Source organism: Amblyomma mixtum, chromosome 2, assembly GCF_055824585.1.
Source record: "Amblyomma mixtum isolate Tamu chromosome 2, ASM5582458v1, whole genome shotgun sequence".
Taxonomy (NCBI): Eukaryota; Metazoa; Arthropoda; class Arachnida; order Ixodida; family Ixodidae; genus Amblyomma; species Amblyomma mixtum.
In genome coordinates, this window is record NC_143013.1 from 185,451,915 (window position 1) to 185,596,093 (window position 144,179).

Genomic DNA, 144,179 nt, shown 5'->3' on the forward strand with positions numbered 1-144,179 from the left:
GCAGTCTCCTGGAGAAGTAGTATGTGGGGCGTAGGTGTGATGGTGGGAAGGAGAAATTACAGAGGTGCGCGCTTGGCCCGGAAGCCTTGGGAGTTCCAAGTTAAAATGGGGAGATTGGTGCTCCCCCCGCCATATTGGATAATGCGGGGACTGAGGAGGGTAGTAAGACGGGCGTCAATTGGTATGTGTTGCTCAGGAAAGGTGGTTTGTGCTTGCGGAGGTATGATGGAGGGAGTGGAGGGGGTTTGAAGTGGGGCGAAGCGATGGGTAAGGCTATGTTCCCAGAGCTCCATCATCTTGGTAAGCATAGCGTCCATGCGCTGCTCAAGTTTTTCGGTGAGGGTGGCGGCAAGGTGATTGAATCCGGCCTCGAGGCGGGCGTCTAGCTCATTTAGGTTTTGGTCAAATTTGGCTTCGAGTGCTGCTAATTTAGCGTCTGTTTCTGGGGGCACGGGAGGGGGTGTGGCGTCTGAGGTGCGCTGCTTCTTTAGAGGAGGGGTGCTCGAAGTGTCGGGGGGTGATGAGGTTGGATTAATGACAGGGGGTGCGGGTTGAGGGGGCATGGACGGGGCGGGGGTGCTTAGGAGGGAGGAGAGGCGGTTTACCTCCTCACGCAAGGCCTTGAGTTCCTGATCTCTGGGATCTGCCTGGGAGGACTGGGGTGGTGGTTGATGACGGGTGGTGTTGCCGGAAACGCGGTCTGCCCAGGTGGGACGCGAGGCGTTCTTGCTGCCGTTGGGCCGGGTTGTGGAAGGAGCGGGAAGCCGTGAAGCTGCTTCCGGTGCTGCGCTGGGTTGATATTCAGTGAAATCGCTGATCTCTCTTTTGATCCAAAAATAAGGCCTCGCCCTCACAGGCGAAACCTTCCAAAAATTATTGTCCATGCTATCCATGCAATAAAAATACATGCAAGGTGTCTGAACAAGCAAACGCGACCTTCTTCTGCGTGGTCCTACCATAATGTACTGGACACTCGCATCTAATATGAAAAAAGGCTATTATTGTAAAAAAAAAATAACTGAAATTTTGATTGCATTCCTAAAGCGTTTGATGTTTTGAACAAGTTTATTAAGTGGATGCTGTTACTAGTGGGTGAATCGTTGCTGCTTTACCTCAGCACTTTCTGTAATGCTATCGAAAGAGCGGGGACATGCATATCATTAAAAAAGGGGGTGGAGTAACCATCTCTTGCTGGGAGGAAAATTGGTTAGCAAAGGAGATAAGACTCTTGGTGGACGCGTCAACCGTTATGCAAAAAGATGGGATGAATGACGGAGTGAATGAAAGAAGAGCCGTAGTGCAAGGCTCTGAAATGAATGAATGAATGAATGAATGAATGAATGAATGAATGAATGAATGAATGAATGAATGAATGAATGAAAAACTATTGCACTACAAGGGTTCTTTCTCGAAGCGTAGGTGGAGCCCTCAGTCTAGGGCCCCAGCGGCCTTTGCAGTCTTGCGAGCCCTGTCGATCCGTAGTACCCGGGTTCGAACCCGGCTCCGTAGGCCGCGTTTCATGGAGGCGAAACGCAAAAGGCGCCCGTGTGCTGTACAATGTCAAAGCAGGTTAAAGGGATACTGACCCAAGCTGTTGGAGCTGCTCTTTTACATGTAAACAAGAGGTTCGCTGCTAAAATTGATAAATGGGACAAGCATTTTAGAGAAAAAGGCGGATAGCATGTTTTTTTTTGCGATTCATTGCCGTGTCGTTTCACCTGGCGGCCGCCTGTGGAAGCTGCGACTACACGTCATAACACCCGCGTGCCCATTGTTGCTGTAAAAGCACAATTGCCATCGCTCGACGTAAATTGGTAAATTGTTTTTTGAGGAAAGAAAATGGAGTAGTATCTGTCTCACATATCTCGGCGGACACCTGAACCGCGCCGTAAGAGAAGAGAGGAAGGTAGGAGTGAAAGAAGAAAGACAGAAAGAGGTGCCGTAGTGGAGGTCTCCGGAGTAATTTCGACCACCTGGGGATCTTTAACGTGCACTGGCCGAAATTATTCTGAAGACCTCCACTACGGCACTCGCGGCTTTTCTAGTTTTTAGTTTTGTGTCGGCCACTCGCCGTCTGTCTGCGTGTGCTCACGGCGTACACATATAATATCAAGATGTTAATCGATGCTCTCTACTTACCATAACGGTATGCACGCTTGCGTACGCTAAATGCAGCTATTTTTTCCGGACCTTACGCCATTTCTAACATTCTTACTTTTAAAACAGAGGTGCGCCGATGTTTAGACTAGTGGCGCCATCTGGTGGTTAGAAGGGGAATCATGGTTGTCAACAAAGTGATGCCCGTCTTAAGCCTAAAGGGGGCAGAATCGTCACTCTCAATAAAAAAAAATATAGCAAATTTGTTACTCGTACGTTTTCTTAAGGGTGACAGGAGAGGAAGCGAAAGACCGGTAGGCCATTTATGGATATCCAACAAGCTGAAGGCAGTAACAGAGAGAGAGAGAGAAACAACTTTATTGCCATAGATTGGCGGGATTTACGGCAGGTGGGCTTGGTGTGGCCCCCAGGTGGGGGCGCCATCCTGGGCCCACGAAATGAGTGTCAGTTGGATGCTCTTGTCTGGCCTTCTGAGGAGTTGGTTCCATCCGTCTTCGGAGGGAGCTGGCAGTAAGGTTCGAGGGGGCGGATTTCCCGCGCAACCCCAGAGGATGTGAGCCTGGGTGGCGATTTCTCCCTGGTAACAATTTTGGCAGACGGGGTCGTATTCCCCGTCCGTGATGAGTGAAAGTCTAGAATGGCTAAGGACGGAGTGTGTCTGCAACCTGCGGAGCAAGGTGGCTTGCGCTCGATTCAAGTCGGGGTGTGGAGGCGGGAACTGGCGTCTCATCTCTCTGTAGAAATTGGTAATTTCGGCAAAGGTCTGGGGAGCCTCGGCAAGAGCGTCTGGGTCCGTGGTGGTGGTGGTGAAAACATTTATTTCGAATGAACTGGAGGTATGTTTGGATCAGCCCGTAAGGGACCGATCCTTACAAACACTAGGTGGAGGTCCCTAGTATGGGACCCCAGTGGCGGTTGCCGCCGCCCGGGCGCGCCCGACTAAGGCTTGTTGGGCCTGTAAGTCGTGGCAGCCGAGCAGGGTCGCCTCCCAGTCCTCCCGGGTTGGGTTGGGGATGGGGGGAATAGCGGGGTTGGAGGGGCAGGCCCACACCATGTGATAAGTGTCAGAAGACACTGCACTACAGTGTGGGCAGCGGCCGCTAAAGGAGGGGTAATTTCGGCAAAGGTGTGGGGAGCCTCGGCAAGAGCGTCTGGGTCCGTGGGGCCGGCCGCCCGGTTGGTTAGTCCTCAGGCTAGTCGGTCGACCCCTTCGTTTCCAGAGTTTCCCGCGTGGGCGGGTACCCAGACCAGATTGATCTTATGGTCGGGAGTGCAGCCGCGAAGGATGCGTGCAGCGGAGTGGCAGATAAAACCTGCCGAGTAATTTTGTATCGCTCTTTTGGAGTCGCTGAGGACTGTGCGCGTACGTGGGTCAGCGATGGCCAGCGCGATGGCGGTTTCTTCTGCCGCTGTCGGAGAGTGAGCTACTACTGTGGCGGCGGTGACGATAGTAGATTGTGGCGTGGTTGCACAAGCCACGTATGTGTTTGCACTTTGCCGTGCAGCATCTACGTATATTGCGTGTTCGTCGGCAAGGTATGTGGCGTCTAGTGCTTGGGCTTTCAGCTGACGGCGCGTATCATGGCGGCCAGGTAGCATGTTTTTAGGGATTGGTTTTATAACTAGGCGGCTATAGACCCCTATCGGAATGGGCGTCGTGGGGTGGACGTCGCCTATGGGGTTGATGTTGAGACGGTCAAGTATGAGCCGCCCGTGTTTAGTGCGTGAGAGGCGGTGGATTTGGGCGGTCTTGTGTGCCTCTATGAGTTCTGTGAGCGTGTTGTAGATGCCAGCATATCGGTGCTGGAGTGACGCGGCCCGAGCTTCTCTGCAATCTTGATGATGAGTTGGATGCATGTTGCGGGGGAGAGGGAGAGTCTTGATGTTGGCCCTGATGGCAGGTGGGAGATTGACCACCGAGGATGGCGGACTGAAGGGAGCGATGCGAAGTCGTTCGAGGATAGAGCGGCCTGCGGAAGTTAGGGAGAGGCGTTGGCGCTGGGCCAGGAGGGCCGCCTCAATGAGCACGTCAACCGTGTTGGAGACACCAAGGGCGAGGAGCTTGTCGTTGGGAGTACAGAGAGGATGACCAAGGGCTGTTTTGACGCCGCTGCGGATAAGGCAATCCAGGCGGTGCTTCACCGTGAGCGTGAGACGTAAATATGTGGCAGTGTAAGCAATACGACTTACAACAAATGCTTGAAAGAGACGAAGGAGATTCGCCTCCTTCATGCCTGCCCGCTTGTTGGAAACGCGCCGTATGAGACGGGCTGTCTGCTGTGTGTATCGATGCAAGCGTTGTATTCTGTTGGTGTTGGCTCCGTTGGCTTGGAGCTGGAGGCCAAGAATTCGGATGGTGTCGACCGTAGGCACGGGAAGGTTGTTAACAGTGAGGCGGATATTCGGAGATGCGGTACTCCGGCTTGGTAGACGGACGCCCTACCACTGAGTAACCGCGGTGGGCCAAAAAATAGTTTTGAGGAAAGGAAATGACGCAGTAACTGCCACAGCGCAAGGCTGAAGCAAAACGCGCGAGAGTGCAGCGGAGGCGAGACAAGCGAATGAGCAAGGTTCCTTATGCTATCGCTAAATGTACTACGCCGAGGGGTTGCCTGGGCGTTGCTGTGTTTTTTAAGCATGAAATGCTTTTAGCTCCCGTTGTCGGCAGTGTGGTGACGTCACGCCGAGACCGAGAGCCATCATCCGGGCACTGAAATCCACTCATCCGGGCAGTGAATTCCAGTCATCCGGGCACTGAAATCCACTCATCCGGGCACTGAAATCCACTCATCCGGGCACTGAATTCCAGTCATCCGGGCTCTGAATAACGGGAAGTTTATTCAACCGTGCAAACAAACAAAACATTGGAAGCACACTCATGACTGAGGGCAAAACAAATGTATACAAAGTGGGTGGCCACCCAGAAACACCATGACCTTATTTTAACACACCGTACATATCACAAATTACAGCCTACACATAGTGCATAGAACGAACACTGGACAAAGAAGAATCAGCCTCCCGTAGCAACGACGCAAGGGGGGGGGGGGGGCAAGGAACTTTCTCAGGGTGATTGGCCCTTTCAAAATTATACACCACCATCCTCGAACAAACCAGCATAGTCGGTAAAGAGAGGGGGGGGGGGTCGGCCCGGCTAATACCGCAGCGCCGGCATAACCAGCCGACCTTCGTGCACGACAAAGAAGCGTGTGTGCCACCGTCGCAGAAACCGCGCCTCCCCATCCGCTGCAAGCCTTTCAGACAGGTATTGCCAGATGAGGAGACGCAGGCTCTGCAACGCAGGGTACATAGCCGTCGCCGGTTGACGCCGGGCTTCGGCCAGACAGCGGCGACGCCACAAAACAAACATAGCGGATATAAACACTAGTTTGCCAAAATAATCCCGTGGTTGCCGGATGCCTGGCCCGGCACGAACTGAAAACATCCGATACACCTGCCACCACATTATCCGGGCAACACGGCACTCAAAGAAAGTGTGTCGCGCTGTCTCTCGCGCTCCACATTGCGCGCACTGGGCGTTGGGCACAAGGCCCCATGATAAGAGGCGTTCGCGCGTGGGGAGGACTCTCCATCTCCTCCTCCACTCAAAGTCGCGAACCTGCGGAGGGAGACGACTTGTGCACCACGTGCGCCACTTGCGTACCGCGGTGCGCCGCTGGTCGTCGGCGCCAAGGCGCACGCACGCGATCATCTCGCTCAGCCGAGACGCGGGCGTCTCAGTCAGGTCGACTCCTGGCAAGTCAGTACAAACAGACTGCTTAAAACCAGCAGCCGTTGTATAGAAGCGCCTCTCGGCCTGTGGACCTATATGGCGCTCAGTGGTGAAGAAGCGCCGCACTGTGCTGATCCAATAAAACATGAGCGAACGCCCAAGGTATGCGTCGCTCTCCACCAGCGTGGTTACGAGCTTGGCGCTGAGCGCACGCGCCATGGTGGCTTCACAGGGCAGCCCGAGTCCTCCTCTAGAAGGCGGCAGCTGGCAAAGGCATCGAGCGACCTGCGCCGTGCCACCGTCCCAGACAAAGGCGCCCACAAGGGACGCGAGCCGACCCGCCGTACGACGCGGCATCACTGCTACGCGGGCCACATAGTAGGCAAAGGCGCACGCGCGGCCCTTGGTGACGCTCACCCTGGCCTCCATGGAGAGGCCGAACTGCGCTGCCATCCTTAGCGCGCTCGTCGTGCGAGCAACAACTTCATCCCATGTCCGGGACGACACACACGAGAACATCCGGGCACCGTACGAGACTTAACGAGATTTTTTGTTGTTGTTGTGACTGAGAGAAGGATGAAGAGGAAATTGCACGGGTCTGCTACTGGCTCGAGCCAAGCCACCACCGCTGCCACGTGCAGATAGAGGAGAGTTAAAAGATCAGAGCAAGGAGAGAGAGGAAAGGAAAGACGCGCGTCACAGCAACAACTGCGTCCGCCGGAGCGGACGCTGCTCAAAAAACAGATAAGCGGCTGAAGCCGCGCTCGCCGAAGCGAGAACAGATACCCACTTTTAACGAGATTTAACGAGACTCTCTAAGCCCTCTTCCGCGACCGGCATGCAAGCGCCGGTTGGTCTCCAAATGAGACAAAAAATAACTGCTGCCAGTGCCTTCTCAATGTTTATCAAGATATCAGTGGAGCTGTGGGTTTGATAATGCACGGAATTATAATTTCCGATTTCTAATAACGCGTGCAAAAAGCACATAAATGCCACGTTATACTTCGTTGCCATACGTGATCCGGGGGAGAAGCGCTGCGTTCAAAGGGCAAGGCATCGCGGCGAACGGGTGGTGGCGTTCCTCCCTTCCTTTACGGTGCGGTTCGGGTGTCCACCGAGATGGCAGAGAATTACTGCGCCATTTCCTTTCCTCAAAAAACCTTGCGTTCAAATGGCAAGGCATTGCGCTGAACGGGTGGTGGCGTTCCTCCCTTCCTGTACGGTGCGGTTCGGGTGTCCACCGAGATGACATTAGGCCCGTAAACATTTCATGCTTACTCTACTCTCGTTTACGGGAGAAGCAGAGATTTTTTTTTCAGAGCATTAGCCGTACTGGCCGCGTTTCGAACTTCCGAATTATGCTGATCCCATGGATAGAATCCAAGATGGCGGCCCGCATAGCAACGACATTTTATTAGATCATTTTGCTCTACCTCTCACCTTTCGGGGCTCAGCGTTATGCGTTATAGCTAACGCAAAACGCTGAGCCCCGAAAGGTGACAGGTAGTTCACTATAGTTATAGCACATATCGTAATCCATTGGTTGCCACGGTTACAGAGGTGGTTGCATAATTGAATAAAAAAATCTCTGCCTCTCCCGTAACCGAGACCAGTGTAAGCATGAAATGTTTACGGGCATAACACGGAGTGTACGACACGACGAGACGCAGGCCTGACAAGATTGTATATGCAGCGCGTTCGAAACTGTCAACGTGCATAGAGGCGAACGCGTTTTCCGCCCCACTTTGCCTATGTGACACTGGTGATGTCACCACTGGATTATTTCACACATAATTGATGACGAAGTATTGATAAATTGTTTTGGTTTAGTTTGGTTGATGGGGTTTTAACGTCCCAAAGTGGCTAAGGCTATGAGAGACGCCGTCGTGGAGGGCTCCGGAAATTTCGACCACCTGTAGTTCTTTCACGTGCACTGACATCACGCAGAACACGGGCCTCTAGAATTTCTCCTCCAAAGAAATTCAACCGCCGCGGCCGGGATCGAACCCGCGTCTTTCGGGTCAGCAGCCGAGCACCATAACCACTGAGCCACCGCGGCGGCTAATGATAAGTTACTAATTAGTGACTAATTACTGATTAATACTAATTTACTGCTAATTATAGACGCTCAAGCTTCGCCTTTAGGAGTGGAACGCGAGAGCGCGTTGTAGCGCTTCCATGCAGTCCACGGAACGCCACCAGCCTTTCGGCGCGATGCCTTGCCCTTTGAACGCGACGCTTTTTTAGGAAAGAAATTACGCAGTAATTCTCTGTCATCTCGGTGGACACCCGAACCGCACCGTACAGGAAGGGAGGAACGCCACCACCCGTTCGGCGCGAAGCTACCGGCGTTTGTATGCAGGTCCTGTAGGAAGGCTTAGAGTGTCTCGTTATATCTCGTACGGCGCCCGGATGAGTAGAATTCAGTGCCCGGATGGTGGCTCTCGGTCTCGGCGTGACGTCACCACACTGCCGACTACGGGAGCTAAAAAAATTACCGACGATTACGTTACTTCCTAATGCGAAATTTGAGCGCAGCAAATAAGCTGTTTCACCTTTTCGATAGATTGAGGCAAAGAAATCGAGCAACACATGTATGCGCTATCACAGATTTTTTTTTTATTTTTCACACGTATTCCTTTAACAAAGATTCCACTAACAGTTCTTGACAGTCATGAAGGAAGCTTTGTGGTCGGAGAAATAGACAGATATATGTTCGACTTGGTACACCAACGCTTGATTCTCAAAGACGAGATCTATACAAGTGCCTCGCTAGGTTGTCACAGCCGTGGGACGCGTTACGAGCGAGAGGAACGGGATGTTCTCCCGCATAAGTGTTAGGAAATTGCTGTTTGTCTTTATGTCATCATTAAAGTCCCCCACTACTAACATCGGTGTGGATCGATGGACGGTTAATGCGAGTTGCAGGAAGTGCACGACGTCTTTCGTGAGTGCGGTAGGGGCGAAGTAGGCAGCTACTACCAGCAAGCCGTTGGGCAACTTTGCGGCGCACAGTTCGCCAACTTCATGTGACGTGCCAAACATTTCGACTGGTATTGCAGAGAGACCTGTGCGCAAGTAGATAGCGACTCCCGCCGCTCTGTTGTGGTCTCTGCGAGCACCACAGCAGTATAGGAAATCTATGATTTCGAGAGGCTCTTCGGGATCTATCCAGGTTTCAGCAAAGCAAAGTACAGAGGAATGGCGCAGAATGTGATCGTGGTGTACGTGCTTGGCATGTGCGGCAAGGGAGCGTACGTTAAGAATGTGGTTGTGAATGATGAATCAAGTGCTGCCAGCGAATGACGCGTCCATTGGCTGTCTGCGTGTGTTACTGATGTGTGGTTAACATGTTAAGCTTCGCCTGTAAGAGTGGAACGCGACAGCGTCTTGCAACGCTGCCAGGGAGTCAGCAGAACGCCATCGCCAATTCGGCTGTACGCCTTGCTGGACGGTAAATTTGTTTTTTGAGGAAAGGAAATGTATCTCTCTCGCATATCTGGGTGGACACCTGCACCTCGCCGTAAGGGAAAGGGGGAAGATGAGAGTGAACGAAGACGCCGTATTAGCTAGACGCGCCTTTGTGCATTCCAAAGCATGCAGCTGGCATTACGGAGTGGCTAGCGTGCTCGTATCGCACTCCGGAGACCCTGGTTCGATTCCCCAACTCGACCAATTTCGTTCTCGGTTTTATTGATTTATGCGGTCTAACTAGAAAGGTTAATTAGGCTATTTCATATTTATATTATTCTTTTTATATCTATCGTGTTCTGTCATTAACCTGTCAACTGTTGGAACTGTCTAGGATGTTCGACACAACGTATATGAAACGAGCAACGTCTTACTGAGTGGGGAAGTGCGTGGTGGAGGAGGGAACTAGGCTTCGTACTTATCTGTTTTTTTCAGCAGCGTTTCCTTACGCGGACGCTGTTGTCGCTGCGGCGCGCGTCTTTCTTTTCTTTTCTTCTAACCTCTTCATTCTCCTCTATATTAATTAGGCTAATTGATTAATTAAGCAATTAACTAAACTCAGTCCAACTGAGTTGCAGCATCACTATACGATCCCTTTGATTGGTTGCATGGTTACTAGCCAAAGTACAATTGGCCCCATTTGAAATTCGCGCACTGTTACGTCACGAGCATTTCGACCAATTGAAAAGCGTGACATTGGGGGCGGAGCTGGTTACGAGGCCGACGACGACGCGAAACCCACGAACGGACGCCAAAGAGCTGCGCTCTAAAATTCAGGGGGCACTTTGACTGTCTAAAGTGCGTAGAGGCGAAAGAGTTTTAAGGCGGAAGCCTTTAATGCCTCATCGTTGTAAGCAGCAGTTGTCGACAAAAAATGTCACGCTTTTCAATTGGTGGAAACGATCGTGACGTCACAGTGCGCGAATTTCAAACGGGGCCAATTGCACTTTGGCTAGTAACCATACAACCAATTGAAGGGATCGTATAGTGATGCTCCAAGTAAGTGGGTCTGAGCTTAGTTAATTGCTTAATTATCCAATTAGCCTAATTAGCTTTAACTGTCAGGCCATATAAATAAATAAAAGCGATCAAGAAATTGGTCGAGCTCAGGAATCGAACCCCGGTCTTCGGCGTGATAGACGAGCAAGCTATCCACTCCGCCATGCCAGCTCGATGGTTTGGAATGAACAAAGGCGCGTCTAGTGAATACGGTGTCTTCACATACTGCCATCCTCCTCCCTTCCCTTCCGGCGAGGTTTAGGTGTCCACCGAGATATGAGAGACAGATACATTTCCTTTCCTCAAAAAACAATTTACCGACGAGTGAGGCGTACAACCGAATGGGCGATGGCGTTCTATGGACTCCTTGGCAGCGTTGCAAGACGCTGTCGCGTTCCAGTCTTAGGGGCGAAGCTTAACATCTGAACCACACATCAGTGACCACACTTTAGGTAAAAAAATGCCCCCCCCCCCTGAATTTTGACGGGTGTCCACGAGATATGTGAGACAGTTACTGCGTAATTTCCTTTCCTCAAATACAATTTTCATTTTCTTCATTACGGCTCCTCTTTATCTATCTTCTTTCACTGCCACCTCCCTTTCTCTACGGTGCGGTTCAGGTGTCCGCCTAGATGAAAGAGAATTACTGCGCCATTTCCTTTCCTCAAAAAGCGTTACGTTCAAAGGGCAAGGCATCGCGCCGAACGGGTGGTGGCGTTCCGTGGACTCCCTGGCAGCGCTACAACGCGCTGTCGCGTCCCACTCCTAAAGGCGCAGCTTAAGTGTCATTAACTAGCAGTTAATTAGTATTCAGGCATTAATCAGTAATTAACAATTAATTAGTGATTTGCCATCACTTAGTAATTAGTACTCAAATATATGTGACGCCACCAGTGCCACAGAAACAGCGAAGCTGGTGCGGAAAACGCTTCCGCCTCTATCCACTTTAGACAGTCAAAGTGCCCCCTGAATTTTTCCGCACCACTTTGACTGCCGCTGTGGCACTGGTGGCGTCACAAGTAATTCAGTACTAATTACTTAGTGATGACTGATAACTAATTAATGGTTAATTATTGATTAATGCCTGAATGCTTATTAACTACTAATTAATGACGCTTAAGCTTCGCCTTTAGGAGTGGAACGCGACAGCGTGTTGTAGCGCTGCCAGGGAGTCCACGGAACGCCACCACCCGTTCGGCGCGATGCCTTGCCCTTTGAACGCAACGCTTTTTGAGGAAATGAAATGGCGCAGTAATTCTTTATCATCTCGGTGGACACCTGAACCGCACCGTAGAAGAAGAGAGGAAGTGGGAGTGAAAGAAGAAAGACAAAGATTGCACATAATGAAGAAACTGAACATTGTACTTGAGGAAAAGAAATTATACAGTAACGTTCTCACATGTCTCGGTGGACAGCCGTCAAAATTCCGGGGCGGGGGGGGAGAGCACTTTTTGACCTAAAGTGCGGTAACTGATGTGTGGTTAAGATGTTAAGCTTCGCCTCTTACGAGTGGAACGCAACAACGTCTCGCAACGCTGCCAGGGAGTCCATAGAACGGCATCGCCCATTCGGTTCTACGCCTCGCTCGTCGGTAAATTCGTTTTTGAGGAAAGGAAATGTATCTGTCTCTCATATCTCGGTGGACACCTAACCCTCGCCGGAAGGGAAGGGAGGAGGATGGGAGTGAGCGAAGACACCGTATTCACTAGACGCGCCTTTGTTCATTCCATACCATCGAGCTGGCATGGCGGAGTGGATAGCATGCTCGTCTCGCACTCCGAAGACCGGGGTTCGATTCCCGAGCTCGACTAATTTCCTACTCGGTTGTATTTATTTATATGGCCTGACTAGAAAAGTTAATTAGGCTAATTGGGTAATTAAGCAATTAACTAAGCTCAGTTCCACTTACTTGGAGCATCACTGTCTGATCCCTTCAATTGGTTGCATGGTTACTAGCGAAAGTACAATTGGCCCCGTTTGAAATTCGCGCACTGTGACGTCACGACCGTTTCGACCAATTGAAAAGCGTGACATTTCTGTCGACAACTGCTGCTTACAACGATGAGACATTAAAGGCTTTCGCCTTGAAAGCATTTCATGCTTAATAACAACAGGCGGCAGCGTGATGACAAAGCATGAGCACTAGAAACTTATCTCTATCGATCATGTATATATAACTCCCCCATCAAGGTAGTTCAAACCAAGACCTACTGAACTACAGACCTGCACATTTGGCACTGCTCCAGCGCGCATGTTCTAGTTCATGCCTTTTGCCGCTAGGAAAAGGCACCTACGGGAAGCGTGGCGCTACATAATACCTGTTGAACAAGATGGCCTCCTCCATCATTTTATTTCAAACAAGGCAGTTTCCTCGTTTGTCCACGTAATCATTAACATCCATTTATCTATGCTAGGCACGGTGGTACTGACGAAAAGAAAGCGGATAAAAAGAAAGACGTTTTTTGTACTCATACAGAGCAAAAAAAGTTGTTATTGTCGATATTTTTATCGTTGATGTTAAGATAGCAGAAGAAGACGAAACAAATGTATTAAATATCTTGCTCAAATTGGCAAAGTTGGCGCACGCTGCTCCATAGGACCCCGCCATATGTGCCATATGTGTGTGTCTGTAGTTCAGTAGGTCTTGGTTCAAACCCTCAAGATACTAGGTCTGTACGTAAATAACAACAGCAACAACCTCTTCACCCTCCAGAAACTACGTCTCGTGAGTGAGCAAGTCGCCAGGATGATCGCCAGGATAACGCGGAAATCAGGGATGCGAGAAGAAGATACTGTGCGACTAGTGCAGGCTTTCTTCGTAATCCGCGTCGTCTATGCAGCACCCTACCTCCGCCTCAAGAAGCGTGATATCAGGAACCTAGACGTCATAATCAGAACAGCCTACAAGAAGGCACTGGGCCTCCCTCTTGCAACATCGACGGACCGGACCTTACGACTGGGAGTGCACAACACGATAGACGAGCTAATACAGGCACACCTCACGGCGCAGGTAGTACGGCTGTCCACTAGTCGGACTGGCCGACAAGTCCTCACTGATTAAAACATCAATTGCCCCCGACAGCTAGATGCTAAAAACGACATTCCAGCCTCATGGACAGGTCAATTCAAGGCAGCTCCACTATCCAGGAATATGCACCCCGATTTTCACTACTCACGACGACAAGGGCGAGCCGAAGCTATGAAAAGGCACTACGCCGAGCATGAGGGCGTGTTCTATGTTGATTCTGCGGGTCCCGAGCAGGGAATGACTGCCGTCGCGGTAGTGCACCAAAATAAAACAATGGACGGACTAATACTGGCTAGCCAGGACATACTGGCTGCGGAAGAAGTGGCGATTGCTTTGGCTGCAACACACGATAGATCAGAATACATTCTTACAGATTCACAGACAGCGTATCGCAATTACCTCAGGTGAAGGATCACACCACTAGCAGCTAAAATTCTGCAAGATAGCTACAGCCGTGGCTACCAACCCACACACAAACACTTAATATGGGTACCAGGTCACCAGGGCATCCCAGGGAACGAGAGCGCACATGCCTCAGCCGGAGCATTTCTCTCCCGGGCACCCATTGCGGATGCCGTGGAACCTCCTACCCCACTACTAACTTATAACGACATACTTCAGCACTTAAGATTATCCCATCGGGTCTACCCTCCGCCGGCTAAGACGCTAGACAAAGGGGAGGAACTACACCGCCGATAGTTACAGACCAACACTTAAAACAACCCACTTAGACTACACGCAATAGACCCGGAGTCATTTGACTCACACTGCAAATTCTGCGGGGAGAAGGCAGACCTTTACCATATGGCATGGGCCTGCCAACGAAATCAGACGGTCACTGTCAATAACCAGCCAACGCAGGAGGGGTGGGAGGCAGCTCTGAGCAGCTCGGACTAAAGGAGTCAAAAAGAACTCATCGAAAGAGCGCGGACAGCAGACTACGCCAATGCTGTTCCGGACTGAGAGCTCCACCCGCCGCTACAACCTCCTAAAAAATTTCATTAAAATATTTTGATCATCACGATGTATATATATCCCTGTCAGGGAGGCGTCAAAGTCGGGCCACTTAGTCCCGACATTCGTGTAAAATTTTTGGGCCAACCATTTGCCACAGATTGTTCCTGATGCTTCCGACGAGACCGCGGAACTCGCGCCAGCACCCAGGGAATACTCGGCCATACTACAAAACTATAGAGGCAGAAGAATGCGATATCCCCCACCGCACAAATCTCTCAGCAGAGAGGAAGCTGTCACTTGGAGACAATTACAAACAGGGTCTTTCCCAAACCTACATATACTAAACAAAATGCACCCTACGATATACACGAACAAATGTCCCTGGTGCGACGAAAAACCTACACTATACCACATCACATGGGCCTGCCAAAACATAGACGTGGTCCCCAAAATACAAAACCCGAGTGCGGAGCAGTGGGAGACTCTGCTGTCCAGCGACCGCTGCGAAGACCAACAAGGTCTGGTACAGCGAGCTCAACGGGCGGCAGTGGCCAGCGGAGCCCTGGACTGAGGGCAACCGACCACTGGTTAGAGGCGGACGATTTCGACAGAGAAGGCTCCTGGGGGTAGAACCAAGACGTCTCTGAAGAAGCCCCCAAACCGCAGGAATAACCATTACTGTAAATAAAGTTTTCCCTTCCTTCCTTCCTGATGGTGTTGTACGATTCAGCATTTCGTGCAGCATAAATGCTAGTTAAGTTAGAGCCTGGCTCGCGGCAGGGATTCGAACTGCTGATCTATGTACCCCGAATTCCACGTCTCTACGAATGTTCATATGAGCAATGCGGCTCCACCGTTCGTTGCAGAGTTTTCGGGGTGGCGGCATATGATTTCGCGTATTAAACTTACAGGCTAAGTTAGACTGAAGCTCACGGCCAGGATTCGAACCAGCGACCTACGTTAGGTGTGTTAACGCTTGATATTCGGTCGCTGTACCTGTGCGTCGGCTCATTTTTCTTTCATTTGCTTTCGTTGTTACAGCGGGTTTTAACCCTTGCTCTCGTTGTTTGTGGGTTTCCGTTCTATCAACTACGCCTTTTCGTTTCTGCTTTGAGAAATGACCTTCCCAATGGTTCGATTTCTTGAGTGTTTATGGTCTGACACATTACCAAATGATTACGCCTTGAGCCATCTTTAGGGAGAAAAAAAGAAACTAGGGTGTGGAAAGCAAAGAAAAAAAGCACAATGAAACAACGAGAGTAACCTCCTCTCCGCGCACCCTCCCTGGGAAATGTCCTGGGTAGCAAAAAGCAAGAATTTTGCTTTCCAATGCAGGGCCATGACATAGATATGTGACACACTTCACCAGACTCCACGCCTCCCTCTAACATCAGAGGAGGGGGGCGAATTTCGCTTGTGGCTGCTAATAAATAAGGTGGGAGAGGGAAAAACCTCGGAGAGGGAACAGAAGGAAAGGAGCATGGTGAAGTAGCTTGACTGCGATGGCTGTAACTCTGCTATTAATTAGTCTTTTCAAAAGATATTTGGTCCGCCTGTTCCGGGAATGATGCCTCACAACCACGGGGCCGTAACCACCAGAAGGTAGTCAGCGGCCCTTTAAAGGGCCGCTGACTACCTTCCTGACTAAAGGAAAAAAAATTCAGGGGGCACTTTGACCGTCTAAAGTGCGTAGAGGCGAAAGCGTTTTTCGCACCACTGTGACTGCTTCTGTGGCACTGGTGGCGTCACATGTAATTGAGTACTAATTACTAAGTGACGACAAATCCGTACTTAATGGTTAATTACTGATTTGTGCCTGAATACTAATTAACTGCTAATTAATGACGCTTAAGCTTCGCCTTTAGGAGTGGAACGCGACAGCGTGTTGTAGCGCTGCCAGGGAGTCCACGGAACGCCACCACCCGTTCGGCGCGATGCCTTGCCCTTTGAACGCTTTTTGAGGAAAGGAAATGGCGCACATCTCGGTGGACACCTGAACCGCACCATAGAGGAAGGGAGGAAGTGGGAGTGGAAGAAGAAAGACAAAGATGGCCCGTAATGAAGAAAATGAAAATTATATTTTAGGAAAGGAAATTAGGTAGTAACTGTCTCAAACATCTCGGTGGACACCCGTAAAAACTCAGAGGGGCACTTTTTTTACCTAAAGTGCGGTCACTGGTGTGTGGTTAAGATGTTAAGCTTCGCCTCTAAGAGTGGAACGCGACAGCTTCTTGCAACGCTTCCACGAGTCCATAGAACGCCATCGCCCATTCGGTTCTATGCCTCGCTCGTCGTTAAATTGGTTTTTGAGGAAAGGAAATGTATCCGTCTCTCATATCTCGGTGGACACCTAAACCTCGTGGAAGGGAAGGGAGGAGGATCGAGTGACAGAAGACACCGTATTCACTAGACGCACCTTTGTTCTTCCCAAACCATTGAGCTGGCATGGCGGAGTGGATAGCATGCTCGTATCGCACTCCGAAGACCGGGGTTCGATTCCCGAGCTCGACTAATTTCCTACTCGGTTGTATTTATTTATATGGCCTGACTAGAAAAGTTAATTAGGCTAATTGGGTAATTAAGCAATTAACTAAGCTCAGTTCCACTTACTTGGAGCATCACTGTCTGATCCCTTCAATTGGTTGCATGGTTACTAGCGAAAGTACAATTGGCCCCGTTTGAAATTCGCGCACTGTGACGTCACGACCGTTTCGACCAATTGAAAAGCGTGACATTTCTGTCGACAACTGCTGCTTACAACGATGAGACATTAAAGGCTTTCGCCTTGAAAGCATTTCATGCTTAATAACAACAGGCGGCAGCGTGATGACAAAGCATGAGCACTAGAAACTTATCTCTATCGATCATGTATATATAACTCCCCCATCAAGGTAGTTCAAACCAAGACCTACTGAACTACAGACCTGCACATTTGGCACTGCTCCAGCGCGCATGTTCTAGTTCATGCCTTTTGCCGCTAGGAAAAGGCACCTACGGGAAGCGTGGCGCTACATAATACCTGTTGAACAAGATGGCCTCCTCCATCATTTTATTTCAAACAAGGCAGTTTCCTCGTTTGTCCACGTAATCATTAACATCCATTTATCTATGCTAGGCACGGTGGTACTGACGAAAAGAAAGCGGATAAAAAGAAAGACGTTTTTTGTACTCATACAGAGCAAAAAAAGTTGTTATTGTCGATATTTTTATCGTTGATGTTAAGATAGCAGAAGAAGACGAAACAAATGTATTAAATATCTTGCTCAAATTGGCAAAGTTGGCGCACGCTGCTCCATAGGACCCCGCCATATGTGCCATATGTGTGTGTCTGTAGTTCAGTAGGTCTTGGTTCAAACCCTCAAGATACTAGGTCTGTACGTAAATAACAACAGCAACAACCTCTTCACCCTCCAGAAACTACGTCTCGTGAGTGAGCAAGTCGCCAGGATGATCGCCAGGATAACGCGGAAATCAGGGATGCGAGAAGAAGATACTGTGCGACTAGTGCAGGCTTTCTTCGTAATCCGCGTCGTCTATGCAGCACCCTACCTCCGCCTCAAGAAGCGTGATATCAGGAACCTAGACGTCATAATCAGAACAGCCTACAAGAAGGCACTGGGCCTCCCTCTTGCAACATCGACGGACCGGACCTTACGACTGGGAGTGCACAACACGATAGACGAGCTAATACAGGCACACCTCACGGCGCAGGTAGTACGGCTGTCCACTAGTCGGACTGGCCGACAAGTCCTCACTGATTAAAACATCAATTGCCCCCGACAGCTAGATGCTAAAAACGACATTCCAGCCTCATGGACAGGTCAATTCAAGGCAGCTCCACTATCCAGGAATATGCACCCCGATTTTCACTACTCACGACGACAAGGGCGAGCCGAAGCTATGAAAAGGCACTACGCCGAGCATGAGGGCGTGTTCTATGTTGATTCTGCGGGTCCCGAGCAGGGAATGACTGCCGTCGCGGTAGTGCACCAAAATAAAACAATGGACGGACTAATACTGGCTAGCCAGGACATACTGGCTGCGGAAGAAGTGGCGATTGCTTTGGCTGCAACACACGATAGATCAGAATACATTCTTACAGATTCACAGACAGCGTATCGCAATTACCTCAGGTGAAGGATCACACCACTAGCAGCTAAAATTCTGCAAGATAGCTACAGCCGTGGCTACCAACCCACACACAAACACTTAATATGGGTACCAGGTCACCAGGGCATCCCAGGGAACGAGAGCGCACATGCCTCAGCCGGAGCATTTCTCTCCCGGGCACCCATTGCGGATGCCGTGGAACCTCCTACCCCACTACTAACTTATAACGACATACTTCAGCACTTAAGATTATCCCATCGGGTCTACCCTCCGCCGGCTAAGACGCTAGACAAAGGGGAGGAACTACACCTCCGATAGTTACAGACCAACACTTAAAACAACCCACTTAGACTACACGCAATAGACCCGGAGTCATTTGACTCACACTGCAAATTCTGCGGGGAGAAGGCAGACCTTTACCATATGGCATGGGCCTGCCAACGAAATCAGACGGTCACTGTCAATAACCAGCCAACGCAGGAGGGGTGGGAGGCAGCTCTGAGCAGCTCGGACTAAAGGAGTCAAAAAGAACTCATCGAAAGAGCGCGGACAGCAGACTACGCCAATGCTGTTCCGGACTGAGAGCTCCACCCGCCGCTACAACCTCCTAAAAAATTTCATTAAAATATTTTGATCATCACGATGTATATATATCCCTGTCAGGGAGGCGTCAAAGTCGGGCCACTTAGTCCCGACATTCGTGTAAAATTTTTGGGCCAACCATTTGCCACAGATTGTTCCTGATGCTTCCGACGAGACCGCGGAACTCGCGCCAGCACCCAGGGAATACTCGGCCATACTACAAAACTATAGAGGCAGAAGAATGCGATATCCCCCACCGCACAAATCTCTCAGCAGAGAGGAAGCTGTCACTTGGAGACAATTACAAACAGGGTCTTTCCCAAACCTACATATACTAAACAAAATGCACCCTACGATATACACGAACAAATGTCCCTGGTGCGACGAAAAACCTACACTATACCACATCACATGGGCCTGCCAAAACATAGACGTGGTCCCCAAAATACAAAACCCGAGTGCGGAGCAGTGGGAGACTCTGCTGTCCAGCGACCGCTGCGAAGACCAACAAGGTCTGGTACAGCGAGCTCAACGGGCGGCAGTGGCCAGCGGAGCCCTGGACTGAGGGCAACCGACCACTGGTTAGAGGCGGACGATTTCGACAGAGAAGGCTCCTGGGGGTAGAACCAAGACGTCTCTGAAGAAGCCCCCAAACCGCAGGAATAACCATTACTGTAAATAAAGTTTTCCCTTCCTTCCTTCCTGATGGTGTTGTACGATTCAGCATTTCGTGCAGCATAAATGCTAGTTAAGTTAGAGCCTGGCTCGCGGCAGGGATTCGAACTGCTGATCTATGTACCCCGAATTCCACGTCTCTACGAATGTTCATATGAGCAATGCGGCTCCACCGTTCGTTGCAGAGTTTTCGGGGTGGCGGCATATGATTTCGCGTATTAAACTTACAGGCTAAGTTAGACTGAAGCTCACGGCCAGGATTCGAACCAGCGACCTACGTTAGGTGTGTTAACGCTTGATATTCGGTCGCTGTACCTGTGCGTCGGCTCATTTTTCTTTCATTTGCTTTCGTTGTTACAGCGGGTTTTAACCCTTGCTCTCGTTGTTTGTGGGTTTCCGTTCTATCAACTACGCCTTTTCGTTTCTGCTTTGAGAAATGACCTTCCCAATGGTTCGATTTCTTGAGTGTTTATGGTCTGACACATTACCAAATGATTACGCCTTGAGCCATCTTTAGGGAGAAAAAAAAGAAACTAGGGTGTGGAAAGCAAAGAAAAAAAGCACAATGAAACAACGAGAGTAACCTCCTCTCCGCGCACCCTCCCTGGGAAATGTCCTGGGTAGCAAAAAGCAAGAATTTTGCTTTCCAATGCAGGGCCATGACATAGATATGTGACACACTTCACCAGACTCCACGCCTCCCTCTAACATCAGAGGAGGGGGGCGAATTTCGCTTGTGGCTGCTAATAAATAAGGTGGGAGAGGGAAAAACCTCGGAGAGGGAACAGAAGGAAAGGAGCATGGTGAAGTAGCTTGACTGCGATGGCTGTAACTCTGCTATTAATTAGTCTTTTCAAAAGATATTTGGTCCGCCTGTTCCGGGAATGATGCCTCACAACCACGGGGCCGTAACCACCAGAAGGTAGTCAGCGGCCCTTTAAAGGGCCGCTGACTACCTTCCTGACTAAAGGAAAAAAAATTCAGGGGGCACTTTGACCGTCTAAAGTGCGTAGAGGCGAAAGCGTTTTTCGCACCACTGTGACTGCTTCTGTGGCACTGGTGGCGTCACATGTAATTGAGTACTAATTACTAAGTGACGACAAATCCGTACTTAATGGTTAATTACTGATTTGTGCCTGAATACTAATTAACTGCTAATTAATGACGCTTAAGCTTCGCCTTTAGGAGTGGAACGCGACAGCGTGTTGTAGCGCTGCCAGGGAGTCCACGGAACGCCACCACCCGTTCGGCGCGATGCCTTGCCCTTTGAACGCTTTTTGAGGAAAGGAAATGGCGCACATCTCGGTGGACACCTGAACCGCACCATAGAGGAAGGGAGGAAGTGGGAGTGGAAGAAGAAAGACAAAGATGGCCCGTAATGAAGAAAATGAAAATTATATTTTAGGAAAGGAAATTAGGTAGTAACTGTCTCAAACATCTCGGTGGACACCCGTAAAAACTCAGAGGGGCACTTTTTTTACCTAAAGTGCGGTCACTGGTGTGTGGTTAAGATGTTAAGCTTCGCCTCTAAGAGTGGAACGCGACAGCTTCTTGCAACGCTTCCACGAGTCCATAGAACGCCATCGCCCATTCGGTTCTATGCCTCGCTCGTCGTTAAATTGGTTTTTGAGGAAAGGAAATGTATCCGTCTCTCATATCTCGGTGGACACCTAAACCTCGTGGAAGGGAAGGGAGGAGGATCGAGTGACAGAAGACACCGTATTCACTAGACGCACCTTTGTTCTTCCCAAACCATTGAGCTGGCATGGCGGAGTGGATAGCATGCTCGTATCGCACTCCGAAGACCGGGGTTCGATTCCCGAGCTCGACCAATTTCTTACTCGGTTTTATTTATTTATATGGCCTGACTAGAAAAGTTAATTAGGCTAATTGAGTAATTAAACAATTAACTAAGCTCAGTCTCACTTACTTGGAGCATCACTATACGATCCCTTCAATTGGTTGCCTGGGTACTAGCCAAAGTGCGATTGGCCCCGTTTGAAATTCGCGCACTGTGACGTCACGACCGTTTCGACCAACTGAAAAGCGTGACATTTCTGTCGACAACTGTTGCTTACAACGATGAGACATTAAAGGCTTTCGCCTTAATAACAAACTTGGAAATACGGGTAGAGTATTTCTTGGAAGCACTGCCAATGCCTTTTATGTCCCTTTAGTGGCCTGGGGTGCTCTTTGCATATCAATTTTGCAGACATGGACGCTGTCAGACAGAGACAGATTAGGTCATCCTTTAAACAAGTAGAACGAACGTGCCTCCATGGCCTAGGGGTAACATGTCTGTCTTGTGACCAGATTCAATTCTCATCTAATTACCCCAATTTTCTTTTCAGTGCAGTTAATTTGCTTTACATTCTTACACGTCCTAATGACGTCTGAGTCATGTTGGGACTTTATAATCGAAAAGTATCTAATGTTTCAATCACTTTTCAATTCCACCGCTCCACGTGTGATGTTGCGACCCTCTCGACCAATCCGGATTTTATCGACACGCCATCTATGACTCCGGGGTCTTCTCTGAACAGGGCCCCTTAACGCTATCACGTTGCAAGCTGCTGATTGAGCAAGTTGATAAGCTTGGCATACAGGCCTATTACCGCATCACAGGTAAGCAGAAACGCACTCTTCAGCAGTGTTTTCCCCGTCGTCAAGTGTGAATCGCCAACAATGTGGTTTGCGATCGACAAATCAGTGTGCCGTTCGTCTTTGGATGTGCTCTCGTTGCTGTTTTCAGTGAGGTACATCACAAAGTCAGCAAGAGTGATTTGCTGTTGGTCTTGTTTTTGCATCAAGTCCAAGCAGTTAAGTGTTCGTGGACGCCAGTGGTTGCTTAAGTCAAGAACATGAATAGAAGATGTGCCGTGGTACGGAACCTGCATCTCTAGTGTGGATGCAAGAACTTCCAGGTTAAAGTAAGTAATTATTATGAATTAAAAGGTGTCAGGAAAGAAAGTGCAGCCAGTCGGCTTCCCTCCGTTTGCATCATCCCTCATCTCACCCATTCTTCATTCAATAATGCGCAGATCCCAATTAAACAAATTGCAAAGTTGTGAATGCCGGCTGTTACGTATCCAGACAACACACCAACACCCTGATGACTTCATGGGAATATATTTCCAAATACGTTGCGTTGTCTTGAGTTTGTCCTCTACTGATCCTCAACAAGTCGTCACTTGTTCCTGTTGTCTTCCCCTGGTACATACTACTCAGAAAATCTTCAAAATTGCCTCGGAGGAGCTTTCTCGTTTCTTTTCCGGACATAAAGTGACGATTTGGCTCAGAGAATGCGTGCTATTTTCTTGCTTATTATGGGCTGCATTCATACGAATTGTGAAACAGCTTTCTTCCCTTTGTGCTTGATTTTGACAAAAACTATTTTTGCAAAAGTTTGGCCACGTTTAGTGAGTCTGACTGGTTTAATCTCCACCTTTTTCAGTGCCAGCGGATTGTTTATTGTGCAGGCTTTTCATATAGTGACAGCTATAGCTCTCTCTGGACTTTACTTTTCCTCCTCAGTGAAATTCACTTATAAAGAAGATTAACTATGGACCAAAAACCCAAGTCCAACCCCACCGGAAACATACAGTGGATAAATTTTGGGTAAACGTTGAATGTGTTTTAAGAGACACCCTGAAAACATCACTCATTGGGTCAGAATTATTATCTTTATTACACCGCTCCCTTCCTCCGCATCCTCCAATCCAGCCGCCCAGACCTGGTGTCCCCGGCTGCCGAGGAGCTCTGCAGGGCGCTGCCGGCAGGGCACCCAGTGGAACCGGGCGCCTCGCTCCCTAAGGCGGCTGGTGATGAGCCCATGCAGCTAGCGGTAAGCGGCCCCCCGGCGAGCTCCCCTACCCCCTTCGACGAAACCATGGACGCCGACCCGGACCCGGAGGTCGTCGATGCTGGCGGATCCCAGGACGGACGTTTGAGGGGGGGGGGAGATGTAGGGTCCGCTCGCGGGCCAACTCAAATCCCGCGCCGCTCACCGCGGGTAGCCTCGAACCCTTCCTCCCGAGTGGTGGGGCGGGGGCAACAAGGCTACGCGAGGGAGCCGACCGCCAAGGCTCTCTTTTCTGGACACTGGCTCTCCCGACACCTGCCCTGCCCGAGGACCACCTGACCTCCGCTGCCCCAACGACGCCCGACCCCCCTATAATTTGAGATTAAACCTTTTTGTTACGAAGACCTGCCTCGAGTCACTGCCTGTGCGTCGCCGCGCATAGGAATCGCCCAGAATTATAAAAAATTTTGTCGCCAGAATAACTAGCTTTGCGCCTGAAAGCAGGCGCTTCAATTGTGTCTGTAGGTTGTGAGATACAATCCTTATTTAACATCTCAATGATGTTTGCAACTCAGAGAAAAAGCGAGGAAACTAAAACCAGGCCTGCACCCTTATAAATCACAAACAGAAACAGCGCGAAAAGGAAAAAGAATGAAAAAAAAGACAGTCATCTTATCATAAGTATTTTTAAAACGCATTGTCTAGTTAGGCGCTTCGGTATTACCAAAAAGGACTTTTTTAAAGAAACATTAGATAAGGAAAAAGCTTATTCAAGTCTGACATGGGTATACATCAATAACTAAACAAGCAGTTATGAAATTACCATTCAACATGTAGACGTGTACACAACTTTAAAGGAGTATAGAACCTAATTTTTGTGGCATGATTTGCTCTTTATATTATTGCGGAGGACACCACTACGCATGAATCACCATATGGTAATCGCTTACGACCATAAAACAATATATAATCGAATTTGTCTCTCATGGGGTTTCGGTTTCAACAGCCGAACGATGCCTATGACGTCGAAGTATGGATATTTGTCACTTGAGGGGCGGAAAAACTGTGATATAATCACTGCCTCATCGTTCTAATTCACTACAATGCTGAATCCAGCCTTCATCAGGAGTCGAAATGACGACGAATGTAGTAGCACCAATTATAGTGCAGTTTTTTCATGCCTCACACGACCTATAACCACAAGCAATGCACCACACTTTGACGTCACAGTCATTGTTCGGCTCTTCAAACCGGAACAGCGCGAGAGAGAAGTTCGATTATGATTTATTTAGCGGTTATAGGTGAATACCACTTTGTGCATTGTTCATAGTAGTGTCTTCCGCATCATTGTTGAGAAGAAAACACACACTCAAAAGTTAGGTGTCTATACTCTTTTAACCATGCATGCAAGATGATAGAAAAATAGTGAGAATAAATAAGGGACCAAAATGAAATGCAAAAGAACAGTTACAAGAATAAGTGCATTAAAGTGGTATACATATTTATTTCGCAGGCACTTCAATGAATTAGATTCTATATCTGTATTATCATCATTTGAGAATTATTTCACCAACGTTGGCAGTTTAAATATTAAAATAAGTTTTCCATAACCCGTACGGCATTTGTTCGATTTCCATCGCTCTGGGTTGCGCAACGGGTACACAGAAGTGCGTTTATCCAGTCTGGACAGCAATTTTTCACCTTTTTATTACCAGGCTACTAACCTTTTTAGTACTACAGATACCACTGCCTGGCTCTTAGCTCTTTACGCATGGCGCATATTCTGCACAGCAGAGGCTTCTCCATACGATTCCAATGGGTGCCCTCTCGTATAGGTGTCATAGGCAACGAGGTGGCGGACAGACTCACCCATAAAGCGCTGTTAGGTTATCCATAGAGAAAAGTTCCTAAAGATTTGAAAAGAACCTGCGGAAAAACAGTGCTTGGCCATATTTCAGTACCATGTGGAGTTGACATAACAAGCCATGTGTGAGCAAGGGACTGAAGAGATCTCAGGCCACATTGCTACACCGCAGTCTGGCACTGCTCGCACTCCTGCGTGGATGCACAAGGCGGGTCGGGCATCATCTCCGCCGTATTTTATTTATTTATTCAATACTGCCAGCCGCCTTTTGGTGGCCAAGGCAGGAGTGGGGATACAAGTGCACCGTGCTTTGCCAACAGCAACCAACGAAAAAAGGAAAAAAAAAGAAGGCCTGCAGGTAGGCAACAAAATTTCTGCCGAACAACTCAAATAATAGACGAGTAACAAACACTTTACATTAAAATACAAAGCAACACGCGACAAGGGCAACACTCCCGAATCGAACCAAATACCCTAACTTGACCGGCTGGGTTGATTGCAGATAAAAATGTTTCGGCTGACGATAAGGTGACCAGTTCGCGAGGTAATGTATTCGAATCAGCTATCGTTCTTGAAAAGAACGACAGCTTGTATGCAGTGGTTCTGCATTTGGGAACTACAATTGTTTTGTCTTGTTTGTGCCGAGTTTGTCGTGTTCTGTTATACTGTATATAAGTGTGAAAGTCTATTCTAGTGTGATTATTGACCATGTGGAATAACATTTTCAAGCGATGCATTTTGCGACGAGATTCCAAGGTGGGCAAACCGGAACGGCTAAGAAGATCAGATATAGATACATGTCTTGCGTAGGCGTGGAAAATGAAGCGTAGTGCTATTCTTTCGACACGCTCTAACCTTTTGGCATCCGTTTTCGTATGCGGATCCCATAGTACGTCAGCATATTCGAGTAGTGGACGCACTAGGGAAGTATACGCCATGTTAAACCTGGAAAGCGCTCGTGTGTCTGTCTCTTTCTGTTGTCCGTTGTTTTTATGCGCTTTCCAGGTTTAACATGTCTAACCAACTCGCCCAAACGCAGCCATTATTGAAGTATACGCCACAAGCTTTGTTTTAGTAGAAACATGCTTTAGCCGGTATCTTATTAGCCATAGTCTTTCAGATGCCACTGAAGTTATATTGCCACGTGTCATTGTAGTGTCCGTTCGTTCGCGCTCAAGGCCGCAGGAAATGGCTGTTATCATTTTTGTTTCTGACGCGAGAAGCGACCGGACTAATCTCGATTGATCAGAGCCATGAAGAGCTGCATCTACGTATTTCTAGATTACTGTAGATGATCTTGACCTGTTATCTAGAAGTTTCCTTGCTGGCTTTAAATTGAGCGATGCCGCTAGAGGCGGGCATTCTTAGTTCGACGACTGACGAGCACGTTTGTTGCTTACGCCGCCGCCGAGTGATTCAGTTCTTTTTGCGGGCGCAAGTCAGCCCAAATAAAGAGCTTCGTTTCCAAGACTGGTTGGTGTCTTCATGACCGCTGGACTGCCGTCACTACAACGGGACAATATGACGCGTTGCCACATGTCACATGCTCACCCGTGAGTAAGCAGAGAGGTTGACCACTCAGGTTTACCAGAAACGCGTAAACATCTGCACTGACCGTAGATGAAGGCTGTGAGCTAACGTGAACGCACGGGCTGTAGCCAACCTCGGTTTGGTTCTTAGAGCATGTATGCTGTCACCGGGCTGTCGAGCTGGTCATGCACTCAAGTTACACTATTCGGTAGTAGATTCGGTACACTATTCGGTAATGTGCTCGCCTTGCGAGGAGTGCGCGATCTTGTGCACAACCGAGACTATCCCGGGAGAACACTCATCGCATACTTTCTGGGTACAGCGCGTAATGTGTTTTTTACACAACACGAGGTTTGCCCCACAGCCGAGCAGCCGCCGGAATTTTCGTTAACGTGCGTCGCACACTGGTGTCGTGGTCGTCCAGCGTGCCCGATCTGGATGTTGATAAAACCCCGCCCTCCAGAGTCTGTGAGGCACTAACAATAGCAGAGCTCACCCGCGAACAACTCCAGAAAACGAGACGGGCGCGCTGGCGCCAACTGACCTCACCTGCAGATATCAGGGACTTCGGCTGGTTGCCAGGCTGGCGGGTCCTGCCCACAAGAGACCGCCTTGCGGCGTGGGGCGTGGCACCCTCCGCCCGATGCCCGCAATGCGGTCTCTTAGAAACATTGCGGCACGCAATGTTCGACTGTGTAGTGGCGCGCACCTTTTGGGTTCTAGTGTCACGGATGTTTGTAACCCGCCTCGAAGCGCGCACTAGTTCACGCGAACTGTTTGCAAATATGCTCTTGTGTGTCGGCATGTTCGTTTTGTGGCGGCAGCGTGGAGCGGCTTCCTAAAATGGGCGTTGTTACGACCGAACTTGAGACCCGCGATGATAGCGGTGGCGGATTAAACAGCAGCAATTTCGAAAGGTCGTTTGACCCCCAAGATGACCCCACCAAAATGAATGACTAGCTGGGAAATGGTCGATGGAGCTCATCCCATGCTCGGCTCGGTGCCAACGACCTTCTAGAAGGACCGACGACAGGGGAAGAAAGGATGCTCCTCGTCTGAGAGACCCGGAACGAATCAGAGGAAGCCAGCGCAGCTGCGGCTGCGACGTCATCATGAAACACCTGTGTTCGATGGACGCGAGCTGCCAACAGTATGGTTGCCTTGCAGTACGACAGAGATGCGGACTAACGCTTCCTCCTCGCCAGTTCCCACGGGTGGGCTCTACAACAGGTGTCTTCGTTGGCTGTGTTGTGTAGTGCCGATCTTTTGTGTCACGATGAATTGCCGCCTGGTGAAAGGGCGGAGCCTTGGGCTATTTAACCTGCGCCCAAAGTGAGCACGGACGCTCTGAACCTTGGTTAATAGGTTCATTCAGTGGCTCTGAACCTTGGGTAATAGGTTCATCCAGTCGCTCGACGTCATGAACTCTTAATTTTTATTTCTTTGCTCTTTTTCTTCATTATGTAAATAAGTGTCTTAGTTTCTTGCCATTAAACCTGCTTGTTTTCGTATTCCCAACCTTGGAAGCTTCAGACTTTCCTCAGCCCGACGACTCAACACGCTAGCGTGAATGGAGCCCGGGTTCGAGCTTTCCTGTGCGCCACAACAACTGGTAACAATGGTGAGATACGAAGACCCAACAACTGTGGATGAGCGATGGGAATCTGAAGCCACAAGCGACAACAACGGTCGGCCAGCGAGAGTGCAGTTGTCTTGGGACATGATCACGTGTGTGGGTGAGTGATTGGCTTTTCCTCTGATGTGGACCAGTTATAAAAGAGGGTTAAAATTTAGAACTGGTAGACACCTGTGCTTAAATCCTAGAGGTTTGGTATTTTTGCATAGTTGTTTTGGAAATAGCTCAGGCTCAGAACTATCATCGACTTACAGAAACTGCAGAAGCCGGACCTGTTGCTGTTATGTGAGGAATTGGGGATTTATACAAGGGGTTTTGTACGAAAACCCTTGATAATTCAGGCAATTACTAATTTGGGGGCAGATGATGAAGAGCTCAGTGAAACGTGGAGCCTCATCGAACAAAAAAAGGAAGAGCAGCTCAGAGAGGAAAAAAGGCGTGAGCTTCAACGTGAGAATGAAGCAATACTGCAGGAGCTAGGGTTTGAGCTCCGTAAGTAAGATATGGAGGTGAGCGAGAGGTCGGGCAGTTGTCCCCAGCAAGTGGTACCTCTTATCAACAAGGAGGCAGTCGACACGTGTGAAACGATTCCGCAGCAAAGCCTCCGCGTGGAGAAAGAAGAAAGGCGACAACTTCACGAGGCGAAGTGTAGTGAGAGACAGGCTGAACTAGATAAACTACGCGAACAAGAGCTGCAGGAGCTCATGCGTAAAGTTCAGTTGCTGAATTGGGAAAGAACGAAAGCTCGATTGAGAGTTGTTCGAAGAGGTGAAAGTTTCAAAACTTTCATCGCAAATTTAGAGCAGATTTGCCCTCAGAGGAAGAGCTAGACCAGGGTTAGTTGTCTACGATGTTGGTGGCCATCCTCCCATGTGATGTTAGCGAAGTGTTAGGGAGTCTGTCTGACGAGGAATTCAACAACTATGAGACAGCGAAAAGCGCTCTTTACGAGTATTTTGGCATACATGTGGAGGCCGACTACGAAAATCTAAGTGTTGGTAGCGGTCAGCGCGCCCATCTGAGTGTCAGCTACCAGTGTAGGAACCCCGCTTGGTGAACTAGGGACACGGAAAATACTCAGGAGAGTAACAAGAGCGCAGGTTCAAGACCAGAAAGTTATGCCAGCTCGGCGGCTGCAGAGGAAGCACTTGTCGATTTAGAACTGGAGAAAGAGGGCTGCAGCACCGCCAACCATAATAAAGACACAGTGGGCGGTTTGGCAGGAAACGCGGGCAACAAAGAAAGGTGTGACGCGCTTACTGTTAGCCCTGAGACAGATAGCGCGTTGGCAGATAAGGCAGAGGTCCCGCGCCAAAAAGAATGCAGTGAGGTTCGGTGTGAACGCAATGACAGAGCCAGAGAAGGGACACCGCTGGTGCAGCTGGCGAGCACTAGCGGTCAGGAAGTTGAGGCGGTACTAAGCGGCATAAAGAGCGAACCGGAATTGCCTGACGGCAGCAGTGAAGCGCCATGCAAGAGCGGAACGCTCGCCGGAAAGTGCCACAGAGTCGATATTGTTGCTGTAACCCGGAAAAGGGATAATGATGCTCCGATAGGGAGACAGCAGGAAAATGAGCTTGGGGGCTCAGACGAAACCACAGATGGGGACGATTCGGCAGTTGAGCCACCGCCTAGCACTATGAGCAAAGCGCAAGTAGCGTCGCTACGCAAGAAAAATCGCGAACGCGACAAGCGTTTGAGAAATGCCATGGGCAGGTGTAGTTGCTAATGCGAGGGCCGGCAAATTAACTCGAAACGGCACCACGAGAACTGTGAAAGAAAAGGGAAAACCAACAGTGTCATTTTCCCGAAGGCGGCTGGGCCCGAAGAAAGCCAAGGCCCTTGCAGGCCGAAAGCACCATTGTCCATTGAAGGAACAGAGAGGGTGTAGTCCTTCGGCACGTGTCACATACTACACGTTACTAGCGTTACGAAGAATAGGGCTCGACAGCCACTCAAAAGGGCGCCGCAGAGAGCCCGTGAGTCGGAGGGCGACGCGACAAGCCGGGTCAAAAAAATGGAGGAGGCGCCCATTCCGAAGTAGGTCGCGCGGAGGCGGAACCAATCAACCCCGCAGTTTTTTTGAAGCATCCGCTCGTAGACTAGCCGTACGACCACGACCGCGCAGGGCGCGGCTGAAGAATGTCAAGTTCGGGGAATAAGTGTTTGCCTTTTTTTTTGTTGCATTGACTCACTGTAAAAAAACGAGACAGGGGTGAAGGCAAACGAGTTCCGAGTTTTAGTGGTAATGCGTGGGTAATGCTGAGTGGTTTTTGTAAAGTTCCTGATTTTCGCTTTGTTGTGCAGCTTTTGAAGATGTTTGCTTTTTTTTTTAAAGCACCTGTAGGAAGGGACGAGGACTTCTTAGGTGTTCTTCTTAAGCAGTCCGGGATGCTCTTCATGAACCAAAATTGCTACTAATGTTTTTTTTCGTGCGTTTTTGAGTGAAAGTGTACGTAGCAGGTTAGGTATTTCTCAGCTTACGTGGGTCCTGAGAAGTTTCAGTGTGAGCTATTCTTAACAGCTATAATACCGAAATTGAATCCCTCTTTTGGAACTGGTTTGCTTGGAGGGAAGTTGAGTGCTTGCTTGGGCATGTGGTTTGCGTTTTAGAGACGACCCAAAAGAGATGGGTCAGCGCAAAAGAAGACCATGTTGCGAGCGGCAGAGGGCTTCTGGCATATTTCTGCGAGCATGGAGGAAGAAAAACTAGGAGGGACCATGACGTCACAATCTTGAAGCCTAGTCATAAAAAATTTAATGGCAAGCATCATGGGAAATAGGCCCTCACGTGACAAGGCAGTGGTAGCTCTTAGCCGGATTTCGGTTTCGGTTTCGCTCTCTCGCTGTGCGAGCAACTGAGCGACCATCTGCATGTGTTCACTGACGGCTCCGTGGTGAGCGCTAACTGCTCACTCGACGCAGCGGCCACCATCCCCGAGCGACGCGTGCGCTGACTGCGGCGCAGTGGAGACATCGGAGCACATGCTCCTTCGCTGCGCCGCTTCTGCAGTGCCGCGTCGCCAGATTCTCGCGGCCTGCAGGCGCTGGGAATCATCCCGGACAGTCTCGAAGCGCTCCTGTGGCCGCGCGGCAGTGCGCGCACGCGTGATATTCTAGCCTCTATACCCGTGACAGAACAGTGGTGAGCCTCTGTGCGTTCATCGAGCAGGCGCGCTTGACTACCCGCTCGCTCTTCGCCAGGTAGTGCACGCGTGACACGAACGCTCCGTGGGTGCTACCTCGGACGGTATACGCGGCCGGGCGCCCCACCCCGGCCGCTAGTGCAGTGTCGCACTAGCGCGATTAGTCCGAGACAGGGCGCTACGAGCGCGCGGCTATGTATACATACAGTTTACTTCTTTTCGTAAGTAATTGTGCGCAGTGGCCGGGAGACCCCGCGCAGGGGCAGACGTAAAGCCGCCGGCACTCTCTCTCGACAGCGAGAGAGAGAGAAATACTTCACTGCTGCATTTCACGTCGGAACCGCCTATGTGCGCGAGCATATTCGGCACGACTTGTGCCTCGAGAATAGCGGAAAACAGCGGGCCCATGGGCGGGCCGAAGCCCGCCTGCCCGAGAAATAGAATCTTGCGCAGCGCGCTGGAGCGCTCGTTAAACATGTCCGTCCGCCATGAGCGCTCTGGAAGCCGCTGCGCCCTTTTTTAGAGGCTCGTTTCATCGCCTACTCTCGAGTTCTCCGCTTATAGCATGCGCTGAAATAAACGCTCCGTCTCTTTATGAACCCCAGTTGAACAGTGACGAGGTCGCGGCCGCACCCTTTGATGAAAAGTTTATCTGCAGTTTTCTACAGTACACCCAAAAACTCAAGAGTGCAATCAACAGAAGTGTTGAGACGCGGAGCCTTCAGACAACCTCGAGCTCGGTACGCATTCCGCCAAAGCTGCAACACAGGCGCTGCGCTTCTGCGCTACTTCGGAGCACGGACGTTCACTAAAAAGCACCGCTGGCTGGCAGTCCGGTAACTGTGGAGGAGGGCCTATTTCCCATGAGTCAGTGCGCAAAAGGGCCTTCGGCAGCGGCGTCAGAGGAGGATGGCTTGCAGAGGCTGAGCGCACTCTCTCCTAGTTTTTTTACCTCCATGTCTGCGAGCAAATAGCCCAAGTCGTCTCTCCGTGCAGCAGCGGTGACTGCTACCCGCCGAGACTCGTCTGGCGGGGGAGGAAGCTGTTACGACCGAACTTGAGACCCGCGATGATAACGGTGGCGGTTTAAACAGCGGAAATTTCGAAAGGTCGTTTGACCCCCAAGATGACCCCAACAAAAAGAATGACTAGCTGGGAAATGGCCGATGGAGCTCATCCCACGCTCGGCTCGGTGCCAACGACCTTCTACAAGGACCGACGACAGGGGAAGAAAGGATGCTCCTCGTCTGAGAGACCCGGAACGAATCAGAGGAAGCCCGCGCAGCTGCGGCTGCGACGTCATCATGCCACACGTGTGTTCGATGGACGCGAGCTGCCAACAGTATGGTTGCCTCGCAGTACGACACAGATCCGACTTACGTTTCCTCCTCGCCAGTTCCCACGCGTGGGCTCCAACAGGTGTCTTCGTTGGCTGTGTTGTGTAGTGCAGATCTTTTGTGTCAAGATGAATTGCCGCCTGGTGAAAGGGCGGAGCCTTAGGCTATTTAACCTGCGCCCAAAGTGAGCACGGACGCTCTGAACCTTGGGTAATAGGTTCATCCAGACGCTCGACGTCATGAACTCTTAATTTTTGTTTCTTTACTATTTTTTCTTCATTATGTAAATAAGTGTCTTAGTTTCTTGCCATTAAACCTGCTTGTTTTCGTATTCCCAATCTTCGAAGCTTCAGACCGTTTCCTCATTCCGGACGAGCCACCTTGGTGAAACAACTGGCCACGCTACTCGAGTTGTGATAGCGTCCGGAAAGAACCATGTTTCCAATGTTGCAGCGCCTCCGCACGCGCCTTTTTGAGGAAGCATGCGTGGACGCACTGTCAATGAGCGAGGCTGAGCTTTGCGCAAGTGGTCGACGTACTTCATCGCCCTGAACGGCGGTCGAGTGTCGGCCTCATTACTGCCCTACTGACGTGCTCAGTGCAGCGGCACTGCGCATGTGCTTGAATGATCAGACGTTTGAGTTCTACTGTTTTGTTTTGTATTTTTGTTGCTTTCGAAAAAAAAACTTTTCTTTCCACGTCGCCGCCGAGTTATTCTGTTCTTTTGCGGGCGCAAGTCATCCCAAATAAAGAACTTCGTTTCTAAATTTTCTTGGTGTCTTCCTGACCGCTGGACTGCAGTCACTACAATGTGACATCTGGTGGAGGTGCGGGGACCAATCAAGTCTTCAGGACTAACACTGAAACCAGAGAAGTGCCACTTCACCTACGAGGAGCTGCTGTTCCTTGGTCACGTCGCAAGCAAGGATGGAGTTCGCCGAGACCTTCAGAAGAGGGCTGCGATCGCAGAGTTTCCACAGCCTAATGACAAGAAATCTATACGCAGATTTCTTGGACTGTGCGCTTATTACCGGCGATTCGTCAAGAACTTTTCGCGCATCGCTGAACCTTTGACCCAACTTACAAAGGCCGACGTGCCTTTTAAATGGGAAATGCCGCAAGTGGAAGCTTTCAAAGAGCTGAAGCGCCGCTTACATTCCCCTCCCGTGCTCGGACACGGGAAAACGGCGAAACGGGAATTCATACAGATGCAAGCAGTGTGGGCTTAGGAGCGGTCCTCGTTCAGAAAAATGATAAACAGGATTAAGTTATTGCGTACGCAAGTCGTTCACTGTCGAAAGCCGAAGCCAAATATTCGACAACCGAAAAAGAATGTCTCGACATTATTTGGGCCACGTCAAAATTTCGACCCTATCTGTACGGACGACCATTCAAGGTTGTGAGCGACCACCATGCTCTGTGCTGGCTTGCCAATTTGAAGGATCCCTCTGGCCGCCTTACACGTTGGAGCTTGCGTCTTCAAGAATTTGACATAACTGTAGTCTACAAATCTGGCCGCAAGCATTCCGACGCAGACTGCTTGCCCCGAGCACCCGTCGACGCAGCACCGGAAGAGGAAGACGATGACGCTTTCTTAGGACCGGTAAGCGCGAGCAATTTCGCGCAGCAGCAGCGCTCGGATCCTGAGTTGCAAAGTCTAGTTGCTTATCTGAAAGGAAAGACCGCATCGCCTCCCGAGGGTTCAAGCGCCAACTGTCGTCCTTCGTCCTTCACAATAATGTCCTCCTGAAGAAGAACTTCCCGCCCAACAGGACAGTGCATCTTCTTGTCGTGCCCAAAAATCTCAGGCAAGAAATTATGCAGGCATGCCATGATGAGCCGACTGCAGGGCATCTCGGGATTGCTCGCACGTTGCGCCGCATCCAGAAGAAGTACTATTGGCCGCGGCTAGCTGCCGATGTTTCCCATTACGTGAAAACGTGCCGTGAGTGTCAGCGACGCAAAACGCCTCCGACTAGACCAGCCGGACTACTGAACCCCATACCACCACCAAATAAGCCCTTTCAGCAAATTGGAATGGACCTCCTCGGCCCCTTTCCGACTTCATCATCGGGTAACAAATGGATCATCGTGGCCACCGACTACATGACCCGATACGCCGAAGAAAAAGCGCTGCCTAATGGTACCGCAACAGAAGTCGCTAAATATTTTGTCGAACAAATTCTCCTGCGACACGGCACCCCCGAAGTGCTCATCACAGACAGAGGAACGTCGTTTACAGCGGAGCTGAAGCAAGCCATTCTCAACTACAGTCTGACAAGCCATCGGAGGACAACTGCCTATCATCCGCAAACCACCGGACTCACAGAGCGTCTGAACAAAACTATCGTAGACATGCTCTCCATCTACATCGACGCCGAACACAAGACTTGGGACACCATTCTGCCGTACGTGATATTTGCCTATAACACTGCCGTCAAGGAGACTACCAGGTTTACCCCATTCCAGCTTGTATACGGCAGGAAGCCCACGACAACACTCGACGCAATGCTCCCCCACGTTTCAGACGAAGAGAACCACGACGTCGCCGCCTACCTTGATCGCGCCGAGGAAGCCCGAAGACTTGCGCGGCTTCGCATCCAAGACCAGCAGAACGCCGACGCCCGACGCTACAATCTGCGCCGACGAGACACGAATTACAAGCCAGGTGATCGTGTTTGGATATGGACGCCAATTCGCCGCCGTGGATTAAGTGAAAAGTTGTTGCGACGCTACTTTGGCCCGTACAGGGTTCTCCATCGCATCGGTGACCTCGACTATGAAGTCATCCCCGACGGCACTACAGCATCTCAACGACGACGCACACGCCCGGAAGTCGTACATGTCGTACGCCTTAAACCTTACTATGAACGCTAAAGGACTCGATGTTTACATTCTCCGTATTTATTTTTCATTTTTGAAGCGTCGAGGCGACGCTTCTTTGGAAGGGGGGCATTGCCACGTATCATTGTAGTGCCCGTTCGTTAGCGCTCAAGGCCGCAGGAAAGGGCTGTTATCAATTTTGTTTGTGACGCGAGAAGCGACCGGTCTAATCTCGATTGATCACAGCCATGAAGAGCTGCATCTACGTTTTTCGAGATTACTGTAGATGATCTTGACCTGTTATCTAGAAGTTTCCTTGCTGGCTTTAAAATGAGCGATGCCGCGAGCGCCGGGCATTCTTAGTTCGACGACTGACGAGAACGTTTGTTGCTTACGCCACCGCCGAGTTATTCAGTTTTTTTTTGCGGGCGCAAGTCAGCTCAAATAAAAGGCTTCGTTTCTAAGTCTTCTTGGTGTCTTCCTGACCGCTGGACTGCCGTCACTACAACGTGACAATATATCAATGTGTTCCACATGTGGTGTGTGCGGTGATATAGGAGATTACCTTTTGTGCTGCCGAGTGTGCAGCGCTGAAAGGTGCGTGTTGCTCGCTTCCGTAAAGAATACAGGAGCCCCTTGGAGTTCCGTGCAGGACATTGTCTTCACGCCTTCTTTCAAAGCTCCTCCAGGACTCGGATTTGGACTCCAGATGGTGACAGCAGGAGTTGACTGATGACCGTTATAGTTGATTGTATTTACAGCTATGTAGATCAGTCAGGTCTCGGGTATGTGCCTGATCTGCGGGCATCAGTTGGAATTTAAATGTCACTACGGTGGATCAGCTGCCGGCAGAATCCGCCAGGCTAGCCTCACCAGTGACACGCAACAATCGAAGCCTCAAAGTCAAGGTTTACTGGACACACGCGTCAAATATATGCATAGCCATGTGCACATAAAGAATGACCAATCGTAAATAAAAAATGAAACCTAACGGATGTCCTCGTGGTCACACAGCACTATTACCAAACGTCCCATCTCCTCAAAATTGTAGCTTTGATGTGTGGCATCCCGATCACATTTAGTTCTAAAGAGCGTGTGAGGACGTGCAACATAGCGAATGAGGCAAAAAAAAATAAATGCAGCATTAAGCACGTTGGCCGGTTTTTAACTTGCAAAAGCGCTGTAGTGTAATAAATACCAGCCTTCCGCAGTGGCTCCAATGCTGTACGGATAGAATAGTGCATAACTGGCAAATTATGGAAGCACCGCGCTGTGGTGCAAATGCTGCAAGGGGTGGGCATCTAGGCAATCATCGTCGCCGATGCCGCAGGTGCTGGTTTTCGGAACACGCGCTTCTTGAAAACATTCTCCTCACTGCTACGCCAATGAATTTGGGCCGCATATTGCATAAAAGAAAATTAACACGCCCACCTCATTACGTTGTGTTGGCAATCGGATAGCATTAAATGCTGTTCATGCCTTTACCAAAAATGACGTCAATTCCTTTCAGCCAATGAGAATTATCCGGCCTTGTGACGTCACTTTCCTCCTGTTATTAGGCGTCTTTTGTGACCGTCGACACATTTTTTTCCCGATGAGACTTTTAATGCTGTCGCACTGTAATAAATAAGTTCGTCAAAAACAACCCGAGTCAAAGTCGAAAGAAGGAGTTCCGGGATCTCGGTGACGATGTTCGACACCAGCCAGCATAGCCGGTTATCGTAATGACAATATTTTTTTTACATTTGGTTACGAATGCATTTGACGTGTGTCCAGTAAACTTTGGTTGAATGCCGCGCCTAGTCTTCTCTCTTGTTGCTCGTGCCCTTGTTTGCGTGCGTGGTTGCGTTAGGCATTCTACTACGAGCCGCGAACGAGGCCGTCTAATCAGTGTCGACCACGCATTTCTTTACCCTTATCGTTTCAGCTGACCCTTTTAGACTACCCTGAACTCAATCTACAAATCGTAAAAAACTTCTCCTGGCAAGACCTGGATATTTTGTACATTTTTCGAATTTCTCTGATAGAGTAAGTCTTCATTACAACAAGGTCACCCCTAATCTTTGTTCCCGCTCTTTCCTGCCCCAACAATTTTCTCTTTTTTGGAGATGTTGGGCCAAGTAACGGTCACAGCCAAAGTCATTTTCAGCACCCAAAGTCGAGTGCGCGTGGAGATGGCAGAACGGCAAAAAGCCGACGTATTAAATCGTGTGGAAGTTGCGCAACCAGACAAAATTTGGTTGCATAATGCCCTACAGAAGTGCTCCCTTAGCGCCAATCCCGTCGACCGGCATCTGCTCCCGCCTACTCTCGAAGCTTTCTTGACATAGCAGACAAGGAGGGGCATACAGCTGAAGAAACATGATCGGGCGCAAGGAAGCAAGAAGGCCATCAGTTGAGCTTAATGTTTTTTTTTTCTGAGAAATGCCACAAAACCGCTACGGAGACAGACGCAAGCGGAGAAAAGAAAAAAAACGTAGAATCAAACCAGGATAATATACACTGGCAGACGCAGAAAAGCGGCAGAATTGAAATGCATATTTGAAAATGCTGCGTTTAGAAAATGCAGCAAGAAAAAAAGAAACTGTCTTCACAGGCTGCACCACTGATATCATTTACGTGGTGTTCATCAGCTGCAGCCTTGAATGCATAGAGCTAATGGGCCATCGCTACAGCGTGCAGACGAAGAATGGTTACGATAATCGCATCGCCACAAACTTCAAAAGATGCAGATATTTGTCTCTTTTTGATAAAATAAGACTCAGAGACTAGTCAAAAGATATACTAGAAAAATAAGTATTATAATCGCTTCATATCGTCAAAAGGGGCCACACTTGCGTGAGCAAGCCGTCCTTGTCACTTACTGTTCTAGAGATTGCTCTTTGAACAGATCTGTGCCCGCGTTTCCATCTCTTTGCCACTTTTCTGCGTTTGTAAGTATGTCTTTTCCCGCCTGAGTCAACCTTGCTTTTATTTGGGCCTGTGTGTCATTGCAGTGGTTATAAGCGGTTTTTCGAAAAACGACGACCCATTTGGTAGTTGGACACTCATCCTCTTTCTCGGGTTTCAAAGTTGTCTTTTGTGTCTAGCTATGTCTCGCAAAGACTCCCTAGCTCGAACTAAAGTCTCGGACGAGAAAGAATTCGACACAGTGGTCCGGTTACGGCCGAGCGAACTTTACTTGTTGTCCGAGTTTAGGAAGAGCCAGAGCGAGAATGAATGCAAACTCAAGCGGGAATCCAATGAGCAGCGCAAAGTAAACAAACGTCAGACTGGTGGGCCTGTAGACACCACGCCCAAGTGAAGCGTCGGCTAGAATTTGTAGAAGGTAAGTACGACCTTTTGCCGTCTCGGAGTTATTTGGCTTTTTATGCTTCAAACTATCAAGAATGCTAGTACAAAAATTGTGATGCTGTTATGAAGGCAGGAAATGCGAGCTCAAATTTACGCATGAAAGGTTTATTGAGAAAAAGGGGAGAGTGCTGAATATATAGTATTCGAAGGTGACATGGCATAACTTACTACGTGTGTTTGAAAGTGTGTAAATCAAAGAGTTGTGTCAAAAGGAGTCAAAACCAACTTGTCGGCAAGTTGGCTCACCAGCTTTTTTGCACACTTGAAAACCATCGCCTTCGCCTGGCCCCAAAGTTTAACAGCGCATAGTGTTTTTCGGTGGCTGTTGAGAAATGAGAGAAAAATCGTCAAAAGAGGCAACATTGCCTTCGGACACGTGGCTACACTTGAGGTTCTTATACTGTTTAGCGATATACTACAGCTACGTCGTGTACACAGAGGGCTAAAGCGGAAATAGAAGTGGCAGCACATTTTTAAGAGTAAATTGACCTGCAAGAAGGCACGCACTATTGGATAATAATAATTATAAAAATAATAGTATTAGTAGTAGTATTTATTGAGTGCAGACGCAGTTGTGTACTACGGACGCACCAAAGCCACAGGCGAGCTTGTAGGGCGACGACCGGCAGCAGGCTCAGCATATTCGTGCATAATCGCTATGTAATGGCACAGTGCATAAATGAAGATATTAGAAATAGTACAAATAAATTAGAAAGAAAAGCAATTAAAGACTGTAGATCTCCAAGCAAAACGCAACTCTACGAGTACATGAACGAACAACTATTAGTGGCATTCGGTAATAATCTATCAAATCGATGACCTTTCTTTTGATGCAAAAATAAGGCCTCGCCCTCGCAGGCTAGGCCTTCCAAAAATTCGTACTACATAAGTACATATGCTGTACCCAAACAGATCAGACCATTACATCCAAAAAATAAGCATGCAAGCAGTGTGCACAAGCAAACGCCCAGGAGACCTATAGCGCGCCGTCCAAGCATAATGTACTAGTCATGCGCGTCGAATATGCCAAAAATACTAGCTGGAAAAAAAAATAACTGAAATATTGTAGTGCCTTCCTATTGCGTTTGAGGTTTTGCACAAGTTTAGTTAGTGGACGCTGTTACTGGGGGGGGGGGGGGGGGGACTCATTGCCGCTCCACCTCAGAACTTTCCGTAAAGCTATCGAAAGAGCTGGGACGTGCATATCATGGAAAAAAGGGGTGCAATATCCATCTCTTGCAGGGAGAAAAATTGGTTAGCAAAGGAGATACCACTCCCGGTGGACGCCTCAACCACAGCTATGACCCGGACGACATGGCCTGGTCCGAGGTTCCTTCAACATTCAACGCCTGATAGCCCGGATTCTGCGCCCATTGAGAACTTGAGGCTCCTCAAACTAGTGGAACGCCACTCCCGCGAGCGGAACGCTGCCTCCAAGAAAGCGGACGCCACCTCGGCAGGCCGCTGAACAAGGCACAACGCTGCTGCGCGCGCTGTAGCGCTTCACGGTGGGGCTCAATCTAAGACCCGATCCTCCTGGAAATCAAAGCCATTTCCGCACACCGTTACCGTATACAGGGTGTTTCACGTAATTTGAACCACGGATTTTAAAAAAGTCGTAAACCGCAGCCCGTTGAAACCAACGAACAATTGTTAGCCAGCATGTGGCGCTCGTCAAGACATTTTTAGTGCGCTTATTTGGTTAATTAACTAAAATTAATTATGCGTATTTTCAAATATTCATTTCAGTGCCAATACCGCTACGTTCCGTTGTAGAGCAGGTTTATTCTAAAGAGCGGTCTGCGCGCGTTAGAAGCAACGTTAGCTGCGCTACTGTTCAGCTTCCTCCGGCAAAGATCTTTCCATTTTGCTTTCCATGTTCCAATTGTTTCTTTCGCGTCGAATAATGAACGGGAGGTCGAAAGCCACGGCTTTATCATGCTCATTAAGCATTTGGAAATACAAAATCACGTTAGGGCATGACATTGACGCATGGGAGGCTTCAAGGTACTTCAAAGATTACATAAGAAACTTAGTACAAACAAAACTTCAACAGTATGTTCCTGAGTAGGGACAGTATTAACTTGGACAAAATTTCACTTTTCAAGAATCTGTCGGCGTCACATACCGTAGTCGGCGGCAACAGTCTGGCGAGGTTATGTGTGTATATTCCATCCGCCAGAAGCCATACGCCGCGAACAAAGAGAAAAAAGCGGCGATAGGTGACTGGTTCAAGGAAGCCGGGCAAGCGTGCTGTCGATTTCTTTAGAAGCACTTACATGCATTTGCATTCTTCGAACAGTGTCACTCACAGAGCACATCTCATGTACTCTCTACTAGGCAAATACGGCTTGAAAACAGTGCTTGTAGCAAGCCTCTGGAAGTCAGGCCGCTGCTGTCGCGGTTTGAAGACATATGCCATCATCTGGACCTGGTGGCTATGACTGGGGAGAAAAATCTCCAGACGCGCCATATGTGATTGGGGCGCATAAGTGCCATGTCTACAAACGATGGCCTGGTTTTTTTTTACCACATGCCTGAGTACATAAACTTTTGATTTGGGAAGGGTGGTTCTGAAGCATATACCAACACTTCGACTGACGCTTAGCGTATGGGAAACGTTTATTGTTTGTACACAGAACTAAATTTACATACTCATTCTGCGCTACCACACAAAACTCAAATTCATTACCACTAGTTTTCTCACTTGCACACCTTCAAACGAAACAAAACACACAAAAGCACATTTCAAGAATTCCTGGCAATAATTTAAAAACATGAGTGCTGCGCTGTATTCTAAAGTTAGAGTTCGCAGATGAGACTTTACATTGGAAACGCAGCAATAAAAGATAAAAGAGAGCGTGCAGAACGCGACAATAGGAGCACAAAGTGCGGTACTTTTACACCTATCTGTTACGCCATCTGGGTCACCCAGACAGAAATAAGAAAATAAGTGCTATTTAAACTGCTTCCTTCAGCGCCCACAACAGACTACACTTGACAAATGCAATGGCACTTAAATTGCAACCTGACACTGAAGCTTCAGAAGAACAGCATTATATAGGGTTCTGAACGGTCCCGATGCACGCCCGGATAATAGGTAATGAGAGAGCTGACGTGTGTGCTACTTGCGCTTTTAGCTAATAGTCGGTGAAGCAAACATGCCCAATAAAGATTGTACGCCGTCAGTACACAAAAGTAAACATCAGTACATTTGATATAGTGAGAATACTCACTACACTCAGTACAGTTATTCTTCTACGAATAGCAGTCAAGCGGTGCCCAATAACGATTCACTGAAGATATTTTACGCCGTTTTCACTTCACACACGCACGCCTTCCAAATAGCTTGAAGCCCTTTTGACAAGATAAATGCACATGTGGAAGCTGTGGGGATCGGGTCAGGGTAATCAGAGCTCTCAATTTTCGCAAAAAGCTCGAAGGTAAAAGAAAGCACTTTTCAAAGTTCCAATGTAAAATATTACCATTTGACCATAGTTTACTTCTGGAAGAACAGGCCCTCTCTAGGCTCGGGATGTTTTCAAGTCCAGTGATCCAAACATTCTAAATAAATTGTAACATTTTTTAACCTCTTCATTCGCGTAAGAAATCGGACAATGAGCCAACTAACCCAGTGGCTTTTCCCTTTATTTTTCGAAGAAATAGACGGTAAAACAAACAGAAAAAGTACTTCCTGAATCCAAGAACGGATATGCAATGGGACACATAGGTCCCTATGGCTGGCAACAGGCTGGTAGAAGTACGAAACCTCGCAACGTCTTCCCCCTTTCTCGTGCTTTCAGTTTAACTCTTGCCAACCCATGCGCGATAACATGACAAATCTAGCACGTAGCTACGTCGTCAAGCAGCAATCCACGAAATAAAACCACCACTGCTACCACTAAAGAATGGTGAAAATTGGGGACATTTATATACCGCTTGTACCTCGAGGGGTTAAACTTTTAACATATAAAAAAAGCCGATTTTTTAAAACACGTTTTGCGCGTGATAGCAACGTGTGCTGCTGCACCAAATAAGCTGAGGGAAACCCACGCAAAACTCGGTCTTTTACTGCCCGTTCACAAAACAAGGTTGGAAAGAAAGACGAAGACGATAGAATCTGAGGCAGGAGCAAAAACGACGACGACGTCTGTACAGGCTACACAGATTTAGGAAGCTCAAGGGCATCGGTGCACCATCAGGGATAAGGGTCCGGAGCTCCTCAGCATCATAAGTGCGCTAAGCGGCACGTCATCGCCTGCCTCTTCGATGGCACCGCGACGCTGAAGCCGAAAGTGCGCCGCAACGGGCCGCCGTAAGAGGCCACGAACCAGCAGCACCAGCCTTTGCGTCCCTGCTGGAGCCGCCATTTGAAGTTGCAGAAAGTACAGAGGGCAAAACACATGCCTAGAACACCCAAACTGTGTGTTCCGCCGCTCCCAAAGCCGCTGGAACAAAAAAGGCAAAAATTTACTATTAAATTCTATGAGTTTAACTGCACATGTTTACATACAGACTATTTTTAACCAAATCTTTTCGCTAGTTATTACGTGATCAGCCCGAAACACGCTCAGAACGTGTTCTAGACATGCGTTTTGCCCTCTGTACGTGTTGAATCGGGCAGCAACAAAGCGTGGCCGCATTCGCCAACTCAACAGTCGTAAAATGTCCACGGGAGCAGCTGCAGTGAGGCCGAAACAGGCATCATCACTGACCTTGGGCAATCTCGGTTGTGACGATCATCCTTACATCGTAGGTGCGATAGGGGGAGGGAAGGCTCCCAAGACAACCAATACCTTCGCATACCAGCTTCCGGCTTCGTGTGCTCCTGCTGCAAAAACCCCGCCTCCGAATTCTCTTCATAACCATCAAGGGACGACTGACCATTACCTCAGCCAGCCTCCTGCACTTGTGCGCCACATGCCGATAGTAGAGATGGTAGGAGATGGTAGATGCGCAAGACCGAGCCCCCGCATCAGGCCCCTTGTGTCCCGAGGCTGCTGAGTCGGTGGTGGTAGCACTCCTTGTTCTTGCCGTTGCAGTGTCAGCTTGGCTGGCTGTCATTACGGTGATTTTGACAAAGCCACTTCCACTCGATGCGAACGCCACCGACAAGACCGCAGAACAAACGCATTTTATCGAATTAAACCTGCCTATGAACTCTGAGCTACAGACGCAGCTTACAATATTGACATCGACCTTGCAGGCGACGAGCGCTAACTACCGCATGCAGTGAAACTTGGTGGAGTGGTCCAATTTAGTGTCGTGATGCGCTTCTTGCCTTCGATTAGACAGATGCCTATGTCGTTGTGCAGCATGGGACACCCTCGTCGGGCGCGCATTCCCGGACCTGACGGTGTCCCTTCAACGCAACTCGAACGTACAGACTCAAATGAACGAAGTGAAACATGTGCAGTGCTCAATAGGATCAAGAACTGTAGCCATAAAACGCCACTTCTCGAAGCTGGTTTAGCGGCGGCGCATGCCGGTAAAGTACCGCCTGTGTGCTTAAAAGTGAGTGTGGGACCTTGCACGACCAAGGAAGGCTGTCGAAGGGCGCCGAGGCTCTCAGTATCAATGCAAATAAGTGCCCTGAACTGGCGAATGAGCATCACTGTTGAGGTTCTTATTCGGCAGTAGGACGGCGGATATTGCCCGTGAAAAATAACACTGTCAATAAACAATACTGATCAAAAGAACTTGTGCAGAGCACATTATCTGTTCATACACACAATATACTGTATTACAGCACCGTGTAAACAATCTTATACTACATAGTATCACCATGTATGCATATAACGCATGCGCTAAGAGGCTTCGCATTTTATGTGATTGACAAATTAAACCTTCTCGCAAATCTACATAGCTATGTGTCGGGGTTTTATTTCCGTGACAAAAGCAAGAAATGTTCCCGTGTCTTCAGAGGAGTGTTTACTGGAGAAGGCACGAGAAAAATGTTTCGGCGATCACAACCCCCCGCGATACCAAGGAACGTATCGAGGAGCCGAAAACGAGAAACTCGACCGTCCCATAACTGTGGAAGAGCTTTACGCGGCCATAAGAAACACCACCAGAAACACGGCAGCCGGAGCGGACAGAATCGACAACGCCCTAATCCGCAACCTGAGCGACGACCTCATACAAGAGCTCGTCACCTTTCTTAACAAACATTGGGAGGCGGAGACGGTTCCCGAAGATTGGAAACACGGCGAAGTAATAATGATACCTAAACCTGGTAAAAAGCTACAAATTGAAAACCTCAAGGCCTATATCACTCACGTCGTGCCTTGGCAAGCTTTACGAACGGGTTGTCACTTTCAGACTGCAAAATTACATGGAAGACAACGACTGTGTACCACATACCATGTTCGGTTTCAGAGCGAAGCTCTCGACGCAGGACGTTCTCCTCCAAATACAAGAAGAAGTCCTGCGAAACGTACCTCGGACGGGAGAAAATGTCATAATGGCCCTTGACATCAAGGGGGCATTCGATAACGTCAGCCACGAAGCGATCCTTACTTGCCTAGACAACCTGGATTGCGGACGCAGAATCCACGGCTTCGTCAAAGCCTTCCTGTCCGATAGAACTGCCACCATCGGCATAGGAGACCTTCGATCGGAAAAAATTCGCACTCCAAACAAAGGAACACCCCAAGGGTCAGTTATCTCACCCCTACTCTTCAACATAGCTATGATAGGCCTAGCTCGAAAACTAGAGAACATCGAAGGCATCAGGCATGCAATGTATGCTGACGATATAACAGTCTGGACAAACACGGGCTGTCTCGGAGAGAAGGAAGAAAGGCTACAGCAAGCGGCCTCTTGTGTAGAGCAATACCTCGCAGAAAGAGGACTCGCATGCTCGACCGAGAAATCGGAACTGCTGAGAGTCTGGAGTGACAAGCAAAACCGGACCGTCCCAACCAACGAGGACCTAAAACTCAACGTCTACCTAGAAGGGACGCCCATACCCGAAAAGACAACAATAAGAATTTTGGGCATGTGGGTTCAATCCAACCAGCGCAGTACTCACACTTTTACCCTACTGAAAGCAACAACAACAACGCTACAAGTCGCACGCATGATCACCCGCATCACCAACAGGCGACATGGCATGCGTGAAGAAGACACACTAAAACTAGTCAGAAGCCTAGTAGTTAGTCGAATCACGTACAGCCTACCCTACCAGTGCCTCAACAAAAATGAAATACAACAAGCAGATGCCCTGCTACGCAAAGCGTATAAGACAGCGCTCCGACTACTACGCAACACGTCTACAGAAAAACTCATGGCCCTGGAATTACACAACACCTTTGAGGAGCTACGAGAGGCGCAGCTTGAGTCGCAAAAACTCAGGTTGTTGCAAACAACGACAGGAAGAGCGCTCCTGCAGAGGCTCGGATACCGCGAGCAGATGCGAGAAATGTCGAGGACGGCAACGATCCCCGACGAGCTTCGCAAGACCCTCAAGGTAGCGCCAATACCAAAAAACATGGATCCCAACCTCCATCGAGGCAGAAGAGAAGCGAGGGCCGAATTCATCGAGAAAACATACGCTCCTCAAGCCACGACCGTGTATACAGACGCGTCTTGGAGAGGAGGAGATACCAAAATCGCTGTAGCGGCGGTGGTCGATTCGTCTTTACGCGAAATGACCAGCGCGTCTCTCCAAGGCTGCACAGCTGCAGAGTCCGAGGAAGTAGCCGTTGCTCTAGCGGTGGCTGAGGGCTATAGAACCGGGCGGTCACTAACAATACTTACGGACTCTCAAACAGCCTGCCGAAATTACATGAATGGCTGGGTAGGTCGTCACGCGCTCCGTATACTCCTCGCAGCGAGTGACAGAATTAAAAACCGGGAAGAACAAAACGACAAGATACGACACAAAATTGTGTGGGTACCGGGGCACACGGGGGTGGCAGGGAACCGAGAGGCCGACAGGATAGCTCGAGGATACATTACTTTCCGAGCTTCCGACGAGACCGCCGAACTCGCGCCAGCACCCAGGGAATAGTCGGCCATACTACAAAACTATAGAGGCAGAAGAATGCGATATCCCCCACCGCACAAATCTCTCAGCAGAGAGGAAGCTGTCACTTGGAGACAATTACAAACAGGCTCTTTCCCAAACCTACATATACTAAACAAAATGCACCCTACAATATACACGAACAAATTTCCCTGGTGCGACGAAAAACCTACACTATACCACATCACATGGGCCTGCCAAAACATAGACGTGGTCCCCAAAATACAAAACCCGAGTGCGGAGCAGTGGGAGACTCTGCTGTCCAGCGACCGCTGCGAAGACCAACAAGGTCTGGTACAGCGAGCTCAATGGGCGGCAGTGGCCAGCGGAGCCCTGGACTGAGGGCAACCGACCACTGATTAGAGGCGGACGACTTCGACAGAGAAGGCTCCTGGGGGTAGAACCAAGACGTCTCTGAAGATGCCCCCAAACCGCAGGAAAAACCATTAGTGTAAATAAAGTTTTCCCTTCCTTCCTTCCAGCCCTTTACCATGATGGCGTGCCTGCTGAAAGGATGACCGCAAGCGCAGAGTGCTGTGGCTTCAAAACCATTTAGTGAGACCTCCAATGGCGAATGTATTTTTTTTGTCTCTCTTTGATCCACAAAGAACATTTTTTGGGGGGATTTTCTTCAGATGTCATCTGCTTACTTCAGAACGCGTTTTTTCCCCTACCACTTATAGTGCGGGCGAGCAGTGCTTCGTGCTTAAAATTTAAAGAAAACAGATTGCACAAAAACCGTCAGTAATATACAACTAATCGCTTTGGTAGGTGCGCTGCCTAACAGACATTTGCATGGCAAAGCAAGTTTGATCAATAAATCAGTTATGCCGCCGAAAAGGGCACTGAATTATTGTTGACGATATGTGCTTCTCAAACGTGCGTGCTCCAGAATGAGTACGCGGGTGGTTTAGTGCGAAAGCACTATTCCGATGGGTAAACCCCGTGAAAGATCATGGGATGTTTGTGCGTTTACGCCAAGTCAAACAAACAAGCAAAAATAAATCAACTAATTTTTCTTTTTATTGCTGGGATTCGAACCCGTGGCGGCGCGAACTGATCAGCTCCGCTAGCCACTGTGCGAGAGCACTTGGCGATAACCGCGTGTAGTTTTAACATGGTATTCATTACATTGCTGATCATACGTTACATTTACATCAGCCATTTGCAAAGGTTTTAATAAAGGCCACGGAAAATATTCGAAAATACTCAGCAACAGAGTAGCTGAACACGCCTCGTGTTAAACTGCCCCACACTCTTGCGCTCAGCATTGCATATCGTATTTTTCATCGACTGATACTAGTATGAAATCCATATTTACGCTTTGAGCAATGTTGTGGTAATGAGAGAGAGATGCGCGCTGCATGCGTTGGCGTGGACAACCCGATGGCAGAACCAAGGCACTAGAGCAATACGCGTTGCCGTTCGCAACACTGCTCCAGAAACGCGCCTCTGGAGCATAGGCCGCCAGTGCACTTTGGCATTGATGATGAAAAAGTTTAAGACGCCCCTCGGTCGACCAAGGCTTCCTCTATCTATTCCGGTTCTCCCCTCCTTCGGGGGTAAATGCCAAGCGATATGCCCTGGAACCAGTGTGCGATTATATTCACGACTATATATTTACATCAGGTAGAATGTGAATTCACTGCACTTTCTTTCACGTTTTTTGTTTCCACAAAGTCTAGTCCAAGGCACAAAATTATCCTAATACTCCACTCCTTGTAGATGAGTGCATTTGTATCCGCTATGCAACCTGGCCAATCCTCCGCCGTGTGTATGTGCCAGGAAGTCACAGTACATAATCATGATTAATTGCCTCCGTAGGTCAGTGGGCGCATCAGTAGCGTTTTCAGGCACGTCTCGGTGGTGTTCCCCTAAAAAAACTGCGTTTTCGCACAATATTTCGTTCTTAGCGATGCTAAACCACCAGCCAGTTTTTTGCACTTCGCCAGTATTAAACTGCAACTGTGGATATGGATGCAGTTTGTTTTTAAGCATTCAGAGTGATTAGAATTCCCGGTAACACCACGGAACAGCGCAGCTAAAGGTTGACAATGCCCATCAACAGTCTCAATATGTTGGTTTTGGTCAGCGTTTGTAACCACGACGCACAGAGGCGGGACTGCATCAAGTGAGCACCAGCGAACGTCACTTGCACGTAGCGATGAAAAGCTGAGAAAAAATGAGGAATTTTGAAGAAAAAAAAATGGTTTTTCGCAAGGCATGCAAGGTTGAAATAAAAATAACCCGGCCCTGTCATTTATGCCGCTCAGCATGGAAGGAACGATAAGCAGCTGTGTGAAAAAAGAATGCCAGGGTTTTAACGCCGTTAAACCGAGTTATGACGTGCGAAATAACTTGGTTTCGAATTCGCTTAGCTCTTGGCTAGACATTGTCATGCATTATCCTCCAAGACAAATTTATTTAAACATGTGTACCACGTGATGTTCTCTTGGCCACACCGTACCCAAGCCATTTCACCTCAAAAGGTCGACGTTCAAGAGACAGAGGTCGAGGCTACATTGGCTAATCGGCTTTAGTACTATGGATCAGTTAAGAAATCATTACATGTTTAAGCACAAGATCATGCTCACTTGTCAGTTCATAAGAGAGGCTTGAACTAAAGAGGCGCGAAGTGCTGGATCCCCTGCATACTCCCATTGGGCCTTTTGTTTTCCGCTCTAAAGGAGCCAGAGCCAAAATGGTATCAGAAACGCCATGGTTCTATTCTGAAAATTTTAAAACGATGGTTTTTAATCTGCTTGTATTCTTTCGCCAGCGCTTATCTATGGATAAAAAGACCCCCTTGAAGGCCCCCTTGAAAGTTGAAGGCGCTGGCTCTGAAGGCTCTGGTTGCTTTACAAAACATTTACGTTTATAAAGCTGGCGCTGCTTTTACCTAGAATTTCTGGTTTGAGTAACATTTCATGCCCTCACAACAATTGCACTTATTGGGCACTACCATCAGTTTTTATCGGTAGCATGACCTAAGAAATAACTCGTACCACTACGCATTAGATTTTTAGGTATTTAAGTGACGTCGTGGGTGCTATTTTGGAGTTCAAAGCCCTGATTCACCGGTGCGAGCCGGAGGAAAGGGGGATAAACCGATTGGACACATGCCGTACCCTTTCGCGTGCTGCATGGACGCTAAAATGGCGACCACAGTGGCTTGAGTTCATACCTCGTATTCCGCGTATTTCACTGTTTTACGCGCGGTGCAAGTTGCTTTGCTTCTCTCAGCCAAATTGGTGCACTGTTCGTGCTCAGATTTCGCAGAGAAATGGGTTTTGGTTGGAACCACTTTTGTACCACTTTTTGAGGCCGTTTTTGTTTTGGGGACTTGCCAATGATTCAAACATGCCATTGATTCATCAATAGCACTATCTGCGCCATCCTTCTTTTTTTGCCAAATCTCCATGGCAGAGTTGCTACAAACCAAACATGACGGTGGCGTCGCTGGGTTAAGGGATTGGCTTGCTTTGCCTTCACAACAGATGCGAATATCCTACTTCTTGAGATCGTATCAGACAAGTAGTCCAAACAAAGATTGTATAAAAGAACTCCAACGACCAAATTCCACTTCCATGAGAAATTTGAGCGCGAAAACAGCAACGCTTTAGCTGACAGAGGCATACTAAGATGCGTGTAATAATGCCAAACACTCTCTATGTCACACTATTTCCACAGCTCATCAACACCGACCCTATACACTTACGAATTGAAAGCAAGGAACCTTGTTACTCCTATTAGCTTCTCGCAAATGATGAATATTTACGCAATTATACCAAGCCACGAATGATTTGGACTAAAGTATAATTTCAGCCTGACGCGTGTTCGTGCACCGGCAAGGAGAAAATCGCAATCCCTTTCGAAAGTTATTTGAAGTCCGATTAGAGCACGTCATCACCAAACAAACGGCAGGCATTGCTAGAATACCACTCCTGAACCTCACACCTCTTACAACAACGCGCGATGGCGTTCCACAGATCGCACGAGGAGGTGTAGATGCATAGCTATCCCGAGACTGCATAACTGGGGAGTGGGGCAGACACAGGACCTTCGAGGAAGTGTAACCGTGTTCGCCGGCACACTAAAATAAAATAAGCGAGACCTGCACTTCCGTCGGAGCAGGCCATCGCGGTGGGGTGCATACCCCTGCTGTAAGAGACAATAAAACATAATCCGAACGCTTCCTGCTTGTTTTTACGGCATTATGTTTTGTGCCCCACAAATATGTAGCGGCTTTATCAAATTATTACCTATGTCGTGTCCGAAAAAAGTCATGAATACTTTGGCTGGTTTTACGGTTTTCGCTTCTCGCATTAGCTTAGAGTCCTCGAGCATTTTTATTTACTTAGGCTTAATTTACGGCTGTATTGTCTGCGATTGTAACTATTTATTGAGCGAAACCCCGAAAACAAAATAAAAACGAAAATGAAGATTCCAGAGTGGTCTTTAGTAAAGCTTTAAGGTATCCGAGGTTCTGGGCAGACAAACATCGGCGAAATCAGTGAGGGCTCAAGTGCTAGCCCTCTAAAAATCCTTTTTAAATATTAGTGGCATGCCTTTGTGGTGCCTGATATAACTGCGGTGCAGTTTTGTTGTTAGAACTGTTGCCAGGTGGCCGCCAGTTTCGAAGGCTCGCGTTCCTGCCGCTATAAAGGCAGTCTCTAGGCGTTCATTATAAGTATTGCCGTTCTAATGAGTTAAGAAGTCGAGTGGTGCGATCAGGTACAAGTAAAAGGCTGTCATGTCGAATGCTCGCTTAATTTACTGCGCAGGAATGTTGTTTAGGAAGGAGTCGTCGTGTTTTTCTCAATCATCAGCGCACTTGTCAATCAGCGGCAATATATTTTTCAACAAATGAAGGAAGATTGGCCGTAATACTTCCAGCCCAATATGGGAGTGGAATCTTTCTCACTTTCTTTTTGAGGAAGGGGATCTTTTTATCCATAGATAAGCGCTGGCGAAGGAATACAAGCAGATTAAAAAGCATCGTTTTAAAATTTTCACCACGTGCAGCAGTCTGCTGATTCAGAAAATAACCATGGCGTTTCTGATATCGTCTTGGCTCTGGCTCCTTTAGAGCGGAAAGCAAAAGGCCCAATGGGAGTTTGCAGGGGAGCCAGTACTTCGCGCCTCATGAGTTCAAGCCTCTCTCATGAACTGACAAGTGAGCATCATCTCGTGCTTAAACCTGTAATGATTTCGTAACTGATCCATAGTACTAAAGCCGATTAGCCACTGTAGCCTCGACCTCTGTCTCTTGAACTTCGACCTTTTGAGGTGAAATGGCTTGGGTACGGTGTGGCCAAGAGAACATCACGTGGTACACACGTTTAAAAAATTTTGTCTTGGAGGATAATGCAAGGCAATGTGTAGCCAAGGGCTAAGCGAATTCGAAACCATGTAATTTCGCACGTCATAACTCGGTTTAACGGCGTTAAAACCCTGGCATTCTTTTTTCACGCAGCTGCTTATCGTTCCTTCCATGCTGAGCGGCATAAATGACAGGGCCGGGTTATTTTTATTTCAACCTTGCATGCTTTGCGAAAAACAAATTTTTTTTCTCCAAAATTCCTCATTTTTTTCTGACCTTTTCTGTGGCTACCTGCAAGTAACGTTCGCTGGTGCTCACTTGATGCAGTCCCGCCTCTGTACGTCGTGCTTACAAACGCTGACCAAAACCAACATATTGAGACTTTTGATGAGCATTGTCACCCCTTAGCTGCGTTGTTCCGTGGTGTTACCGGGAATTCTATTCACTCTGAATGCTTAAAAACAAACTGCATTCTTATCCACAGCTACAGCTTAATACTAGCGAAGTGTAAAAAACTCGCTGGTGGTTTAGGATCGCTAGCACGAAATATTGTGCGAAAACGCAGTTTTTTTAGGGGGACACCACCGCCACGTGCCTGAAAACGCGACTGATGCGTGCACTGACCTACGGAGCCAGTTAATGATGATTATGTCCTGAGACTTACTGACACATACACACGGCGGAGGATTGGTCAGGGTGCATAGCGGATACAAACGCACTCATCTACAAGGAGTGGAGTGTTAGGATAATTTTGTGCCTTGGACTAGACCTTGTGGAAACAAAAAACGTGAAAGAAAGTGCAGTGAATCACATTCTACCTGATGCAAATATATAGTCGTGAATATAATCGTACACTGGTTCCAGGGCATATCCCTTGGCGTTTACCCCCGAAGGAGAGGAGAATCGGAATAGATAGAGGAAGCCATGGTCGACCGAGGGGGCGTCTTCAACTTTTTCATTATCAATGCCAAAGTGCACTGGCGGCCTTAGCTCCAGAGGCGCGTTTCTGGAGCACTGTTGCCAACGGCAACGCGTATTGCTCTAGTGCCTTGGTTCTGCCATCCGGTTGTCCACGCCAACGCATGGAGCGCGCATCTCTCTCTCACTACCGCAACATTGCTCAAAGCGTGAATATAAATTTCATGCTAGTGGCAGTTGATGAAATGGCGATATGCAATGCTCAGCGCAAGAGTGTGGGAGAGTTTAACACGAGGCGTGTTCAGTTACTCTGTCGCTCAGTATTTTCGAATATTTTCCGTGGCCTTTACTGAACCCTTTCTAAATAGCTGATGTAAATGTAACGTATGATCAGCAGTGTAATGAATACCATGTTAAAACTGCACGCAGTTATAGCCAAGTGCGAGAGAGTGCTCTCGCACAGTGGGTAGCGAAGCTGATCAGTTCGCGCCGCCACGGGTTTGAATCCCAGCCATAAAAAAAATTATTTGATTTATTTTTGCTTGTTTGTTTCACTTGGCGTAAACCCACAGACATCGCAAGATCTTTCTTGGGGTTTACCCATCCGAATAGTGCTTTTGCACTAAACCGCCCGCGTACTCACTCTGGAGCACGCTCGTTTGAGAAACACAGATCGTCAACAATAATCCAGTGCCCTTTTCGACGGCCTAACTCATTTATTGATCAAACTGTTGCTTTGCCATGCAAATGTCTCTTAGGCAGCGCACCTACCAAATCTATTAACTGTATATTACTGCCGGTTTTTGTGCAATCTGTTTTCTTTAAATTTAAGCACGAAGCACTTCTAGCCCGCACTACAAGTTGTAGGGGAAAAAAGCGCGTTCTGCAGTAAGCAGATGACATCTGAAGAAAATCCAAAAAAAAATGTTCTTTGTGGATCAAAGAGAGAAAAAAAATGCGTTCGCAATTGGAGCTCTCACTAAATGGTTTTGAAGCCACCCCACTCTGCGCTTGCGGTCATCCTTTCAGCAGGCACGCCATCATGGTAAAGGCCTGGAAATATGAACATAGTAAACATTCCTGTGAAGACACGGGAACATTTCTTGCTTTTGTCACGGAAATAAACCCCGACACACAGCTATGTAGATTTGCGGGAAGGTTTAATTTGTCAATCACATAAAATGCAAAACCTCTTAGCACATGCGTTATATGCATACATGGTGATACTCTATAGTATAGGATCGTTTACACGCTGCTGTAATAGAGTATATTGTATGTATGAACAGATAATGTGCTCTGCACAAGTTCTTTTGATCAGTATTGTTTACTGACAGTGTTATTTTTCACGGGCAATATCCGCCTTCCTACTGCCGAATAAGAACCTCAACAGTGATGCTCATTCGCCAGTTCAGTGCACTTATTTGCAATGATACTGAGAGCCTAGGCGCCCTTCGACCGCCTTCCTTGGTCGTGCAAGGTCCCACACTCACTTTTAAGCACACAGCCGGTACTCTACCGGTATGCGCCGCCGCTAAAACAGCTTCGAGAAGTGACGTTTTGTGGCTACTGTTCTTGATCCTATTCAGCACTGCACATGTTTCACTTGGTTCATTTGAGTCTGTACGTTTTAGTTGCGTTGAAGGGACACCGTCAGGTCCGGGAATGCGCACCAGACGAGGGTGCCCCATGCTGCACAACGACTAAGACATCTGTCTAATCAAAGACAAGAAGCGCATCACGACACTAAATCGGACCACTCCACCAAGTTTCACTGCATGCGGTAGTTAGCGCTTGTCGCCTGCAAGATCGATGTCAATATTGTAAGCTGCGTCTGTAGCTGAAACTTCATAGGCCGATTTATTTAGATTAGATGCGTTTGTTCTGCGGTCTTGTCGGTGGCGTTCGCATTGAGCGGAAGTGGCTTTGTCAAAATCACCGTAATGACAGTCAGCATAGCTGACACTGTGACGGCCAGGACTAGGAGTGCGACCACCACCGACTCAGCAGCCTCGGGACACAAGGGGCCTGATGCGGGGACTCGGTATTGCGCATCTACCATCTCCACTATCGGCATGTGACGCACAAGTGCAGGAGGGTGGCTGAGGTAAAGGTCAGTCGTGCCTTGATGGTTATGAAGAGAATTCGGAGGTGGGGTTTTTGTAGCAGGAGCGCACGAAGCCGGAAGCTGGTATGCGAGGGTATTGGTTGTCTTGGGAGCCTTCCCTCCCCCTCTCGCACCTGCGATGTAAGGACGATCGTCACAACCGACATTGCCCAAGGTCAGTGATGATGCTTGTTTCGGCATCACTGCAGCTGCTCCCGTGGACATTTTAGGGCTGTTGAGTTGGCGAATGCGGCCACGGTTTGTTGCTGCCCGATTCAACACGTACTTTCTGTAAGTTAAAATGGCGGCTGCAGCAGGGACGCAAAGGCTGGTGCTGCTGGTTCGTGGCCTCTTGTGGCGGCCTGTTGCGGCCAACTTTCGGCTTCAGCGTCGCGGTGCCATCGAAGAGGGAGGTGATGTGTGCCGCTTAGCGCACTTATGATGCTGAGGAGCTCCGGACCCTTATCCCTGATGGTGAACCGATGCCCTTGAGCTTCCGAAATCTGTGTAGCTTGTACAGACGTCGTCGTCGTTGCTGCTGCTGCCTCAGATTCTATTATCTTCGTCTTTCTTTCCAACCTTGCTTTGTGAACGGGCAGTAAAAGACCGAGTTTTGGCGTGGGTTTCGCTCAGTTTATTTGGTGCAGAAGCACACGTTGCTGTCACGCGCAAGACGTGTTTTAAGAATCGGATTTTTTTATATGTTAAAAGTTTAACCCCTCGAGGTACCAGGGGTATATAAATGTCCCCAATTTTCACCATTCATTAGTGGTAGCAGTGGTGGTTTTGTTTCGTTGATTGCTGCTGGACGGCGTTGCTACGCGCTATATTTGTCATATTGTCATCGAAAACGCAGCAGAAAAGCGGGAAGCACAGCCTGTCCTAGGACGCAGCCCGCCGAACCGCCGAGCTCAAGCAGAACAAAGACGACGCTCGGCCACGCGCTGGGAGCCAGGGTTCGGCCACCAGGTGGCGCCGGCAGAGTGCCAGCAGTTTGGCATTGCCCCCCTTTGAAGAGGCATCGAAGCGATGCCGCACGGGCGGAGAAAAAAAATAAAGGGAAGGCGGAAAGTGAACGGCGCGAGTGTCTGCGTGAAAAGGGGCTAACGGGAGTAATACGGCTTCAGTCGCGCCACGTGGCATACTTCGGACGTCGGCTGTCGTGAGGACCGGACAGTTCTTTGAGGGAGCACCTCGTAGGTCACCGCGCTGAGGCGGCGTAACACCTGGTAGCGACGAAAGTAACGGCGAAGAAGCTTCTCAGAGCGCCCCCGCAAGCGGATCGGGCTCCACACTCAGACTTGATCACCGGGTGTGTAAATCACTTCTCTGCGGCGGAGGTTGTAACGCTCGGCGTCGCGTTGTTGTTGGTGCCGGATTCGCTGTCGAGCAACATGGCGAGCGGCGTCGGCATCACGAGCAAATTGGCTCGCTACGAAAGAAGAGGGAGCAGGATCCGGAAGAAGCATGGCGTCCAGCATGGTCAAGGCTTCGCGACCGTGCACCAAATGAAATGGAGTGAAGCGCGCCGTTTCGTGTAGAGCAGTGTTGTAAGCGAACGTGATGTAAGGCAGTATCCGGTCCCAGTTCCCATGGTCATCGTCTACGTACATGGAAATCATGTCGGCACTTGTCTTGTTAAGCCGCTTAGTCAGTCCGTTCGTTTGCGGATGGTTAGCTGTAGTCCTTCGATGGCTGGTGCCACTGAGTCGAAGTACCTCGCCCGTAAGTGCCGACGTGAAGGCGGTGCCCCTGTCAGTTAATACGACTGTAGGGGCTCCGTGACGAAGTACAATGTTGTGAATGAAGAAATGGGCAACTTCGGCTCCGGTACCACGGGGAAGGGCCTTGGTCTCACAGTAGCGGCTAAGACAGTCAGTGGCAACAGCAGTATACCGGTTACCCATGGAAGACACCGGAAATGGGCCGAGTAAGTCCATGCCGACCTGTTGAAATGGGAGGCGTGGGGGATCGATCGGCTGCAGGAGCCCGGCTGGTTTAGTCGGCGGTGTCGTCCGGCGCTGGCACTCACGACAGGTTCGGACGTAGCGGTGGACAACATCAGCAAGCCTGGGCCAGTAGTACTTGTGACGTATGCGCGCCAACGTGCGGGAAAACCCGATGTGGCCCGAAGGAAGGTCGTCGTGGCACGCACGCAGAACTTCGTCACGAAGTGCTGTAGGTACGGCAAGCAGATGCGGAGTGTCCGTTGGGCTGTAATTCTTTTTATAGAGGACACCATCGCGCAAGCAAAACGATGACAGCCCGCGCTTGAAGATTCGAGGAGGAGATGGAGCGGTTCCTTCGAGATACTCGATGAAAGGAAGCAGTTCGGCGTCGGCCCTCTGTTGGCGGGCAAGGGTGGACGCGGTGACAGCACCGAGAAAAGCGGAATCGTCGTCGGACTCGCCCGTGGGGCAGGGAATAGGAGCGCGGGATAGACAGTCAGCATCGCGGTGTTTCTGGCCGGAATTGTACACGATGGTGACATCAAATTCTTGTAGCCGAAGGCTCCATCGAGCAAGCCGCCCCGAGGGATCTTTCAGATTCGCCAGCCAACAGAGTGAATGATGATCGCTCACAACCCGAAATGGGCGGCCATACAGGTACGGACGAAATTTCGTAACGGCCCACAGCACAGCCAGACATTCTTTCTCCGTGGTGGAATATAGGTCAGAATCGTCTTTTATTGGGCTAGTGTGTTTTTTCATGCTGCAGGTGTTTGCAGCGCACATGAAATACGGACGGACAGAAAAGGTAACAGCGCTGTGTTTCGTTCCCTTTTCTGCCCGTCCGTGTTTCGTGTGCGCTGCAAACACCTACAGCGTGGTGGAATAGTTGACTTCGGAACGGGAGAAAGTGCGACTGGCGTAAGCAATCACGCGTAATAGAACAGCCTGCCACTGAACAAGGATCGCACCGAGACCAACGTTACTGGCATCAGTATGTAGTTCCGTGTCGGCTTCCTCGTCGAAGTGGCCAAGCACAGGCGTACATTGGAGACGGGTCTTGAGTTCCGTGAAGGCTCTTTCCTGGTCCTGCCCCCACAAGAATGGTTCAGCGTCTTTAGTAAGGCGGGTCAGAGGCTCAGCTAGTTTGGAGAAATTATGAACGAACCGGTGATAGTACGCGCAGAGGCCCAAGAAACGACGCAGGCTCCGTTTGTCTGTGGGCTTGGGAAGGCAGATACGGCGGCCGTCTTTTCGGGGTCTGGACTAACGCCTCGAGCGCTGACAATGTGACCAAGAAACTTCAGCTGATGAAACGCGAAGTGACATTTCTCTGGCTTGAGAGAGAGACCAGTGGAACGTATGGCCTCGAAAACAGCACGCAAACGTTTCAGGTGCTCATCGAACGTGTCGGAGATCACGACATCGTCGAGATATACGAGGCACGACTGCCACTTCAGTCCAGATAGCACGGTGTCCATCATCGGTGGAATGTGGCAGGGGCCGAGCACAAGCCAAAAGGGAGCACCTTAAATATTGTATAAACCGTCAGGGCTAATAAAGGCGGTCTTCTCTCGGTCGCGTTCGTCGACCTCTATTTGCCAATACCCACTGCGGAGGTCAACAGACGAAAAATAGGTGGCATGGCGTAGGCGGTCTAGAGAGTCATCAATGCGTGGCAGAGGGTACACATCCTTTTCGTGACGTTATTGAGGCGCCTGTAATCCACGCACAACTTAAGGGTGCCATCTTTCTATTTGACGAGGACAACAGGTGATGCCCAGGGGCTCGTGGACGCTTGTATGACATCGTCCTGAAGCATTTGTGCAACTTGGCGGCGGATGGCGTCACGTTCTTTTGAAGATACCCGATAAGGGCGCTGACATATTGGTCCTTGGTCGTCAGCAACAATAATTCGGTGCTTTGTAAGAGGCGTCTGTCGCACCTTGGAAGTTGATGCAAAACAATCGTGGAAGGAATAGATGAGGTTTTCTACGCAGCGTTTCTGACTGGCCAAGAGGTGCGGGTTGACGTCGGTCGGGATGGCTGTAGCTGTCGCCTCGTCGTGATCTGACGTCGTGGACAAAGAGCACTGCCTGGTACACTCTCCGAGCTCGTCAAAATAAGCGATTACCTCTGTTTTCGTGAGATGTTGCGGTTCACGGGTAAAGTTCGTAACTAAGATGTCGGTACGCCCGTTGGTAAGGTCTACGAGGCCTCAAGCTACACAAACTTGCCGAGCGAGTAGCAGCGACATGCTCGCTTCAGCGATGCCAAGGCTGCCGGTGCTGCCATTACACTCGACTGTGACGAACTTGCTGGCTCGCGGAGGGATCGTTACATGGTCGTCACATAGGCGCAACATAACTCTGCAGGGCTCGCGGTGGGTGTTAACGGCTCGCTGGGCGGAAAAAGATACCACGAGTTCCCGAAGGTCAATGACCGCACCATAGCCCAGAATGAGGTCTTTAGAACAGTCACGTAAGACGGCAAAGGAGCCAGTGAAAGTAAGACCTCGGATCTGGATGCGGCAGGTGCAGGCGCCGATCGGCGTCACTACGTGGCCACTGGCGGTGCGAATCACGGGTCCACACCAAGGCGTCAGAACCTTACGGAGAGTCGTGGCGAGTTGACTGCTCATCACAGAAAAGTCATCGCCGGTATCGGCGAGTGCGGTCACTTGATAACTGTCGGCGGTTACAAAAATTTCAGATCAAACTAATCGTTCGCAGCACTTCGGTGAGGTCGTCGGAGAGGTCGTCGGATCGGGTCGCCACCCCCCGGGCAGTCGCGGTGAATCGTCGGGTGGAGGCTGTTGACTCTGTACAGTGGCGGCGGCCCTACCCCCGGAGGACGCCGTCTTCAGTTTTCCCGGCTAGGGGACGTGCGTCTGAACTGACCACAGGTTGAGGGCCGACTGGGCGAAGCAAAGCGCCTCGGGGATGGCGATCGCGATTGGCGATGCTGCGAGGCCGGGGGCAGCACGTGAGCGGCGAGGTACTCGTCGATGTCCTGCGGCCTTTCACCATAGCGAGGTCGAGGCGCGTCGGGCGGGAATCTTCTCAAACCCATACGCCGGTATGGGCAATGCCGCAGATTATGGCCAGGCTCCCCGCAGTGATAGCAGAGCGGGCGATCGTTGGGCGTGCGCCACACGTGCGCTTTGCTGATAGGAGGGCGCAGGTTCTGCTGCTGCTCGACGGTAACGGTGGGATGGTCGAGGTCCGGCAACGGGGCGAAACTCTTTCGGCATGGGGGCAGGTCGGCGCAGGGCATCGCTGTAGGACATGCCGTGGGGCTCCGGTAGTGGTGCTGGTGGTGGCTGTACCGCTCGCTGGATTTCGTCACGGATGACGTCCCCTGTAGAAGGTATGCTTGCCGACAGAGCATCCATGCGGAGGTGCGCAGTTCTTCGCGCACAATGCTCCGTTCAAGCTCTCGCAGCGCCTCATTCCCGGGGCCTGGCAAGGGCGCGAAGTATTGAGTGGCCGCTACATTTTCCTGACGGTCGTATTGGGCGCTCCGTTCCAGCAACGAACGTTCCATGGAGGTAGCTTCCTTGGCGAAAGCGGCGACGGTTAGCGGAGGGTCGCGCATGAGGCCAGCAAACAGCTGCTCCTTCACCCCATGCATAAGGTGCCGCACCTTTGTAGCTTCTGGCATGGTAGGGTCGGCCCGATTGAAGAGGCGTGCCATGTCCTCTATAAATATGGCCACTCTCTCGTTGGACTGCTGTGACCTAGAGCGAAGGGCAATTTCAGCGTTTTCCTTCCGTTGGCTCGAGCTGAATATGGCGAGCAACTCACGGCGAAAAGCTGCCCAGTTGGAAAAGGACGCCTCGTGGTTCTCAAACCACGTTTTCGCCGAGTCGAGCAGTGCGAAATATACATTCGGCAGCTTCCGCTCGACGTCCCACTGGTTGAATGTGGCCACACGGTCAAAATTGGCCAACCAATCTTCTACATCCTCGAACCGGTCGCCGTGGAAGGATGGTGGCGGCCGAGGTGCGAGAAGGACGCACGGCGGGGTGCCGGAGGACTGACCTGTCTGGCTGCCAGTGGCGGACGTCATCGCTCTCACAGGCCTTGTCAGTGGCTCAAACTCGGGTTGCAGGCCTCGCAGGCGACGGCTCGTTTTGTGGACGGGTGTGGCGTCCGCGGGTGGGGGAGAAGCGTCACGGCTGTCGTCGGGGTCAGCGTACATGGGATGGTACCCAGCACCTCCACCAAATGTCACTGACAAACGCAGCAGAAAAGCGGGAAGCACAGCGTTTCCTAGGACGCAGCCCGCCGAACCGCCGAGCTATAGTGCCTAGAATATACAGTATATTCTAGGCACTATAGCCGAGCACAAGCAGAACAAAGAAGACGCTCGGCCACGCGCTGGGAGCCAAGGTTAAGCCACCAGGTGGTGCCGGCAGAGTGCCAGCAGTGTGGCAATATTATCGCGCATGGGTTGGCAAGAGTTAAACTGAAAGCACGAGAAAGGAGGAAGACGCAGCGAGGTTTCGTACTTTTACCAGCCTGTTGCCAGCCATACGGACCCATGTGTCCCATTGTATATCCGTTCTTGGATTCAGGAAGTACTTTTTCTGTTTGTTTTACCGCCTATTTCTTGGCAAAATAAAGGGGAAAGCCACTGGGTTAGTTTGCTCATTGTCTGATATCTTACGTGCCTGAAGAGGTTCAAAAATGTTACAATTTATTTAGAATGTTTGGATCAATGGACTTGAAAACATCCCGAGCCTAGAGAGGGCCTGTTCTTCCAGAAGTAAACTATGGTCAAATGGTAATATTTTATATTGGAACTTTGAAAAGTGCTTTCTTTTACCTTCGAGCTTTTTGCGAAAATTGAGAGCACTGATTACCCTGACCCGATCCCCACAGCTTCCACATGTGCATTTATCTTGTCAAAAGGGCTTCAAGCTATTTGGAAGGCGTGCGTGTGTGAAGTGAAAACGGCATAAATATCTTCAGTCAATCGTTATTGGGCACCGCGTGACTGCTCTTCGTAGAAGAATAACTGTACTGAGTGCAGTGAGTATTCGCACTATATCAAATGTGCTGACGTTTACTTTTGTGTACTGACGGCGTACAATTTTTATTGGGCATGTTTGCTTCACCGACTATTAGCTGAAAGCGAAAGTAGCACATACATCAGCTCTCTCATTACCTATTATCCGGGCTTGCATCGGGACCGTTCAGAACCCTATATGATGCTGCTCTTCTGAAGCTTAAGTGTCAGGTTGCAATTTAAAAGTGTCATTGCATTTGTGAAGTGTAGTCTGTTGTGGGCGCGGACGGAATCAGTTTAACAGGCCCTTATTTTCCTATTTCTGTCAAGGTGACGCAGTTGGCGTAACATATAGGTGTAAAAGTACCGCACTTTTTGCTCCTATTATCGCGTTCTGCCAGCTCTCATTTATCTTTTATTGCTACGTTTCCAATGTAAAGTCTCATTTGCGAACCCTAACTTTAGAATGCAGCGCAGCGCTCATGTTTTTAAATTATTGCCAGGAATTCTTGAAATGTGCTTTTGTGTGTTTTGTTTCTTTTGGAGGTGTGCAAGTGAGAAAACGAGTGGTAATGAATTTGGGCTTTTTGTGGTAGTGCAGAATGAATATTTAAATTTAGTTCTGTGTACAAATAATAAACGTTTCCCATACGCATAAGCGTCAGTCGAAGTGTTGGTATAGGGTTCAGAACCACCCTTCCGAAATTAAAAGTTAAGTTTATGTACAGATGCATGTTGTAAAAAAACCAGGCCATCGTTCGTAGACATGGCACTTATGCGCCGCAATCGCCTATGGCGCGTCTGGGGATTTTTCTCCCCAATCATAGCCACCCGGTGCAGATGATGGCATATGTCTTCAAACCGCAACAGCAGTGGCCTGAATTCCAGAGGCTTTCTACAAGCACTGGTTTCAAGCCGTGTTTGCCTAGTAGAGAGTACATGAGATGTGCTCTGTGAGTGACACTGTTCGAAGAATGCAAATGCATGTAAGTGCTTCTAAAGAAATCGACACCACGCTTGCCGGGCTTCCTTGAACCAGCCACCTATCGCCGCTTTTTTCTCTTTGTTCGCGGAGTAAGTCTTCTGGCGGATGGAATATACAGACATAACCTCGCCAGACTGTTGACGCCAACAGATTCTTGAAAACTGAAATTTTGTCAAAGCTAATACTGTCGCTCCTCAGGAACATACTGTTGAAGTTTTGTTTGTACTAAGTTTCTTATGTAATCTTTGAAGTACCTTGAAGCCTCCCATGCGTCAATGTCATGCCCTAACGTAATTCTGTACTTCCAAATGCTTCTTAAATCAATGAGGATGATAAAGCCGTGGCTTTCAACCTCCCCTTTATTATTCGACGCGAAAGGGAAGGAAGGGAAAATTTTATTTACACTAATGGTTTTTTATGCGGTTTGGGGGCATCTTCAGAGACGTCTTGGTTCTACCCCCAGGAGCCTTCTCTGTCGAAGTCGTCCGCCTCTAATCAGTGGTCGGTTGCCCTCAGTCCAGGGCTCCGCTGGCCACTGCAGCCCACTCAGCTCGCTGTACCAGACCTTGTTGGTCTTCGCAGCGGTCGCTGGACAGCAGAGTCTCCCACTGCTCCGCACTCGGGTTTTGTATTTTGGGGACCACGTCTATGTATTGGCAGGCCCATGTGATGTGGTATAGTGTAGGTTTTTCGTCGCACCAGGGACATTTGTTCGTGTATATCGTAGGGTGCATTTTGTTTAGTATATGTAGGTTTGGGAAAGAGCCTGTTTGTAATTGTCTCCAAGTGACAGCTTCCTCTCTGCTGAGAGATTTGTGCGGTGGGGGATATCGCATTCTTCTGCCTCTATAGTTTTGTAGTATGGCCGAGTATTCCCTGGGTGCTGGAGCGAGTTCCGCGGTCTCGTCGGAAGCTCGGAAAGTAATGTATCCTCGAGCTATCCAGTCGGCCTCTCGGTTCCCTGCCACCCCCGTGTGCCCCGGTACCCACACAATTTTGTGTCGGATTATGTCGTTTTGTTCTTCCCGGTTTTTAATTCTGTCACTCGCTGCGAGGAGTATACTCCGTATACTCCTCGACGCGAAAGAAACAATTGGAACACGGAAAGCAAAATGGGAAGATCTTAGCCGGACGAAGCTGAACAGTAGCGCAGCTGACGTTGCTTCGAAGGCGCGCAGACCGCTCTTTAGAATAAACCTGCTCTACAACCTAACGTAACGGTATTGGCACTGAAATGAATATTTGAAAATTTGTATAATTAATTTTAGTATATAACTAATTAAGCGCAATAAAAATATCTTGAGGAGCGCCACATGCTGGCGAACAATTTATTGTTGGTTTCAGCGGGCTGCGGTTTACGACTTTTTTAAAATCCTTTGTTCAAGTTACGTGAAACACCCTGTATACGGTAACGGTGTGCGGAAGCGGCTTTGATTTTCAAGAGGATCGGGTCTTAGATTGGGCCCCACCGTGAAGCGCTGCAGCGCGCGCAGCAGCGTTGTGCCGTGTTGAGCGGCCGGCCGAGGTGGCGTTCGCTTTCTTGGAGGCAGCGTTTTGCTTGCGGGAGCGGCGTTCCACTAGTTTGAAGAGCCTCAAGTTCTCAATGGTCGCAGAATCCGGGCCATCAGCAGTTGGAGTTGAAGGAACCTCGGACCAGGCCATGGCGTCCGGGTCGTAGCCGTGGTTGAGGCGTCCACCGAGAGTGGTATCTCCTTTCTCCCTGCAAGAGATGGATATTGCACCCCTTTTTTCCATTATATACACGTACCTGCTCTTTCGATAGCTTTAAGGAAAGTGCTGAGGTGGAGCAGCAATGAGTTGCAGAAGAACTTGCTTTGGGGCTAGTTGGTTCATGATTGTAGTTCAGAATGGCGCAAAAGACACACACACAGGAAAAAAGGGGATGACACAAAGAGCGCCTACTACCAACTGAATTTATTCCAGAAACACCCTCTTTTATAAGGCAAGCCATATTTGTGTCATCCCCTTTTTTCCTGTGTGTGTGTCTTTTGCGCCATTCTGAACTACAGCAATGAGTCACCCCCCAGTAACAGCGTCCACTAACTAGACTTGTGCAAAACCTCAAGCGCAATAGGAACGCACTACAATATTTCAGTTATTTTTTTTTTCAGCTAGTACTTCTTTGCATATTCGACGCGCATGTCCAGTACATTATGCTTGGACGACGCGCTATAGGTCTCCTGGGCGCTTGCTGTTCACAATATCACCTGAACTGTTTGGGTACAGTATGTGTACTTATGTAGTACCAATTTTTGGAAGGTCCAGCCTGGGAGGGCGAGACCTTATTTTTGCATCAAAAGAAAGGTAATCGATTTGATAGACTATTACCCAATGCCATTTATGCCACAGAGGATGCCAGTTGTTGCTAGCTTTGTTAGACAGCTACATGACAACCATACTTGCTCTCGGACCTAATTTAGATCTGGACATGTATTTCCAAAAACTTCAGCTACAGGGTTTGCGAGTCGGGGCCAAATACTACACTCCGTTACAAATTGAGTATGCAACTGAGGCCCCATCTCTACGAATTGACGCGCTGCGCAAAGCCTCGCCCGCAAAGAGCGCGAAATTGCCAAACCATGAGACAGCGCATGATCGAGAATTCACTGATTTTTTATTGCGTTAACAATACTACTGTAGGTTTCGCCTCGTCGCGTAGCCCGAGTCGGTAGAGACTAATGACCTTGAATAGCATCGCTTCAGCCGCGCTCCGCCAGATGGCACCGGCGTCGGCGCGCCGCGCAGCAGCGGCGCCGAGCGCTTCGCTGTGTCTACGAGAGATCGCGCCACTAGGAGGTCCGCCCCTCTTGGCTTCGAAGCCGGCGTTAGCAGCATTGGCGCGCTGTGCAACGACGGCATTAAAATGACATCGGCTAGGCAATTAGCCCAATTCCTAGTCAGACCACATAAATAATTAACACCGAGTCGGAAATTGGTCGAGTTGGGGATTCGAACCAGTGTCTCCGGAGTGCGAGAAGAGCACGCTGTCCACTCCGCTATTCCAGCTCGATGGTTTGGAATTAACAAAGGCGCGTCTAGTGAATATGGTGTCTTCGTTCACTCCCATCTTCCTCCCCTCCCATTACGGCAAGGTTCAGGTGTGCACCGAGATATGCGAGACAGACAGACTTCCTTTCCTCAAAACCCACTTTACCGACGAGCAAGGCCTACAGCCGAACGGGCGATGACGTTCTGTGGGCTCTCTGGCAGCGTGGCGGAATGGTCACGTGACCGAATATGGCGGCGCTTATGCACCCGCGCTGTAAAGCGCTGCCACTTCTATAAGGAGAAGTGGCAGCGACATGAAGAAGCTAGAAAGCGACAGCGTGAAGAACGCCTTACAAAGCGTCGTGCTAAGGATGCAGCCCGGCGACAACGTTCTACCTTGCAGAGTGGTTCCGCGTCATGAATCTCAGCACCTGACGGATCGATAAGAATGGGTGTGGTGGTAGCAAATCACCTAAATCCAATTTTTGCTGCGCGTAGTATTCGTCGACAGCGCGTTTGTAAGCCCTGACCGCCTGCTCCGTCGGTGGCCTCGTTCATGGGATCCCCGGCGCCCGGTGTATAGTTTCGCAGGCAAGCTGGTGAGCCAGCTCATTGCCGGGGATACCCATGTGACCAGGGATCCACCGAAGGGTCACCGGTCGTGGGCTTAATGCTAAAAGGGCGGCGTCTAAGGCCGATCGGGTAGGGAAAGGGAGGGCTCTTTCATGGAAGGCACGCAGAGCTGCCTGCGAGTCTGTATAGACAACGTATTGGGGGGTAAGTTGGTAAAGTGTGTGATGGTATCGGCGATCCCGTGTATTGCTAAGGCGAGCGTGGAGAATGGGGAGGTGTACGAACCGGTTGTATGAGTGCTGGTTGTAGAGAGGGAAGGGTGGAGGAAGAAGGCTGCTGTGGAGCTCGCAGTTTCCGTGAGACAGGCGTCTGTGTAGGCCACCGCCGCAGCGTCCAAAGGTGGCATGTGGTTGTATGCGTATGTAACAAGTGAAGGCGGGCTAGTTGGTGTTTGACAATGGAGTGCATACTGCAACCGCGCAAAGCGACGAGGGACGAAGAGAGGAAAGCACAGGCGTCCGCGTCTTGTCCTGTGCTTTCCTCTCTTCGTCCCTCGTCGTTTTGCGCGGTTGCAGTATGCACTCCATTGTATGCGTATGCTTGGCGGCGATCTGCGTGTGTGTGTGTGCGGACATGTTGCGTGGAATGGGCGCGAGGCGGAGGTTAGGGGGATAGATCGGAGACTGCGGTAGGTCTGGGAAAGAGATGGGTGCGTAGGGAGTCTGGGAAAGTATCTACCGCCCAGCTGGTGTACTGGAGATGCGGACGATTTGTCCCACCCGGTGAAGGTTAAGGAGGGCTTGAAGAGCTCGCATTCTTCGCCGAATACAGTTTAATCTCCTACATACACCAGCCAAACTTTATCTATACCGGTACACTTCCACACCTCAGTGCCCAAACTGTCCACACATATATACAGACATAGAACACTGCCTTACACAGTGCCACGCTGCCTTCCAGCGCCCCGCCTATCCTTTCCCCCTACCCCCCCCGTGGCCAACCTGGATCGCCTCCCTGTATCTGATACTGCAACGTGCCCTCGTCGCCTTGGCCCAGGACGTACTGAACGCCTAATAGAAAGGATGTTCTAATAAAAATGTCACACCACTACCACCAACACCTGACTGCTCAGGAACAACGCAATGCTACCAGGCGAAGGCAACTCGCAGGGATGCCGGGAGTATATTTTCAGTGGATTGGGGGGGGGGGGGCTCGAAGAAGTTGCTTTTTACTTCTTTTTTTGTTTATGTACTTGGATTTTTCAGGTATTACAATCCAAGTTTGGCTCGAGAGAGAATAATTAACAGCGTAAAAAAATTGTTCTGCTTACGCATGGATGGATGGATGGAAGAAACTTTATTCTCGTCAGAGAGCATGTGTGGACGATTCCGTGTTAGATGGCCATCAACCCATGGCTGACGGTGACCTGGGTGGCACACTCCACGGCCCTGGTCCGGACGACCGGGTCTAAGCTGGCCAACATGGCCTCCCATTGCTCGAGGGAGGGATCACGCATAATATCTGCAGTTGGCGGTGCTATGCTGCAGCTCTATAATATGTGGTCTTAGGTTGCCAATTCCTGACACCATTTGCACTCCGGCTGAAAGTCCGGGTAGATTTTGCTCAACACGTATGAGTTGAAGAAACATCTAGTCTGCAATCGTCGCCAGACACATTCCTGCGCCTTCACCAATTGCTTGTCCGGGGGTGGGTAAATCATCCGCTCAAGTCTGAAATGGTTAGAAATGTCATGAAAGGATGCCAGCCCATCTCTCGTGGACCTAACCGGGACGTCCGGCTCGCCTACTCGGCTGACGAAACCTCGAGCATTCATGTGAGCCGTCTCATTCCCAGGGTTCCCAGAGTGTGCAGGTACTGTAGTGCCGGAGCCCACATTTCGCTGGCGGGCCTGTCTAAAGCAATGCTGCTCGCCCGCCGGCGCTCAAAGCAGGCCCAGACTTTCTCGGACAAGTCGCGACATGCAGCGTGACTCATCCCGCCGCCGCGGCGCCGACACGGACCCTTCCTCCTGTCCTCCTCTCCGTCGGTGCGAACTCCTCCGACGCTCGCCGGCTCTCGACCATTGGTCTAATTGAACGGTGGCCAGTGATTGGAGGATTTGAACGGCTGGCTGCCCTAAGGGAATATACGGCTCTGCCGTAACCGTTACCAGCGGCTATAAAAACGGAGCCGCGCTGAACCCGAGCAGCAGACGGGCAGCAGAAGAGCCATCACGCCGGAGCTACGCTCGCCGCCGGGGCCGCTCTTCGTCTTTGTGCTAGCCCGTGGTGCTCTTGGCTCTTGTATCATGTAAAAGCCCTTGTACATACTGTACATAAAAGTCATTTGACTCACCGTCGCCTCGACCGTTTCCTGGCTCGGACACCCAGTCCCAACAGTGGTGGCAGCGGTGGGATGCCAAAGGCCCAACAGTGGATGGCAGCTGCGGGATCGACCGGCGTCAGCTACCTCGGCGCGGTGAGTGCCTGATGTTTTCCCCTCAATTCGCCAGACTGCTCTAGCACACGTGATTGTAGTTTAGAGTAGGGCTGTGTGTTGCACTGGAGAGAGCTTTGCTGTTTCGAGCCAAGTCGGAGCGCTTTGAAACGAGAGCTGGTGCAGAGGGAGTAAACGAGGCGTTTTGGAATGAATTACTTGCGCGTGTCATGCTAGTAGCGCTATAGTAGTGAACGGCAAGGGAAATCTAAGGAAAGGGCAGACTACAAGAGGCTATTGTGCGTGATGGAGAACTTCAAAGTGAAGGAACTCATGGAAATTTGTGAAGAGTTGGCCATTGATTTGGGCCCCGCAAAACGAAAGCATGCGATTCTTGAGATCATGCGGGCAGAGGAAGTAACGGCTGAGGAAGCCAATGAGGCCTGGGAAGAGATCACAGAACGCCGTGAGCACGAAGTGGCTGAAAAACAGAAGCAGCTTGAGCTCGAAGAGGCAGAAAAACGGAGGCAGCTTGAGATAAAACGGCATGCCCGCGCTAAGAAACTGATGGACCTGGAACTTGAAGCGCATGAGATCGATTTCGAGAGATATAAAACATTGTCCGCTCTGCATGAGACTAACGGTCAACAGCTGAGAGACAGGCCGCAGCCCTTCGTGATCGCCGAAGATATGGCAAAATATTTGGCGGAGTTTGAGCGCGTCTGCGAGAGAAAGCGCGTTGAGCGGAATGGTTGGGCACAGAAGTTGGTAGCCCTGCTTTCTAGCGAAGCTTATGACGTTGTCAAGCGCCTGTTGGACGGCGGCTTGGTGGACTACGATGAGCTGAAAAGCTTCTTACTGGCGAGATATAACGTGTCACCGCTGGACCTTCGCCAAAGGTACTTGCGAGAGAATAGCACCCCATCGTTTAACGATTTTCCCTACCAGTTTAAAGCCGACATTTTAGAATGGCTCGAAAATGCGGAAGGGTCGGAAGCTCATGACACAGAGGTAGAATGCGTCGCTGTAGAGCAGCCCTGCCAGTGCGGCACAGAGGAAGGTTGTCCGTACGTGGCAGATGTAACTGCTGCTGTAACATCGGGAATTGCCCCACATTCGCCAACTGAGAAAACCTCTACACCATCGGATAAGGTAGTCACAGCATCGGACGATGCAGTTACGGAGGTCTCGCCCATTGAGATTGTCGCGGAGCTACCGGAAAGCGGACCTCCTAGCGTGTCAAAAGCAGGAGAAGTTGCCGAACAGCTGGGGCAGAGAGGATGTCCGTCTGGACCTTAATGAAAGCGCCAGTGCCAACGCTAGCGAAGTAAACGAGGATGACACACCACGTTATGCATCGCATTCAACAGAAATGCAGAAACCTGAGACTTCGGATGAACGGATGCGGACGCATCTAGAGTTTGCGGACGCTGAGTTGTGCGTTGGTGTCTCTAGCGAGCGAGGCGAAACGAGTCCCGTGCTTTCGCACTGCTCTGAGCTTTGCAACATTCCAGAAAGCAGCTGCAGTAGCGAGAACACCGCGACTGAGTGCAGAGCCGACCCTCATCCGCAATCAGCTGATACCCGTCAGGAGCATGACGCGAGCTGCGTGTCAACGCTAATGTCAGGAAAAAACACTGGTTCGTCCGCGCCTGTAGAAGCTAAGGTGCTGGACGACAGTGGAGTACGGAACCTCCCAGACGACATGGGAGCTGTAGACGTCATTCCATCCGAGGGAGATGAGGACAAATGTGCACTCGTAAAGGCTGACGAGGAAGAGCACAGTTTGGAGGAACTTAATAAAGGCGCTAGAGACAGGCCTGATGTAGGTAGCGCAGGTGAATCGGCTAACGATCAGAGCGATATTGTCAGAGAACAGGAACCTAGGCGACGAAAGCAGCATGTGCTTCCTCAGGAGAAAAATATAAGAAAGCACAAGAAAGAAAGCTGCAACCGGAAGGAAAGTAACAGCCAGTTCCGAAAAGAGAGCTATCACCACAAGGTGACCGACAAACAGTGCTGCCGCCGAAAGGACAGTAAAGGCAAGCTCGAGAGAGAGAGCTGTCACCGAAAGACGATGAAAGGCAGACAAAAGAAAGAGTGGTGCCGCCGAGATATGAAAGACAGGCATAAGAAAGACGGGCGCTGCCGAAAAGAGAGAAAGGGCAAGCGCGCGGAGACGGGTTGCCACCATCGGAAGCGCCAACGTCGCCGGCAAAATAACTTCAGTAAAGTCATTCACGTTGTTAGCCCTGAAACTAGAGTCAGAATCAGAGCTAAAGAAGTGTTCGAGGCGTCACTATCGCGCAAAGCGAAGCGCATCAGTGTGTCGAGGCACATAGATCTGAGCAGTCGAATCAACTGCAAAAAGAAATCGTACAAGTATTCGCGCGGGAAAGAGTATCTTGGGAGGAAACCGAGATACAAGAGAGCGCTGCCCGTGAGGCGAAAAATTAAGGAGCGGGACAAGTGAAAATCTTGCCGCCAGCACAGAGAGAGCAAGACGCGCAAAGGCATGTGCTCTCATGCGGGCTCTCGCTTTCTGCTGCAGTCACGGGAGAAACCGTGCTCCCACAGAAAGCGGCACGCGCGCGCAAGGAAAACGCGTGTACGGCTCAAAAAGTGCGAGATCGTACGTAGCCGTAGTGACAGAGGCAAGAAGGAACTCCCTAAGCGCTCGACCAAGCTTAGGTATCGCGATGGAAAGCCGCGAGTGGAAATAACACCATTTAGTAGGCGCAAAATCAAAAGACCGGGTAGATGCGCACTTCGCATCGAGCGAAAATGCAAAAGGGTTCGCGAGAAATTAAAGCCTCGTTGGTGTCACTTACCGCCTGAAACAAAGAAAAGGAAAGGACGGTCTCATCGGAAGCGTTGCGCACTTGCTATGGGACGTCGCGACCGGCGCGCGAAGCGCAAAGAAAGGGACAAGTCGCTAGTAAGAGAAAACCAATCAATCTCGTACTGTAGCTCCCGTAGATACTGGAAAGACAAGTACAGAGAGAAAGAAAAGCGTGTATACCGCGAAAGAGGCAGAGACATTAGCTACCATGGTAGTAGAGAGAGAAAGAAAAGCGCGTCTACCGCGAAAGAGGCAGAGACGTTAGCTACCGGGGTAGTAGAGAGAGAAAGAAAAGCGCAGCACAGCGAAAGAGGCAGAGTCATTAGTTTCCGCTGTAGCGGGTGTCGTTTACCGTCCGTTAGAAGCGAGGAAAACGCGAACGTAGACGCACTAAGCCGTGTGTTCTAAGAAAGGCTGCCTTCGCCTCCTCGTGGTTTACATTTTGTCTCTTCGCGAACAGCTTTTCAGTTCGCTCGCAGATCGGGGAAAAATTTATATCCTCATTTGTGGCCTCAGCTGAGTGTTCTTCCGGCCGAGTGATCTCAAGAGAGCGAATTTATTTTGCATTCATTTCATTCCGAGTGTTTCAGGTGTTTGACACTTTGTCTGAGTTATTAATTACTTTCGAGTTCTTGTATCCCACATGTGTCTCTTGTAGAAGATGGAACAAAAAGGGGACAGAAATATAGCCAGCAGAGTTTATTTTTTTACTTTGAAGTCTGGTGTTTTGACGGGTGACGGAGGGCACTTGCTCGTGTTGGGTGTTGCCTGTTGTCGGTCGGTTCTTGGCAACATGCAGAACGATCAACTACCAATGCTGAGAAGCAAGCTCTTCCGAAGGACCGAGCGAAGCTGATCCAGTCACCTGGGCGACAAAGCTGCGGAGCAGTGATCCTGTCCTGACGAGCTGGACCTGTTCACGGAAAGGAGCCTGGAGCTACCTGCGGCTGAACACCGGACGAGAGCTTAGAGGAGCCTGGCGTACGAGCGCGCCCCGCATCCGAGCCACGCGGAAGTAGCTCGTGTTCGTGGCGCATTGTCTGGCGGCGGTGGTGCTGTAGTGCCGGAGCCCACATTTCGCTGGCGGGCCTGTCTAAACCAGCGCTGCGCGCCCTCCGGCGCTCCAAAGCAGGCCCAGACTTTCTCGGACAAGTCGCGACATGCAGCGTGACTCATCCCGCCGCCGCAGCGCCGACACGGACCCTTCCTCCTGTCCTCCTCTCCGTCGGTGCGAACTCCTCCGACGCTCGCCGGCTCTCGACCATTGGTCTAATTGAACGGTGGCCAATGATTGGAGGATTTGAACGGCTGGCTGCCGTAAGGGAATATACGGCTCTGCCGTAACCGTTACCAGCGGCTATAAAAACGGAGCCGCGCTGAACCCGAGCAGCAGACGGGCAGCAGAAGAGCCATCACGCCGGAGCTACGCTCGCCGCCGGGGCTACGCTCGCCGCCGGGGCCGCGCTTCTTCTTTGTGCTCGCCCGTGGTGCTCTTGGCCCTTGTATCATGTAAAAGCCCTTGTACATACTGTACATAAAAGTCATTTGACTCACCGTCGCCTCGACCGTTTCCTGGCTCGGACACCCAGTTCCAACAGTACCCAGACAATTTCCGCGTCCGTAGCCCCTCGCCCCGTGGCTCGATTTAGCAATCCCGCCGCTGTGACAGATATTCGGCCCCTCGCCAAATTTTGGATGGCTGTTTTTCAATCGCTGAAGATCAGGTCAGCATTACTACTAGTGCTATCGCCGATTCCTCTGCAATTTCTGGGGAGCGGGTTTTGGCTGATTCAGAGGCGATCAAGCGTCCCCGCCCGTCCACCACCGCAATTGCAAATGCATCCTTATCCTTATACTCGGCGACATCTACATAGACTGCCCCGTTGTACTTCCCGTACTTAGCATGTAAAGCTTTGGCTCTTGTCTTCCTGCGGTCCTCATGATGTATTGGATGCATGTTCTTGGGCAAATGTTTTATATACCGGCCCTTGTGCATTTCCCACCTCATCAGAATTTTCGTGTCACCGGCTGGAACGTCAGCTCCAATGCCGATCCTCTCCAATATGTCCCTTCGTGCTTTTGGTTTTGAAAGCCTACCGAGTTGCATCACCAAGTGCGCCTCCCTTAGTTCTTCTAGGGTGTTGTGCACCCTAGAAGAACCTTTTTTGCACCTTTTTTGCTCAAGCAAAATAAAGAAATTTCTTCTTCTTCTTCTTCTTCTTCTTCTTAATTCCAGCAGCCTTTCGGTAGACGCATCGTGAGGCAACCCAAGCGCCGATTTATACGCTTGCCTAATCATAGCCTCCACCTTGCCTTTTTTCGTTGCATCCAACTTCAAATAAGACGTCGCATACACTATTCTACTGAGCACGAACGCCTGCACTAGCTTACACAAGTCTTTTTCCTTAACACCTCTCTGACGATTGGCGATTCTCCTGATTAGCCGCACGGTAGCATTGACCGTATTTTTAAGCCTTTGCAAGGGCTCGCTAATGTTCCTGTTAGTCTGCAGATACATACCCAGGATCCTGATCGTTTGGACCTCTGCGACCGGTACTCCCCCCACTTTTACCTCTAAATGTGGTGGCGGCACACAGTGCCTCGCATGTATCCCTCTTGGGTCATCCCTCAGCACAAAAAGCTTGGACTTGGGCTGAGAGCACGAGAGTCCTGCTTCCCCTGCTAGCTCCTCCACAATATCCACTGCCTGCTGTAGAGTTTCTTCCAATTGTGCGTCAGTGCCTCTTGTTACCCATAGAGTAATGTCATCCGCATAAAATGTATGTTTAAGTCTCGATATCCCTTGCACCCTGGGTGGTATCTTGACGAAGGCGAGATTAAATAGGAACGGCGATAATACCGACCCTTGCGGTGTCCCCCTGCCCCCCAATGGGAAGGGATCCGATTTCATTTCTCCGACTACAATCTCCGCAGTTTTACCCTCCAGAAAAGATCTGATGTACCGGAAGGTCTACCCCCCCCCCCTCCCTCCGGTCCTATGCCCGTTAGGTTTCTCAATACTGCCTCGTGGGTAACATTGTCAAAGGCCTTAGTTAGGTCGAGCCCCAAGATAGCCTTGGTGCCCGTGCCGTACCCAGGATCAACCACGTCTTTTTTGAGCTGTATCGTGACGTCCTGCGTTCATAAATTAGCCCTGAAGCCAATCATTGTTTCAGGTAACAAGTCCTTGTCCTCTACATAACCCTGAAGCCTGTTGAGGACCACATGCTTCATCAATTCGTCCAAGCACGACGTTAGCGAGATGGGACGCAGATTCCAAATGCAGACTTTCTTCACTGCTTTAGGAATAAATGTAATCCTAGCATGCTTCCACTCTGGCCGAATCTCCCCGGCCGCCCAATATTTGTTCATCAAATTCGTGAGTGCCCCCACTGACTTGAAATCCAGGTTCCTCAGCATTTTAGCAGTAACCCCGTCCGGACCCGCTGCTGACGTGGTACGAAGATGGCCCATTGCAAACTCCACCTCCGCCACCGTAAAGTCTGCATCTAATTCAAGGTTTTCCTCACCCGAGCAATCCGTTAAGAAACCGCCCGCCTCTCCGTTGATGTAACGACTTCGGAGTTCATGCATAAATTCCCCAATCGTGCCTTGATACCGTTGAACTAACCTAGCCATTTGCCCCTTCTGGGCAGATTTGGTTGCCGCCGGGTCTAAAAGGTGCCTCAACAACTGCCATGATGTTTTTTTTGCATCTTAATTGCCCATTCATCCGGTCACATATCTGCCCCCACTGTTTGCACTGCAACTCCAGTGTGTAGGTTTCGATTTCTCCTTCTAGCTTGGCCATCTTCTTACGGAGGACACCATTATGCCTTTGTTTCCTCCACCTCCGAAGGAGCCTCGCATGTGCTTCCCACATGTGTAACAATTAGAGGCAGCCGTAAAGTCCTCCTCCTCCGTCGGAACCTCTTCTGTGGTACTCTTCACGGCCTGCTTGAGTGTCTCAACCAAGACTCCTAAGTCCTCGATTTCCCCGTTCACTGTGCCATTCCTGAATTTCCGAAATAAATCGGTCCCAGTCCGGCACTCGAGTTCCTTTCACCGTGTCTTTGTGCTTAGCAGCACTAAATATCGTGGAAAGGATATAGTGATCACTTCCCAGTGGCTGTCCCGTGTTTACCCACTTTGCATCCCTGATACCATTAGAAAATATGAGGTCTGGAGAAGTGTTGTGCTCACGCTGTTGCCTATCCTCGTATGATCGAGCGGGTTGTTCAAGATCGTCCATCGCAGGTCCTGGGCAACCTGCCAAAGCTTATTTCCCTTCGGGCTGGCTCGGATGTAGCCCCACTCCGGATGAGGCGCACTGAAATCTCCCACCACGATGAGTTGAGACCTAGCCGCTAGCCGTAGTGTCTTTATCAGGCGGTCTGGCAAGCCCACCCCTTATCTTTTGGAGAAGGGTATACATTAAGAACAAAGAGACTCTTATCGTCCTTTCTTTTGGGCAAAATCTCCAGCAGGACGCAGTCCTGCATGCTGCTTTCTATGGTATGCTGAATCATTGTGGTGTTGCGATGGACTAGCACGGCCGTGAAGACGCTCTGTACCCTCCCTTAATCAATCTCTGGTGGTGTAAATCCCGGTAATTTGACCGAGCCGCTATCCTCCTGCAAACTTATAATGTCCGGCTTAGTATCCAGATTTTGTATGTGCAACTGCAGGTTCCCTCGCTTGCGACGGAAGCCCCTGCAGTTCCATTGCCGAACTTCAATTTGCTGACGAGGGGCCATGGTGAAGCACTAGGTTCACTAACATCGGCTCTTGGCTGACTACAGGAGGCAATCTAACCTCTAGCATAGCATTTAGCTGTTTAAACATACCCATTACCTGGGTGTGGAAACCCCGCAAGTCAATGGTGAAGGCGTCAAGACGCTCCTCAATGTTCCCTAGTCTAGTTTTGATCCTGTCGACCCGACCTTCCAACCTATCCTGTCTTTCTTCCAGTTTTTCTACTCTCTCCGCAAGGGTAAGCATGTCTCTCCTAAGACTAGTGACTTTAACTACTGGCACCGGCGTGTCCGCCGCCGAAGTTTCTGCTACTCTCATTGCATGCGCTCCCTCATCTGCCGGCGATGGCCTTTTGACCGTCCCCCGATTCTCCACTTTCTCCACTTACATAGCTGTGTTATCGTCCATTCGAGAAGCGTTCGCCTGCGCCGCTTTCTGTGGGGCCTGGGCCAATGGCGTCTGTACCCTTTCTACTCTGCCGGTTTTAAGCGCGCGTTCCATCTCTGTCTTCCTAGCTTCCATCTTTTTGATATTTTCGGCTTGCTGCAGCACCTGCCTTTGTGACTCCTTCTCTCGAGCAGTCTCGTTTTGGGAGCCCGCATTGGTCCAGCTCACCTTTTTCCTCGTGCAACTTGGACTTCTTCCATGACCGGAACCTTGCCCTCCTCCCTTGCAAGGCTCGGGCCGGGCAGTGGCGGGAAGGAAGCTCACCGGGCCCTGCTCTTGCTATCGACTCTCGCATCGCTAGATGACTGCTCCTCGAACGCCGCTCCTCTTTGCCAGCTTGGCTCTTGTCCTCGTTGCTCTGTGCAGATCCGTCGGCTGCTGACGGTCTAGGCGAAACTTGCAGTTCCGACTTCCCGTGCTGTGCGCCCTATGGCGCACGATGCAGTCCGGCGTGCAGGTCAGCGACTCTCCGTCCGGTGCTGCAGGATGTTCCTTCCCGCAATGGCGACACAGATTAGTCTTCGGACGATAGCAGGTCTCGACTAACTCTTTATACGGGATAACAGCCTACAGACAGTTCCAATAAACAACTTGCCGGGGAACGTGCTTCCCCCCAAACGTGATTGTCACAAAATTCGGGGCAATTTTAGGATCAAAGAAACAAAAACATGACGCTACCCGCACACGCTCTAAGGGTGTCTGGGAGCTTCCCACGTAAAAGTGCGCGAAGTGTGGGTGACAGTGATCTGAATCGCCTTTGACTTGCCCAAAGGTCTGGCATCCAAAATTTCCATGTCTTCGTTCCTCTTCAAGAATCCTGCGCGAACTTCTATAAGTGGGCATCCGTTGTACGCATAGTAAATTACTCCACGCACAGAGTTCTCCGGCGCCGCCACGTAAACCTCAAGGTCACGACCGCCCAGCTTGCGCGTCTTTATATTTGCATATGCCCCACTACGTTTCATACACGGCGCGCTAACCGTTATCATGTTGTTTGTCTCATTGACCCGCACCAGGTCTTCTTCCACCGCAGCTCCTCTGCCGCTCTCAGGGCACATCCGAGCTCGCTCAGCGTCACTATGCTCAAGTCCCAATTCTTGGGCCGGCACACAACCTTGAAGTCGTTGGCTGGCATCTTCAGAAACGGCCCCGTTTCTTCCACACCGGCGCTTTCCCCCGCTTGGCTTGGGCTGTTCCGTGCGTCTGGCGCCCGTCGCTGCGCGCCTGTTTCTCGGTAGGCCTACTCTCGGAATGGTCCCCGCACACAGACTTTTTGAAGCGATCTTGATCCTTCAAAACCCAGGCTCATTCTCCCGCCTCGAACTCTTCGGGCGTTATAGATTCTCCCTCAACGGAGACTCCACGATCTTCAGCCTCGCAAAGGCCCCCAACCACAAGGCGCGGCCCTGGAGCCGGGCGCCGCAGGCGTCGGCTCGGCCTAAAGATTAGGTCTAATTTTGCCGCACCGTGGTCGAGTACGAATCGTGAAAAAAACGCAAAGAGGGGGGGAACACTTGCCAAAATATGGTGTCCACAGGTACAGGGCAACTTCCTGCAGACGTTCCCATAAAAAGTAAGTCCAAAGCGCAGCGCATTCCTCCGAAAATTGGTCTCAAGGCGGGAGCTCGTGCGGAATACGCCCGCACAGCGTCCGCTCGGGTGTGCGACCCCCCTTACTCAATGTTTCTTCGATCGCTAGATGGTGCATATTAAGGCGGAAGCCTTTTATGCGAAGCATATTAACGTAGGTTTCGGGCCCTCGCGCGACGCCCGGCGGTAGCCACCATTGACCTTCAAGTGACCTTCAAGTAGGTCACGTGACATGACGTCACGTGATGACGTCACACCGACTGCAGATGGGGCCTCATATCGCGCCGTCGGTCGCCTCCCGGCGGTGGCCACCATTGACCTTGAAGTGAGATCACATGATGTGACGTCACGTGATGACGTCACACCGGCTGCAGATGGGGCCTCTTATCGCGCCGTCGGACGTCGCCCGGCGGAAACCTCCACGCTTCGGTTCGCGGCGTCGCGCGCGACGCGGCGGCGGCGCCACCATCGCTGCATCACGTGATATGTGACGTCACGCCAGGGATGAGGCGGCGCGCGCCCGCCGTCGCGTCAGTCTCTGTGCTCGCAACCGCGCCAGCGTCTTTGCGCCGGGCGTGTATGCGGTGAAGATGCCTCCAAACGCTAAGGACATGCTTAGCATCCAGTGGGCTTAATCTTGATTAGCCTCCAATTTTAATGCCTGACCGTTGTAAGCAAGAGTTGTCGACAGAAATGTCACGCTTTTCAGTTGGTCGAAACGGTCGTGACGTCACAGTGCGCGAATTTCAAATGGGGCCAATTGTAATTTGGCTAGTACCCATGCAACCAGTTAAATGGGTCGTAGAGTGATGTTCCATGTAAGTGGGACTGAGTTTAGTTCATTGCTTAATTACCCAATTAGCGTAATTAACCCTTCTAGTCAGGCGAGATATATAAATAATCCCGGAGAAGGTTGGCCGGTTGGTTGGCTGCGACTGAGAGAAGGATGAAAAGGAACTGTGCACGGGCCTGCCAACTGGCTCAAGCCGAGCCACCACCGCTGCCACGTGCAGATAGCAGAGATTAGAAAGATAGAGGAAAGAGAAAAAAATGGCTGAGGCTTAACTTGGTTAAGCCTGGAGAATGCGAAGCATCATCGTGTCGCGTAATTTGGAGGCGCACAACCACAGCGACGGCGCGAGGTGGGCCCCCGTTTCTCCACTGTCGTGACGTCATAGTGTCACGTGGTGTGACGTCATGTATCACGTGATTTGGAGGCGCACAACCACAGCGACGGCGCGAGGTGGGCCCCCGTTTTTCCACTGCCGTGACGTCATCGTGTCACGTGATTTGGAGGCGCACAACCACAGCGACGGCGCGAGGTGGACCCCCGTTTCTGCACTGTCGTGACGTCATCGTGTCACATGGTGTGACCTCATGTATCACGTGATTTGGAGGCGCATAACCACGGTGAAGGGCTGAAGTGGTAGCTTAAGTAGTATGCTTCGCATAAAAGAGAGCGAAAAGACGCGCGTCGCAACAACCGCGTCCGCCGGAACGGACGCTGGCTGAAAAAACGGATACACGACCGCAGCCCGAAGGCTGCAAACCGGCTCCCATTACGACATCTACACGTTTCATATTCCTGAGAAGCGGGGCCGCCCGAGCACGATTCCGATGCGCCCTATCCGAGGGCCGGCTTTTGCAAGGGCGCTTTCCTTTCTAAGTGCGCGCGCTTTTGGCGAAGGCAGCCCGTAAAAAATGGGGCCAGGCGAAAATAACCAATTGGCACCAATTTCGAACTCAGGACGTCCCTCCGGTACTATTCTCCGACGGCTATGCGGAGTGGGCAACACAGGTCACCAACATACAGAAACAACACACGCAAACACTTCACACCACCGACGAGATCCCCGCAGTGGACAATCACCTCCTGCATCTGTGGGAGGTGCGCTGGAGCTTAACAAAACGATGGAAGAAACACAAGACGAATCGCAAGCTTAGAGCTCGCATTGCACAACTTACGGAGCAGGCTGCGGCATATGCCGCCCAGCTCACAGACACCAATTGCATAGAACGCTGCAACTCGGCAGCGCGTCAGATGAGCTCGAAGGGGGCTTGGCGTCTCTTGCGCAGCCTCATCGACCCTTCTCAAACGAAAGGGGAGACGCAAAAACAGCTCCGGCGGGCTCTGCACGGCTACCAAGGTACGACGGCGCAACTTGCGGACACTTTGTGCGACAGGTATCTCTGCCGCACAAATGACCCGGTTGGGCCCGAGTACACGTACTCCGGCAAGCCAAATCAGGATTTAGACGCCCCTTTTGAGTTGCATGACCTTAAGGCGGCCCTAGCTAAAATGGGCCGAGGTGGGGCGCCGGGTCGGGCTCGCATAACAGTGAAACTGTTGGCGAACCTCTCCGACTCTGCATACCTCCATTTGCTACAATACATAAATCAGATCTGGGATTGGTGTCCGCTCCCACTCGAATGGAAAACATCGCTTGTAACGTTCATCCTCAAAGCAGGTAAAGCCGTGACTACGGACAACTTGAGACCCATCTCATTAACCTCGTGTGTGGGAAAGCTCATGGAGACGATGGTTCGGGATCGCCTCTCTCCATACATGGAGGGTAAGGGCCTCTTTGCAGACACTATGTTCGGGTTCCGCCCGCACATGTCTGCACAGGATGTCCTACTCCAACTACACAGGGACATAATACGACAAACAGCCATGCAACAAAACGACAAGGCCATTCTCGCCCTCGATCTTAAGGGGGCGTTTGACAATGTTAAACATGGCACCATACTCTCTAACTTGAACACCACTAACTGCGGGGCGAAGGTCTTCGCCTATGTCAGAGACTTCCTCTCTGCGCGTCAGGCACTCCTCCGGATCGAGGACGAGGAATACGGCCCGTACTCTATGGGTACACGAGGTACACCACAGGGGGCGGTGTTATCACCGCTCCTTTTCAACATCGCCATGATGCACCTGCCCGGCCGACTGGCTCAGGTGGATGGCATAAAACACGCACTCTACGCAGACGACATTACAATCTGGACCACCGAGGGGAGCCTTGGGGAGATGGAGGACCGCCTTCAGCAGGCCGCCTCCATAGACGAAGCATATGCTGCCGACTGTGGTCTCCAATGTGCTCCCGCCAAATCAGAGCTTCTACACGTCAGGACAAACCACAAGGACAACACGTCTCTACACATATCTCTGTCGGGCGGTCCCATCAGAGAAGTGGCGGAGCTCCGGATGCTGGGTCTGTTCATCAATAACAAACTTAGGCCGGACTCTACTATAGCGAAACTCAAAAGCATAGGTGAACAGGTAGGGCGCATGATCCGCCGTGTTTCCAACAAGCGGGGTGGTCTGCGGGGCAGGGAAGCGCTACGGCTCGCCTATGCCTTCGTGACCAGCCGGATCCTCTACGCCGTGCCGTACCTACGCACCACCAAACAACAAGACGAGCGCATTGACGCCATCATCAGGAAGGCAACAAAGCGAGCACTGGACCTCCCGGTGGCTACCTCCAACGCCAAACTGAAGTCGTTGGGAGTGGTAAACTCCTATCAGGAGTTGCGGGAGGCCCACCTCGTGAACCAATATACGCGGCTATCTCAGACGGTGCCTGGGCGCCGCCTGCTAAACCGCTTACACATCCAACACACATGCATACCAGAAGGGACGGAGAACATCCCGGTGCTGTGGCGCCACATGCTCTTGGTCGCTCCGCTCCCGCGTAACATGGACATGGCTTCACATGAAGGCAGACGACAAGCGCGGGTTCGCACGCTTTAGAGGCAATATGGCTATAAAGAGGGCGTCTATTAAGTGGAAATCACAGGGCCGTCGCCCGCGGGATTCTTCACGGCTGCCGTAGTCCACCGGGGAATGAATGTCGATGGGCTATCTTTTCGGTCCCCAAATTCAACACAAGCGGAGGAAGTCGCAATAGCTCTCGCTGCCGCCGATCCAAAATCGAAAACGGTTATCACAGACTCTCGCCGGGCCTGTGTTAACATTATCTTGCAGGCGAAATATCACCTCTTGCCTCGCAAATTCTAAGACGCGCTCTCGCCGATCCAACACACAAAAGTGATCTGGGCTCCTGGCCACCAGGGTCTACGAGGCAATGAGGCCGCTGATGCGGCCACCCGAGCGCTCACACACCGGGCTCCTCATCCTAGCTCTCATGGCTCAGAAGCTCATAAACCGCTTCTGCGGTTCCGCGAAATCCTAATTTATTATTGCGATAGCCACCGTCTCTACCCGGCACCTGCCAAGGGGCTGAGTAAGGCGGAGGAGCGAACTCTGCGGCACCTGCAGACAGGAACCCTACTCTGTCCTGCAATAGCAAAACACTTCGATCCGAACACAGATGGGCGCTGCCCGCACTGTGGAGAGATCTGCGATGTCTTTCACATGGTGTGGGCATGTACTCAGAATCCTCACCTTCCCCCCTCCCCCACCCCCACCCGAGAGGCATGGGAGACTGCCCTCCTCAACTGCTCCACACTGGAGTCCCAAAGGGATCTGGTCAAGCGGGCGCGAGACGGGGCCTCGTCATGCGGTGTCCCGGACTAAGGATACCGACCATGCAGCAGGGGTCTTTTTTTTTACCCTCAAGCTTTCTTTGATTAAAGGTATTCACCACCACCACCACCTGAGTGCGAGACGAGCATGTTAACCACTCCGCCATGCCAGCTCGATGGTTTGGAATGAACAAAGGCGCCTCTTGTGAATACGGTGTCTTCGTTCACTCCCATCTTCCCCCCTTCCCGTTACGGCGAGGTTTAGGTGTTTACCCAGATATGCGAGACAGATACATTTCCTTTCCTCAAAAAAGAATTTACCGGCGAGCAAGGCGTACAACCGAACGGGCGACGGCGTTCTATGGATTTCCTGGCAGTGTTGCCAGACGCTGTCGCGTTTCATTCTTAGATGCGGAGCAGGGTTGCCGTTGCGAATTTTTCAAAAAGAGCCAGAACTGAAGCTAAAAGTAGCCAAAAGTAGCCACGCCACCTGATCTTGGCGCCAAATTTGTAGCCAAGTAGAAAAGAACCATTATTATAAGCAGCTTTTATTAATAAACAATAAATAATATCATTTTGAATCGACACAAAAACACAGAGTAAATAAAGAGCACAAAATTTTGGGCCTCTTGCTCGGCCTTCAAGTATCAGGTACGTTGCAAATAAATAAAAGTTCAGTCCGCGTAGTTTACCTAGAGTAGACAGTGTTCTTGCCGGAGTAATTTTGGCACATTCTATTAAACAACTCAGCAGGAACGTTAAACGATGATGCTGTTTTTTCTTGGAGTCGTAGCCCAAATTTGATTCGCAGGATCGCCATAAGCAAGTCCAGCTTCATTTCGTTACGGATCTCTGTTTTCGTCAAGTTCACGAAAGAGAACACGCGCTCTGCATCAGTATTAGAAATTGGAAGGGTCAAAAGTTTCAGTGCTCCTTTCGCCAGGTGTTGAAAAGGGCATTCGCCGCAAGCGTCCTTGTACGATGCCGCTGCGTGCCAGAAAGTCAAACATGTTGCGCGATCAAGTGCACCGCTAATTCTCTGCTGCTGGCGTATTTCAGACTCCAGTTCGTTGGAGGAATATTAGCGTCGAGGACGCGCGCGCGCATCAAGGCGACCAGGACAGCAATGAGGACAGCAAAGCTTGGAAATAAATGTTCTTTTCTGTTCTTCCTTGCTATTGTATATGCAATTGCAAAACAAAAAAGGCTAGTAAATGCGCCAAATAGAAGTTCAAAGTAGCCAGAAAGTAGCCGAGGAGCCAGCGTGAAATTTTCATCGCCAGACGTGGTCGAAAAGTAGACAATTTGGCGCAAAGTAGCCACCAACGGCAACCCTGATGCGGAGCCTAACATCTTGACAAGGCATCGGGGACACAAGCAGCAACACCGCGCTTAAGGCTTTCGCCTCACCGCACTTTAGGTCAACAAAGTGCCCCACTGAATTTTTGTACAAGCATTAACAAGAAAACAACTACAAATTATATTTTCAGTGTGCAAGTATTGATTGACATTTGACAAATTTACATATTCAAGGCATTCGCGCATGAACAAAACCATAACATAAAATAACACTAAATACCACAATACAAGCAAACGCGCTACAGTACATGATGCAGTCAGCAAAAATTCAGGGGGCACTTTGAATGTCTAAAGTGTGTAGAGGCGAAAGCGTTTTCCGCACCGCTTTGCCTATATGACACTGGTGCCGTCACCACTGGATGACGTCACATATAATTGATGACGAAGTAATCACAAATTGCTAATTAGTGGCTAATCATTGATTAATGACTAAATACAAATCAACTGCTAAGTGATGACGTTTAAGCTTCGGCTTTAGGAGTGGAACGCGACAGCGTGTTGTAGCGCTGCCAGGCAGTCCACGGACCACCACTCGTTCGACGCGATGCCTTCCCCTTTGAACGCAACGCTTTTTGAGGAAAGGAAATGGCGCAGTAATTCTTTGTCATCTCGGTGGACACCCGAACCGCACCGTACAGGAAGGGAGGGAGTGGGAGTTAAAGAAGAAAGGGAAAGAGGGGCCGTAATAAAGAAACTGAAAATTGTATTTGAGAAGAGCAAATTACGCAGTAATTTTCTCTTCTCAAATACAATTTTCCAATACAATCCGAAGCGTGGCCTTGTGGTAGAGCATCCGCCTCGCATTCGGGAGGTGCTGGGTTCGATCCCCAGTGTCGCCGGGTACCCACCGGTTACTTTAATGGGTACAAGATTTCCCCTGGCCTGGTGCTCGGCTCTTCTAGGGTGAAATGCTTGGGAAAAGGGTCTTAGACCAAACAGTTGCCTTGGCGGATGAGTGATAAGTTCCCCTGCCAAGCAACCATAAGTCCGCCTCGTGCGGCATAAGCCCAATTTGTGGCCCTTTTTTTTCCCCCATGATATGCCACCCGTCCGGACATATCAGCCAAATGCAGAAGGGGCGGGATTGGCTGTGAGCGCACACCAACCCTCGAACCCCGTTACTGAAAAGGCTCTCATGCTGGCAGGGTTTCGCTTTGTCTACACGACTCTGCCCACAGTGACGGGATTTGAAGGCGCAGGCTCCTTCCCCAAGCAATGCAGCCCTAGTAAGCCGAGCACCAGGCCGGGCCATAGCTTGTACTCATTTTGAGAAAACCGGTGGGTACCCGACCGGTGGCGGGAGTCGAACCCACCACCTACCGAAGCCGAGGCGGGCGCTCTGCCACGAGGCCACGACTGCGGTCTCGCATATCTCGGTGGACACCTGTCAAAACGCGGACACCTCTGCCGACACGGCTGTCGACACGGCTGCTAACGACAGTATGAGGCATTAAAGGCTTTCGCCTTAATGCACGTAAGCAGGAAACATTTCGGTGAGGGGTGCTCTTTCTAGGTGCTTAGGCGGTACCAAAGGTTGCTTACTCGCTCCGCTATTCTGCTCACAAACTCCCTGATGACGTCGTCTAAGCTTAGGAGCGCTGTTCTTTCTTTGTGTATATGCAAATTCAAATATGCGATAACGTCTTTTGAGTCGTTCGGTTGCGTAAATACGTTTTTAGTCTGCGCAGAGCACTAAGAGAGCGTTCCCCAAAAGCGACAGACGCTGGTATGGAGTGAGTGAAAACTTTATTGTATGTTTCAAGGGATTCGCGGTTGTGAAGTCTCCGTCGTCTTCCCTGGCGCTGGCGACTTGAGGCTTCTCGTCAGCAAGGGTGGGCCCCTATTCCAAGGCTCCACTGAGTCGTGCTGCATCAGTCGCGTGCTGCACTAAGGCCCTTTGGGTCGCGAGCTCGTCGCTGGTGAGCCGACTCTCCCATTGCTCCTAACTCGGGTGATCCTGTTGGTGGAATGCTTTGTTGCGTTCGCATTCCCACGTGATATGATAAAGTGTAGGTGTGGCATCGCACCAAGGGCAGGTGGCTCTGTATTGTGTCGGGAACATCTTATTAAGTATGTGTAGGTTAGGAAAGGAGTTGGTCTGTAATCTGCGCCAGCCGGCCGCTTCCTCCTTTGTTAGGGCTTTCTGTGGTGGTGGATATCTAATTCTAACTCCCCTATGCAAGTGCAAGGTCTCTGCGTATCCCCCCTCGCAAGCCTGTAGGCGGAGCTCCGGAGCATTTGACTGCCCTGCTCGGAATGCGTTACCTCGAGCTAGGCTGTCTGCCCTTTCGTTCCCCACTATGCCCGCGTGGCCCGGGATCCAAATTAGGTTATGCCTGGGTTTCTCCTCGGCGGAGGTTACCCCGCTGAGTATTTTAAGGGCTGTTCTGCTGATCCTGCCCCTCGTGTAATTCCTAGACGTCTCCTTCGAGTCCGTCAGTATGTTGAGAGATCGGCCCGTTCTGTAGCCTTTTGCTGCCGCCAGCGCAACGGCAATCTCTTCGGCCTCCGCTGTGCCTCCGACCTTTGCCGTGGCACACGTGATCATATTTCCTTCCTTGTTTACCACTACGGTCGCGGCTACGCGTTCTCTCTCGCCCAGATATACGGCAGCGTCTGTGTATACGGTGTTGTCTAACTGGGCTAGCGTTCTCTCCACGTACTCGGCCCTCGCTTTTCGTCTGTTTTCGTGAAGATTTGGGTCCATATTTTTCGGCAATGGTCCTACGTTAATGGTTTTCCTAAGGTGGTCCGGTACGTCCGCGTATATGTCTACCAGTCCGCTCGTGTCCCGACCCAACCTTCTTAGCAGCGCTCGTCCCGTGGGGGTGCCTCTGAGTCTCGTGGTTTGTGTTTCCAGCAGAGCTTCGGCGAGTTCGCTGAAGGTGTTGCTGATGCCTAGCTGGAGCAACTTTTCGTTCGATGTGTACTTGGGTAGGTGCAGAGCAGTCCTGTACGCCTTTCTGAGAATGATGTCGGCTTGCTCTCTTTTCGCCTTGGTCGTCGCGTGGTACGGCAGGGAGTACGTGACTCGGCTGACAATTAGGCTGTTAACTAGCTTGAGAGTGTCTTCTTCTCTCATTCCATATCTCTTTTGGGAGAGACTGTTGATCATACGGCCCACCTGCTCTGCCGCCTTACTCAGCAGGCTGATGGTGTGGCTGCATTTCCGGCTTCCTTGCAACCGCATGCCCAGGATCCTTATCATGTTCTTTTCCGGGATGTTGTGTCCCTCGAGAAGGACCTCCAATGTCGCTTGGGTGGTATGCTTGCCGACCCTGAGGAGTTCCGACTTCTCCGTCGAGCATCTTAGGCCCCTCTCTCTGGTGTAAGTTTCTACGCAAGTTGCTGCTTCCTGTATGGATGGATGGAAAAACTTTATTTTCGTCAGAGAGCATGTGTGGACGATTCCGTGTTAGATGGCCATCAACCCGTGGCTGACGGCGACCTGGGTGGCCCACTCCACGGCCCTGGTCTGGACGACCGGGTCTGAGCTGGCCAGCACGGCCTCCCACTGCTCGAGGGAAGGATCACGCATAATGTCCGCCGGTGGCGGTGCTATGCTACAGCTCCATAATACGTGGTCATAGGTTGCCAATTCGTGACACCATTTGCACTCCGGCTGAATGTCCGGGTAGATTTTGCTCAACACGTATGGGTTGAAGAAACATCTGGTCTGCAATCGGCGCCAGACGCATTCCTGCGCCTTCACCAATTGCTTGTCCGGGGGTGGGTAAATCCTCCGGTTAAGTCTGAAATGAGTAGTAATGTCATGAAAGGATACCAGCCCATCTCTCGTGGACCTTCCCGGGACGTCCGGCTCACCTACTCGGCTGACGAAACCTCGAGCATTCATGTGAGCCGTCTCGTTCCCAGGGTTCCCAGAGTGTGCAGGTACCCAGACAATTTCCGCCTCCGTAATCCCTCGCTCCGTGGCCCGATTCAACAACCGCGCCGCTGTGACAGATATTCTGCCCCTCGCCAAATTTCGGATGGCTGTTTTTGAATCGCTGAAGATCAGGTCAGCATTACTACTAGTCATAGCTAGTGCTATTGCCGCTTCCTCTGCAGTTTCTGGGGAGCGGGTTTTGACTGATCCAGAGGCGATCAAGTGGCCCCGCCCGTCCACCACCGCAATTGCAAATGCATCCTTGTTCTTATACTCGGCGACATCTACATAGACTGCCCCGTCGTACTTCCCGTACTTAGCATGTAAAGCTTTGGCTCTTGCCTTCCTGCGGTCCTCGTGATGTATTGGATGCATGTTCTTGGGCAAAGGTTTTATGTACAAGCCCTTGTGCATTTCCCGCCTCACCTGAATTTTCGTGTCACCGGCTGGAACGTCAACTCCAATGCCGAACCTTTCCAATATGTCCCTCCCTGCTTTTGTTTTTGAAAGCCTACCGAGCTGCATAACCAAGTGCGCCTCCCGTAGTTCTTCTAGGGTGTTGTGCACCCCTAATCCCAGCAGCCTTTCGGTAGACGCATTCTGAGGCAACCCGAGGGCCGCTTTATACGCCTGCCTAATCATAGCCTCCACCTTTCCTTTTTCCGCCGCGTCCAGCTTCAAATAAGGCGTCGCATACACTATTCTACTGAGCACAAATGCCTGCACTAGCTTACACAAGTCTTTTTCCTTAACACCTCTCTTACGATTGGCGATTCTCCTCATTAGTCGCACGGTAGCATTGACCGTATTTTTAAGCCTTTGCAATGACTCGCTATTCTTCCTGTTAGTCTGCAGATACATACCCAGGATCCTGATCGTTTGGACCTCAGCGACCGGTACTCCCCCCACTCTCACCTCTAAAGGTGGTGGCGGCACATAGTGCCTCGCATGTATCCCTCTTGGTTTATCCCTCAGCACAAAAAGCTCGGACTTGGGCTGAGAACACGAGAGTCCTGCTTCCCCTGCTAGCTCCTCCACAATATCCACCGCCTGTTGTAGAGTTTCTTCCAACTGTGCGTCACTGCCTCTTGTTACCCATAGAGTAATGTCATCCGCATAAAATGTATGTTTAAGTCCCGATATCCCTTGCAGCCTGGGTGGTATCTTGATCAGGGCGAGATTAAATAGGAAGGGCGATAATACCGACCCTTGCGGTGTCCCCCTGCCCCCCAATGGTAAGGGATCCGATTTCATTTCTCCGACTACAATCTCCGCAGTCCTACCCTCCAGAAACGATCTGATGTACCGGAAGGTTCTACCCCCCGGTCCTATGTCCGATAGGTTCCTCAATATTGCCTCATGGGTAACATTGCACAAAGGCCTTAGTGAGGTCGAGCCCCAAGATAGCCTTGGTGCCCGTGCCGTACCCAGGATCAACCACGTCTTTTTTGAGCTGTAACAGGACATCCTGCGTCGATAAATTAGCCCTGAAGCCAATCATTGTTTCAGGTATCAACTCATTGTCCTCTACATAACCCTGAAGCCTGTTCAGGACTACATGCTCCATCAATTTGGCCAAGCACGACGTTAGCGAGATGGGACGCAGATTCTCAATGCAGAGCTTCTTCCCTGCTTTAGGAATAAATGTAATCCTAGCATGCTTCCACTCTGGCGGAATCTCCCCGGCCGCCCAAAATTTATTCATTAAATTCGTGAGTGCCCCCACTGACTTGAAATCCAGGTTCCTCAGCATTTTATTAGTAACCCCGTCCGGACCCGCTGCTGACGTGGTACGAAGCTGGCCCATTGCAAACTCTACCTCCGCCACCGTAAAGTCTGCATCCAATTCAAGGTTTTCCTCCCCCGAATAATCCGGCAAGCAACCGCCCGCCTCTCTGTTTATGTAACGACTTCGGAGTTCATGTATAAATTCCCCAATCGTGCCTTGATACCGATGCACTAACCTAGCCATTTGCCCCTTCTGCGCAGATTTGGTTGCCGCCGGGTCTAAAAGGTGCCTCAACAACTGCCATGTTTTTTTGCATCCGAATTGCCCATTCATCCGGTCACAAATCTGCCCCCACTGTTTGCACTGCAACTCCAATGTGTACGTTTCGATTTCTCGTTCTAGCTTGGCCATCTTCCTACGGAGGACACCATTATGCCTTTGTTTCCTCCACCTCCGAAGGAGACTCGCATGTGCTTCCCACATGTGTAACAATCTAGAGTCAGCCGTAAAGCCCTCCTCCTCCGTCGGAACCTCTTCTGTGGTACTCTTCACGGCCTGCTTGAGTGTGACAATCCAGGCTCCTAAGTCCTCGATTTCCCCGTTCACTGTGTCATTCCTGTATTGCCGAAATCGGTCCCAGTCCGTCACTCGAGTTCCTTTCACCGTGTCTTTGTGCTTAGCAGCACTAAATATCGTGGAAAGGATATAGTGATCACTTCCAAGTGGCTGTCCCGTGTTTACCCACTTTGCATCCCTGATACCATTCACAAATGTGAGGTCTGGAGAGGTGTCTATGCTCACGCTGTTGCCTATCCTGGTATGATCTAGCGGGTTGTTCAAGATCGTCCATCGCAGGTCCTGGGCAACCTGCCAAAGCTTATTTCCCTTCGGGCTGGCTCGGATGTAGCCCCACTCCGGATGAGGCGCATTGAAATCTCCCACCACGATGAGTTGAGACCTAGCCGCTAGCCGTTGCGTCTTTATCAGAAGGTCTGGCAAGCCCACCCCCTTATCTTTTGGAGAAGAGTACACATTAAGAACAAATAGACTCTTATCGTCCTTTCTTTTGGGCAAAATCTCCAGCAGGACGTAGTCCTCCCTGCTGCTATCTATGGTATGCTGAATCACTGTGGTGTTGCGATGGACTAACACGGCCGTGAAGACGCTCGATACGCCCCCTCGATCAATCTCTGGTGGTGTAAATGTCTTAAATCCCGGTAATTTCACCGAGCCGCTAGCCTCCTGCAAAGCTATAATGTCCGGCTTACTATCCAGATTTTGTATGTGCAACTGCAGGTTCCCCGCTTGCGACGGAAGCCCTTGCAGTTCCACTGCCAAACCTCAATTTGCTGGCGAGGGGCCATGGTGAGGCCCTAGGTTCACTAACATCGGCGCTTGGCCGACTACGGGAGGCAATCTAACCTCTAGCATAGCATTTAGCTGTTTAAACATGTCCATTACCTGGGTCTGGAAACCCCGCATGTCATTGGTGAAGGCGTCAAGACGCTGCTCAATGTTGCCTAGTCTAGCTTCTATCCTGTCGACCCGGCCTTCCAACCTATCTTGTCTTTCTTCCAGTTTTCCTACTCTCTCCGCAAGGGTAAGCATGTCCCTCTTAAGACAAGTGACTTTAAATACTGGCTGCGGCGTGTCCGCCGCCGAAGTTTCTGCTACTCTCTTTGCCTGAGCTCCCTCATCTGCCGGAGGTGGCCTTTTGACCGCCCCCGATTCTCCATTTTCTCCACTTCCATAGCTGTGTTATCGTCCACGCGAGAAACGTTCGCCTGCGCCGCTTGCTGTGGGGCCTGGGCCAACGGCGTCTGTACCCTTTCTACTCTGCCGGTTTTAAGCGCGCGTTCCATCTCTGCTATCCTAGCTTCCATCTTTTTGATAGTTTCGGCCTGCTGCAGCACCTGCCTTTGTAGCTCCTTCTCTCGAGCAGTCTCATTTTGGGAGCCCGCGTTGGGCCAGCTCACCTTTTTCCTCGTGGCACTTGGGCTTCGTCCATGACCGGAACCTTGCCCTCCTCCTTTGCCAGGCTCGGGTCCGGGCAGTGGCGGGAAGGAAGCTGACCGGTCCCTGCTCTTGCTATCGCCTCTCACACCGCTAGATGACCGCTTCCTGGGCCTCGAACGTCGCTCCTCCTTGCCAGTTTGGCTCTTGTCCTCGTTGCTCTGCTGCAGACCCATCGGCTGCTGACGGGCTAGGCGAAACTTGCAGTTCCGACTTCCCGTGCTGTGCGCCCCATGACACACGATGCAGTCCGGCGTGCAGGTCAGCGACTCTCCCTCCGGTGGTGCAGGATGTTCTTTCCCGCAGCGGCGACACAAATTAGTCTTCGGACGATAGCAAACGTCCGCCCGATGTCCCACTCGTCTGCAGTTATAGCAGGTCTCGACTAACTCTCTATATGGGATCACAGCGTACAGACAGTTCCAATAGATGACTTGCCGGGGAACGCGCTTCCCCCCGAACGTGATCTGAATCGCCTTTGACTTGCCCAAAGGTCTGGCATCCAAAATTTTCATGTCTTCATTCCTCTTCAAGAATCCTGCGCGAATTTCTGCCAGTGGGCATCCGTTGTACGCATTGTAAATTACTCCGCGCACAGAGTTCTCCGGCGCCGCCACGTACGCCGAAACCTCAAGGTCACGACCGCCCAGCTTGAGCGTCTTGACATTCGCATATGCCCCACTACGATTCATGCACGGCGTGCTCACCGTCATCGTGTTGTTTGTCTCATTCACCCGCACCAGGTCTTCTTCCACCGCAGTCGCGTTCGTCAGCTTCGCTGCCGCTCTCAGGGCACATCCGAGCTCCCTCGGCGTCACTATGCTCAAGTCCCAATTCTTGGGCCGGCACACAACCTTGAAATCCTTGGCTGGCATCTTCAGAAACGGTCCCCGTTTCTTCCACACCGGCGCTTTCCCCCGCTTGACTTGGGCTGCTCCGTGCGTCGGACGCCCGTCGCTGCCCGCCTGTTTCTCGGTAGGCCTACTCTCGGAGTGGTCCCCGTACACAGTCTTCTTGAAGCGATCTTGCGCCTTCAAAACCCAGGCCCATTCTCCCGCCTCGAATTCTTCGGGCGTTATAGATTCTCCCTCAACGGAGTACTCCATCATCTTTAGCCTCGCAAAGGCCCACAACCACAAGGCACGGCCCTTGTGCGTCGGCCCTTGTGAGCCGCAGGCGTCGGCTCGGCCTACAGATTAGGCCTAATTTCGCCGCACCGTGGTCGAGTACAAATCGTGAAGAAAATCCCTAAAAGGGGGAACACTTGCCAAAATATGGTGTCCACAGGCACAGGGCAACTTCCTGCAGACGATCCCACAAAAAGCAAGACCAAGGCACAGCGCGTTCCACCGAAAAACGGTCTCAAGGCCGGAGCTCATGCGGAACACGTCCGCACAGCGTCCGCTCGGGTGTCAACCCCCGCTGCTTCCTGTAGTTTTTCTTGCTTCTCCCCGAGTGATCCTTGGGTGACCCATATCGTGATGTCGTCGGCGTACATCGCGTGTTGGATGCCCTGGATCTCCTTGAGCCGTCTTGAAAGTCCAATCATTGCCACGTTGAAGAGGATGGGCGATATGACGGATCCTTGGGGTGGCCTTTGCACGGGGTGGGGAAGACGTCGCTTCTCAGCTCGCCCAGCCCCACGGTCGCCTCAAGAGGCTCCCGATCAGCGACCCGTTCCGTGTTAAAAACGCCCAAGAGGTTGTTAGGTTTCTGCATGAAAATAGAACAAAGGCGTTGAATGGCTTTTCCATCGATATTAAAGACCTGCTCTATTCCATACCTCATGACGTCCTCATAAGACGTGTGCGTGAAGCCATTGACAGTCACGGCGTGGTATCCTTTCAAAATGCGTGCGGCATCACTGTGGACGGGTTTATTGAGCTGCTTTGTACCTACCTGAAATCAACTGTAACCGATTGGAATGGCTCCCGGTTTATCCAAAAGCAGGGGATTTGTATAGGCTCATGCATTGCCCCCATTTTGAGCGACCTTTTCTTAGCTATGCATGACAGGTCTTTGAATGACAAGCTTCGAAACAAGCTTCAAAACTCAAGCTTCAAGCTTCAGGCTTCAATGGACAAGCTTCAAAACTAACGTGCTCATAAAATTTTCCGTTACGTTGATGACTATCTGATCTTGTTAGATTGCAACACTGACGTTTTCACTTCAGAAGGAGCCAAAGTTCTTCAAGTTTTTTCGGATACGGTTTCACCCCTCGAACTTACGCATGAATGGCCGGAAAAAAACGCAATTCGGTTTCTAGAGCTACAGTTAGTTTTCTCAAAAAATCACGTGTGCTGGTCTTTTGATCCAAGAGCCAACAAGGCCATCCTCTGTTACGATTCAGCTCACTCGAAACTGGTAAAAAGAAACATTGTAAGATCAACCTTCATAAGTTCTCCCACAAAATGCTGTGAGCATTTCTTGACAGACTGCTGACAGACAGACAGGTTTTAGGCCAACGCATTCGGGATACCCGCAGCCCCTCCTCACATCGGTAGCGGAAAAACTCCTGAAAAGCTTGAAGTGCGGACGTAGTAACTCGGATGAAACGCAGCAGCGGGAAAAAAGGGTTGCTGTCATTCCATATCTTCACCAATTGTCGCACAATCTCAAGAAAATCGGTAAAAGAGCAGGCGTAGAAGTTGTTTTTTCTGCCCCGTCGCGCCTCTCGAGCCTCTGTAACAAAGTCAATAAGACAAAAAAGAGAAGAGGCTGTGCTGTTCGGCACCTGAATCCCTTTGTTGCGTGTGAAGAGGGCGTTGTGTATAGGATTCCGTTGACCTGTGGCAAGGCCTACATAGGCCAAACGGGAAGATGCCTCAGCGAAAGGTTAATGGAGCACAGCAACGATTTATCAGGTTCCTCACAACGAAACCTACCCGCCCACTGTCAGGGATGTGACAGCAAAAAGAAATGTGTTCCCCGTTTCAAAAGAACATCTGTGCTAAAAAAGCATAAAAACCAGTTGACGCGCGAAATTGTTGAAGCTGCCTACATCAGGAAGTCTAGGGAAGGTTGTGTTAGCACTCCTTTAATCTCCCTGTCCGAAAAAGAAGTCTCCTTTCTTTCTGGTTTTATTTGATTTCATCCGGTTTTAGTGGCATCTTTTACATGCTTTCTGACGTTAATATCGTGTTAGTTGTTGGCGTTCATCCTTAGTTAACCTTTTTGGCAGTTGTTTTCGCCATTTCACCTAACAACCTGCGCTTCCTCGGTTTGTTATCTCATCGTGTTGTAGCATTGTCATTCCTGTGTTTTTAGCTTTTTGCTTGTGTTTTCTTCAGACCTTCATGCACCCTCAGCCCTGTTGTTCCATGCTTTGTACATGTCTTTCACCGGTTTTTAGTCTTTTCTTTGTTAGCACTCATGCTCGTTGTAACCTTGATAACCCGGGAAAAAGTGATAAATTACTCGTTCGCGCTCTCATTGTGTTGTGCTTAGATAAATTCCCCAGGTGGGCGCTTCTGTGGCGTGTGTATTTAAGAGCGGGGCCTTGGGCATTCTTGAAATAAAGTGGATAGTTCAGCGCTCTGTCCTGTCTGCCTTCTGTCTTTTCCTAAACATGTTCGCGCTGCTTAAATCGTGTGAAGAAGTAAGCCGCCTTTCCTCCCTCCTAAGCACCCCCGCCCCCTCCATGCCCCCTAAACCCGCACCCGCTGTCATTAACTCGACCCCATCATCCACAGACACCTCGAGCACCCCTCCCGCAAAGAAACAACGCACCACAGACGCCACACCCCCTCCCGTGCCCTTAGAAATAGACGCTAAATTAGCAGTACTGGAAGCCAAATTTGACCACAAACTAAAAGAGCTAGACGCACACCTCGAGGCCAGATTCAATCACCTTGCCGCCACCCTCACCGAAAAACTTGAGCAGCGCATGGACGCTATGCTTACCAAGATGATGGAGCTCTTGGAACAGAATCTTAACCATCGCTTCAACCAACTTCAAACCCCCTCCACTCCCCCCATCCTTCCTCCGCAAGCACAAACCACCTATCCTGAGCCACACACACCAATTGACACCCGTCTTACTTCCATCCTCAATCCCCCCACCACCCAATATGGCGGGGGGGAACACTAATTATCTACCCATTTTAACTTGGGACTGCCGCGGCTTCCGGGCAAAGCGCGTGCCTCTGCAACTTCTCCTTCCCACCATCACACCCACGCCCCACATACTACTTCTACAGGAGATTGCCCACCGGGCAACCCTCCCCTGCTACACATCTACACACTCGGATACCACTAACACACCTAGGGCGTCCACACTCATCCACCGCAGCCTCACCTACAAAACTCATCACATCACGTCTGAGACGCCGTGCGCGATCACAGAACTTATACATCAAACATATTCACTTCCTTCTATATTTAAAGCAAACATATACCACCCCCCGTCCCTGCCGATGACCCCGCTAGAATCACTTCTCCGAAAGCTACACGATCTAGCAGGGAAACATCCCCTACTCATCGGTGGGGACTTCAACAGTCAGCATACTGACAGAGGATACACAACCACGACACATCGAGATCGCAGGCTCTGGCTGCTCTTGCAGAACCCCCAACTCACTGTGCACAACACGTTTCAGACGACTACGCGGATCGGCAACAGTGTCAGAATGGACACCAGTCCTGACCTGACGCTGAGCCGCTGTATCCGCGGCGTTACCTGGAGCAGAACACAACATACACTGGGCAGTGATAATTACATTTTAGAAATCACTGTCCCGTACAAACCACCCCGTCACGCAAATACAATAGACAAACTCATTAACTGGGATGCATTTCGCGCTGCACGCACCGCCCTGCCAGACACTCCCATCGCAGACATCAACGAATGGGTGAAGTCACTCAAGCATGACGTTCACCGCAACACGCGAGACATTGGAACTACAACCGAAACACCTACCCTTGACACACACCTATCCCACCTCTTGGAGGCTTATCACAGCATCCTAGAACGCTGGAAAGGCAAGAAACACAACAGAACCCTTAAGAAGCGGCTGGCCGCGCTGCAGACACAAATGCAACAGCACTCTGACGAGCTCTGCCGATCCAACTGGGGACAGATATGTGACGGCATCGCCGGAAACCTCTCCAGCAAACGCGCATGGCAACTCGTCCGACACCTCATTGACCCCACGCGCACCAAATCAGCAACACAGCACCACGTGACACGCCTTCCACATGAACACATTGACGATCCCGACACCCTTCTAGATACACTTCAAACAATGTAGACATCTCCAGGCGGCCCCATACCTCTACCGCACTACACAGGACAAGCAAATCCAACACTCGACACCGACATCACGGAGACAGAAGTCAGAGCGGCCCTCCTGACTTTCCGCGCCAACTCCGCACCTGGTGCAGACCAAATCACAAACTCCATGCTCCGTAACCTGGATGACCAATCGATCACCCACATTACGAAATACTTCAACCAGTGCTGGAGGGAGGGTAACCTCCCGCAGTCCTGGCGCCACGCGGAGGTAATATTCATACCTAAACCCAACAAACCACTTACACTTCAAAACCTTCGCCTGATTTCGCTAACCTCATGCCTCGGGAAGCTCCTAGAGCATGTTGTGTTAGCGAGACTCACAAGTCACATGGCGAACAACAATCTTTACCCGCATAGCATGGTAGGATTTCGCCCCCATTATCCGGACAGGACGCCAAGCTGCAACTCTCACACGAAATTTTCGACCCTCTTCTTCCGGGTCACGTCAAGGCAGTCTTAGATTTGGATATCTCCAAAGCTTTTGATCGCATTGAACATCAGGCGATCATGACTGCTCTATCCCCCTTGAATGTGGGTTCGCGCACGTATGCCTACATTCAAGCATTGCTCACTGACCGCACAGCTGAGATACACTTCGGCCCTCTGTCTTCCCCCTCCTACACTCTTCAGAGTATCGGCACTCCTCAATGGTCCGTCCTTTCCCCTTTCTCTTTAACATTACCCTCATCCCCCTCGTCCGAAAATTGGCCACTATTCCCCACCTGAAGCACACACTTTGTGCCGACGATATCACCCTGTGGACCACACACGGCAGTGACGGAGACATAGAGAACACCTTACAGGAAGCAGCCACCCTCACCCAAAATTACGCACGGACCATCGGACTGTCTTGCTCCCCAGAGAAGTCCTAACTCTTCCTCATCCTGCCTAAGAACCTCCGCTGCCCCCGCTCCACCATTGTCATTGAACTGAATGGTGAACCGGTAAATGAGGTTGGAACCCTCCGTGTATTGGGCCTGCACATCCAGAACGATGGCAGAAACACCACCACCCTCAAGAAACTTCAGCAGGTTGTAGGCGCGATATCGCACCTCATCCGCAGGGTTTCAGGACGTCATAGAGGCATGAAGGAGCGCGACTTATGTCGCCTTATTCATGGCTTTGTCCTCAGCCATGTGCTGTACACTACCCATACTTACAACTATCCAAACATAACATAAACGCTTTGGATGCTCTGATTCGCAAGGCATTCAAGGTAGCACTTCACCTTCCCCTCAACACACCAGCAGACAGATTACTAGGCCATGGCCTCCTCAATACGATCGGGGAACTGGTGGAGGCCCACCGACGGGCCCAATACATAAGGCTCACACAAACCTCCACAGGTCGGTATATCCTGGACACCCTCGGAATCAAAATACCGTCCAACGACCCAACCCTCCTCGCCATCCCACGATCCCTTCACCGAGAGCTCCTCATCAGGCCGCTCCCGAGGAATATGAACCCGTTCCAGCATGAACAGCGCCGCAGAGCCCGTGCGAAGGCACTCCATCGAGCGTACGGCCCCCAGACGGACGCCCTATGGGTGGACGCTGCCTGTACGGGTGATGAAGCGACAGCGGCTGTGGTACACTCCTCTTTTTCCGCCCTCCTCACCCTACCTCTCCCTCCAGACACCTCCCCAGAAGCTGCAGAGGAAGCCGCCATTGCACTTGCTATCACCCGCACGGAAACCCGGTACATTTTAAGCGATTCTAAAACTGCGATTCTAAATTTTGCTCGAGGCCGAGTCCATGTCCCTGGTTTTGGCATACTGGACTCGCCCGATGCACCCCCGCCCCGCCAAGTGGAGCTGATATGGGTGCCCGCGCACTCCGGGAATCCCAGAAACGAGGCCGCCAACCTTTTAGCCCGAGGTTTTTTAAACCGGGCTCAGGTGGCCTCTGATCAGGGATTCACGAAGGAGCGCATGCACTCATTCAGTGAGCTGAACCTGGCGCACAGAGACTTACGTCAGCTCTACCCCTCGCCCCACCCCTCCCTTGATAACAAACACGCAACACTCTGGCGTAGACTACAGACACATACACTCCCTTCACTCCTTAACCTAGCTCATTATCATCCCTCGTTCCACACTGCGGCATGCACTCTATGTCCAGAACCCTTCGCCTCTTCCCTCTACATCATTTCCCTCTGCCCGGCGGACCCTCCCCCGCGGGACCTAGAGAACCTCAAGACCTGGGAGGACTGGGAGACCCTGCTGCGCTCGGAGAACCCGGCCGTGCAGACCATCGCCACCGGCCGTGCTGCCAGTGTTATGGACCTTCGGAACATAAACACTTGAGTGCAGTGGGGTCGTGCGGTGACCCTGGGGCGTGCCCCGAATTCTTGTGTAAATAAAGTTTTCTCTCTCTCTCTCTCTCTCTCTCTCGAATCCAGTGGACGCGCCCCCGACTGGTGCAGGGGACGCTTTCGCGTGTAGGTTCGAAGAAAGGAACAAAGAAATCAAACAAAACAAAACGAAGCCGTGTTTATATTTTAAAGGAAAGGAGCCAATGAAAGGAACGAAAACACTAGGAAAACACACACTAGGCACGCGTAAAACACAACAGATAGAATGGAGAGAGTTCACCGGCTACAAAGCGCCCCAGGTGGTGCGGGAATGCCTTGCAGATAGCACAGACGCGGGATGGCGAGTTGCGATGCGTCGCTGGCGTTGCGTCCTGGGCGGCGGTGGTAGAGAGCCAGGAGACGAGGAACGGAGCTGGATACGGGATACGCTGACGCATTCCTGTCAGCTGCCCCCAAAAAATGAGCACCAAAAATGAGCAGGAAAACTGTAGCCAGGTTCTCTCGACGGCGTTCCGCAAACACCGTAGACTTGTTCAGCCTATCCCAGGCAACCGTGGCAGCAAAGTGGCGATCGCAGTAGGCCTGCGTCGTTTATTCAAGGGAGGTCCACGGCAGCACAGACCCGAAGTCTGACGGCTGCCACCTCCACGCTTGAATGAGGCTTAATGATCTTGCGTCGATGATCCAAGGGAAGTCATTGGCAGCTCGGATCCAACGTCCGACAGCTGCTACTTGCGCGCTTGAACCCGGACTCGATGGTCTTGATTCGATGTTTCGAGGGAAGACACCGGCAGCTCGAACCCAACGTCCGACCGCTGCCACTTCCACGCTTGAACGACCAGACCTGTGCTGCGATGTCTTCTTCAACACCTCGGTTAGCTGACACGTAGCTCTGCGCTCCTCGTGCTTGCCTCGCGCACACCACTCGCACGCGCACACGCGCAACGCGGAGCTGGCACGCACGGCGCTCTGATGTCCGACGCACCACTGCCGACATGGCGCGTTCCAAACATCCCTCCACAGTGTGGTGTGCGCATCACAGTGATGTATAAGTTCTGTGATCACGCGGGGAAGTGCGTGGTGGTGGAGGGAACGAACTTGAGTATCTGTTCTCGCTTCGGCGAGCGCGGCTTCGGCCGCTTCTTTTTGAGCAGCGTCCGCTCCGGCGGACGCGGTTGTTGCTGCGACGCGCGTCTTTTCTTTCCTTTTTCTCTTTCCTGTGATCTTTTAACTCTCCTCTATCTGCACGTGGCAGCGGTGGTGGCTTGGCTCGAGCCAGTAGCAGGCCCGTGCAATTTCTTCTTCATCCTTCTCTCAGTCACAACAACAACACAACAGGGCGTCTCAGACGTGGTGTGATGAGTTCTGTAGGTGAGGCTGCGGTGGATGAGTGTGGACGCCCTGGGTGTGTTAGTGGTGTCTGAGTCTGTTGATGTGTAGCTGGGGAGGGTTACCCGGTGTGCAGTCTCCTGGAGAAGAAGGATGTGCGGCGTGGGTGTGATGGTGGGAAGAAGTTGCAGGGGTGTGCGCTTTGCCCGCAAGCCGCGGCAGTTCCAAGTTAAAATGGGGAGATAATTAGTGCTCCCCCCGCCATATTGGATAGTGGGGGGATTGAGGAGGGTAGTAAGACGGGCGTCACTTGGTATGTGTTGCTCAGGAAAGGTGGTTTGTGCTTGCGGAGGTAGGATGGAGGGAGTGGAGGGGGTTTGAAGTTGGGCGAAGCGATTTGTAAGGCTGTGTTTCAAGAGCTCCATCATCTTGGTAAGCATAGCGTCCATGCGCTGCTCAAGTTTTTCGGTGAGGGTGGCGGCAAGATGATTGAATCTGGCCTCGACGCGGGCGTCTAGCTCTTTTAGTTTCTTGTCAAATTTGGCTTCGAGTGCTGCTAAGTTAGCGTCTGTTTCTGGGGGCACGGGAGGGGGTGTGGCGTCTGAGGTGCGCTGCTTCTTTGCAGGAGGGTTGCTCGAAGTGTCTGGGGGTGATGAGTTCGGATTAATGACAGGGGGTGCGGGTTGAGTGGGCATGGACGGAGCGAAGTGCTTAGGAGGGAGGAAAGGCGGCTTACCTCCTCACGCAAGGCCTTGAGTTCCTGGTCTCTGGGATCTACCTGGGAGGACTGGGGTGGTGGTTGATGACGGGTGGTGTTGAAGGAAGCGCGGTCTGCCCAGGTGAGACGCGAGGCGTTCTTGCTGTCATTGTGCCCGGTTGTGGAAGGAAACCGGGAAGCCGTCGAGCTGCGTCCGTTGGCTGTGCTGGGTTGATATTCAGCGAAATCGCTGAGCTCTCTTTTGATCCAAAAATAAGGCCTCGCCCTCACAGGCAAGACCTTCCAAAAATTGTTGTGTACACATCTCATTGCTCATGCTAACCATAAGCTGTCTGAACAAGCAAACGCGACCTTCTACTGCTTCGTCCTACCATAATGTACTGGACACTCGCTCTAATGTGGAAAAAAGATAATTATTGAAAAAAAATTAACTGAAATTTGGAGTGCATTCCTATAGCGTTTGAGGTTTTGAACAAGTTTATTAAGTGGATGCTGTTACTGGTGGGTGAATCGTTGCTGCTCCACCTCAGCACTTTCTGTAAAGCTATCGAAAGAGCGCGGACGTGCATATGATTAAAAAAGGGGGTGGAGAAAGAACTCTTGCTGAGAGGAAAATTGGTTAGCAAAGGAGATACTACTCGTGGTGGACGCCTCAACCTTTACGCTAAAGATGGGATGAATGACGGAGTGAATGAAAGAAGAGCCGTAGCGGAGGGCTCCGGAGTACCCGGGTTCGAACCCGGCGCCGGAGGCCGCGTTTCATGGAGGCGAAACGTAAAAGGCGCCCGTGTGCTGTGCAGTGTCAAAGCAGGTTAAAGGAATACTGACCCAAACTATTGGATCTGCTCTTTGACATGTAAACAAGACCTTCGCTGCTAAAATTGATAAATGCGACAAGCATTTTAGCGAAAAAGGCGGATAGCACGTTTTTTCGCGATTCATTGGCGTGTCGTTGCACCTGGCGGCCGCCTGTGGAAGCTGCGACTACACGTGATAACGTCATTACAACGTTACTATACTCCGTTTCATACATCATGCGCAACGCTGTGAAGGCTACGGAAGGAGTTCGCAAAAAAAAAATAAATAGAAATGTATCACTCCGCGCTGTTTTGTGGCCGTGCGGTCTAACGCGTCGCTCCGGGGAGTCGACAGGCAGTGGGGGTGCGTGGGTTCAAATCCCGGGTGATAGAACTTTTTTTTTTCGCACATTTTTTTTTTCATCGCAAGTTGAATTTCGCGTGACTTGAATGAGAAAACTCGTTTCGTTCAGAATCGCTTGAATATTATGGCGTGTTCTGAAATGAACTGCATGCATCTGTTCCTTTGATGCATACCGCGTTAATGTGAGCTGTCCGAAATTCGTTGTCAGTGAGCTCGCACCGGCTTTTGGTCACTAGTAGCGGTTTTCTTCCCGATTCTGCAGCATTGTGACTATACTTTTTATATGCAAGCTAGAGGTTTGTGCGAAAGATGACGTTCATTCGTCGGGTTTAATTAATTAGCACAGTGCTGAGTGCTCCGCCGTGGCCCGATTAACCAGTGACCGTCTGTAACTTTCGGGTCAAATTATCTTTACACACACCACCTCGATATGGCCTGTTTTCCCGTGCAGTCAGGTAAAAAGAGTTCCAAGCTGTGGGAGCGTCAAGTAAGAATGCAGAAAAAGTTGTACAACGCGTTCGCGAGAAATGGTTTATTCTGGAAACAGCCAGTGGTACTTTTTCAAGAGCCACGCTATGATATGGAGCATTGCCCATGACGACAGTGCTATTGGCCGGAATGTTTGGCAAAAACTTGTCGGTGAACCACTTCTCAAAGTAGTTGCCATCCATCTCAGAGTGGTAGTCAGCGTGGTTTCCCTTTTTGGCTCTGAAGAAGTCAGCAGTGTCTTCCACGAATCCTGTTGTTGCACTGCTCCCACCATGTACAAGAATCAAACAGGCCCATTTTCCCGAAGTCGCAGACAATCCCGTTGTTAAACTGTTCAGGAAGGCATCCTGAGATGACTTTACAGTCTTGTCCTGCCAGACGTATTCTTTTGTGTACCCTGCGTTGACCCAGGTTTCATCTAGGTAGAGGATGCACCTGTAAATGCAAAACAACCGAGTACACGAGTCAATGCTTGTATGTAAACAAACACGCTGCAGCATGGAAGTAGGCAATGCACTGCAACAAACGCACTGCTGACCCCTGTCGCACAAACAGCCGCTCAAAGACACTCGAGAAAAAGAATTATCTCAGCTTAATTGCTCCCTTGTTCGGGCTTATATTTCACGCCCAGGCGGCATTTGGTAGCCAGCTTATATTCACGGTATGTTTGCATGGGGTACTTGACTAATTCGGCAACGTTTGAAATCTCTTCACTCGCGGCGACTGCGAACTAAAATTGCCAACGTTCGCAGCAGTAGCGCCAGTAACTCGCACCACCGGAGAAACTGGCAGTGCACAGTGGGTGTCCATTCGTTCCTACGGCGACGACGAGATGGCAGTAACCATTGCAGTGCTACATTTTTGGCAGTTTTGCTGTTTTTGCTTGCCGCACCAATTGGGATTCAGCGATTTAATCTGACCCATGCAGACACGTGCACCACCGAAACGTAGCGCAAAACTGGTCGTGAAACATCACCACTACGCAAAAGGTCGGCAACAGCAACGTGGTGAAGACAATTTCTTCTATACGTGTTATCCTGAAGCAACACTCACTGTTCCGACTACGATGTTGCAAAGCTAACATCAAGCTCTATGTGAAGCCAGTCTAAACGTGCTGCGTAAGAAAATAAGCAAGGAACGACCCGTACCTGCCCTGTCCTCGGAATTCCTTGATCGCCCGCAGGTATCTGCGACGCCAGGCAATGAGGTCACTTCGCTCGGTCAGTGCAAGATTCCGATTTCTTTTATGAAATGTGAATCCGATATCCTTCGTCAACCTCCACAATGTGGTTTTCTTGAAGTTCAGCAGGTCGTCGTCCTCACTGCCAGCCTTTAGCACACTGCCCAGTGTTGGGACTTCCCTCTTCGCGTACATACTGTGCACTTTCAGACGGATGGCATGGACTCTGAAGCTGTCATTCTTGACTATTCGCGATCTTGAAATCTTCACGTCGCGAGGTCTTTTCTTCGGAGACGCCACAGGCCCGCACAGACGCTCCGCCTTGATTTTGGCAACGCTACGGGGAGATCCTCGGGTGTCGTCGCTCACAGCACTCAGTACTTCCCGAACAGACTTCTCCGGAAAACGGATCCTGGTGCGGCCGAACACATTTGCAATTACTTGCTTGGCATGCACGAACCTTCGGGAAAATGCGTACAGGAGAGCTGGCCGCGGCCGCTCAGCTGGACGCCATTTTCTCATAAGTGAAAGGGACGCGGACGGAAAGAGTAAACACGGCGGCCAGCGGGGACAGCGAAAACGTGAAATGGAAAAAGACGACAAACGCAAAATACAAAATCACAGATCTCAACCGATTCGCTCGCAATAACATCGTTTTTTGTCACGCTGATGACAAATGTATTATCCACGAAGCCTATCTGCAATGCATTTGTTAATTTTCGCTCACCACAAGCAACGCACTATTTTCTGTCACGGATGCAGGCTGCGCAAAAAAGAGCGCTAGCTTTGACAGCGTTGCACCTGATGTATGAAACGGAGTATAGAACCAACTCAGTTTCAGAGCTCTGCCCGGAGAGCTGTCCCAAGTGGCGGCCGCGCGAACTAGTGGCGCTGCGATCAAGTCTTGCTCCCTGGTACCCTCGTCGCCGCTCTGTGCGGCTCGCTGCCACTGCTGCGCCCTTTTTAAAGCGCGCTCGCGACAGCCGCTTTGTGTTGTCCGCTTCTCAGTTAATTTTAAGGCGAAAGCCTTTAATGCCTCATACTGTCGTTAGCAGCCGTGTCGGCAGATGTGTCCGTGTTTCGGCGTCGCTACTTAAATAAACTGTGTCGAGTCTGAGAATCCAACCAGGGCCTGTGGCATTTGAAATCATTTACTCATTTAGCATTTGAACTACTCATTAGCTCATAACTAGTTAGTGATGATTGGCTAGTCATGACTAGTTAGTCATTAACCAGATGTGTCTAGTTAGTCATTTACCAATCATAAGTAGTTAGCCAAGGAATAAGTCAAAACGAGCTAGTCATTAACCAGTCATCAATTAACTAGTCACGACTAGTTAGTCATTAACCAATCATGACTAGTAAGGCATGGGTTATGACCCAATTGGTCATGGCTAGCCCAACCACGTGGCCCCACAGCCGCCTCGCAAAATGACGTTGGTTCTGCCGCCTCTTGTGTGCCTATGGCTGTGCTGCCTAGGTTGCGTGGTAGGGCTTTCGCCTCGCGCACTTCAGATGGTCAAAGTGGCGCCTGAATTTTTTGTTTGTATGTTGTGACATCGGGCCTCTTCATGCCGACCTGCTTTGCACCGGGGTACAATAGCGGGTATCGGAACGATGACTCGACGGACAGTCATTTCTTCGGGCCACCGCAAGACAGCTAATCCACCACCGCTGCCACGTGCAGACAGAAGAGAGTTGAAAGCAATACATGGTAAATGAAAGGAGTGAGTGAGTGAGTGAAAACTTTATTGTATCTTTCAAGGGATTCGCGGTTGTGAAGTCTCCGTCGTCTTCTGTGGCGCTGGCGACTTGAGGCTTCTCGTCAGCAAGGGTGGGCCCCTATTCCAAGGCTCCACTGAGTCGTGCTGCATCAGTCACGTGCTGCACTAAGGCCCTTTGGGTCGCGAGCTCGCCGCTGGTGAGCCGACTCTCCCATTGCTCCGCACTCGGGTGTTCGTGTTGGTGGAATGCTTTGTTGCGTTCGCATTCCCACGTGATATGATAAAGTGTAGGTGTGGCATCGCACCAAGGGCAGGTGGCTCTGTATTGTGTCGGGAACAACTTATTAAGTATGTGTAGGTTAGGAAAGGAGTTGGTCTGTAATCTGCGCCAGCCGGTCGCTTCCTCCTTTGTTAGGGCTTTGTGTGGTGGTGGATATCTAATTCTAACTCCCCTAGGCAAGTGCAAGGTCTCTGCTCATCCCCCCTCGCAAGCCTGTCGGCGGAGCTCCGGAGCATTTGACTGCCTTGCTCGGAATGCGTTACCTCGAGCTAGGCAGTCTGCCCTTTCGTTCCCCCCTATGCCCGCGTGGCCCGGGATCCAGATTAGGTTATGCCTGGGTTTCTCCTCGGCGGAAGTTACCCCGCTGAGTATTTTAAGGGCTGTGCTGCTGATCCTGCCTCACGTGTAGTTCCTGCACGTCTCCTTCGAGTCCGTCAGTATGTTGAAAGATCGGCCCGTTCTGTAGCCTTCTGCTGCCGCCAGCGCAACGGCAATCTCTTCGGCCTCCGCTGTGCCGGCGACCTTTGCCGTGGCACACGTGATCATGTTGCCTTCCTTGTTTACCACTACCGTCGCGGCTACGCGTTCTCTCTCGCGCGGATATATGGCAGCGTCCGTGTATACGGTGTTGTCTAACTGGGCTAGCGTTCTCTCTACGTACTCAGCCCTCGCTTTTCGTCTGTTTTCGTGAAGATTGGGGTCCATGTTTTTCGGCAATGGTCCCACGTTAATGGTTTTCCTAAGGTGGTCCGGTACGTCCGCGTATCTGTCTACCAGTCCGCTCGTGTCCCGACCCAACCTTCTTGGGAGCGCTCGTCCCGTGGGGGTGCCTTTGAGTCTCGTGGTTTGCGTTCCCAGCAGAGCTTCGGCGAGCTCGTTGAAGGTGTTGCTGATGCCTAGCTGGAGCAACTTTTCGTTCGACGTGTACTTGGGTAGGTGCAGAGCAGTCCTGTACGCCTTCCTGAGAATGATGTCGGCTTGCTCTCTTTCCGCCTTGGTCGTCGCGTGATACGGCAGGGAGTACGTGACTCGGCTGACAATTAGGCTGTTGACTAGCTTTAGAGTGTCTTCTTCTCTCATTCCATATCTCTTTTGGGAAACTCTGTTGATCATACGGCCCACCTGCTCTGCCGCCTTTCTCAGCAGGCTGATTGTGTGGCTGCATTTCCGGCTTCCTTGCAACCACATGCCCAGGATCCTTATCATGTTCTTTTCCGGGATGTTCTGTCCCTCGAGAACGACCTCCAATGTCGCTTGGGTGGGATGCTTGCCGACCCTGAGGAGTTCCGACTTCTGCGTCGAGCATCTTGGGCCCCTCTCTCTGGTGTAAGTTTCGACGCAAGTTGCGCTTCCTGTACTTTTTCTTGCTTCTCCCCGAGTGATCCTTGGGTGACGCATATCCTGATGTCGTCGGCGTACATAGCGTGTTGGATGCCCTGGATCTCCTTGAGCCGTCTTGAAAGTCCAATCATTGCCACGTTGAAGAGGACGGGCGATATGACGGATCCTTGGGGTGTGCCTTTGCACGGCGTGGGGAAGACGTCGCTTCTCAGCTCGCCCAGCCCCGCGGTCGCCGTTCTGTCGCTCAGGAAGGCTCTGACGTAATCGTGCGTTCTCTTCCCGCAGTTGGTGTTGTTGATGCCCTCCATGATGGCCGCGTGGCTTACGTTGTCGAAAGCCCCGTTTATGTCGAGGGCCATGACGACGTTTTCGCCCGCCTTCGGCATCGCCTCGAGCACTTCCTCCTTGAGTTGGAGCAGCACGTCTTGCGTAGAGAGGTTGGCTCTGAACCCGTACATACTGTCCGGGTACCATTGTCTGTTTTCCATGTGCGACTGGATTCTCTTCGTGATCACTTTCTCGTACAGCTTGCCCAGGCACGACGTTAGAGATATCGGCCTGAGGTTCTCGATTTGGAGCTTCTTGCCTGGCTTCGGAATCATCACGACGACGGCGTGTTTCCACTCCGCCGGCACTCTTCCCTATTGCCAGAGCTTGTTCAGGTAGGTCGTAAGCTGATCTATTGCCTCGTCACTGAGGTTCCTTATTAGCGAGTTCCGGATCTTGTCCGCCCCCGCCGCCATGCTCTTCGTGGCCGATCTTATCGCCTCGACGACCTCCTCTCTCGTGATGGGTCGGTCCATGGCCGGGTTCTCCTCGCCACGGTATTCTTCTCGGTAGCTCTCGACCTGATCTTTGCCGTAGCACTTGATCCGGACCTCTTCGAGTAGTTGTTCGTCCGTGCCTTCGTATTAGTGCACCAGCCTCTGTATCGACTTGCTGCCTTCGGATTTGTTTTTTCTCGGGTCCATGAGGGCCTTGAGGATCTGGCACGTTCTGGCTGTGCTGAGGGTGCCGTTCAGCGAGTTGCTGAATTGCTGCCACCCCTGCCTGGCCAGCTGCGTCGCGTACTGCTCCGTTTGCTTGGTTATATAGGCAATTTTCCTCTTTAGCTTCCTGTTGAGTTTTTGTCTCTTCCACCGCTTGGTGAGCCCGCGTCTCGCCTCCCATAGGTTGAGGAGCCGCTTGTCCACCTCCGGCGTTTGTTCCGTTCTGTCTACTTCTTTCGTGTATAGGTCTTGGATTCGTCTGAGTTGTTGGCTCCACTCTTCCGCAGAACCGATGTCGCCCTCGAGCTGCTTGCAGTGCGCTCTGAAGGCGTCCCAGTCCGCCAGCCGAGCCGTGCCAATCCTCCTCCTGACGTTGTCCGCCACCGTGCAGATCCTTATTATGTGGTGGTCGCTTCCAAGGTTCTCGAGTAGGTCTTCCCACTCCGCTTGTTTGGCACCCCTTATGAAGGTTAGGTCGGGACTCGTGTCTGGACTGACGCTGTTCCCTTGCCTAGTCGGTTGATTCTCGTCGGTTAGCAGCTCGCATCCTACGTTCTCTGCCGCCGTGCAGATGCCGCGCCCCTTTTTGTCCTGTCTGTTATAGCCCCATCTCGGACTCTTGGCGTTAAAGTCGCCCGCTATGATTAAGGTGTTTTGTCCCGCCAACTTTTTCGCCTCCACAAAGAGCCTAATAAAGTTCCCATTTGTTTGCTTGGGTGGGCTGTATAGATTTACGATATAGGTGCTTTTGGAATTTGTTTTCTTTTTGGGAATTATCTCAGTAATTACGTGTTCGACCTGGGTGTCCGCTATTTCTTTGTGTGCTATGGCTACTACTTGTTTGCTTATGAGGGTCGCAGTGCGACCGCTTTCCTGACACGTGTAGCCCCTGAGTGTTGGGGTGTTGTTTGTTTCTTGTAACATAATTACATCGGGTGGGGTTCCTCTGGTGTATATGAATTGCTGCAGGAGGCCTTGCTTACGCTTGTACCCCACGCAGTTCCATTACCAAAGTTCTAGTTGTTGGTGGCGTTCTGCCATGTTTTGTTATTGTTGTTTGTGTTGGGGGTCTCTGCGCCGAACCTGTGTTCGTTGAATAGTCTGTCTCTGGCGTCGTGGGTGGTTCTTTGCGTGGTCTGGTTTTTAACATAGGTTCTAAAGTTCTGTTCTTGCAGGGCAAACTTTTGTTGTGTCTGTTGCAGTTCACTTTGCATTTGCTGCATCTGTCCCTGTAGAGGCATTATGATGTTTTTTATATCATCAATGGGGTTTCCCCCTTCGTGGTTTTGTTGCGCCATGTCCATCGCCTGAGGTGGTGGAGTCCGCGTTCTAGCCGGCGAATAACCCGCCCTCATTTCTTGTTTCTCTCTGATAATGTCATTTAGTTGTTTCTTTAGTTGCCTCGCTTCCTCGCGACTTTGCTCGTGTTCGCGCCTGAGGCTCGTAATCTCTTCTAATAGTTGTTTGTCTTGTGTGGTTTGTATGTTGTTAGTGTTAGAGTGAGGAGCAAAAAGTGATTTGGGAGGGCCGTCTCCCCAGCTCACCTTAACACCTCCGCCGCTAAAAGATTGTTGCTAGCTCCGGCAACTGCCATCACTGCTGAAAGCAGCTCAGCTGCTGCAGCAGAAATAAAGGATAGCAGGCAGTGTGTAGGAGTGAAATGAAAGAGGTGAGGGGATTGTAGAAAGGACATAGGGAGCGGTACAATGGGAATAAAACTATTTACATATTGCCACGCGCCTAACGCGCCGCGCGGCATCCGCGCTGAATCAAAGACGACGACGAAGCGGCGGTGGCCCTCGCGGCGCGCTTGTTCTCTGTGGTGTCGTAGACGCTGGCTCTATAATTAAAATTCTTCCTGACGCCTACCTTCACAGCTCCTCTGGGCGTGACAATATTAACCTAACAGCAAAAGAGAAAGAAAAGACGCATGTCGCAGTAACCGCGTCCGCCGAAGCGGTGGTGGTGGTGGTGAAAAACTTTAATCAAGGAGAGCTTGAGGGTAAAAAAAAAAAAAAAACCCTGCTGCATGGTCGGTATCCTTAGTCCGGGACACCGCATGACGAGGCCCCGTCTCGCGCCCGCTTGACCAGAGCCCTTTGGGACTCCTGTGTGGAGCAGTTGAGGAGGGCAGTCTCCCATGCCTCTCGGGTGGGGGTGGGGGAGGGGGGAAGGTGAGGATTCTGAGTACATGCCCACACCATGTGAAAGATACCGCAGATCTCTCCACAGTGCGGGCAGCGTCCATCTGTGTTCGGATCGAAGTGTTTTGCTATTGCAGGACAGAGAAGGGTTCCTGTCTGCAGGCGCCGCAGAGTTCGCTCCTCCGCCTTACTCAGGCCCTTGGCAGGTGCCGGGTAGAGACGGTGGCTGTCGCAATAATAAATTAGAATTTCGCGAAACCGCAGAAGCGGTTTATGAGCTTCTGAGCCATGAGAGCTAGGATGAGGAGCACGGTGTGTGAGCGCTGGGGCGGAGACGCTGGTTGCTGGACCTGCTGCGCCCTTGAAAACACGCGCGTCGCAGTAATCGCGTCCGCCGAAGCGGAGACGCTGGTTGCTGGCCCTGCTGCGCCCTTGAAAAGACGCGCGTCGCAGTAACCGCGTCCGCCGAAGCGGAGACGCTGGTTGCTGGACCTGCTGCAGCCTTGAAAAGACGCGCGTTGCAGTAACCGCGTCCGCCGAAGCGGAGACGCTGGCTGCTGGCCCTGCTGCGCCCTTTTTAAAGCGCGCTCGCGACAGCCGCTTTGTGTCGCTTCTTAGTTAATTTTTGTTTGTATTTTTTGACATCGGGCCTCTTCATGCCGACCTGCTTTGCACCGGGGTACATTAGCGCGTATCGCAACGATGACTCGACGGACCGTCATTTCTTCGGGCCGCCATAAGACCACATCGAGTTTAAACGATGGGAGCCTGCACTTCACAAAAAGGATCGCAAACTGACTTCGAAATGCAAAGTTGGTGATCTGCATTTCGAAGAAGAAGACCTTCTAAAGTACTATCGCCATGTAGTGCACGGTACGGAAGTGCTTTTGGAGAGAGGGAAATGGATGCTGGCACCAGGCGCTCTTCCGAGGCTGTTTATTTCATTGCCGGCGCATATTTCAAAGCCGAAACGCACTACGCCGAAGAGAAAGCCTCCAATGGATCGCGGTGCCCAGTGTGTCGCGACAGCAGTGCCCCGAGGTAACTTGGAGGATTCGGAGAGCGCAACAGTGCGTTCCCAAGAGGAGAGCTGCGCTGCACAAACTGACCGTCAGGAGTCCGCAGCATTACCGACAACGCAGTGGAAATTCGAATATTCACTACGTTCCCTCCTAAGGTAGAGTGCACCCACGCACTGAAACTTTGTCTGACCTGTTTACATTATAGGAACTATGCACTGGGGTACGCGCTAGAAAACACAAGCCATTGAGCAAAGCAAGAAAGAAGGCTCGTGAGCGTGCTGACAGCCTTTTTGCACTTTTTTCACAATATTAACAGCCTAATTTCGCATCACACAAACGTGTTCTCCAGATAACACGCAGCTTCGAAGGAAAAGCTGCCGCAATGGAAGTATTATTTTACTGCAGCCACGTAGAGCGCAAACACAGCTCGCCAAAGCCTGATATGTGCCGGCCGCTCCACGCTTCCGCGCTGCCTGTAGCAGACGACGCGCCCGGAAGGGAGCAAGACTCGACTACAGCGCCGTTAGTTCTCGTGACCGCCGATTGGGACACTTTCCTCTGTTGGCCGGTATGGGAGCTGTGAAACTGAGTTCGTCATAACACCTTCGCGCCCATCGTTCCTGTAAAAGCACGATTGCCATCACTACTCGCGGTAAATTGGTAAATTGTTTTTTGAGGAAAGGAAATGGCGTAGTATCTGTCTCACATATCTCGGCGGACACCTGAACCGCGCCGTAAGGGAAGAGAGGAAGGTGGGAGTGAAAGAAGAAAGAGAGAAAGAGGTGCCGTAGTGGAGGTCTCCGGAGTTAATTTCGACCACCTGGGGATCTTTAACGTGCACTGACATCGCACAGCACACGGGCGCCTCCGTTGAAGGTCCACAGGTGGCCTAAATTATTCCGGAGACCTCCACTACGGCACTCGCGGCTTTTCCAGTTTTTAGTTTTGTGTCGGCCACTCGTCATCTGTCTGTCGTGTGCTCACGGCGTACACATATATATCAATATGTTAATCGATGCTCTCTACTTACCATAACCGTATGCACGATTGCGTACGCTAAATGCAGCTATTTTTTCAGGACCTTACGCCATTTCTAACATTCTTACTTTTAAAACAGGTGCGATGATGTTTAGACTAGTGGCGCCATCTGGTGGTTAGGAGGGGAACCATGGTTGTCAACAAAGTGATGCCCCTCTTAAGCCTAAAGGGGGCAGAATCGTCACTCTAAATAAAAAAAATATAGCAACCTTATTACTCGTACGTTTTCTTAAGGGTGACAGGAGACGAAGCGAAAGACCGGTAGGCCATTTGTGGCCATCGAACGCGCTGAAGTAGGCAGTAACAACGACGAATGCAATCCGAGGCGTCATGCATCCAAGGGCGCTGCCATATTTGTCGCCGCGAGAATGCAACTTCGTAATCGCCGTCCTATGCCCACTCGTGCGTGGGTGTCATGGGTGTCATGACGTGACGCTCTTCACATCGCGCCGGCCAGGATGGCTTGGCGCAGGCTCATAAAACATTGAAAATAAAACCATCAGCTCAAAAATATGCGCAGTGCCGACTAGATTTCGGTGTAATCACATTCTGAGAATATATTTCCAGCGTTTTTGTTCAATTTTAAGATTTTGCTTCGGTATCCCTTTAACGGTCCCCAGAAAGTCAAAATTATTGTGCCCTTGACTGCAGCACCTCGTTCGCTCTTCCTTCTTTCACTCCGGCCTTCCATCCCTCAAGGCGCGGTTGTGGTGACCAGCGAGTAGTGACAGAGTTACTGCACCTCTTAGCTGTCCTAAAAGCAGTAATGATACCATCCAGTGTTCTTCTGCACTAACATCACACAGGGCAGAGTGTGTCAAGCATTGCGTCTCCACCGCAACATCACTCAAGCAAAAACCGAACTGCGACTGAGGACGGGGGGGGGGGGGGGGGGGGGGGGGGGTGAAGCGCTTGCGCGGAATTTCACTGTAGGTTGTGGCATTAAAGAAAATATTTTTGGTAAATTGGTTTTTGAGGAAAGGAAATGGCGCAGTATCTCACATATCTCGGCGAACACCGGAACCGCGCCGTAAGGGAAGGGAGGAAAGTGGGAGTGAAAGAAGAAAGCGAGAAAGGGGTGCCGTAGTGGAGGTCTGCGGAATAAATTCGACCACCTGGGGATCTTTAACGTGCACTGACATCGCACAGCACACGTGCGCCTCTTGCGTTTTGCCTCCATCGAAACGCGGCCGCCGCGGTCGGGTTTGAACCCGGGTACTCCGGCTCGGTAGACGGACGCCTTACCACTGAGCAACCGCGGCGGGTCAAAAAATAGTTTTGAGGAAAGGAAATGGCGCAGTAACTGCCACAGCGCAAGGCTAAAGCAAAACGCGCGAGGGAGCAGCGCAGGCGAGACAAGCAAATGAGCAAGGTTCCTTGTGCTATCACTAAATGTACTACGCCGAGGGATTGCCTGGGCGTTGCTGTGTTTTTTTTTCAGAGCATTAGCTCTGCGTTTCGCGCTTCCGAATTATGCTGATTCCACGGACAGAATCCAAGATGGCGGCCTCCATAGCAACGACATTTTATTAGATCATTACGCTCTACCTCTCAGCTTTCGGGGCTCAGCGTTATGCTTTATAGATAACGCATAACGCTGAGCCCCGAACGGTGACAGGTAGTTCACTATAGTTATAGCACATATCGAGGGTTATTCGTTTTCGGGTTTTAATTTTTTTCAAATTCGGTGGGTAAAAATCGGGCGTTATTTTTCGGCTTGATAATAGGGAAGAAATCGGGTTTTTCGTGAAAAAACTCCCAAATTCGGGTTTTATCGGGTTAAATTTGCAAACTAATAATTTATTCGATTTGCTCTAACCGGTGTGTAACAATTAGGACTATATTTTGGGCTGCTTTCAAGAAAGTATTGCAAAATTTGGCGTTTCTGTGGCAATTAATTATTACTCGCAGTCAGAAGGAACGGTCAGTCTTGAGAAAAGAAACATTTTATTCACGAGGGCTGGTCGTCGACGTTCTACACGTCCTTATTAGCATACATAATCATCTGCATGCGCAATATTTCGGTTTCCATCCGAGACCTGCCTGGTCTCTGCTGGTACCTTAGCTGAGAGAACATTCGCTCAACGTCACAGCTGCCACTAGCTAGGCACCGCAATGACAACGCTGCATTTGCTAGCCTTGGGTAACGCACAGTTGCGTCGTTCCATCACTTCAACACCTTCATTTTATGGGGCTTGCTTCCAGCAAGTACTGGCTACACTCCTCGCGAAGCGAGCCTACATCGCCCATCACGGAAATAAAGAGAGGTCGGTATAGTCATCAAACGACTGACTCTGCAGCCGCTTGTGGAACGGATCGAGTACGGCTCCCAGTTTCCACAATTCAATGGGCACAATTATTTCACAAATCGGGAAAAATCGAGTTTTACCCGATATTTTAGGAACACGTTCGGGGTGCAAAAATCGGATAAAATCGGGTTTTACCCGAAAACGAACAACCCTACACATATCATAACCCATTGGTTGCCATGGTAACCGAGGTGGTTGCATAATTGAATAAAAAATTCAGGGGGCACTTTGGCTCTCTAAAGTGCTGCAAGGCGAAAGCGTTTCCTGGCCACTGTTTTTATTTACTTTTTTATTTTTCATATTTTGTTTTCATTGATTTTTTGCTCCTTTTCATAAGTTTATTGGTTTCATTTTTATATTCACATCTTATTCTTATTTTGCTTTCATTTTTGTTTATTTTCTTATTTTTATTTTCCTTTTCCTGACTTTACTCCTTTTATTTTATTTATGAAGCCCATGCATTCACTAGATGCGCCTTTATTCATGCTGGCACCTTGAGCCTTTTAAGCAATGGCACCGAAAGGCGGACGAATCTGCCGACGCGTCTGTCGACAAGGCTGCCGACGCATCTGTCGACACGGCTGCCGACGCGTCTGCTAACGACAGTATGAGGCATTAAAGGCTTTCGCCTTAAAAAATCTCTGCCTCTCCCGTAACCGAGAGCAGAGTAAGCATGAAATGTTTACGGGCATAACACGAAGTGTACGCGGACACGACGAGACGCAGGCCTGACAAGAAAGTATATGCCGCGCGTTCGAAACTGTCTAAAGTGCAAAGAGGCGAAAGCGTTTTCCGCCCCACTTTGCCTATGTGACACTGGTGACGTCACCACTGGATTAGGTCACACATAATTGATGACGATGTAATGATAAATTACTAATTAGTGATTAATTACTGATTAATACTAATTTACTGTTAATTATAGACGCTTAAGCTTCGCCTTTAGGAGTGGAACGCGAGAGCGCGTTGTAGCGCTTCCACGCAGTCCACGGAACGCCACCACCCGTTCGGCGCGATGCCTTGTCCTTTGAACGCGACGCTTTTTGAGGAAAGGAAATTACGCAGTAATTCTCTGTCATCTCGGTAGACACCCGAACCGCACCGTACAGGAAGGGAGGAACGCCACCACCCGTTCGGCGCGAAGCTACCGGCGTTTGTATGCCGGTCCTGTAGGAAGGCTTAGAGAGTCTCATTAAATCTCGTACGGTGCCCGGATGAGTAGAATTCAGTGCCCGGATGTTGGCTCTCGGTCTCGCCGTGACGTCACCACTGCCGACAACGGGAGCTAAAAGCATTTCATGCTTAATAACAACAGGCAGCAGCGTGATGCCAAAGCATGAGCACCAGAAACTTATCTCTATCGATCATGTATATATAACTGGCCCATCAAGGTAGTTCAAACCCTCAAGGTACTAGGTCTGTACATAAATAACAGCAGCAACAACCTCCTCACTCTCGAGAAACTACGTCTCGTGAGCGAGCTAGTCGCCAGGATGATCGCCAGGATAACGACGCGGAAATCAGGGATGCGAGAAGAAGATACTCTGCGACTGGTGCAGGCTTTCGTCGTAAGCCGCGTCATCTACGCAGCACCCTACCTCCGCCTCAAGAAGCGTGACATCAGGAACCAAGACTTCATAATCAGAACAGCCTATAAGAAGGCACTGGGCCTCCCTCTTGCAACATCGACGGACCGGCTCTTACGACTGGGAGTGCACAACACGATAGACGAGCTAATAGAGGCACACCTCACGGCGCAGGTGGTACGGCTGTCCACTAGTCGGACTGGCCGACAAGTCCTCACTGATTTAAACATCAATTGCCCCCGCCAGCTAGACGCTAAACACGACATTCCAGCCTCATGGAGAGGACAATTCAAGGCAGCTCCACTACCTAGGAATATGCATCCGATTTTCACTAGTCAAGACGACAAGCACGAGCGGAAGCTATGAAAAGGCACTACGGCGAGCGCGAGGGCGTTTTCTATGTTGATGCTGCGGGTCCCGAGCAGGGAATGACTGCCGTCGCGGTAGTGCACCAAAATAAAACAATGGACGGACTAGTACTGGCTAGCCAGGACATACTGGCTGCGGAAGTGGCGATTGCTTTAGCTGCAACACACACTAGATCGGAATACATTTTTACATAGTAACAGACAGCGTATCGCAATTACCTCAGGGGAAGGATCGCACCACTAGCAGCTAAAATCCTGCAAGATAGCTACAGCCGTGGCTACCAACCCACACACAAACACTTAATATGGGTACCAGGTCACCAGGGCATCCCAGGGAGCGAGAGCGCACATGCCTCAGCCCGAGCATTTCTCTCCCGGGCACCCATTGCGGATGCCGTGGAACCTCCTACCCCACTACTAACTTATAACGACATACTTGAGTACTTAAGATTATCCCGTCGGGTCTACCCTCCGCCAAAGGGGAGGAACTACACCTCCGATAGCTACAGACCAACACTTACAACAACCCACGAAGACTACACGCAATAGACCCGGAGTCATTTGACTCACACTGCAAATTCTGCGGGGAGAAGGCAGACCTGTACCATATGGTATGGGCCTGCCAACAAAATCCAGCGGTCACTGTCAATAACCGGCCAACGCAGCAGGGGTGGGAGGAAGATCTGACCAGCTCGGACGAAGCAAGTCAAAAAGAACTCATCGAAAGAGCGCGGACAGCAGCCTACGCCAATGGATTTCCGGAGTGAGAGCTCCACCCGCCGCTACAACCTCCTAAAAAATTTCATTAAAATATTTTCATCATCATCATTTATATATATCCCTGTCAGGGGGCGTCAAAGTCGGGCCACTTAGTCCTGACATTCGTGTAAAATTTTTGGGCCAACCATTTGACACAGATTGTTCCTGATGGTGTTGTACGATTCAGCATTTCGTGCAGCATAATTGCTAGCTCAGCTAGAGCCTAGCTCGCGGCAAGGATTCGAACCGCTGATCTATGTACCCCGAATTCCAGTTCTCTACGAATGTTCATATGAGCAATGCGGCTCCACCGTTTGTTGCAGAGTGTTCGGGGGGGGGGGGGGGGGGGCATATGATTTCGCGTATTAAACTTACTGGCTAAGTTAGACTCTAGCTCACGGCAGGGATTCGAACCAGCGACCTACGTTAGGTGTTTTAATGCTTGATATTCGGTCGCTGTACCTGTGCGTCGGCTCATTTTTTTTTTCATTTGCTTTCGTTGTTTTAGCGGGTTTTAACCTTTGCTCTCGTTGTTTGTGGGTTTCCGTTCTATCACCTACGCCTTTTCGTTTCTGCTTTGAGAACTGACCTTCCCAATGGTTCGATTTCTTGATTGTTTATGGTCTGACACATTACCAAAAGATTGCGCCTTGAGCGGTTTTTAGGCAGAAAAAAAAGAAACTAGGGTGTGGAAAGCAAAGAAAAAAAAGCACAAGGAAACACCGCGAGTAACATCCTCTCCGCCCACCCTCCCTGGGAAATGTTCTCGGCAGCAAAAAGCAAGAAATTTACTCTCCAATGCAGGGCCATGCCATACATATGTGACACACTTCACCAGACTCCACGCCTCCCTCTAACATCTGAGGAGGAGGGCGAATTTCGCTTGTGGCTGCTAGTCGATAAGGTGGGAGAGAGAAAAACCTCGGAGAGGGAAAAGAACAGGGATTCACGAAGGAGCGCATGCACTCATTCAGTGAGCTGACCCATGTGCACAGAGCCTTACGCCAGCTCTACCCTCCGCCCCACCCCTCTCTAGATAACAAACACGCAACACTCTGGCGCAGACTACAGACACACGCACTCCCTTCACCCCTTAACCTAGCCCATTATCATCCCTCCTTCTCCACTCAGGCATGCACTCTATGCCCAGAACCCTTCGCCTCTTCCCTCCACATCATTTTCCTCTGCCTGGCGGACCCTCCCCCGCGGGACCTAGAGAACCTCGAGACCTGGGAGGACTGGGAGACCCTGCTGCGCTCGGAAGACCCGGCCGTGCAGACCATCCCCACCGCCGTGCTGCCAGTGTTATGAACCTTCGGAACATAAACACTTGAGTGCAGTGGAGTCGTGCGGGGACCCTGGGGCGTGCCCCGAATTCCTGTGTAAATAAAGTTTTCTCTCTCTCTCTCAAAAGATATTTGGACCGCGTGTTCCGGGAATGATGCCTCACAACCACGGGGCTCTAACCACCAGAAGGTAGTTAGCGGCCCTTTAAAGGGCCGCTGACTACCTTCCTGACTAAAGGAAAATAACAAACTTGGAAATACGGATAGAGTATTCCTTGGAAGCACTGCCGATGCCTTTTATGTCCCTTCAGTGGCCTTGGGTCCTCCTTGCATATCACTCTTGCAGACGTGTACACTGTCGGACAAGACACATTAGGCCATCCTTTAAACAAGTAGAACGAACGTGCCTCCATGGCCTAGGGGTGCCAGATTCAATTCTCATCAAATTACCCGAATTTTCTTTTCAGTGAAGTTAATTTGCTTTACATTCTTACACGTCGTAATGACGTCTGAGTCATGTTGGGACTGTATAATCGAAAAGTATCTAATGTTTCAATAACGTTTCAATTCCACCGCTCCACGTGTGATTTTGCGACCCTCTCGACCAGTCCGGATTTTCTCGACACGCCATCTGTGACTCCGGGCTCTTCTCTGAACAGGGCCACTTAACGCTATCACGTTACAAGCTGCTGAGTGAGCAAGTGGATAAGCTTGGCATACAGGCCTATTACCGCATCACAGGTAAGCAGAAACGCACTCTTCAGCAGTGTTTTCTCCGTCGTCAAGTGTGAATCGCCAACAGTGTGGTTTGCGATCGACAAATCAGTGTGCCGTTCGTCTTTGGATGTGCTCTCGTTGCTGTTTTCAGTGAGGTACATCACAGAGTCAGCGAGTGAAGTGATTTGTGGTTGGACCTGTTTTTGCATCACGTCCAAGTGTTCGTGGACGTCAGTGGTTGCTTAAGTCAAGAACATTTATAGAAGATGTACCGTGGTACGGAACCTCCATCTCTAGTGTGGATGCAAGAACTTCCAGGTTAAGGCAAGTAACTGTCATGGATTAAAAGGTGTCAGGAAAAAGCTGCAGCCAGTCGGCTTCCCCCGTTTGCATCAACCCTCATCTCACCCATTCTTCATTCAATAATGCACAGATCGCAATTAAACAAATTCCAAAGTTGTGAATGCCGGCTGTTATGTATCCAGACAACACCCCAACTCCCTGATGAGTTCATGGGAATATATTTCCAAATAAGTTGCGTCGTCCTGAGTTTTTACTCTACTGATCCTCAACAAGTCGTCACCTGTTCCTGTTGTCTTCCCTTCTTACATACTACTCAGAAAATCATCCAAATTGCCTCGGAAGAGCGTTCTGGTTTCTTTTCCGGACATAAGGTGACGATTTGGCTCAGAGAATGCGTGCTATTTTCTTGCTTATTATGGGCAGCATTCATAGGAATTGTGAAACAGCTTTCTTCCTTTTGTGCTTGATTTTGACAAAAACTATTTTTGCAAAAGTTTGGCCACGTTTAGTGAGTCTGACTGGTTTAATCACCACCTTTTTCAGTGCCACCGGATTGTTTATTGTGCAGGCTTTTCATATAGTGACAGCTATAGCTCTCTCTGGACTTTACTTTTCCTCCTCAGTGAAATTCACTTATAAAGAAGATTAACTATGAACCAAAAACCCAAGTCCAACCCCACCGGAAACATACAGTGGATAAATTTTGGGTGAACGTCGAATGTTTTTTAAGAGACACCCTGGAAACATATCACTCATTGGGTCAGAATTATTTTCTTTATTATGCCGGTCCGTCCCTCGGCATCCTTCCGCATCCTCCAATCCAGCCGCCCAGACCTGGTGTCCCCGGCTGCCGAGGAGCTCTGAAGGGCGCTGCCGGCAGGGCACCCAGTGGAACCGGGCGCCTCGCTCCCTCAGGCGGCTGGTGATGAGCCCATCCAGCTAGCGGTGAGCGGCCCCCCGGCGAGCTCCCCTCCCCCCTTCGACGAAACCATGGACGCCGACCCGGACCCTGGGGTCGTCGACCGCCTACTGGCGGACCCCAGGACGGACGTTGGAGGGGGGGGGAGATGTAGGGTCCGCCGCGGGCCAACTCAAATCCCGCGCCGCTCACCGCGGGTAGCCTCGAACCCTTCCTCCCGAGTGGTGGGGCGGGGGCAACAAGGCTACGCGAGGGCGGCTTCTTAAGAAGGCGCGACAGCCAAGGCTCTTTTTTCTGGACACCGGCTCTCCCGACACCTGCCCTGCCCGGGGACCACCTGACCACCGCTGCCCCAACGACGCCCGACCCCCCTGCATTGTGAGATTAAACCTTTTTGTTACGAAGACCTGCCTCGAGTCACTGCCTGTGCGTCCCCGCGCAGAGGAATCGCCAACAATTATAAAAAAATGTCGCCAGAATAACCAGCTTTGCGCCTGAAAGCAGGCGCTTCAATTGTGTCTGTAGGTTGTGAGATGCAATACTTATTCAACATCTGAATGATGTTTGCAACTCAGGCAAAAAGCCAGGAAACAAAAACCAGGCCTGCACCCTGATAAATCGCAAGCAGAAACAGCGCAAGAAGGAAAAAGAATGAAAAAAAAAGACAGTCATCTTATCATAAGTATTTTTGAAACGCATTTTCCAGTTAGGAGCTTCGGTATTACCAAAAAGGACTTTTTTAAAGAAACATTAGATAAAACCACCCGTGTCGCACAAGGCACATAGCAGTTTTGATGCCGCGTCGAACAAACAGGGGGTCTAGTTCTGCCACGCGCGATACATGAGCAAAGGCTTAAAAGTTTGCAAGGAGCAGAAAAGACAACATTGTCAGCTTGTCTTGCAGCAACTTTTTTGATGTTATGGGAAGCCCCATGCACATAAGGCATCAGCTCAACTTTTCTTCTTTCAGCCTCAGAAGGGTCAGCCACCTTTTCGTCACGACTCTTAATTCTTTGCAGCAACGACTCTGCCACAGCATTCAAAAGCGGTTTTGGCAAACCGGCCTCTTGCAAACGCTTAATGTGGTTATCGAAACTTTACTTCATGCTGTGGTGGCAACTCTTCTGCAGAGCACTGCAACAGCAGCGGACACGCACACAGCATATAAAGATATTGTCTTCAATTTTTCAGCATTTCATCGACGTACTGCCCCGTGTCATCGTCAGAGGATAACCGAGGTGGGCGTGTCTGGCACCCACAGTGAGCGCCACCTGGACTATCGCTTACCTGCAGCCGTGCGAAACACGTATCTTCACATTCAGGCAGCAGCAGCGGACACGCACACAGCATATCAAGATATTGTCTTCAATTTTTCAAGTACTGGACGCTGGAAGGCTCTTCTGTACGCTTTACCGGTGGTGCTCTACCGGTGGTTGCCTTGGACGCTGCCATGCCTCTTCCGTTCTCCTGGCACTCATCGCTACGCCGCTTTTACAATTTCCTGCAGCATTTCATCGACGTACTGCCCCGTGTCATCGTCAGAGGATAACCGAGGTGGGCGTGTCTGGCACCCACAGTGAGCGCCACCCGGACTATCGCTTACCTGCAGCCATGCGAATCACGTATCTTCACATTCTGGCAGCAGCAGCGAACATGCACACAGCATATCAAGATATTTTCTTCAATTTTTCAGGTTGGTGCTTGTTCGTATGCTTTATTGTAAACGTCATCGTCACATTGCCGTCGCTGCTGCTGCCTGGTGTGTTGTGGTGTAATTTTTGTCGCCTCTAGGACTAACTTTGTCGGGTGCTTTCGCCGAGATCCTCAGCGCGAAAATGGACAGTGCAAAGAATGCCCTACAAGATTTCAGGGCTCTCGGGGATAAGCCTCCAGGGAGCATTAAGGAAGTAGTGAAGATCCTTACCGAACTTCTAACTAAACTTGATGTATTTGGATCCGACATGAAAAGCAGGGTTGACAAAATGGGCGGCTCAATCACTGAAATTCGCGCTGAGCTCTCTGGCATTAAAGAGTCAATTGACTTCATGAATGAGGGGTTTGAAAACTTCAAAGCAGATGTGGAAGGTTTTCGTCGGGAGCTTGGGGAAGTCAAAAATCAAAATGAACATTATCAGAAAACAAATGAGCTTCTGAGAAATGAACAGCAAGAGACAAAAAAAGAGATCTTAGAGCTAAAGCAGTTCACCAGGAACATAAATCTTGAAATCAAGGGACTTCCACTGGCTCCGAATGAGGACCTTGTCAACTCTTTTCAGAAGATGGCTTCTTGCCTGGGTGTTGAACTTGCCGAGTCTGACATTGATCTAGTGCATCGAGTGCGCTCTAAAGAAAAGAATAAGCCAAACGTGGTGGTCAAGTTTGTCGCAAGGTCTATCCCAGATAAAGTGCTCAATGCTGCTAAAAAGACCAAACTGAACACGAGACTGCTTGGTTTTGAAGAACAGGAACCCTTGTTTGTTAATGAGCACCTGTGCGTTGAAAACAAAATACTACTATCTAAAGCAAAGAAAGCAGCTAAGGACCACAGCTGGAAGTTTGTTTGGTTGTCACAAGGAAAAATTTGGTTTCGTAGGACAGACAACTCCACTGTTCAGCACACCACAAGTGAAGGTGACTTGGCCAGCTTTGTGTGACTTTTCTTTTTTTCATTCTTTTAGATTTTAGTATGACATTTTTTCTGTTTCTTTTGACATGGCTTTTACGTTTCAACAAGTTGACGATTTGATGCGTGATAAAAGCTTTTCAATTTTGCATTGTAATGTGCGCAGCATACGAAGTAACCTAAATAACTTGATTGTACATATGGCAAGGTATGAATCCTGTTTGGTTGTAATAGCTGTGAGTGAAACGTGGCTGAAGCGTGATGAAGTAGTCTCTTTCCCGGGTTATCAATATTTATCCCAGCCACGGGATACACGAGCAAGGGGTGGTGGGGTAGGAATGTTTGTCAGACATAGCGTCTCCTACCAGCTAATGGGAGTGGCGTCGTTAGTTTTGACTGCATTGAAACACTGTTCATAAAACTTCAGGATGGTTTGATGGTTGGTGTGGTTTATCGGCCACCAAACACATCGATAACGCAGTTCCTTTGGAAGTTTGAAATGATTCTAACCGAATGTTTTCATGGGCGTCGCTCTAATATTGTCATAATGGGCGATTTCAATTTAGATCTAACACATGGAGTACAGAACAGCTACACTTTCCTTCTCGAATCATTTGCCTTAGGTAACCTTATTACAGAACCTACCCACGTAACAAGTACTTCAAGTACTCTTATAGATCACACCCTCTGTAATATTGTCCCAGGTGTGCTGGCCGGTACCTGCGCTGAGGTGGTAGCCGTCCATTCACCTATTTTTCTTGTAATAGAAAAAGACCTGCCTCCACAAGCGCAGTTGACGCAGTGTAAAATTCGTAGTAAGATAAACTATGTAGCACTACGTGAAACATTAGAACAAGCCAACTTCACTACGGTATATGATGAAAACGTCAATACGGAGTGTAAGAACTTTTTAGACATCCTTAAAAATGCCATTGAACATAGCTTTCTCCCGAACACTAATAAATACAGCCAGCCAACGTGTCCTTGGATGAATACTGAAATATTAGCCAGCCACCATGTGGCTCAGTGGCTATGGTGCTCGGCTGCTGACCCAAAAGACGCGGGTTCGATGCCGGCCGCGGCGGCTAGAATTTCTTTGGAGGAGAAATTCTAGAGGCCCGTGTACTGTGCGATGTCAGTGCACGTTAAAGAACTCCAGGTGGTCGAAATTTCCGGAGCCCTTCACTACGGCGTTTCTCATAGCTTTAGTCGCTTTGGGACGTTAAACCCCACAAAAACAAAAAAACAAACGAACGAAATATTAGCCGTGTTAAAAGATAAGGACAAATGGTATCACAAATGGAAGCAGTTGAGATCAAACGAATACTACCTAACCCAGTATAAGCGTTGCAGGAACTTGTCTGTATCTCCTATGAGAAAAAGAAAAAAGGAATATTATTCATCACTGGTGAAACAGGCGCATGGAAATACAAAAAAAAATTGGTATATAGTGAACGACGCAATCGGCCTGCGATCCAGTACAGCAACACTCCCTGAGACAGTTGACGAAGACACAGTAGAATTATTTAATACCTATTTTACCTCCATTGGGCCTACGGTTGCCGCGCAGGTTCATGCTGACGCACCTACGGCGAAGATGCCGGAACGTGTTAACAACACTTTTGCTTTGCCGACATAGACATATAAGAAATAATCACTGCAGTCGACAGCCTTTCAGCTGGCAAGGCGGCAGGACCTGATGCAATACCCGTTAGACTGTTAAAAAACAACACTGATATACTAGCGATCCATCTACTACACATCTTTAACCATTCATTGGCAAATGGAATATATCCTGACGAGCTGAAGGTTGCAGGGGTTGTACCTATTTATAAAGGCGGTGAGCGATCTGATCCGCGAAACTACAGACCAATATCGGTATTAAATGCAATTAATACAGTTTTTGAAAAGGTTCTTCGTAAACAAGCGGGTTGCAGCGCTTCCATGCCGCGCTCATTATTCAGAAAACTAATACAACACACAGAGGCTGCAGCTGCGCCGTTTCAAAAGCAGTCGCGAGGTTGAGACAGCAAATTACTGTCACGATAAAATACCGTCTGAAATTCACTTAGTTTTTCCTTCAAGTGCAGCTCTAACAGCGCAGTAAAGAGGTGTGTTTCTTGCATGGAGGCAGCCTAACCCAACGCTGCTAGAAAAATCAGCGAAAACATTGAACGTGCTCAAAGTAGGAAGTATTTCAATGAAACAATTAACGCCTTCAACAGGCGCAGCTATAAAAACACGAGAGCTTAATTTAATTTTAGGCGCAAATAAGCGGCGAGTCACATCGGCGCTTTCGTAACGTAGCAGTCTGAAATCAGAAACACATACCTTGCTTCTCGCGCAAATGGTACTCTAGAAATCTGTGCACGCGTGAGCGAGATTCATGAACGAACCACTCGAAACGAAATGTAAGCCACCTCTTGTCGAGCCGACCTTTACCCAGCTTTCAAAATGAAGTGCCCGCAAGCCGGCGGCGGCGGCCAACGGCTCTGATGACAGACACGGACGAATCCATACGTGTGCAGCGAAGGGGAGATGGGATGGAGCTCGTGGGTTCTTCGCGGTGTTTGAGCACGCCGGCCATTCGCGCCGGCAACGAATTTTATTCACCTATCACACTACACGCATTCCTCCAGCGCCGCTTGAATACAACTTTGACAAACGTCTCGCGCTCCAGTCTATCAAGACACCTTTGCTGAAACGTCGGCGTCGACGACGCGCACCGAGCGAGCGTCCATACGTAGCAAGCAATGCACACCTCAAAAAGAACAGCACTCCATGGTCCAGACAGGCGATAACACAAAGATAAGAAAATAAATGTAATCCACCACTGAACGAGACTGTATGTAAGTACGTTTTCGGAGGTGCAAAGTAAATTGAGCTCACAGGGCGCTAACTAACGCACAGTTCCATTTCGGCCGTCATTCACAGGCTAAACGACATTTCTGGCAGCGCATCTACCTTGAAACACGAAAAATCTAATAGACAGCTCGCGAGGAGCGGCTTATCATCAAGGGCATCGCACAGACTGCCTTTCCGCGCGTTAGTAAAGACAGCGGGACAGAGATAAGCGGCATTAGTCGAGAACCCGATGGCTTCCGCCTTAGAAACGAAGATAGGACGTTTGTAACTGCGCACATAATCTGTTCTGCACACACAGCTCTGCTTAGAGTGGTTTAGGAGACCAAATGAATAAAATATAAACGTGTAGACTTACCGTAAGCGGACGATGAAGCTGGATTTTGAAGAAAACGTAATCCGCGAACAACACGCCAACGCCATTGATGCAGCCACGCACAGGGTTGTTTGCAGCCCGAATGATTTTCCGCCGTCTCGCGGTAAAATGGGTAAACCGTGAAACAGAAACCCATTTCACGGTCGTATCTTTATCGCTCGCACTCTTGCCGTGTACAGCTTGATCTGATACCCAAGACCACCGAAGGCAATTGGTTTATAAGCTTAAATTCATCGCTTACCCTCTAAAAATCTTATTGTTTTCGTGAAAACAGAACCGAAATCTAACTTCTTGTCGATATACGCGCCGCATCTCCCACCGAATAGTATGTGGTACAATTCTCAAATAATAATTATAAGGTTGCATAGCATAACGTCTTTTTTGCGTGTGTTCGTGTTTAGAAAACTGATATGCGCCACATCAGCGTGTCATCGGCTCCGAAGCAACAGGTGCAAGGGTAGGAACGAAAAAACACTGGATTTGTGATTGTTGCGTCGCAGCACTTATGCACGTGAATACAAACTGCAAAGGTAGAAATGGCAGATGTTAATCGCACAGAGGACCAGGCTCTTTGAGATTAATCTAAGATGTTTCTAAGGGATGGGCGCTTCCTTGAATTCTCACACCCGTATTTCCCCCTTTATTTTCAGGACGTTTTAAAGAGAAATGTAGAACAGTTGATGAAATGTTTCTGATTTCAGCGCGTTGGACAGTAACGATCGAAAGATGGAATGTAATTGTGTAGAGCGATTCCTTTAAGGGACAGCGTTTTCGTTCGATGTAGTACAGTTTGCGGGCGCCCTTACTTCAAGAATGGCTGCCTTTCCTCGGCTTACTTGTTAGCATTAAATATGTAATTGTATTGACAATATACGTCACGGTATAACGAAAAGGAGCTTGTCAATGCTCCTGAAAACAATATACAGGAGGGTGTTGTAATGGCCTTACGCAATACTTTTTAATTTCCGTAATAGCGAAGGAGGTGGGGGACTCCCGACATAGTTGCGGTCACTATATGCAGGTCCCCTTAACATGCAGTGCAAAAAGAAATTGACATTGTTCTGGACTTAGTCGAAAGTCAGTGTATCGAACATTGTTAGATAAAATTACGATTGTTATAGACTGGTCTATAGGCAGTAGACTATCTATAATGTACAGTCTATGGACGAAAGGAAATTGAGGTAGTTGTAGACTGTAGTCTATAGAGAGTCTATAGACCATCTATAGACAAAAGGAAGTTGAAGCAGCTATAGACCGTAGTCTATAGAGAGTCTATAGACCGCCTATAGACAAAAGGAAATTGAGGCAGCTATAGACATTGGTCTATAGAGAGTCTATAGACCGTCTATAGACGAAAGGATATTGTGGCAGCTATAGACCTTAGTCTATAGACCGTCTATAGACGAAAGGAAACTGAAGTAGTTATAGACTTTAGTCTATAGACAGTCTATAGACAAAAGGAAATTGAGGCAGCTATAGACCTTAGTCTATAGCGAGTCTATAGACCGTCTATAGACGAAAGGAAATTGAAGCAATTATAGACTTTAGTCTATAGACAGTCTATAGACAAAAGGAAATTGAGGCGGCTATAGACCATAGTCTATAGCGAGTCTATAGACCGTCTATAGACGAAAGGAAATTGAAGCAATTAGACTTTAGTCTATAGACAGTCTATAGACAAAAGGAAATTGAGGCGGCTATAGACCTTAGGCTATAGCGAGTCTATAGACCGTCTATAGACGAAAGGAAATTGAGGTAGTTATAGACTTCCGTCTATAGAGAGTCTATAGATCGTCTATAGACAAAAGGAAATTGAGCCAGCTATAGACTTTAGTCTATAAAGTGTCTATAGACAGTCTATAGACAAAAGGAAATTTGAGCCAGCTATAGACTTTAGTCTATAAAGTGTCTATAGACAGCCTATAGACATGGTCATCTCATATCACGAACATCGCAAACGAAGCTAATCGTACCCTTGGTTTCATACGGCGCAATCTACGTTTTGCCACCCCATCCATCAAATCATTAGCATACATAACTTTTGTCCGTCCTAAACTAGAATATGCTTCGGCAATATGGGATCCTCACCAGTCTAACCTCTCTTTAGCCTTAGAAAAAATACAAAATCGAGCTATCCGTTTCATTTATTCTGACTGTTCATACTACAGTAGTGTGTCTGCCTTAAAAACTAAAGCTAACTTACCCAGCCTTGAAACGCGACGAAAAATTTCTCGATTGTGCCTCTTTCATGTTTTATCATTCATCTTTAGGAGAATCAGTCATATCACCTGCTTATCGCCTCTCAAGCCGTATTAACCACCACAAGGCCGTCTACGCCCCCACCGCAAGAACTACCGCTCATTCTCGATCTTTTTTCGTCACGTCATCCCGGGACTGGAATGATCTACCACAGGACGCCGTGCATCACATCAACGCCACCCATTTTAAGAACGCCATCAAGACCATTATTGTTTAACTGTCATGCCCATCCCTCATGTAATGTCCCATACCAGGGGCCTTTGAGGTATCAAATAAAAAAAAAAGAAATTGAGGCAGCTATAGACCTTAGTCTATAAAGAGTCTATAGACAGTCTATAGACGAAAGCATATTGAGGCAGCTATAGACCTTAGTCTATAGAGGGTCTATAGACAGTCTATAGACGAAAGGAAATTGAGGCGGCTATAGACCTTAGTCTGTAGAGAGTCTATAGACCGTCTATAGACAAAAGGAAATTGATGCAGCTAAGACTTTAGTCCTTAGATTTTCTATAGACTATCTATAGACGAAAGGAAAAGTCTATAGGATGGCTATAGAGTCTATAAAAAGTCTATAGAAAGCCTATAGACCATTTTTATAAGGGCTGCATGCGGTAGTTAGCGCTCGTCGCCTGCAAGGTCGATGTCAATATTGTAAGCTGCGTCTGTAGCTCAGAGTTCATAGGCCGGTTTAATTCGATTAAATGCGTTTGTTCTGCGGTCTTGTCGGTGGCGTTCGCATCGAGCAGAAGTGGCTTTGTCAAAATCACCGTAATGACAGCCAGCATAGCTGACACTGAAACGGCAAGAACAAGGAGTGCTACCACCACCGACTCAGCCGCCTCGGGACACAAGGGGCCTGATGCGGGGGCTCGGTCTTGCGCATCTACCATCTCTACTATCGGCATGTGGCGCACAAGTGCAGGAGGCTGGCTGAGGTAATGGCCAGTCGTGCCTTGATGGTTATGAAGAGAATTCGGAGGTACGGTTTTTACAGCAGGAGCACACGAAGCCGGAAGCTGGTATGCGAAGGTATTGGTTGCCTTGGGAGCCTTCCCTCCCCCTGTCGCACCTGCGATGTAAGGACGATCGTCACAACCGAGATTGCCCAAGGTCAGAGATGATGCCTTTTTCGGCATCACTGCAGCTGCTCCCATCGACATTTTAGTACTGTTGAGTTGGCGAATGCGGCCACGGTTTGTTGCAGCCCGATTCCACACGTACTTTCTGCAAGTTCAAATGGCGGCTCCAGCAGGGACGCATAGGCTGGTGCGGCTGGTTCGTGGCCTCTTGTTGCGGCCTGTTGCGGCCCACTTTCGGCTTCAGCGTCGCGGTGCTATCGAAGAGGCAGGCGATGATGTGCCGCTTAGCGCACTTATGATGCTGAGGAGCTCCGGACCTTTATCCCTGATGGTGAACCGATGCCCTGGAGCTTCCGAAATCTGTGTAGCCTGTACAGATGTCGTCGTTGCTATTGCCGCTGCCTCAGATTCTATCATCCTCGTCTTTGTTTCCAACCTTGCTTTGTGAACGGGCAGTAAAAGACCGAGTTTTGGCGTGGGTTTCACTCCACTTTTTTGGTGCAGAAGCTTACGCTGCTGTCACGCGCAAAACATGTTTTAAAAAATCGGCTTTTTTATATGTTCAAAGTTTAACCCCTGGAGGTACAAGCGGTATATAAATGTCCCCAATTTTCACCATTCTTTAGTGGTAGCAGTGGTGGTTTTGTTTCGTGGATTGCTGCTAGACGGCGTAGCTACGCGCTAGATTTGTCATATTATAGCGCATGGGTTGGCAAGAGTTAAACTGAAAGCACGAGAATGGAGGAAGACGTTGCGAGGTTTCGCACTTTTACCAGCCTGTTGCCAGGCACAGGGACCAATGTGCCCCATTGTATATCCGTTCTTGTATTCAGGAAGAACTTTTTCTGTTTGTTTTACCGTATATTTATTGGCAAAATAAAGTGAAAGTCACTGGGTTAGTTTGCTCATTGTCCGATATCTTACGTGCCTGAAGAGGTTAAAAAATGTTACAATTTATTTAGAATGTTTGGACCACTGGGCTTGAAAACATCCCGAGCCTAGAGAGGGCCTGTTCTTCCAGAAGTAAACTATGGTCAAATGGTAATATTTTATATTGGAACTTTGAAAAGTGCTTTCTTTTACCTTCGAGCCTTTTGCGAAAATTAAGAGTACTGATTACCCTGACCCGATCCCCACAGCTTCCACATATGCATTTATCTTGTCAAAAGGGCTTCAAGCTATTTGGAAGGCGTGCTTGTGTGAAGTGAAAACGGCATAAAATATCTTCAGTGAATCGTTATTGGGCACCGCGTGACTGCTATTCGTAGAAGAATAACTGTACTGAGTGCCGTGAGTATTCGCACTATATCAAATGTACTGATGTTTACTTTTGTGTTCTGACGGCGTACAATTTTTATTGGGCATGTTTGCTTCACCGACTATTAGCTGAAAGCGCAAGTAGCACATACGTCAGCTCTCTCATTACCTATTATCCGGGCGTGCATGGGGACCGTTCAGAACCCTATATGATGCTGTTCTCGTGAAGCTTAAGTGTCAGGTTGGAATTTAAGTGTCATTACATTTGTCAAGTGTAGTCTGTTGTGGGCGCTGAAGGAGTCAGTTTAAATGGCACTTATTTTCTTATTTCTGTCAGGGTGACCCAGATGGCTAACAGATAGGTGTAAAAGTACCGCACATTGTGCTCCTAATGTCGCGTTCTGCAAGCTCTCTTTTATCTTTTATTGCTGCGTTTCCAATGTAAAGTCTCATTTGCGAACCATAACTTTAGAATGCAGCGCAGCGCTCATGTTTTTAAATTATTGCCAGGAATTCTTGAAATGTGCTTTTGTGTGTTTTGTTTCTTTTGGAGGTGTGCAAGTGAGAAATCTAGTCTTAATGAATTTGGGTTTTGTGTGGTAGTAGAGAATGAGTATGTAAATTTAGTTCTGTGTACAAATAATAAGCGTTTTCCATACGCATAAGCGTCAGTCAAAGTGTTGGTATATCGTTCAGAACCACCCTTCCGAAATCAAAAGTTAAGTTTATGTACTCTTGCATGTGGTAAAAAAAACCAGGCCATCGTTTGTAGACATGGCACTTATGCGCCCCAATCACCTATGGCGTGTCTGCAGATTTTTCTCCCCAATCGTAGCCACCCGGTCCAGATGATGGCATATGTCTTCAAACCGCAACAACAGTGGCCTGACTTCCAGAGGCTTGCTACATGCACAGTTTTCAAGCCGTGTTTGCCTAGAAGAGAGTACATGAGATGTGCTCTGTGAGTGACACTGTTCGAAGAATGCAAATGCATGTAAGTGCTTCTAAAGAAATCGACACCACGCTTGCCGGGCTTCCCTGAACCAGTCACCTATCGCCGCTTTTTTCTCTTTGTTCGCGGCGTAAGGCTTCTGGCGAATGGAATATAGACACATAACCTCGCCAGACTGTTGCCGCCGACTACGGTATGTGAGGCCGACAGATTCTTGAAAAGTGAAATTTTGTCAAAGTTAATACTGCTCCTACTCAGGAACATACTGTTGAAGTTTTGTTTGTACTAAGTTTCTTGTAAAATCTTTAAAGTACCTTGAAGCCTCCCATGCGTCAGTGTCATGCCCTAACGTAATTCTGTACTTCCAAATGCTTCTTAAATCAATGAGCATGATACAGCCGTGGCTTTCAACCTCTCCTTTATTATGCGACGCGAAAGAAACAATTGGAACACGAAAAGAAAAATGGGAAGATCTTAGCCGGAGGAAGCTGAACAGTAGCGCAGCTAACGTTGCTTCGAAGGCGCGCAAACCGCTCTTTAGAATAAACATGCTCCAGAACCTAAAGTAGCGGTATTGGCACTGAAATGAATATTTGAAAATTTGCATAGTTCATTTTATTTAGTTAACTAATTAAGCGCAATAAATATATTTTGAGGAGCGCCACATGTTGGCGAACAATCGATCGTTGGTTTCAGCGGGCGGCGGCAGGGCTGTGGCATGTTGCAAGTTGCGCGTCCGCGCCGAGGGTGGCGCCCCGGTCGAGACGATTGCAGCGATCCTGGTATCGGCGGTAAACGGGGCTGCACTTAAGCCTAATAAAAGTGAAATTTTTCGACCACTATCAATAATAAAAACATGGTTATGAACTAAATTATAACCAGCCATAGGTATTAAAAATCAGACATCAAAGAAATTAGTTGCGAAGATGACGACGCGGGTAACGCGGCAGCAGACGACAAGCAGACGACGCACGGTCAGCCGCGCAAGCGAAAACGGCGACGTCGGCGACATTCGCACTGCAGCAGCGTCATTGGCGTCATGTCGAGTCACACAGTGAGCTTTTCTTGGAGTCTATACTAAGAACTAGCACTGCAGCATATTATGTTGTCCCTAGCCCAACGCACTGTGATTTCTTCTACACGAGTCAAATGTTGGAAATTTTCTCTGCGTGTGTTTATTCATAGCCACAGACTGATGCGTTTCAATACAGATCAGATGTTTTACTTCCCTGCTATTTACCTAAATCTCTTACAAAGTCGCGTACAAACGTATATTCAGTCATGTAGCATTTTATTATGTATACTGTACCTTGATACCTTTTTTTATCCCCTATATATTCTCTGTGCGCTCATGTCTTCTAGGTTCACATGATGGCGTTTTTTTTATTTTGATTTTTAGGATGCATATTACTGATACTGCAATGTCACTCATACTTAAAATCACTTTTTGGACATCGATTGTCACTGCTGATGTTCTTTTAATAAATTGTTCTTTGTACAAAACCATTTACGCTTTTCGTTCTCGATCGAGCGCAGCTGCTAAGCAGTCGCGTCGCTCGCCACCATACACCATGCTACATCAACAGACACATCGAAATACAAAAGCGAGTGAGCAGATTCCGTAAGTACTTAGGAAATCAAGCGTGAATGCAGCGCGGGATCTGTTAATCACCACTATTTACAAAGCTTGGATCGAGCTAGCGGCCGCCAGCACCAGGAACGCGCGAGTACAGTGCACTGTAGCGCGAGCAACCGGCCACACCCAGCCGCCTAAACGCGCGCCGCCATATTGGATTTTTGATGCGTTTACCGCCTCTCCCAGGTGCCGCCACCATCGCCTTCGAAAAAAAACGTCCTCATTGGCTATATGAGAGTGTCACGACTTTTTTAAAATCCTTGGTTCAAGTTACGTGAAACACCCTGTATATGGTAACGGTGTGCGGAAGCGGCTTTGATTTCCAGGAGGATCGGGTCTTAGATTGAGCCCCACCGTGAAGCGCTGCAGCGCGCGCAGCAGCGTTGGGTCGTGTTGAGCGGCCGGCTGAGGTGGCGTCCGCTTTCTTGGAGGCAGCGGTCCGCTTGCGGGAGCGGCGTTCCACTAGTTTTAAGAGCCTCAAGTTCTCAATGGGCGCAGAATCCGGGCTCTCAGGCGTTGGAGTTGAAGAAACCTCGGACCAGGCCATGGCGTCCGGGTCGTAGCCGTGGTTGAGGCGTCCACCGAGAGTGGTACCTCCTTTGCTAACCAATTTTTCTCCCAGCAAGAGATGGATATTGCACCCCTTTTTTCCGTGATATGCACGTCCCTGCTCTTTCGATAGCTTTACGGAAATTGCTGAGGTGGAGCAGCAATGAGTCACCCCCCAGTAACAGCGTCCACTAAATAAACTTGTGCAAAACCTCAAACGCAATAGGAACGCACTGCAAAATTTCAGTTATTTTTTTTTTCAGCAAGGACTTCTTTGCATATTCGAAGCGCATGTCCAGTACATTATGCTTGGACGACGCGCTATAGGTCTCCTGGGCGTTTGCTGTTCACAATATCACCATAACTGTTTGGAGTATGTGTACTTATGTAGTACCAATTTTTGGAAGGCCTAGCCTGCGAGGGCGAGGCCTAATTTTTGCATCAAAAGAAAGATCATCGATTTGATAGACTATTACCCAATGCCACTATAATGCTATGAATTCCAATGGCAGATCGACACCGCTCCGTAGGATCGCGTACGGAGCGCGTCGGAGCGCGTAGCTTCGCCACCTCCCATTTTGCGATTGGAATGCCAGTGCTCCCTCGGGAGTGCGACGCCAGCGCTCGCCGCGGAAACTAGGCGCGCCGCCGGAGCGGACGCCCTGCTAGCTTCGTGTTCGAGTCCGACAGGAGTTGCGCTAGGCGCGATCTCTGCGTTGACAGGTGCCGTCTCGGCGAAACAAAAAGGAGGTAGTACGAAGGCCGGAATGTAAAGCCAAAACCAAACCGTATGTACAGGATGGTCCACTCTCCGTGAACACGCCAGTATGCGGCCGCGGTCTTCGGAGAGCCAGTGAGCCTGTCCCTACCGTTCACGAAAGTGGCGGACGACGCGCAGGCAAGTCGCTCGCTGCTCGATTTTCCAGCCTTGCGACTGCGAGACGCAAGCCGCTGAACCAATTAGCGAGACAGTCGAGCTTTCGGCAACGACGCCGCCCGCGGACACGCCGAGCGACGAATTGCGCTGCCCCCCGGACAACGTTTCTCCCTGGCTGCCGTAGTCGTCGCGAAGCCTAACTGTTTTTCATCGATGCCGCAGCTGAGGGCGCTTCGGAACTGGCCAGCGCTGTAGTAAAGGTGCTACTCGCGTCACCGTTTTACTGTGTTCCTCGTCTCATAATAAAATAAAGACATGATCGATTTCTGCGACGCCTCCAGAAGCGGAGCTAGCAGACGGCAGGCCAGCCGCACTGGGCATCAGGAAGAAATTTGCTTGTATCGCAGTTATCACTTCTACCAACAACTCGGTATTGGCCAACGATCCTCAAAAATGATTCATTTGTTACATTCCTCTACTGCAGGGCTTGTTATGAACGCGAACAAAGAATATTAGCGCATTTTTGTGACGCCGGCGGCAGGCATATACAGGCCGGCAGCTTCACACTTGCTGTTCGTTTCAGACGAATCTTCACTGCTGGACTCTGAGCTTTCAGTGCCCGAGTCGGAACTGTCACTTCCATGAAGCAAAAATTAGTGCCGCACGGCTCGAAGCAAGATCATTGCCGTCCACTGTTGACTGGAAAGTACCCGGCTCGCCGGGCTCACCACGTAGCAACGACAGGAACGAAGCGGCTGCTGCCGGTCGCGACCGGAAGCAGACGCGGCGGAAAAGAAAACGTGACGCCAGGTTCCGGTCAAATCTGCCGATTTCGGCGGATCAAGTATCGCTGCTCCACGGAGCGATCCGGGATTTGCGCCTGATCACGATCTGCCATTGGAACATACAACTCGCGCTCCCATTTTACCATTGGAATACGACTGATCCAAACCGAGCAGAAAAACTTGATCCCGATCTGCCATTGGAATTCAACATTAGATTTGGACATGCATTTCCAAGGAAGGAAGGGAAACTTTTATTTACACTAATGGTTTTTCCTGCGGTTTGGGGCCATCTTCAGAGACGTCTTGGTTCTACCCCCATGAGCCTTCTCTGTCGAAGTCGTCCACCTCTAATCAGTGGTCGGTTGCCCTCAGTCCAGGGCTCCGCTGGCCACTGCCGCCCGTTGAGCTCGCTGCACCAGTGCCAGAACCGCGGAGACGCGCCCTCCGGGTCCGACCCCTTCCCCGCAACATGTCCAGAGAAGACCATAGCGGTCGTCGCCAGGCGCGCGCGGAAGCGTTGGCGCGATAATATGGTAACCAACAACATGTGTATTACGTGGACGTTGTCGGCCCACACCACGGGGTGTGGTACACGGCCGCAGTCGTACACAACACAAACACAGTTAACGGGCTCACTTTCAAAGCCTACAGCTCAACACACGCGGAGAAGATTGCCATTGCTCTGGCTCTCACTACTGCCAAGTCGAAACTCATCATCACCGACTCGCGAGGGGCCTGTCAGAACTATGAGTTGGGCTGGGCTCCCCCGCTTGCCTGGCGCATATTGGAATATAGCTGCCGATGCGAAGATCCAACTCCACGCAACCTGATTTGGGCCCCGGGTCACCAGGGCCTACAGGGAAACGAACAGGCCGATCAGGCCGCCCGCGCACTCTCTCCCCGGGCTATCTCCCTGTCCTTGGAAGGGTACTTCCAATCAGACAATCTGGCCCTTACATTCAAACACATCACCGATTACTACAAGTAGGAGCACCGGCGCTACCCGGCCCCTTGTAAGGGACTGGATCGCGCTGACGAGCGCCTCCTCATCAAAATTCTTACTAACACTGTACTGTGCCCGGCGGTACTTAAACATTTCAACGAATCCTTTGATGGCACGTGCCAGTTCTGTGGGGAGGTGGCTGTCACCTTCCACATGGTTTGGGCGTGTCAATCCAACCCATCTATCCCCCCCAACCCCAACCCCACCAGAGAGGACTGGGAGGCGGCCCTGCTCGGCTGTCAGGACATAAAGACCCAAAAGGCCTTGGTTCACCGGACGCGGGTGGTGGTGAAAACATTTATTACGAATGAGCAGGAGGTATGTTTGGATCAGCCCGTAAGGGACCGATCCTTACAAACACTAGGTGGAGGTCCCTAGTATGGGACCCCAGTGGCGGTTGCCGCCGCCCGGGCGCGCCCGACTAAGGCTTGTTGGGCCTGTAAGTCGTGGCAGCCGAGCAGGGTCGCCTCCCAGTCCTCCCGGGTTGGGTTGGGGATGGGGCCAATGGGGCCCCGGAATGAGGGCTCCACCTAGTACTGTTAGGGGAAAGGGCCAATAGGGCCTACCCCAATCACCTCTCTGTAAATATTTATTGCACTATAAATGTTTTTCACCACCACCACCAGACCTTGTTGGTCTTCACAGCGGTCGCTGGACAGCAGAGTCTCCCACTGCTCCGCACTCGGGTTTTGTATTTTGGGGACCACGTGTATGTTTTGGCAGGCCCATGTGATGTGGTATAGAGTAGGTTTTTCGTCGCACCAGGGACATTTGTCCGTGTATATCGTAGAACTTCAGCTACAGGATTTGTGAGTCGGGGCCAAAATACTACACTCAGTTACAAATTGAGTATGCAACTGAGGCCCCATCTCTACGAATTTGCGCTCTGCGCAAAATCTCTCCCGCAAAGAGCGAGAAATTACGACACCATGAGACAGCACATGATCGAGAATTCACTGATTTTTTTATAGCGTTAACAATACTACTGCCGGCCTCGCCTCGTCACGTAGCCCGGGTCGGTTGAAACTAATGACCTTGAAGAGCATTGCTTCAGCCGCGCACCACCAGATGGCAGCGCCGTCGGTGCGCCGCGCAGCAGCGGCGCCGAGCACTTCGCTGTTTCTACGACAGATGGCGCCACTAGGAGGTCCGCCACTTCGGGCCTTCGAAGCCGGCGTTAGCAGCATTGACACGCTGTGCATCGATGGCATTCAAATGATATCGGTTTGGCAATTAGCCTAACTTCTAGTCAGACCACAAATAATTAACACCGAGTAGGAAATTGGTCGAGTTGGGGAATCGAACCAGGGTCTCCGGAATGCGAGACGAGCACGCTGCCCACTCCGCTATTCAAGCTCGATGGTTTGGAATGAACAAAGGCGCGTCTAGTGAATATGGTGTCTTCGTTCGTGTCTTCCGGTTATGGCAAGGTTCAGGTGTCCACCGAGATATGCGAGACAGATAGACTTCCTTTCCTCAAAAACCAATTTACCGACGAGCAAGGCCTACATCCGAACGGGCGATGGCGTTCTGTGGGCTCTCTGGCAGCCTGGCGGAATGGTCACGTGACCAAATATGGCGGCGTCCATGCACCCGCGCTGTAAACCGTCTATAAATGCGCGCTTTCCTTGGCTTTCCTTTTATCTGTTTCCTCTGATCTTTTAACTCTCCTCTGTCTGCACGTGGGAGCGGTGGTGGCTCGGATCGAGCCAGTAGGCAGGCCCGTGCAATTTCCTTTTCATCCTTCTCTCAGTCACAACAACAACAACAGCGTGAATGCGTTGCTATGCGGTCCTCTAAGGAGAAGTGGCAGCGACATGAAGAAGCCAGAAAGCGACAGCTTGCATAAGAGACACCAGAACAGCGTGAAGAACGTCTTACAAAGCGTCGTGCTAAGGATGCAGATCGGCAACAACGTTCTACCTTGCAGAGTGGTTCCACGTCATGAATCAAAACACCTGACGGATCGATATGGTTGGGTGTGGTGGTGGTAAATCAGCTAAATCTAATTTTTCTGCGCGTAGTATTCGTCGACAGAGCGTTTGTAAGCCCTGACCGACTGCTCCGGCGATGGGCTTGTCCATGGAATCCCCGGTGCCCGGTGTATAGTTTCGCAGGCAAGCTGGTGAGCCAGCTCATTGCCGGGCATGCCCGTGTGACCAGGGATCCACCGAAGGGTCAACGGTCGTGGACTTAATGCTAAGAGGGCGGCATCTAAGACCGATCGGGTAGGGAAAGGCAGGGCTCTTTCATGGAAGACACGCAGAGCTGCCTGCGAGTCTGTATAAACAACGTATTGGGGGCGGGGGGTAGGGTGGCAAAGTGTGTGATGGCATCGGTGACCCCGTGTATTTCTAAGGCGAGCTTGGAGGGTGGGGAGGTGTATGGACCGGTTTTATGAGTGCTGGTTCTAGAGAGGGAAGGGTGGAGGAAGAAGGCTGCTGTGGAGCCCGCGGTTTCCGTGAGACAGGCGTCTGTGCAGGCCAACGCCGCAGCGTCCAAAGGTGGCTTGTGATTGTATGCGTATGCTTGGCGGTAGTCTGCGTGTGTATGTGCGGACATGTTGCGTGGAATGGGCGCGAGGCGGAGGTTAAGGGGATAGATCGGAGACTGTGGTGGGTCTGGGAAAGAGATGGTTGCGTGGGAGTCTGGGAAAGTATCCACCGCCCAGCTGGTGTACTGGACAGGCGGATGATTTGTCTCTCCCGGTGCAGGTTAAGGAGGGCTTGAAGAGCTCGCTTTCTTCGCCGAATGCAGTTTAATCTTGTACATACACCATCCAAACTTTATCTATACCGGTACACTTCCACACCTCAGTGCCCAAACTGTCCGCACACATATGCAGACGTAGAACACTGGCTTACACAGTGCCATGCATCCTTCCAGTCCCCCGCCTATCCTTTCCCCCCACCCCCACCGTGGCCCATCTGGCTCGCCTCCCTGGATCTGAGACTGCAACGTACCCTCGTCGCCTTGGCCCAGGACGTACTGAACGCCTAATAGAAAGGATTTTCTAATAAAAATGTCACACCACCACCACCAACACCTGACTGCTCAGGAACGCCGCAATGCTACCAGGCGAAGGCAACTCGCAGGAATGCCGGGAGTATATTTTTAGTGGGGGGGGGGGGGGGGGGGGGGGCTCGAAGAAAATGCTTTTTAGTTGTTTTTTTTGTTTATGCACTCAGATTTTTCAGGGATTACAATCCAAGTTTGGCTCGAGAGAGAATAATTAACTGCGTAAAAAAATTGTTTTGCTTACGCATGGATTAATGGATGAATGGAAAAACTTTATTTTCGTCGGAGAGCATGTGTGGACGATTCCGTGTTAGATGGCCATCAACCCTTGGCTGACGGCGACCTGGTTGGCCCACTCCACGGCCCTGATCTGGTCGACCGGGTCTGAGCTGGGCAACACCTAATGCATATTAAGGCGGAAGCCTTTAACGCCTCATCGTTGTAAGCAGGAGTTGTGGACAGAAATGTCCCGCTTTTCAATTGGTGGAAATGGTCGTGACGTCACAGTGCGCGAGGGGGAGGAGGAAGAACATTAATTACTGCGCGAATTTCAAATGGGGCCAATTGTAATTTGGCTAGTACCCATGCAACCAATTAAAGCGATCGTATAGTGATGTTCCAAGTAAGTGGGACTGAGTTTAGTTCATCGCTTAATTACCCAATTAGCGTAATTAACCCTTCTAGTCAGGCCAGATATATAAATAATTCCGGAGAAGGTTGGTTGGTTGGTTGGCTGTGACTGAGAGAAGGATCAAAAGGAAATGTGGGCGGGCCTGCCAACTGGCTCAAGCCGAGCCACCACCGCTGCCATGTGCAGATAGAAGAGATTTGAAAGACAGAGGAAAGAGAAAAAGAGAGAGAAAAGACGCGCGTCGCAACAACCGCGTCTGCCGGAACGGACGCTGGCTGAAAAAACATACGCGGCCGCAGACCGAAGGCTGCAAACCACCTCCCACTACGACATCTACCCGTTTCATACGCCTGAGAAGAGCGGCCGCCCGAGCACGATTCCGATGCACCCTATCCGAGGACCGGCTTGTGGCAAGGGCGCTTTCCTTTCCAAGTGCGCTCGCCACCGCCTCTCTCTTTGTCGACGTACTGTGGGATGTCAGTGCACGTTAAAGAACCCCAGGTGGTCGAAATTTCCAGAGCCCTCCCCTACGGCGTCTCTCATAGCCTTAGTCGCTTTGGGACGTTAAACCCCATAAACCAACCAACCATCTTTGTCGACTCTTAGGGCCACGCGCCCTTCGTTGCTGCCGAGCGTTGGTTCTTCTAGTCAGGCCAGATATATAAATAAAACCGAGTAGGAAATTCGTCGAGTTCGGGAATCGAACCCCGGTCACCTGAGTGCGAGACAAGTATGCTAACCACTCAGCCATGCCAGATTTTTTTTTCTTTATTGCCTGACTTTGGCTCATGACATTGCACAACAAAAATACACATAACGCTATACCTATACATACGACACTGTCGTGGTCAGCCAGCACGAGACTGGCTTCGTCAGCTTAAAATTCCCGCAACATACACGACGGCTCTAGTATTGAGAGCCACTCGGGAGGCTCCGCAGCTGCTTTTTGAATTGCAAGAAACCAGTCCATGCTTTCCCGAAAATAAATTCGGGCCGGTCGTGAGTCTTTGTCACAATGGTAGCCTGCCATTCTGGAGCGCCATATACAGTGGAGGCCCAAGAGGATTATGAGATCAAAAGGTGCCCCATCCTCATTATCAGTGCTTAAATTGCGAATTCCGTGCGCGTCAAGTGGTAGCTGTTTCTTTATGGTCCTTTGTAACACGTCCCAAAAATAAACCCCTTCCCAGCAATGCAAAAAAACAAGGTCTATTGTTTCAGGCCGTTTACAAATTAAGCAGTTTGATCCCCACGGCAAAAATAAATCCTTTCCCTCTAGAAACTTTTTAACTGGTAACGTCCCGGTGTGTAACTTAAAAAAGAAAGTCTTTACTCCTGGTGGCACTGCATTTTCTTCATCCTTTTTAAAACATCCCCTCCCGGGCCTCCACTGTACAAGACCCTGTACATGGGCTCTGGGAAAACAATATCACAAAGATCATTGTACAACTTTTTCCTTTTACTTTTCCGCAAATAATCGGTGGAAAAACGTGCCGAAAGAAACCGAACGCTTGCTACAATCTCTCTGTAGTAACCAAAAGTTCCACCAGAGAGCTATTCGAGCTCAGCCATGCCAGCTCGATGTTTAGGAATGAACAAAGGCGCGTATAGTGAAGACGGTGTCTTCACTACCATGTTCTTCACTTCTCGTTACGGCGAGGTTTAGGTGTCCACCCAGATATGCGAGGCAGATACATTTCCTTTCCTCAAAAACTCACCTATTTTTCTATTTGGCAATTTCAACTTCCCCAATATTAACTAGCCTCTACTTAGCACCCCTGGTAATTCACAATCCAATGAGCCGAAACAATTCCTTGATCTAACTCTTGATTTCAATCTGCATCAATCCATATCACTTCCGACGAGAGGGAATAACACTCTTGATCTGTTGCTCACGAGCAGTCCTGATGACATTAAAAGCGTAACGATTCACCCCGGAATCAGCGACCACGCTCTTCTTCACATTTCCATATCACTACTGCTAAAAGTTAGGTCCGCAACTGAGAAGATAATCTTCGACTACAAAAGAGGCAACTTTGATGCAATCAACGTTGAACTTGCACGGTTTCACGAGTGCTTTCGTGAGTCATATGCGTCACGAACGATGAACCATAACTGGAAACTATACAAAACAACAATGATAAACCTAAGAAACAAATACATACCAAAAATAAATATTACATCCGATCATAGCAATGAGTGGTTTACTGTGACTTTGAAACGCCTCCTGAACAGAAAGAAACGCCTCTACCGGTCAGCAAAGTCGTCTAACTGCTCTGCAAAGTGGAACCAATACTATCAGTGCGCAAAAACCTATATCGAAAGCCTGTGTGCGGCAAAGCACAAATTCTTTTCAGTTGACCTTCTCAAAATCCTACAGTCCAACTCTAA

The 144,179-nt window shown here is 50.1% G+C and overlaps 2 protein-coding genes and 1 pseudogene across 2 annotated transcripts; all 3 read right to left on the bottom strand.

Moving 5' to 3' along the window:
- Positions 1-68,461: 68,461 nt before the first annotated feature.
- LOC149361818 (uncharacterized) lies at positions 68,462-78,683 on the bottom strand (annotated as a pseudogene).
- An 11,438-nt stretch (positions 78,684-90,121) lies between these two features.
- On the bottom strand, positions 90,122-96,155 carry LOC149361819 (uncharacterized). The gene has a single exon (XM_089572837.1). It carries the CDS (start codon positions 93,720-93,722, stop codon positions 92,271-92,273), a length of 1,452 nt encoding a protein of 483 aa, XP_089428963.1. The 5' UTR covers positions 93,723-96,155; the 3' UTR covers positions 90,122-92,270.
- A 1,422-nt stretch (positions 96,156-97,577) lies between these two features.
- LOC149361820 (uncharacterized) lies at positions 97,578-108,827 on the bottom strand. The gene is made up of 4 exons (XM_089568161.1): positions 108,536-108,827; positions 105,065-105,599; positions 103,939-104,351; positions 97,578-97,585 (listed from the first exon to the last, which is right to left on the bottom strand). The coding sequence occupies exons 1-4, from the start codon at positions 108,825-108,827 to the stop codon at positions 97,578-97,580; spliced, it is 1,248 nt and encodes a 415-aa protein (XP_089424287.1).
- Positions 108,828-144,179: the final 35,352 nt, after the last annotated feature.

Bases quoted from the DNA above. Each gene is read 5' to 3' on its own strand.
- LOC149361819 (XM_089572837.1), bottom strand. From the start codon at position 93,722: ATGATGGAGTACTCCGTTGAGGGAGAATCTATAACGCCCGAAGAATTC.
- LOC149361820 (XM_089568161.1), bottom strand. From the start codon at position 108,827: ATGCCGAAGGCGGGCGAAAACGTCGTCATGGCCCTCGACATAAACGGG. The intron at 105,600-108,535 runs GCATCCAACACG...AATGGCGTCCAG, and splicing joins ACGGCTCAAGGAGATCCAGG to CTGAGCGGCCGCGGCCAGCT. The intron at 104,352-105,064 runs GTACGGGTCGTT...TTGCATTTACAG, and splicing joins GAATTCCGAGGACAGGGCAG to GTGCATCCTCTACCTAGATG.